The sequence below is a fragment of the Mirounga leonina genome, unplaced genomic scaffold (assembly GCF_011800145.1).
Source record: "Mirounga leonina isolate KUSES-001 unplaced genomic scaffold, KU_Mleo_1.0 Mir_167, whole genome shotgun sequence".
Taxonomy (NCBI): domain Eukaryota; kingdom Metazoa; phylum Chordata; class Mammalia; order Carnivora; family Phocidae; genus Mirounga; species Mirounga leonina.
In genome coordinates, this window is record NW_023270422.1 from 826,687 (window position 1) to 970,865 (window position 144,179).

The 144,179-nt window shown below is 40.8% G+C and overlaps 1 protein-coding gene across 4 annotated transcripts; it reads right to left on the bottom strand.

Annotated features, from left to right (window-relative positions):
* Positions 1-9,157: 9,157 nt before the first annotated feature.
* On the bottom strand, positions 9,158-69,980 carry PPP4R1 (protein phosphatase 4 regulatory subunit 1). 4 transcript variants are annotated; one of them, XM_035013804.1, is made up of 20 exons: positions 69,952-69,980; positions 69,125-69,169; positions 48,553-48,637; positions 47,628-47,734; positions 42,792-42,934; positions 41,959-42,105; positions 39,332-39,439; positions 39,132-39,197; positions 38,297-38,455; positions 34,016-34,143; positions 26,808-27,331; positions 22,837-23,009; positions 21,404-21,499; positions 19,524-19,709; positions 17,423-17,584; positions 14,776-14,876; positions 11,923-12,043; positions 11,700-11,834; positions 11,119-11,260; positions 9,158-10,205 (listed from the first exon to the last, which is right to left on the bottom strand). In XM_035013804.1, exons 3-20 carry the CDS (start codon positions 48,609-48,611, stop codon positions 10,042-10,044), a joined length of 2,721 nt encoding a protein of 906 aa, XP_034869695.1. In that variant the 5' UTR covers positions 48,612-48,637; positions 69,125-69,169; positions 69,952-69,980; the 3' UTR covers positions 9,158-10,041. The 4 variants fall into 4 exon arrangements, with proteins under 4 accessions (XP_034869695.1, XP_034869694.1, XP_034869693.1 ...); XM_035013803.1 differs by lacking the exon at positions 69,952-69,980 and adding an exon at positions 69,386-69,486; XM_035013802.1 differs by lacking the exon at positions 69,952-69,980 and adding an exon at positions 69,386-69,486 and having other exon boundaries at positions 48,553-48,688.
* Positions 69,981-144,179: the final 74,199 nt, after the last annotated feature.

Below are 144,179 nucleotides of genomic sequence, written 5' to 3' on the forward strand. Positions count from 1 at the left end.
CACCCAGTGTTGGGTTCACATTCTTTAATTTGGTCATTCTCTGTTCCTTTTCTGATGTTCTGTTCTTCGGGAGATCATTTGCATGGTGGTACGTGGCAGCAGACATGGATTTAAAGCTTTTGAGAGTTTCAGCACACCAGGGAGCTACTAGGATTCTAAGCAGGATAATTCCAGTATCTGGAGTATACTCCGGAGCCATGGTCCCCAAGACCCAAGTCAGTCAACAAAGACCTGTTTGTAGGAGTCACTTAGGCCAACTGGCGTGTTCACAGACCTTAGGTAGCGGAGTCTCCACTTCTGCACAGGTGTCAGCCCAAGTGCAGCAAATGGCATTGGCCACAGCACAGAGCCCTCCTTGCTCAGCTGATAGATAACCAGGGGCCTTCCCGGTACCAAGAATCTCTCAGGGGATAGAGCCAGGGTTTGCTTATTGTTGTGGGGCAGCTATTGCTTTAGAAGCAGATTCTTCAGTATCTTCAGGAGTTAAGGAGAAGTTCTGATCATAGCCTCATTTGCACTTAGGCTTAGCCAGGTGAAGAGAAGAATCTGTTGAAGGAAGTGAATTTGGAATCCTGAATGCTTCCTGGGAAATCCGGTTTGAGTCTGTGGCTTGGCCTGGACAGGTGACAGCCATGGAGGCCAGTACAATTTCAGGATCTATAGACTGCACCGGTGGTTTTATTCTGGGTAGTGTCTCGTATCTGTTTCTTGGTCCGGAGCCTGGATGCAAGGTTCCCCAGGTTTGGGGTTGTTAACTGGAGATAGGGAGAGGGACCCCGAGGGTTAGGGAGCCTGACGGGACTGAGAGAGGGCCGAGCTTGTTCCAAAGAAACCAAGGCATCGGAAATCAGAAGTTTGTGGCGGACAGAATGTAGGATCACCAGCATCGTGGCAAATCCAAGAGTTGTTTAAACGTTGATTACCTGCTTGAGGTATGTGAACAAGGTAGTTTCTGGGCCAGAGGCAAGGCAAAAGGTGAACAAAAGAACCCTAAAGACCTTCATGGTGGTAGAATTAGGGAAAGGATGGTCAGGGAAGGAGCAGAAACATTCCTTGCCCCACGTCTTGGGAGGAAGCTGTCTACCTCAATGTTGGCTACTTCTCTTCCTGGTCATTTTTCTTTTGAGGTCTCCAGCCATTTACACAGGACTAGATGGCAGGTGGAGCCATCTTCCTGCAAAATCCACACCTTCTAACTTGGTAGCAGTGTCAGTAGTCAGAGTACTTGGTAGGGTCCTTTCCACGAATCTCACTTTTACAAAAGCATCAGAGTAAAGTGACTGTCTGTAAATGACAAGACTTTAAAAATGCCCATGGTTAATGATCTGATGAGTTTATCGGAGAAGGAAATGTAGTTATTTCATCATTTAGGGTAATAATTGGACAATGAGAGTTTTGACAAATACCTAGAAACTGCAATTTCTGGATTACTTATATTAGTAATATACACATATTAACCATACACATATAACCTAAGGTTATTTGACAGTGCTTCCCACATATTTTAACATGTTGAATTAATGAGAGCCAGCCTTTGAGACTTTCCAGGAGCCCTCTGGGAAAATCTCAAAGTTAGTTTGAGGTCAAAAAGACTTGAGAATTTTAAGAAAATGTCAAAAGGTTTGAACATTCCATTAAATAGGATAATAGATAATTATGAAATAACTCTAGTGAAAGTGACAGATGTTGAGGTAAATACAGGTTATATAGTTGTGAACAAAAGCTCTCAATATTGTGAAGACTGGGTTTTTGTTTTTTTTTTTAAGATTTTGTTTATTTGAGAGAGAGAATGAAATAGAGCATGAGGTGGGGGAGGGCCAGAGGGAGAAGCAGACTTCCCGCTGAGCAGGGAGCCCGATGCGGGGTTCGATCCCAGGACTCCAGGATCATGACCTGAGCCGAAGGCAGTTGCTTAACCAACTGAGCCACCCAGGCGCCCAAGACTGGGTTTTCTTAAGTAATCAAAGACCTGATAAAGACAGTGTAAAGCAGAGTTAGTAATTTGGGGAAGAAGAAAATCTTTCCTGTCCAAAGGTTGGAAAAAAAAACAAAACCCCATAAACAACCTTTGCAATTTCTTATTAGGAGCAGAACAATCATCTAAGAAAACTTTGTCCTTTTAACAGAAAACCAAATTCTGATTTTGTATCTGTATTTGATATTAAAACTCATTTTTTAAAAAAACTTTGTCTATATTCCAATTTTAGCCAGCTTCACCACACTTAAATTCCTTTCCCAAGATTCCTTTTCCACAAACTTTTTACAACTTTTTTCTATCCATTCAGATTTTGTCCTGGGTTTTCTCCTTTAATTCTGGAAAACTTAACCAGTCATTTTACTTTCCTTACCTACTTTCCATATGCAGGTTTTCCTTTTATCTTTGTTTTTTTTTTTCTTTTTTTTCCTTAGAGTGGGGGGGGGAAGGGATAGAGAGGGAGGGAGGGAGAATCTTAAGCAGGCTGTACACACGGGGCAGGGCTCGATCTCACAACCCTGAGATCATGACCTGAGCAGAAATTGAGAATCTGATGCTTAACTGACTGAGCCACCCAGGCACCCCCACCCTTATTATTTCTAAGTAGGTTTCATTATATGCATTGATTAGAATTTGTAACCTTTAGGATCCTTCATTCCTAACGAAAATGAAGACGTAAGCAATTGTGGATTGTTAAGCTAGTATTCTGCGGATTGACAAATTTATAGGTAACATTTTCAGTTTCTAAAAGCATATTCTTCCTCTCAGTAAATTTTGCAGCGCAGCACAAAACGTGTTTACTGATAGACCCGAATGTCTTTATCTCTTCTTTATTATAAAAGGAAGGCAAAAGTGGTAAACCTTTGTTCATAAATAAATCTTTAAAAAAAAATACTGACACATTAATTAGCAGGGGGTGGGGCAGAGGGGGAAGGAGAGAGAGAATCTCAAGCAGATTCCTGGCTGAGTGTGGAGCCCCACTTGGGGCTTGATTCCACAACTCTGAGATCATGACCTGAGCTGAAACCAAAAGTCAGATGCTCAACCGAATGAGCCACCCAGGTGCCCCAATGTTTCAGTATTTCTATCTTATTTGGAAACTGATCTATAGATAGTCCATGAATATCCATTATTTATCTCAATATAACTTTAAAGTTTCAAGTTACCAAAAAGATTTTGAAAACTATTTTTAAGTAGACATACCAAAAAGCATAATTATTGTTGAAAACTTCATTTATAAAGTTTTGTCTTATTTACATCTATTTAATTCATTTGTCCTTAACAATTGAGACTGGTGAAAATTTCACGATATTAAACTAACCACCGTCTTACCTTTCTTGCTGACCCAACTCTGTAACAGAGACAACATGAGCTTATTTGATTTTTAGTAAACTAAGGTAGAATAAAAGTTTTATATGTTCACATTATATTTAATGTTAATAACTCTAAAGACACTCCTGTTTTAATTCAACAAGCTAGATTTTATTTACTGAAGATTATCCTAGATCACATGAACTTGAAAAACATTCGGGTTAGTTTCTGTGTTTCTGAGGATATACTTGATTTATATAATACTTGTGTTTAAGCCAAATAGGGCTCCTTACAAATTAATTTTGGCAACATCATCTGGAGCTAAAAAAGAAATCACACATTTATAAGGTATATACACTGACATACCTAACCCTATAGACAACAGGTCTTGTAGCTTTTAAGATTTCAGCTGTTAAGATAGTTTTAATTTAAGTGCAGAACTCACTAGTTTATGAAAGAACAGTTGGATACAAATTTCGTTTTAGGCAGAATAAGGTTACCTGCTCAGATGGCTTAAACTTTTCACTAATATTTGTGAAGAATTTAAAGATCTTATTTTTTCCTGGTAAGAATTACACAGAGCAGACCAGTTAGAACTCTTCCATCTCAGAAGGCACAGAAAACACAAGTTCCACCAAAGAGGACTTTTGTTCTCAAAGCCTTCTGAGATGAACAGGGGAGGTTTGGGGGTTTGTAAAGATGGCAGGAAGAGCTTTAGATTGTTTTAGAGCCGCATTTCTATTCTTGTGAAGACTCAATTTATAAGGCAGGCACAGTTGTTTTTATTTATTTACTTATAAAAGTTTGTTTTGGGTAATCTCTACACCCATTGTGGGGCTTGAACCCATGACCCTGAGATCAAGGCTCATTGCTCTGAGCCAGCTGGGCACCCCAAGTACAGTTGTTTTTATTCCTCAAAGAATTGGGTTACAACCTGAATGATAGCAAGAGGCTGACCCAGCCACCCAACTACATAATCTTCAGTTTACTTCTTTTCTATCAGGGAGATGATCTTCAACTAAGATGGAAATCAAAAGATTCCTACATTCTAGATTTAGAGCTGTGTGTCTTTGGAATGTTTTAGTAAATCCTCCCACAAAGACTTCAGAATGTCCTTCTTTCCTTTGGGACACATAGGAATTTTTTTTAGGTCTTCTTCCCAAAGCTAAAAGGAAACTATCAGGCTCTGAATATCAGGCTTCCAGTTTGGCCAACTTCTGGCCATTTAGCTAACTTAAAAAAAAAAAAAAAAAAAAAGCTTGTTGGGTTTCAGCTGAGACAAATGGTAAATATTCCTGTCAGTATTGAGCAACCCGTGGACACAAGAGGTGTCCCCAAAGAAGGTGCAAAAGATACTACCATCTGATGATCCAGAACCACCCCTCAAGATAGCCAAAAAAAAAAGAGACAATTCCCCCGAAAGCTGGCAAAAGTTGAACCCTAGCCACAAAGGGAGAGTGCAGTCCACAGTTCTATCTGGCCATATTTTGGGGTCCCCACCCTGACGGTTGACAAGCCAAGTTCTGTGGACATTTTGTGTCTCATTTTGTGTCAATATAACTGCACAGGAGAGAGTTCTAATTCAAAGATCTAATTTTTAACAAATGCTTTTTGCCTGCCGATCTGAATATGCAAAGGAAGAGACAAGGTCACATTTTTGCTTCCTCTCTTGACTGGGCACCACAGAGATATGGAAGAGCTGACTGTGGTAAGAAAGAATTCTCACGGTTTGCTGGCTCCTGCCAATTTTCCCAGGATCCCATCTACAGGTTCCAGAGTGGGTGGGGTGTCCCAGCAGGTCTCTTCCTGGTCCCCAGAAACCATAGGGGAGGAAAAATAATTTTCCCTCTACTTTTAATGGGGAGGGGTTGGCTGGGACCCGTTTTTCTCTAGGCATCTTATAAATGGATAAGCGTATCTAGGTTAAAAGTTGTCTACTGTAGGGGCACCTGGGTGGCTCAGTTGGTTAAGCGTCTGCCTTCGGCTCATGATCTCAGGATCCTGGGATGGAGCCCCACGTTGGGCTCTCTGCTCAGCGGGGAGCCTGCTTCGCCCTCTCCCTCTGCCTGCCGCTCTGCCTGCTTGTGCTCACTCTGTGAAATAAATAAAATCTTAAAAAAAATTGTCCACTGTAGCCACTGTACTCAAGATTATCCTTGGTAAGGTAAACCTGCTTGTTCAGCCTTACAATAAATTTGAAATCTGAGGCCTCACATTGGACCCAGTCCAGCTAGGTTAGACCTAGTCTGACCCCAGACGCAGTCAGGTTTCCACGTTGGCCCCAATCCAATTTTCAGGTTGGACCCAGTTAAATCTGGATTCATTCTGGTTTTTAAGTCAGACCCAGTCTAGGAAAATAATGCTCAAATAAAGTTTGAAAGCTCATAATGCAAAAGCTGCAAGACGATCTAAGAAGGATGGACCCACCACCTCCAGTGGCAAGAGGAACGCAGCAAGCTCTAGGGGCTCAGTGGGCACCTACGTCTGGTGGCTCCCTGGTCCTGCGGGTGGTCGAATGTCTCCTTCAGATCCCAGATCAGACACTAGAACCGTTACAAACGGAGGCATGTTACAAATTGTTCAGTTCATTTGAGCTATCAAAATTATGGAGAGAGTATTAATCTGGAAAAGGTAAAATTCCACACCAACAGCTTCTTCTAGGATCTTAGTACCTAAAAACATCACCTGGATTCTTGCTAGGAGTGCTGGATCGGAATCTGCCCTTTGACAAGATTCCAGGTGACTGAGATGTACATGAACATTTGAAAGGCAGCATTCTGAATGACCAACCTTGTGCTAGCACTATTTAAAAGCCAAAACAACAAAATACCCCAGAAAAAATCTCAGAATAAATGGCCATCCAAGACAAGTCTGGTGGCAGCACATACGTGCACCACATGCACTGTCTTTCCTCTGTGGGAGCTGCTGAGAACTTTCTCGTGGGCTGGGGGGACCCGCTGTGAGGGTGCACCCCCGCTGTGGCAGGCCAGAAGTTAAATGGCAGGGGGTGGCCCCCGGGGAGCTGAGACTCCCCTCGAGCGGCTGTCCCGCTTGCCCTCCTGTCAGTGACTGCCTAGGCAACTTTCCCTATAAAACTTCCTCTTCTCCACTATTTTTGTTCCCAAACTTCTGTGTCGTCTGAGTGCTGGGCTGCTGGTGAGCTCCAGGCTAGGACAGCTCATGGGGACTGGACCAGGCTGAGGGACACCCATGCTCACAGCTTCCTCCTGGAACATCTACAAACACTACCCAAGTGATGCCTCGGCTCCGGTTAGTAACAACTGTGGGTATCATTAACGCTAAATACAGTCGGGCAGGGTGAAAGAGTTATAGGATGAAATTTCTCACTACAAACCCCAAGTATCAAATCTGCCAAATTTCTTTCGGCAGAACTTAACCTACAACAGCAGTGTCATACGCTGCCTGGAGTGAAATCTGATCCCTTGCTGTCAAATTTTCTAGGAAAAGAATCCACCCTGCTCTTGACATTCTCCACCTTGCACGAGGAGGGCTGAAGACAGAACCACAAAGTCTTGCTTACATTTATTTCCAGACTCAACTTCTTTTCCTCTGGTGTGAGTCAGGAGATTATTCATTGTAGGGAAGCCGTTTGCTTGGTTTGGAGTTGCTGGGAGTTTCCTTCTTTTCCACCCATCACTCATCCCTTCTGTCTCCTGGAGTCTCGCACGGAAACATGACGATACAAGGAAATCATTGCGCGTGTCCCGGAGCCTGAGGCACTTTTTCCTATAGACGGTCAGTTTCAAACCCTGCCGCCCCCGCTCCCAGCTCCCACCCTCCTTGAGCTGCGTCTGTGAAGAAGCATTGCTCCCTGATGCTCCCCAAATATGCCATGCCTGGCGTTTCAGGCATCCATGTTTCCCTGACGCTGCAGCAGGCAGATTTTCCACCTGCTTCCTTTAGCATATTCAGCTTCCAGCCTGCCAGGAAACAGACTCGCCCAACACAAAGTGGGGCCCGGACCGAACAGGTAGGAAAAAGAATCAGTAACACACTGTGCACCCGACCTCCTGCCCCGCAAACTAAGTATCCGGAAGCCAACATCCTGGATGGCTCTGAGGGCATCTGCATGGTAGTCAGGAAGTCAGCACTTGCCAATTCAGCTAGAGAGTTCCAGAAAAACTAGTGGTCTGGCATCACAGAAATATCTCCAAGACTTAAAGATCACAGCCAAAAGGTGGCCCCCAAACCATTCCACTAAGCAAATGAGAGGTCTGGTGGCCTGGGGCCTGGGTAAAGGGACACTCTGAACACTCACAAAAGCTCCCAAAGAGATTTCTCCCAGACAAGGGGAGGAGCAGCTGAGATCCTTTTTTTTTTCTTAAAGATTTTCTTTATTTATTTGAGAGAGAGAGAATGAGAGACAGCACGAGCGGGAAGAGGGTCAGAGGGAGAAGCAGACCCCCTGCCGAGCAGGGAGCCCGATGCGGGACTCGATCCCGGGACTCCAGGATCATGACCTGAGCCGAAGGCAGTCGCTTAACCAACTGAGCCACCCAGGCGCCCAGCTGAGATCCTTTAGAGCAGCACGACTCAGAGCCAAGCAGGCTGCTGAGGGAGGGTCGGGCCCTGGGGTGGGAGGCAGCGGAAATGCCCCACTGTGACCGCTTGGGGAATAAGCTCTAGCTTTTGGAAAAGACCGTTTGCCTCTTCACCTTAGTCTACCTCACTCAAAAGTCCCCAAATCACAGAGTATTTTCTAAGATTAGCTACCCTATAGTAAATACTTTTAATAAATCTTTTACTCATTTTCCGATTATGAAAACGCCTTGAGTACTAACTGGTTTGCTGTTTTGCCTCCTGGAGGATGTCAAATAATTGCTGAATCGTCCATTTTCCTCCCTTTTCTCCCTTCGACGATCGTGTCGCCCCGCCAGCCCTCCGCAGGGAGCAAACAGCCGAGAATCAGAGCAGCGCCACGTGCACCTTGCCCCGAACTGAGTTCATTAGCCACCACGCACACTGGGCCTGCTTTCACTGCCGGGGCCGTGGGACAGCGCCCCGGGCTTCTGGGCGCGCCGCTGCCATGGGGGACCCGGATGCCCCCCCCACCAGGCACCGGCGGGCGCCCCCAGCGCATGCGAGCCGTGGCGGGAAGGTGGGAAGGCCAGTGTGGAATTGGCCGGCGGCGGCCCCTAAATTCCAGTTCTTGATCCCCAAATAGACGGTTATGGCCCCCGCTTACGACAACGTGCGGCGCTTGGTGTACACGGTCGTGGAGCTGATACGACGGTAATTCCGGGGCGTAGCGTGTGTGAGCACAGCTTTGTCGTGGAGAGCCTGCTCCCCACAGCCGCCCCCCGGTCCCGCTTGGCAGGCGAGGGGAAGGGACCCAGGCCTTCTCCATAATCGTCCGTACAGAAAGCAGCCTCGAGGGGGCCTGACCTGCTCACGCGACCCTGAGGAGTCCCTGCCTGGCGAGTCCCGAGTCCCGGAAACCAAGGCTCACAGAGGCACCGCGGGGACTCGGGCCGCGGTCCTCCAAGCCAGGCTTGGCAGGCCGGCTGTGCCCTTGCAGCAGTGCGCACGGCCTGGCCGGGCGGCCGACCCCGAGCCACAGACAGGGCGGCCCCCCTGCTCGCGGTCAGCGCAAGCCAGCGCCGCCCCGGACCTGCCCCTGGGGGCCGGGCTCCAGGACCAGGCACCTGGCGCACACTTGTCCTGCGGGGACTGCCGCCGAACAACAGAACCTGGCCCTGGGTGGCACGTGCAGATGGCAAAGAAATTACTAAACTAGTTAAAAGACAAATATTTTAATCTAGTTTTCCCACTTCATACTAAATCATTAATACAGGTCACAAATTGCATTTATTTGCAGACATCTAGAAAACAATCAGAAGTGTGTATCTCTCTCTATAGATCTTAATAAATTTTATTCGGACAAGAGAACTTGTGCCACAACAGTTTAGACAGCATGATTAAAGACCGCAGCACTCCTGAGAGTGGTCACAGGTATGTACAGCATGGGAAGGAAAGCTGCACCTAGAGCCGATCATGATCAAGTTAAAAACACCTGACATACAGCACATGTGCCAATAAACTCCTTCAGGTCATGACCAGCATGAAGAAAATCAGGACATAGATACTCAGCCAACGTTCTGTAAATGTGCACAGCAATATGCTGCATTTAAGAGTTAAAATCAGATTCTACTTTAGTGTTAGCATCAAGCCCTTAGGAGAACCCCTCCCCCCCCAAATCTCCTTTCGCATTTACACACGCCAAAAACTATTCACACTTAGGGCTGGGCTGGGCAGCTGGCCACAGAACCAACAGGTCCTTGCCTGCGTGGGGACAGTGCGGGCTAATACTGAAGATCTCTTTACATCCTGGCTCACAGCCGCCTTCTGGCTGCCACTCCGTCTATCTGTCGTTAAAGAAAACCAGGAGAAAGCAATGCAGGTCTCTGGGAATCTCCTCCCTTCCATAAGGAAAATACTCTGCCAATTCAAGTTTCATTCAGTCAGGAAGACAGAAGGATTTAAGGCTTCGGTGACAATTATAATCCTCTGAGAAATTATTTTCCCTTAAAGTCAAGATAAGATAATAGTGTTTACTGTACTTTCTCTTGACTCTTAAAATCCCTGGTATCAGTGTAGGCAACTTGCACCTGCAATTGAGTCTGCGAGAGAGGAAGGTCTCTCCTCCTCCCAGAGGCTGTCCTAGATCACACGTGTGGGGCACTTGTCAGCCCTTGGCTCCCGAGGAAGCAGGAGGACAGTGAGGTTCCAGCTTTCTAGTAGGTTGAGGAAGCTGTGCTCATGGCATCGTCAGAGATTTTGGTACTAGCAGGGTGGATGCTTGCAAAATACTTGACATCACTGTCCTGATCCATCTGAAGAGCCACGATGGTCTGTTCCACGGCTTCCTGATGACAGCCGGCAGAGGTTAAGAAATATTCTGGAGACGCAAAATGCAGATTACAAATAAAATTAGTTTAACAATTCAGTTTTATCAGGTGCAAGTATACGAAGTTCTCAGTCATAAAGTATAAACACAAGCTACGTTGAATTATAAACGGTAATCTGAATTGATTTGTGTGATATGAAAAAAATCCCCAAACATGAGAATTAGATTTATCTTGATTATTTTTAGAACAGATTAAATGGTAGCAAAGCTAATAAATACATTAAAACTTATACTTGTGATAGCTATTAATTCACTCAGTAAAAACATCCCAAATACCAATCACACATGACTAAAAACCAGTCTTCTCTAGCCATTTCCTTGTAATTGCTATTAAAACAACGATAAATGAATTCTAAAGGAGAAAAAAGCAGTATTCATTTACCCGTATTCTTAGACGTCTATTACGAACCTTTCTGTGCTTCGTTCACGAGTTCATGCATTAAATGATATTTATTAGGTATTTTGGGGGGATGACAATAAATAAAACAAGCTAAATCTTGAGCAGCTTATTAGGATGTGCAGCAGAGCAAGTAGTAGGGGGCATCTGTCTTCTGTGTAAAGAATGAAGAGAAGGAGGACACACAAACATGCCTCCTGGCCTAGAACAGCAGTAACACACGTCATGCGGGGCAGACCAAAGGCAAGAGTTTTTCCTCCCGTCTTAAGTGACTATCCAATCTCTCAAACTAAGTCTGCAATTATAAAAGAAATGCCCCTGGGGCAGAAAGGCGAACATGTCCCTGTCCTCCAATCTGTGTCCTCTCTCAGGGGGAACCCCCATTAACAACTCACAGATCTTCTCCTGTCACATTATGTTTGTGGACATACAACACTTCTCCCTCCACGCAGTCTACACGCCTCCTCCCCGCCACATACGGTTTTCCCAACAGAGCCACCCACCCACCTTTCTCTAGCAGGGTTTGTCTTAATGTCTTTGCGAGCAGCACTCGAACATTTGGAACCCTATCGTTCGCCAAGGTTAGCAGATGTGGCATCAGATGCACGGCGAACTGGTCCATGGGAAGGCAATCGTCCTCAATGACAGTCTGGGGAAGACAAACAGCTGCTTGACATTTGCCAAGTTAGTCTACCAAACCAGAATACGGGCGAACATTATCTTTTAATAACAACCGAAGTACTCCAGATTTTAGTTACTTTTTAAACCAATATTCCAGACACTTTGGGAACTCAAAACTAAGATGACATAATTTTAAGTCCCTACAGTTTTTTAATGGTTCCACTGAGTCCTGGAGTGTGCAGTGTGCACAGTCACATGCATTTATACACGTACCATGGACCCCGAGCACCCCCTAGTGGATGGCTGTGGGATGAGCCAGGCAGGCACCTACTCTAGGGAACAGGTGATCCTATGAAGAGCCAGCTGCAAAACTCTGTTCCTTAAGGATAAGAAAGAGGGTGTCGAAAGGCAAAGAGCGGAAGAAGAAATGAAGCTTCACAGATAGAAATGGTTAAGTCTTTATTTACCTGGCAGACAAAGACAAAGGCTTGCCGACCAGACCACTTGGGACATCTACCAAAGTTTTCTACAAGCTCATTGATGAGGTCCACTCCAAACGTGGGGGGTGTCGCCATGTGCAGCTTCTTCACCATCTCACTGACCTAGGAGGGGGAACACAGAGAAGTGAGGAGTTCTAGGATCTTCTTGAATAGTGTACAGTTCTAAAATTATAAAAATTGTAACACATACCAACTTGTAGGAAATCCAACGAACAGAAGAAACTTTATCTGCACATAGATTCAGAGCAATGGGACGTAAATAGTCATAAACATCTCTGGGACTATATAATTCTAGAAGTAAAATCAGCTGTCTATAAAAGTGAATTATAAAAATAAAAATATAATTAAAATTTTAAAATAAATGAAAATAGATTAATCATCTGAATAATTTGTAATACTGGATACTATTTGTAAGATGAACACATGCAAAGACTAGTGATTAACATGGTCTCTCATGCATAGAGCTCTCTCTAGTCTGTATCTGGAAATGCATTTAAACACTATGCAAGTTCAAGAAGGATCTCTTCCCCTCAGAACGTAAGGAAAACAAATGTAGAATTTTGTGTCCACAGGGACTGAGACAGAGCAATGCATTTCCTACTATGTTCAATTGGGACATGAAACACATTTTTTCCACAGTAACTGTTCAGAATGCTAAGAAACTTCCATCTACAAATCAGTTTCCTAGATAAGAAGTTCTAGCAATATTAGGTAGCCTGATGTGTATCTGTCAAGGCTCTGAGCAGCTTCTAAGGGAATGAATGATACGTTTATTAGGGATAACAGAAATGAAGAAATCCTCTAGTGACTGTTCCTATTACATCTGGGAAGACCTGAAGACTGACCGCGTCCACCAGTCTACTTTGAGTAGACACAACAATGCCCTTGAAAAAATACCTCTGATACGAATGAGATTTCTGCCTTTCAGATTTTATGTTTAAGACTATTTACATTCGTAATCAGTAGGGAGTAAACCAAAAGCATGAATATACATAACAATGACCCATGTGCTTGTACATATATATAAAACACTCAGAGATGAGAGGCACATTTATCGATTCCATTTTCTGACACTGCGAACTTTCTTGCTGGCCTCCCCTGGGTGCACACCACATGAGAAAGTCTGGGGTCAGGAAAGCAAACCAGAGAGAGGCTGTGATTCAGTAGGCAGGAAATGAGTGACACATCTTGGGAGACAGGCATAAAGCCCCACACACTCCCCTGGGCCCTTCTCTTTACTGAGCGTGAGCCTTACGGTGCTGACACAGAAGGGCAGCAAAGCCCATTCACCCATGGGCATAGGCAAACACACTGCAGCGGGGGGCAGAAGAGAAGAACTCTCTCCCAGAGAGGGGGGCAGCAAACCTTGAGCAAAGACCCTACACTGATAACAACAGAAGTCTCCTCCTGCTGAGGAGGGGCAGGAACCTCTGCCCAACATGAACCACAAATACAAGGCAGAGACTGGATGCTACAGGGATAGGGGAAGACTCTGAGAAAGCCCAGGGACCCAGGGCCTCCCAGAGACTGAGGCTGAACCGAAATAACAGAAATTCTCCCCTTTCCCAGCACAAGCCTACCATGTCCTAACAACGGTCTACAGCTGGGGGAGGGGAAGAGACCCCCCCCCCCGCCCCGGTTTACAAGGCTGCACGAGAGCTGCAAGCTGAGGGTGGAACACAAACACAGGAGGAAGCCCTCTGGCACCCCGGTTCCCACCCTCAGCAAAAGGCACCGGCAGGCCATGGTGAGAGGCAGCAAAGCTTACTGGGCACTGAAGGCAATCATAGCAATAGCAAAGCCCAAACCCAGCTTGCTCCTGATTAGATGGACCCAACCCTCCACACTAATGGCAGAAGAGATGTGCCTATTTTCAGTCAAAAACCTGGCAAGCCAGAACTCAGTGAAGTGAACCTTTAATGTACAAAGAAAACAACAACAAAAAACAACCAAGACTGTCAGTCCCAATTATATACCCAGCAAAGATATCTTTTAAAAATGCAAGTGAGGTCTGGAATCCAGAATACATAAAGAACTCTTACAACTCAACCCAATTTAAGACAAACAGCCCAATTAAAAAATGGGCAATGGACTTGCATAGACATTTCTCTGGATTATATATAAATGGTCAACAAGCATATGAAAAGGTGTTAACCACCACCAGTCATTAAGGAAATGCAGATCAAGATCACCACAAAACACTGCCTTGCAATCACTATAATGATGGCTATAATTTGTTAAAAAAAGGAAAACACCAAGTGTTGGGGAGGATGTGGTGAAACTGGAATCCCTGTACATTGCTCATGGGAATGTAAAATGGTAGAACTGTTGTGGAAAATAGTTTGGTGGCTCAACAAATTAAACAGAATTATCAAAAAATCCATCAAATCCACCACAAAATAGGTGAAGATAGGTGTTCAAGGAAAAACTTGTACATGAATGTTCATAACAGCACCAGTCACATCAACCCAAAATGTAGAAACAACCCAAACATGCACCGAGGCATGAATGAATTTTAAAAAGTGGTATACAACAGAGTATTAGTCATAAAAAGTAATAAAGTTCTGACGTATGTTACAACACAAATGAATCTTGAAAACATGCTGAGAAGTCAAGAGACAAAAGGCCACATGTTATAAAATTCCACTTATATGATATGTTCAGAATAGGCAAACCCACAGAGGGTAAAGTAATGGTTGCTAGAAGTTGAGGGCACAGAGGGATGAAGAATGACTGTGAAAGGGCATGGTGCTCCTTTTGGGAGGATGGAATGTTCTAAACTAGATAATGGTAATGGTTGCACAACACCATGAGTGTACTAAATCTTACCACAGTAAGAAAAAAAAGGGTGAAATAGGTTTAAAAAAAAAAAAAAAAGCTGAGAAAATTCACTGCTGGCAAGACCTGCACTTCAAGAAATGTTTTATAGAACACCAGACAGAAACTTGTATCTACACAAAGTAATGAACAAATCCCAAAAAGGTAAAGATGAAGTAAGTAAATACCCCTCCAAAACAGAGTCCAATAAACTGTTAGAACTTACTCAGCCAGTTCAGCTCGAAAGCGCCAATTTCTACTATTATCTGTCACCAAAAACTCCTGAAGTTGATAAAGATATTCTCTTCTTTTGTCAATATGAAGAAGCTGAAGTGACAAAATAAAAATATTCGCTAAGATATAGGCATTATTACTCTTACTAGACTGCTTGAAAACAACTATAATATAGTTAATTCTTCTGAGAACAGATAGTTCTCAGACTGTTTTAAAATTGACGTTAAGGCCATTTTCCCCAATAATCCCATTTACCTTCAAGAGTCTTATCCTTTTTTGAAATATTTGTTCCTTGAGCCATACGTGACCTCCTCTGAATCCTACAGTACCTTGGTCACAGATATATGGCAGGACTGACCCGCTATGTTCATAGGACACCCTGGTTAACTGTGAACTCTTTGAAGACAGTAATGTGCTCTTACACATGTGAGCCCAGTGCCTGGCACCATGATGGCACATGGTAGGTGCTCAATAAATATTTGGTGAGTGAAAAAACATTTATCCCAATAATTGCTCTATAGCCATTTTAAAGGAGGTTTATGGTCAGCAAGGGGGGAAAACCCTAAAATTTGATATAAACAGAAGCAAACAAACCTAACTGTATATCAGCTAAGAATCACGCAGAAAAAAAAACTCTGACTATAGATGTTCATGGGATATGTTCTAAAGGACAAAGTGCTGAAGGAAATCTTGAACGTTTTTTTGGGTGAGTTGATGTTAGAATTAATACTGGTGGAGTAATTCTGAAACTCCATGTATGCTGTGGAACTGAGTGCACGACTGAGTATGTTCACATTAAGAACAGAGTTTTTACCGTGAGAGAAAAGAAAAAATAGGAAGTGGAAAAAGGAAAGGAAGCGGTGTGGGACTGGAAGCTGAGTTATCAGTATGAACTCAGTAATTTAAAAAAAAAACAAAACCCAAACCAAAAAACCGCTCCCAGCTCCTGTCCCCCGAGAAGGCGGAAAGGAGATGACCCCCCAGGGAGCAGGGGCATATCCAGGGCCTGGGGCGTGGTTCTAACTACTGCTCTCCACCAGAAAACAGCTGACTCGGGGCTGGGGCAGAGAAAGGAGAAGGTGGGGTAGAAGGAAGGAAGGCTGTGCTTAACGTGAGGGGACAGATCAAAGGGGCCCAGGAGGCGGCTTTCAGGGGTTCCTGTTAGCCAAACTGATGCTCAGAACCAAGGACAGAAATGGATTACACTGAACAGAAAAAATTCCAGAGTTCACACTTAACACTAAAAAAAACTTCCATGAAGGGGGAGGGAAAGAAGGAAAATATTAGCTTTACATGAGAATGCCAACTAATAAATGGAGAAGGAATTATAAAAACAGAAAATTGGTATTTTACAACCAACACAGTAACACCAGATTGAGGCGAGAACCGTGTATAGACGCACGGATACAAAAGCTCTGGGTGAAAGACTCGGGGGCGGCGGGGGGGGGGGGGGGGGGGAGGTGTTCAGAGTTTGCAAGTATCGTCCCCCAAGTAATCACTCATCAGGAAGGTGAGAGGTCGTTTTACAATGGAGGGAGCGAGCCGATGCCACCATGATCACGTGGCCAGGGTCACACTGCCAGTGACGCGGGGATGGCGCACACACAGGCGACGCGCCTGCCACGCAAACCCACGACCCGAATCTCACTGTGTAGCCGCCCTCAGACTGAGGAGCATCTGCAAAGCAACCATCTTGGCCTCTTCAAAGATGCCGATGACATTAAAGACACAAGTTAGGAAACTGTTCTAGATCTAAGAGGGCTAAAGAGATGCGATATTCACATTCAATATGCAATTCCTGACTGGATTCTGAACTGGGGGGCAGGGGAAGCCACACCGGCACACTAATGGGACGGGCTGACAAATTTCAGTATGATCTGTATAAAATATACTAACACAGTACCAATGCTTTTTCAAAGTAGGATTATATTACTTCTGTACCTCAAAACTTCAAACTACAAGAGCCAACTTCAAGGTTAAAGTCTAAGAAACAATAGTATTCCAGGACTAACAAGTTGTAAGATCACAGCTGTTCACCTCCAAGACCAGAGATCCATACCGTCTCCTAAGATAAGGACTTCTAAAATATCACATAAAGCCTCCAAACTTAAACGTTCATGGAATTTTTGTACATGTATTTAATTCAATAATTTTGAAGGAAAAAAAAGGACTTGTAATCATGATCTAACAGTGTTCAAAAATGAAATTTAGGGGTGCCTCGGTGGCTCAGTCAGTTAAGTGGCTGCCTTTGGCTCAAGTCATGATCCCGGGGTCCTGGGATCGAGCCCCGCATCGGGCTCCCTGCTCGGCGAGGAGCCTGCTTCTCCCTCTCCCTCTCTCTGCTGCTCCCCCTACTTGTGCTCTGTCAAATAAATAAATAAAATCTTTAAAAATAAACAAGTAAAATTGAAATTAAGTGTAATTATTTTAAAATTAAAAATTCAAAGGACACCAGCAAAAGTGATCAGAATGGGACTCTTTTTTTTTTTTTTTTTTTTTAAGTTACAGCTTACTATCAGCTCATGGCTACATTTTCTTACGTAGAACATATGGAAACTTAATCTTGGTGGGAACAGAAAACCAAAACTTCTACAGTGGAACTTTAGTCTGTTTTTATGCAGAAAAAATTTAAAAGTTACCTTCAGAAAATCATGCAAATGTTTAAGAACACCTATCCTGACTTCGTCGAGGTCTTTTAAGAATCCATTGAAGATTGGAACCAGATCTGCAGCTGTCAGCTGATCTCCAAGAATAACTGCAAGCTCGTGGATGGAGAAGGCTAATGTTCTTCGAACCTTCCACTGCAGAGATAAAGATGACTGCATTTGTAAGTGAAGCACACAGTACCAAGTGCTTTACCTCTCAGCCGGTGTATGAAGCCTAACTTAGATCTAAATGTTACCAATCTCAAACAATTAAATCAGAACAGAAGTAATGATAAGAATAGACACTCAGCTTTAAATGCCTGCTATGTCTCAAAAACTGGCAGAGAAATTTCAAAGCCCTGCACGGTGCGTATTATTCTTTCATTTACAAAGGGAAAAAAACTTGGAAATCACTAAGAGTATAGTCTTTGTAGTTCTCTGAACACTGGATGCCCGATTTACAGATGTCCCACGTCCATCAAAGGCTGGGTAGTATCATCCTTGCTTGACTGTTCCCCTTCTGATTCTTGTACAGTCTATCTTATGGTTAAAAAAACAATAATGAAACTTGTTTTTAAGGAACTGGCAATTAAGGAAATGTAAGAACAGGAAAATGTAGGCAAGTTTACATTAAAAACATCTTTTTCTTCATGTTGCTTTAGTTTAAAATTTTTTACTTTGTTACTTAGCTTAAAACACTCTACTTGCCAAGAAGCCATTTACAGCAAGGGTTTTATCCCCAATCCCAAACACTAGACCCTATTCTTGAAATAAAATTTTATACCCACATTCAACATATCAAGCAGATGAAGGCAGAGCTGTTCTGATGGAGGGTAGGGGAGAGGGAGGATAGAGGCAAGAAGCCCTGCCATCCAGGGCCTTCCTAGTCACCAGGGGCCCTGAGGTGCACACCCCACAGGAACCTTGAAAGGCCTGTGGAATGAAGATGGAAAACCACCAATGTGGAGGATACTGTACTCTGCAGAGTGGTTCTTTGTTGTCCCCTGCCCAGTTCTACTGGTGAAGAAGTGTGCGAACACAGGATAAATTTACTTCACCCGGACCCTGTTCCTAACCTCATAAGTCAGAGAAGGAACTTAAACTATGTTCTCTCAAGATTATTTCCAACTCCTACCTTGCTTAGTCAACAGCACAAATTCCTTGAAAAATGCAGTAATTACTAACACATTTAAGGGAAAATGATTCATATCTCAGTATAAATTAGTCTAACCAGACTGCTTTCTTAAAAACCAAAGGATTAATTTCACCAAAGAGATTTTGTGGAAGAGGGGCAAAATTTTGGTGTATGACATAGAAACCAGACTTAATGGCAGGGGAAGTTAAGTCAACAAGATCTAGGGAAAGAGCCACAAAATCACACAGATATCCAGACAAGATGACCTAGGGTCAACATTTCACATTTTGTTTTCTTTCAGAGGGATGGTGTTGGTAGTGTGTAGGTCTGGAGAAGAGCATGCCCATGTGTGCACGTGCACACACACAAACGCACACACACACCTTCCCCCACCTTTACTGCAACACTCACTGAACCAGGGCCCAGAGTTCAGCAGTGCTAATGCTACTACAGTTCTATTTAAGTTTTAAGAAAATAAAAGCAGCATTTATAACACTGTGTCTAGAATCAATCTACGTATAAACTTCACACAATAACATATTTGTAAGTTAGGAACTTAGGCACGTCAAATGCAATGATAATTTCCAAACGGTGGAACTTGGGACCATACAAAAAGCAAGCTCTTTGGTATTACTTTCAAAAGCTCTTCTGGGGGCACCTGGGTGGCTCAGTTGGTTAAGCAACTGCCTTCGGCTCAGGTCATGATCCTGGAGTCCCGGGATCAAGTCCCGCATCGGGCTCCCTGCTCGGCGGGAAGCCTGCTTCTCCCTCTGACCCTCCCCCCTCTCATGTACTCTCTCTCATTCTCACTCTCTCAAATAAATAAATAAATCTTTAAAAAAAAAAAAGCTCTTCTGCACATGATTTCCTGTAATACCAAGTATTTTCTGGAACATGAACAGAAACCCTCCTAGGTTGTGAAGGGCACATCACTGTGCCATCCATCCACACTCAACTCACCTGCATGTCTGACGCAAGCGTCTCGTAGGTCTCTCTCAGGCAGTGCCAGTTCTGCCTGCCTAGGGTCAGGGCCACGCCGGGAAGGCTGTATGCACAGTGCTTAGCGATCTCCGTGTCGACCGTCTGTGCACGAGACGGGTCAGTCATAGATAAATACTGATCTAACAGAGCCTGAGGCACAACATCCTGAGGGAGAGAGACACACAGCAGGGATTCATTTTAGCAATCTAGGCATAAACTGAGTAAACTTATTTTTAAATAGATGAAGAATTTAACACAGCATCTCAACAAGCAGAGAAAAACCCAGTTTCACAGTTTCAGGGATCTACTGAGAAGAGGTAGGAAAAACATGCTAAGGAAAAAATATATATATAAATAAAAGAAGCCACTCCAGAAGAAAAATAGTAAGATCTTAAGAATAGTAAGATCTTAGAAGATGATTGGAACTGATTAGTAAATTGAAGAGATGCATCAACAGTAAGACCAGCACCTCTCAACGCTGGCAAGGATGGTCAAGTCTGACGTAATCTAGTGAATGTGATAAAATGGGCAGACTATCACCAACCTGGATTTTATAAAAACAACACCCACCTTTTGATGGAAATTGAGCTATTACCTATAAAAATTTAAAGTGAATAAACACCTAACCGTTCATATAAATGTGAAGAAAAGAAGAGTATCTACACAATCTTGCTAACATATACATAACACAGCTCTGGCAGAACATACAAAAGAAACAAAACTGGCTGCTTTGGGGAAAGCCAAATGGATGCTGGAGGAGAAAACCGAGAAGGAAGTATCACCGAATGCCTCTGTACCTTTTGAATTCTGAACTATATAAACTTACCTATTTATAAAAAATGAACTAAAATTGAAATAAACTCATTAAGAGAATGAGACCGTCTGTTTTTATGAACTTGAAAATACGTCTGCAATGTAAGTGGTGAAAAGCATGTTTACAACACTGTGAATACTAATTCCATTTTTAATAAAGAGAGCAAAAAGAAAAACATATACCATTTGACCTAGGAAACCCCCCATAATCACCATGAGCGCGGCACCGCATGTAAGGTCCCAGGACTGAACCTGGAGGCATCATAAGGAATCGGAGGGTAGTTCTCCAGACAGAGGCAACACTGCAGGGACACAGTGCTGCTCCAGTGGGCACGGGCGGTAAGCATATGGGAAGAGCAACACACACACAGAGGCAAGGTACGAACAATCATACTCCAAATATTCCATAAGCATGTTTTCCCACATTTAAAATTTTTGAAACTGGAGTGTAACTTGCCACTGACGGCACTTTATATGGCTTTGGGACACTTTTTCATACTTTCATCTCTGAAATTGAGCTGTATCTTGTAATTCTTGGCAAATCAGGCACCATGAAATACCTAGGTATGATGGCATGATTCTGTCTTTGACAGACAAAAAGGGGTACGTATGCATGTTTCTGTACCCATAAAATGTTTATAAAGAAATATACGGGGCACCTGGGTGGCTCAGTTGGATAAGTGTCCGACTCTTGATTTCGGCTCAGGTCATGATCTCGGTCATGATATCGAGGCCCACGTCAGGCTCTGCTCTGGGTGAGGAGCCTGCTTAATATTCTCTCTCCCTCTGCCCCTCCCCCTCTCACTCTCAGAAGGAAGGAACGAAGGAGTTGTGATCTGTGGTTACTCTGAAGAATGTGATCACAGGTGTGAGAAGAGGAAGATTTCTGCTTGTATTCTACTCTATTTGAATTTTCTTATCGTAAGTATGATATACTAGTCTTATTTTTAAAAAGCTCACTGTAAGGAGGACCAAATTCGGTGGGAAATGGGTTTCGAAGAGGAATTAACAAGACCCTCACCACGTAAAGACTTGTTGTCACTTACTTGTACTTTGGATCTCCTCTCCTCATCAGGGCTAAAACTACTGTTGGTGCTCAAGTCCGAATCATTATGAATATAGCGAAGGGCAGAGTCCATATTCTGTTAGGAAAAAATATTTACGTGAAGAACTATCCCTTCTGTAAGTGTCCTTCACTTAAACCATCTTCCTAAGTTACTTACCTTTCAAGACTACCCGGAGATATAAATACATATAAATTCTTCAAGCTTTTAAAAGCTTATAAACATGCCTAAGACCTCATAAGAAATCCCCCCACACCCCCGACTTGAGACAAACTTGAGGAATAGGTTGCTAAACATATGAAAATGAATCCCAGAATAAACTCATTAAACTATGTAAATTCAGAAGTAATTTTGAAATGGTTCCAATATCTAAAATTAGCTTACTTATAAGATACATAGTATTATTATGTTAATAGAGGGTGCTTTTGGTCAATGTTTTAGAGGCCATGGGATGTCCTATGTAGTTTTTCTTCTACTGTTGGCTATTTCTAATTTCACAAATATACTTTTTTACCAGCTTCAAAAAAACTCCAAAACAAACAAAACACCTTCTAAAATGCAGAAATATCATAGCATTCGAATCTCCAATGATGACAGGTGGACACAGTTTCATTCTGAAGCACGGGTATTATATAAGATTTCTAACTCTACCAGCTGTCACCTAACAAAAAACAAAACAGAAATCCACTAACGCTCCAAGAACCTTCTCCATCCCCAGTGTGTATGCAGGCACTCTGCCCTGAGCTTATCAGTCAAGCCGCTCTGATCTGTGACTGGCTGCTTCTGGCAACCAGTGGTGCTATTCCTTCCCCGTGTTTCTCTAAACAAGGGTAAGAAATACTGATCCCACATGATGCTGGCTGGGGGCGGGGGGTGTGGTAGGAAACCGGGGAAGGATCACACAGAACAGCTCCAAGTACACAGCGAAGATGATGCTAGTAACAGTACCCACCCTCACACTCCAGAGTCCAGATAATGCCACTGGCCCTCCGCAACATGGCCTCAAGTCCCGATCTTCTGCTCAGAATACTGTGTTGCTTGCTGCAGTGAAATGGTCCGATCAGAAACAAAGCACCTCTCCAAAAAGAAAAGGGAAGAGTTAATTATTCTTGATAAAGGGCTTTGTTTCCAGTAAGACTATTTCACTGCAGTGAGCTACGTTAACACGTTGAGGCTACTCAAATGGTCATGTAGACAGGACAGGGATTTACATTTCCAAGCATTGCACATGACACTCATGTCACAAAGACAGGATGTGGTGACAAGTACTTTTACTTTATGCTGAAGAGAGAGCTGACGAAATCAGCAACAGACAGAATGTACTAATTAAGAAGTGATTAGCTACAACTATTCCCCCAACAAGACTTCTGATTGGAACTATTTTCACTGGATAAACACTTTACTGAGTGCATTACCTCAACAGCATCGCTGATTAAAGGCACGGAGGCGTCGTGATTTATTTTACAGTTTGGTAGCTCATTTACACCCAGCTCATCTTGCACATCACTTCTGTTTTCTGCATCACTGGCCTCCTCGCGAGCGTCCAGCCTGGAAGCACGCAGCGCGGCGGACAGCACGTCCACTTGCGCTGTGGGCGGAACAGAGAAAGGGCGTATGAGCGGCAAAATCGACAACCTGCCTGCAAGTTTCTCCTCCGTTTGCACTAGAGGTTATCAATGAAATGCATACTGTTTTACTGCCATCAAAAAGCTGAAAAAAAAAAACTACTGTGGTAAATCATTAGTCCTTCGAGAGAAAAAGTAGAAAACTAATATGCTTTCATGAGATTAAAAATGCTTATCCACTACTGTACATTATTCTGCGTTAGTATGAAAGAGAAATGCTATCTAGTTTTGGAGATACCTCCAGTTTATTAAAAGGAGTCAATTTCAGTGTAAGTTAACTATGTTTTGGTAATGCATGAATCGAACTGACAAGGCTTACTTACTAAGCTATTTTAGCAGAAGAGCAGTCACACAAACCCTGCCAACATAAAACAATGGTAATTACAAAGATTTTTGTTGCAGTTACATTTCAACATCTCATATCTTATTCCAGTTTATTTTATTTTCCTCTAATTCCTTTAGAAAATGAAATTAATGACTCGGACACCCCCATGTGTGTGCTGTCTTGCTTGCAAGCAAACCAAAACGACAAATTACCAAGCAGTGATTCTTAAATCTGGCATATGTTTTATTACCAGTCTAAGTTTTGTGTTACACCTTCTTTATAAAAGTGATTCAAAACTAAAATAAGGCATTCTTCCTTCTCCCAAACAATTGAGACATGCAGCAAAAAAATTGCTTAGTTATGCTTGTTCAAGTAACAATCCATCTGGATGCTCAAAATATAAAAATTCATCAATTTTAACTTCGAAATTAATTAGTACAAAGATCAGAAAGTGTGTCCCCACTCCACTTAAAGATTATAAAAAAAGCAATTCTAGTACTTTCATTAAGACAGCCTATTACGGGGCTGCAGCATTTATGAAACTCAAGCCTAAGCACATTGGGCCCCTGGCAATGGAGATACAGGAGACATACGGGATGAGCTTCTATTCTAGTAGGTCATTAGCTGCTCAGTTAAGTAAGTAAATTGAAGGTGTTTAATCATAAAAAGTTACTCATGAAAAGTATGCTCCTTCTTTTGAGAACTCCAGTTGCAATTTGTACTAATCCTTTTAATCAGTTTAGGCCCCGTTCTGGAATCTTTTTAAGTTTCCAAAACAAAATCAAAATAGTACTAAAGGAGACTGCACAATACATAAAGGTTAAAATGTTTTGTCCCACATAAAATGCACAGGGTGTGAGAAAAAGAGCCCTAACGCATTTTAATTGTTTCCCAGAAAGTAATTAATCAAAAGCCTTTCACAGAAAATGCCTTACATGAGTCACTTCTCTCTAAATGGACTACATATTTCTCTTTGTCTACTTTAAGGTTTGTACATTCATAAAAGTTAAAATGAGTTACACTGTGAAGTTACCTTCCTAAAAAAACTGATATATAAAGATCATCAAGACAGAGCCTAGTGCTGATTCCTGAGGAAACCTGATGCCTCAGCTCTCCAGCCAGAGAATGAAGTAGAATCTAATGCTGGGCTAAATGCTGAAATTTCAGCAGGATACACCACCACAAAAAAGTTAAGAAAACTGAACACACGGTTTTCATCAAAATCTGCATTTTACTTAAAATACAGACTGAAATCCCAGGAACCAGGGCTGGTTTAATCATAGACTTGTGAAGAAACACAGTCCCCAGTGACTCATGCTCAGAAGTAGGGACAACGTAGAAACTTTGAATTTTACTCCTTCCCTGAAGAAGCTGGTACAGTTAAGCTAAAACTTCATAATAATCTCTCACTCCTCCACACAACATACTGGTGGTTAGTCACAAATTCCTAACAATTTATTGATTTCAACAAAGGAAAAATATGATTTTTTCTGACCACGGCTACCAAAATGGCCCAAATTCTTCCACTGGGCCTAAACTGGGTAGAAATCTAGATTTTGTGAGCTTGGGCATTTTTTCCTTTTGTAGTCTATGAGTCTAGCTATAGTAAACCAAGGTGGCATCAGTAATGCTACTCAGTCATAGAGTTCAATCCTGAATCGCTTGGTGACCCCAAATGCCAGAGATTTTCAAACTGCCCTAGACAAAGCCAGAAAAACCTCAAATTCCCTAGGTAAGTATTCTAGAAAAGAAGGTCTCTTACACCTTCTTCATGTTTTCCTACTTCCCTCTTTGGCCTTCCATGTAGGGTTATGTTTCTGTTCTATGACTAAGGGCTTTCTTTTTCTGACAAGAATATCTTCCTAGTCGCTGGAAACACTTAAATTTTTTTGACCAAAAATCCAGAGAGAAAGCCCCACAAATGCTTTGACAAAGGGAAGTGTTAAATTTAGCAAGACTGGGAAGCAAAGGGCGCCTTCTAAGCAACAGCCCCAGCCTTGTTACGGCTTCCCAACAATGCCCGCTAATGGCAAGCAACGAGGGGAAGGCCAGGGGACACAGGCCTGGGAGCGCCGAAACTCCACTTGAGGAGTTTCCCTGGGCAGTGCTGCTTCACCATTTTACAGGCCAGCTGACAAGAAAAAATTAACACATGCAACATAACTAGTTCAAAAAGGTGGACATTTCCCGACAGTTTGTGGCTGCCCACAATCGCAGAATCAGAAATGAGGACACATCCAAAATTAAGGGATAGCCCTTCAAAACACCTTCTGACACTATGGAAAATCAAGGCATAGTTACTGACGTCTAACACAAGTTGCACATGCCCTCAGATTTCAATGAAATAAAAAAAAAATCAGGAATTCTGTAGCCTAAGAAGAAAATGCCCGACACTGCCCACCTACGTTTTACTGCAGAACATCGGACGCATGGGCAGTTTATGTGCTAAGCATCACCCTTCTGTGCTCTTTGAGGCTGGGATTTTGGTCTGGTTTGTTGCTGCTCTATATTTAGTGCTTAGGAAAGGACCTGGCACAAGAGCAGGTGCTCAGTAAGAAATGCTGAACAAATCAATGAATCAACACATATGTTATAAAAGGGTCATCAAGACGGACAGAAAGAACATTGCAACAGATTTCAATTACAGCAGGTGTAAGAGCTGAACTAGAAAGAATGGATTAAATCACAATATAGTATTTGTACTGAAATCGCTCACCTGCAGCCTATATATTCACAGTCCTATTTTAAGTGAAACAGGATTAGCCATTTTCTGAAACACAGTTGGATCCTCAAACTTGTATGTGTACATAGGTCTTTTTTAAAAGGCATGCTCTCACTTTTAGCTTATTTGTTAAAAATTTTTTTAACATAGCTTATTCAAATATTTCAATTACTGTTTGTTAAGTGCTCTGATGTGTCAGAGATCTAGTGGGTACTGGAATGCAGTGAGCGCTCCCAGAACAGCCCTAAAAAGCAATGTTTGAATGACTGTGTAAATGTCAAGGCGAGTGATCCGTAAATTAACAAATCTGTGTATGTATGCTACAGTTAGCAACACAGTGATGAGCTCACCTAAACGAAACTTCCTAAGTATCAGATTGTTATTTATCAAGACAAGAATACATGATGATGATGGTGAAAATAAATTTTTTTTTTAAGATTTTATTTATTTGACAGAGAGAGACACAGCGAGAGAGGGAACACAAGCAGGGGGAGTGGGAGAGGGAGAAGCAGGCTTCCCGCGGAGCAGGGAGCCCGATGCGGGGCTCGATCCCAGGACCCTGGGATCATGACCTGAGCTGAAGGCAGACGCTTAACGACTGAGCCACCCAGGCACCCCATGAAAATAAATTTTTAAAAGGCAACTTTTCTGGGAAAAGAGTCAGCAAATAATGTATCAGCTTTAGAGTAAAGAACTTGATAGACTCTTCCGTACCTTTAACATCTGGATCATCAATGTGTGGCTCTAGATTTTCTATCATTTCTTCAAGTTCCTTTCTGGTGGCCATAGTGATATTTGAAGAACCTGGTACGATGACTTCAGAGGTTTCTTCTGGTCTCTCTGGGCTGAGAGTATTCCCAGAGCCCTGCTCAAGCTCTATATCTAGATCTATTTCAGGAAGAGGAGTCCTCCAGAAATGGAAGGAGTTGTACAATTCCTGATCTAAGAGAGCTGAATCTGGTGAACTGGCGCCACCTTCTGGCCGTAAGGCAGATTTGCAGTTAGCAGGCTTTTTATCATTCTCATTACTAGCTGCTTCCTGATGAGATTCTGAGGACAAAGTACAAAGTAAAGAGCTGTCCACTGGGACACTTATTTCACCTGGAGATTTCCTAGATGTTTCAGCATGATCTTCCACCATGTTTTCCAGTTTGACACTGGAATTACTAATACTGGGATCTGAAGAAACATCCTCTGGCCTGATCTGTACATCCTCTGGGACTTCTTGATCTCTGATCCTTTTATTGTTTCATTTGGGAAAAAAAAAATGAAAGTATAAAAATAATTACTGAAAAAAACTCAATGAAAGACACTACATAATGTATTTACACAAGTTCAGTATTAAAATTTACAGATTATCCATACAAATTGAGTAGTGTATATACTGGTAATGCTTCTTTTTCCATCAGTTGTTCTGTGTTCAGAGATGTAAACATCTGTTAAGCATAAGTCTAGATATTAATGCATTACATGAGTTGGAAAAGGTAACATTGTAGAATCTCAGGATTCTTAAACTAAAGAAAAACTGTAGGAAGATAAATTCCTACAATGCACTTCAAAAATGATCTGATTCTTAGGATTATGGTATTGCCACTGCTCCAATGATGTATTGAAAAGCTGAGAATTAAAACCTATTTGCTTTTATAAAAAAGAAAAGAAAAAAAAAACCCTCTGTACAGTATTAGAAAAGATCCTTATTTGCTATCTCACAAAATATTAAAATCCATTTCAGTGTAAATGAAGTTTTTTTATTTCTTCCACACTTGCCAGCTCTACTCCCAAAGGTTTTCCCAAAATAAAGTCATGACTTAACTGATAAGGACAGATGGCACAAGCTCCTAAATTAAAATCCACTGATTACCACCATCCATTATCTAAACTAAAACACTACAGTAAGTTTTAATGTTTATCCCCTATATTTTATTTGACTCCATTAAATTTAACAAACATATACTGAGCACCTACTAGGAGCCAGGGAACGAAGCCAGTATTGAGGATTCACATGTGAATGAGATGCAGGTCTGGTCAGGGAGATTAAATTAGAGGCAAACAGGAGAACCGAACATGTAAGCAAGTAACCGCCAGAGTGGTAAGTACAGAAGTATGCACACCGAGCACGGGAGGCGGGATGGAGTTGAAATGAAAAGGCCTAGAGGAAAATGACAGGAGCGGTGTTTAGAAGAACCAGGAAATGTTTACGAGGCTAAGGGGAAGAACATGTATTCAAGGGAGAAAAGGCATATGCAAAGGCAGGAGTGACAGAAAATGTGTAACACACTCTGCAAACAGCCGTGAGTTCCTTATGGCCAAGAGAAGGAAACAGTGGGTGACCAGGGTGAAAAACTTTGCCAGAACCACCGTACTCTATAACCAACACCTCTGGAATTGATCCTATGGGCTACATGGAATAAGGCAGGAATTGGGAGAATCGCATTTTTAGATGCGTTATTTTTGAGAGAGCATCCTGGAAGCGGGGTAGAAAATGGGGCGGAGGTGAGATAGGAGGCGGGAACTCCAGAAGGGCAGGGGGAGCCAGCGAGGACTTGGTGGATGAAGGCAGTGCGTCTGGGACTATGAAGAAGTAAACACATTCAAATGATGACAGGACCAGTAGGATCTGTTTACTTATTTACTGCATGCTGGAGATGGGAACCAAAGGGAGGAATCCGGAAAGACTGCCAAATTTCTGGCTAGCGCGACGGAACAAATCATGGTAGCACCAACTAAAAGTGGAAAACACAAGAACAGTGTAATGAGGAGGCTAATGAGTTCCGGTTTGGACAGGCTGAGTGCAGTACCTGGGTTGCATTCTGGGTGGGGATGTCCACGGGAAACCGGTCAGACACCAGGGACCGAGGTGGAGGTCATCACCTCAGAAGGACGTGTGCAGGTCTTAGATGGGCGCAAGGCAAGAAAGACGAATGGAAACACGAAAGACACACCAAGTAACAGAGTGAAGGCATTTTTCTCAGGATGCCTTAGAGAGAGAGGTCAGAAGAGATGTAGGAACTGCAGGCACGGGAGATGACGAAATCACTGATAGAGCACTGTCCTTCTAAGAAGAAAGAAGAACGTGAGCTCAAGAACAGAGGTGCACAGATTCAATGGGTCAAGACACACCTTTCATAAGAAACATGAGAGAGAAGTAAGGATGGGTGTGTAGGTAAATTTGAAAGTGAGTGTGGGAAAAAACTAAAGCTGCTCCCTGAAACAGTATGTGTCTTTAAATACACACAGTAAAAGGTACTAAACAGGAGGCTTACCAGGACTGAGCAAACGGAAGGTGACATTAACACCTGTGTAATATCCTAGTTAAGTAGCCACTGTACATGTTCCCATGAAATTATCAACTTCCCTCTGATTATGCTTTATCTCATGGTAATGTTCACACTATTTTAAAAAATAATGTATTTTTAAAAACACATGATTATTTTAACAGATCTTGAAAAATACAGAAAAAATATGTAAGAAGTCATGTGAAAACATATCACACAGTGATAGCATTTTACTTCTGGTGTTTCCCCTCGATTCTTAGGACTATAAAATAGACGGTGTGCACACATAATACAGTGTGTTACACCTCTGGGAGAGCTGGGCCCCGAGTTCTCAGGTCCTTGTCCCAGTGCCAGCACTGCATTACCATAAACCTGTGAGTCTTTCAAGGTCCCCATGATTCCACATTTACTCCTTATTCATAAGGATGACAGACTGGCTTAGACAACCTTTAAGATTCCTTCCCTCTCCAAAACAGTTCTTGGAGCTAGTGCTGTTATGCCAAATAAATGTCTTCTATACAAATTACATATTTTCCAATCACGTGGTCCTTATTAAAAGACATTTTTTCTTTTGTTTTAAAGAATTTAGTGGGATAATTGGTAAAATTTGAATAAAGTCTCTAGTTTAGATGACAGTATTTTATATCTATGTTAATTTCTTAATTTGGTAATTGGACCATGGTTATGTATTAATGCCTGCATTCTGAGGAAGTACACAGTGAAATATTTAAGAAAGGTAAAAAGAATATGTCTGAAACCTCAAACTATTCAGAAAAAAAGATCAGTAAAGCAAATATGGTAAAATGTTAACATTTGGAGAATCTGAAGGGCATATGGGATTCTTTGTGCTATTTTTGCAGTTTTTCTGATATGAAAACTAAATTTAAAAAATTATAGTAACAAGATACTGTTTGGTGGGAGTGGAGACCAAATGGGTTAAAACTTGTAAGACTTCACTATCTGATAAATTAAAAAACACCTGCATTTAAAATACACAAAAAGAACCTAATTAAAAGGCCATTCAGAGGGCACCTGGGTGGCTCAGTGGGTTAAGCGTCCGACTCTCAAGTACAGCTCAGGTCATGCTCTCAGGGTCACGAGATGGAGCCCCACCTTGGACTCGAGTCACACTGGGAGTGTAGACTGCTTAAGATTTTCTCTCTCCCTTTGCCCCACCCCCCCAAACAGCAGCAGCAACAACAACAAAGGCCATTCAGTATGCAAAACTATCCCATGGGCCTGAAATTCCTTGATTACTATTCTCACCATGCCATTAAGATTAAACTTTAATATTCTTAGGAAAAAAAAAAAAAAGAACGGCTAAGTCATTCTATTTCTCTAACGTTACATTACTAGTCTGTCCAAACTTAAAACTCCTAGTATAGTTTCAAGGAGACAAAAAAATTTTCCCTACTGTTAAATTCTGGGAAAAATTACTACATGTATGAATAACAGTTGCTTCGAATTGTCAAAAATATAAATTATCTGAATACTGATTTTTCCAAGAGGTGGGAGCTAGTCAATGCAAGATCAAGCTGCTAAAAACTAAAATTCTGATATTCTTAGTTGTCAGATTTCCAAATGCTATTATAAAAGCAAAAATCATTTTGAAAGCTAAAAAGACCTCTGATTCTGCAAAATGAGAGAATTACCCCATCTCCTAAGAGATGCAGGTAACAAGAGCACCAGGGTGAGCCAGACATTTCTCTAAAAGAACCTTAATTTTCCTTTAGTGTCTACATAAGTTTCCTATTAATACTCTCCAAGTTCTGGACTAGAGACTCTGGGCCTAGAAAAATAAGTACACGTATTTCAGGAGAAAATGACATCTGGTTAAAGCAGCACTATGTCCTGACACGAAAGCAAAGAACATACATCTTTCCTGTACTGTGAATTAACTAAATGAAGTTTTCATATCACTGAAATACTTCCAAATTTGTACCAACAGCCATCAGTTTTACTTTCATGCAGCTGGCATTACACTAAGCTGACAAAAAGTGGCATAAGTGGTGTAACTACTTAAGGCTTCTGAGATTAAAGCTTTCCTTACAATTCATTCAAGGTTTACTATTTGCCAGGCCCAGTGAAGGTGCTCTATACGCAGAAATTCAGAACTCGACTGCTACAGCAGCTGGACTTGCAGTCGGCTGGCCTAAGCATATACGCAAATACACAACTGAAAAGATACGGATCAGAAATCTGTGCTCATATTCCAGTGCTGACAGCCAAGATGCAAAAGCTCTGTATTTCCCAAAAAACTCAGGAAAAGATTCATGGAGGTAGTGAGTCTAGAGACAGCAAACACACTGACAATTCACTTTGTTAAATGGGTATGGATGGAACAGAACAGCTTCTTGAACAGAAAGCAGAGAGAACCAAAAGAACATAGTGTATTCGGAGAACAATATAATACAACAGTTGATCAACTAAGAAGAAAAGGGAATGCTTATGTTACATAATTTAAAAATGCAAATATGAATGTTTAACTCTGCTTCTGGAAGTAGCCTTTATGAACACCTTCCAAGAAGCATGAATAGCCTGATCTAGGGTGAAAGATAAATCCGGTATACAACGTCAGAGGTTTAAAATCAATTAAGGCTTCAGAGAGTATTAAGTGACATTAAATGTTTCCAGGGTCAGATGAAACTATATAATAAATAGTAGTGGAAACAGACTGTCAAAAACTTGCTTACTTTTGTAAGATATTTGTTTGAGAGATCTGAATTCTAGGAAAACTGAGAGGACCTTGACAACAGGAACCGAGTTCTCGATTTCTATCTATAGGAGCTGGTTCATAGTAGGTGCTCAATTAATTTCTGCATAATCAACCAATCTTAAATAACAAACAAGTTTTAAGACAGCTTAGAACAAAAGTCAGTGCAGTATTTAAGAGAGGGTAAACAAACTAATGGTTCTGAGATTAATAATACATAAGACTTTTTTTTTGAAGTTAGGAAGTAAAACTACACAACAGTTTTAATGGTATTTAACACAACTCCTTCCTTAGCCAGAAATTCTCTCTTCCCTCCCTTCTACCATTAACACGATTCAATAAAGTCTAACAACATAGTGAAAATCCAATGCTACAAAGAGTACTGACTTGACATTAAGACATACCTCATTACAATGGAAGAGGAATTAAGGTTTGTAGGTAAAAGATAACTACCTTTAAATATCTCTTCCAGTAATGTCCTACACGGGCAGTCAGTACAACTACTGGCCATGGTAGCCACACCAAACATTTTTGTCAATAAAGTTTTATTGGAACACAGCCAAGCCCATCCACTTATGTGCGGTCCATGGCTGCTTTCACGCTGCAAAGGCAGAGTACAGCAGTTGTGGCAGAGACTGAAAATATTTATTATTTGGCCTTTTACAGAAAGTCTGCTGACCCCTGACCTATACAATTCTCTGTAAATTTGTATTTTCACTTACTAGACTTTCTCCAGATTTAAAAATAAATAAAAGTTATGTAATAGTCTTCGCATAATTACGTAGTGAACAAGGTATGTTGACTTTAAAAATGAAAAACAGGTAACATTTCCCCCCATCATCATTTTTGTCAAACTCCTTGCAGCAGCTGTTTTTCAAAAGAACTGACAGAATTTGCTTGCTAGGAAGACAGGTTTAGAGTGATTTTCTTCCTTTACAAAAAACAGTACCTCAGGTTTGTTTGGCTATTCAGCAGGACAGTAGGAGAACGGGCAAAAAGGTAAAACAAGGCAGCAGAGAAGAAAGGAAGAACTGCCAAATCAAAACACCAAGAAAGCAAATATCACAGTATCAAGACCTACAGAAGAAAATGTCCATTAGCATCATGACAAGGGAGGGACAAGACACTATGGTAACTCAAGCATTATAGTAGGGACTGTTTAAAAAGCAGGTTCTAAATTATTTCAAGTGCACATCTGTAAAAGTGCATATTTTCCATGCACTAAGTTAGGCTTGATTTTTTTTCCCCCTAAGTATATAGTATAATAAATTTTAAAAACAAAAACTTGAAATTTCTTAATGTAAAAAAATTTAAAAATAAAAATCAGAGTTGTCCTTTTTATTTTAAAATCAGTTGCCCTATTACACTTAAAGTTGATATTCTAGTTAATAAGTACATTAATTTGGTGCTAATCATTATAATACTTTCCCTCTCGATTGAGAGATTATAATCATCATTCTGCAGAGTTCAAGATCCACAATTAAAATAATTGACTGAAAGGAAAAGTAATAGTAAGAAATGGACTACATACTAAACAAACATATTCCTAAATTAGGTTTTACCCCTTAAAACACTAAACCCTTTAAATTGTATGACCATTACTTCACCTAAATGTCAACAGATGGTTTACTAGGTAACTAATTTATTAAATAAACTTATTCAAAAATTATCATCACATCTATCATTTATACTTTTCTCTATAGCCAGGATCAAGCTCAGTGTGCTACACTCATCTTCATCTTCTCACTTAAGATGTAACTGACCAAAGAGACATTTAACAAATGTATTTAAAATATAGCTCTTTAAAAATATTTACCAATTTTTACAATCAAGAGAAATAGCAAAGTCTCCAAAAAGAAAATTTATTATAAAATAGAGGAAATGAAAAATATGTTCACAAGCAATAAAAGCTGAAAAGTTTAAAGAAATCATACCTATTTTTGTCTTCTACTGACGTATCTTCTGAGCTTTTGCTTTCTTCTTTAAAATACTGGCCTGAGCTAGATGGATTAGCAAAAGTAGATATGAAAGGTCCCAGAGACTGAAAAGCCGCTTGGCGAACCTAGAAAGAAAAGGAGAACAGTAATAAAACAAAAATAAGGGATTATTAACAGTCTACTTTTCACTTACCGAAGTATGGTTAAGATAGTAAATAAGATAGTGTTTTCTAAAAAACCTTCCCAGATTCAGAACTATAAATCATTCTTCTGCTAGGATTTAAAATTCTTTATATTTTTTTTTTACTTTTGATTTTTTAAAATCGGTCTTGAATATTTAAACCATGAGAATATGAAAATGAGATCCCATAGAGCATCTGCATGGAACTAAAGGAAATCCTGCAGTGTTCTCAAGGAAAACAGAATGAAGAAAACCAAGACTGCCAAACAGAAAATACAGAGCAATAAAGTCGACAAAATGTGATAAATCCATTTCATGTTTCCTGGTAGGAAAGACTGTAATTTGCTTACTACAAGGAAACAAGACAGATGTGCCAGAACTATGGATGCACTTATCAGAAACAGAATATTGAATTAAAATATATTTCACAAAATCTGGATGCACATACTACTGTTATGCATGAATATCTCAAGTAGGAGAGCTAAAAAAAAGGTTATAGAATTTTATTTCATATTGTATTCTTGTATTATTTTTGTAATCTTGATTACAAAAAAAAATTGGGGGAGAGAGGTTTTATGAAAGGAAGCAGAAGGGCGGACACAATCTGAAAGAGGCATAGTTCTCCCATCATAGTTGGGAGAAACCACAAACCAATTTCTCTAAGACCCTGCCCTTGAGGCATAACAACACCTTTTCCATAGTTTAAAATGAAGATTACATGACATGTGTAAATTTTGCAGAGGCAAATACATGTGAAGCATGCATATTACTAGTATTTACCCTCTGGGGGAAGCAGATACAAAATGATTCAATTGGTTTAAAAGAAAAAAAAAAAGGCTAGAATTATATATAAGATAGCAAAAAGAAGCCTATGGAAGAACTTAACAGGTTTTCTCCTCTACAGTCAATGTTACTTCCATAAAAACATAAAAGGTAACTTTTAAAATTATATGCATGAGTTTAGTCTACTCTGGATACTGTTAAAACTCTGAGTTTGTCTCAGTTATAGGATTTACATATACCTGAAATGACAGATATAAGGAGTCCTCCATTTTAATATAAACATATTCCCAAATTAGCAGGAAATACTGTATATCATTGAGCCAAGACAATGATAAAGTCTCAAAATGAAAACTTTAATAAAGCTACGTAATCTTTTCTAACAATCTTATACATTTTAAACAACATTAAAGTTGTGCTATGGCTTAAGAGTCTTTCCTCTATGTAGAGTCTTTGGAAAATGAATATGGAAGGTCCTGAGATCTACTTCAGGCATGACAGCATAAGGAGCGCCACTGACCCACTCTCCAGTGAAATCGTTGAAAATGGAAAAAACAAAAACGAAACAAAACCCCAAAGCCCCACCAATTAAAACCTGTGGAAACAGTCCTAAGGGCAGGCAAACAACAAAAGAAGGAATATCTATAAATATTCAGTAAAAGAACCCCGAGAGTCTGTGGTATTTGAACCAGGGAGGCAGAACCTCTACTCCAGACTGCTGCAGACAACAACACTGGCCTCCCTCTCTTCTAGCTTCCAGCCAGAGGGCTTTCAATGTTTTCTATCCTGCCTCCAGCTACCTGTTGGGCATCCCTTCTACACAACGCCCACTGGTAGAATGGAAGCTCTACCTTAGATGTGGCTCAGAACACTGGGCCCTGAGAATACTCAGAATACAGTCCCTGCCCCAGCTTAAAAGGCTAGGATAGATGAGCCAAGAGAACCTGGGGCTGCTGTCCCTCTTACTCCCATCAAAATGTGGTCATCCCAGGATGGGATACAGGCATGCAGGCAGGCCCAAAGCTGTGCCTCCTGGAGGGGGGAGTAAGAGTTCACTAACACATTCCAGCCAGTCACTAAACAAACAAGTAACAGTAACAAGCCCCAGAGAGGGTTCAAGTACCCAAATTTGCTGTATTAACTAAAACGACCAGTTTAAAAAAAAATTTAAGGCATGCAAAGGAACAAAAAAGTATGATCCATAGACTGGAGAAAAATTTAAGGAACAGAAACTACGTGTGAGGGTGCCTGGGTGGCTCAGTTGGTTAAGCGACTGCCTTCGGCTCAGGTCATGATCCCAGGGTCCTGGGATCGAGTCCCGCATCGGGCTCCCTGCTCCAGAGAGCCTGCTTCTCCCTCTCCCACGCCCCCTGCTTGTGTTCCCTCTCTCGCTGTGTCTCTCTCTGTCAAATAAATAAATAAAATCTTAAAAAAAAAAAAAAAAAAAAGAAACTACGTGTGAGAACACTAAGATGTTGGACTTAGAAAAAAACTTCAAAGTGACTGTTATAAATTGTTCACAGAACGAAAGGAAAGCATGAGTAAAGTAAAGGAAGGAATGAGGACAGTGTCATATCAAACATAAGTTAATGAAGAGAACCAGATGGAAATTCTGGAGTTGAAGACTATAATAATTGAAATAAAAACTAACCACATAAACTTAAGTAGATCTGAACTGGTAGAAAAAAAGAATTAGGGAACTCAAGGTATATTAATATAGATTAAGCAAAGAACAGAGAGAAAAAAGAAAATGAGGAAAAATGAACAGAATCTTGGAAAATGTGGGACTCCACTAAGTGCACCATATGTGTAATGGGAATACCAGGAGGGAAAAGACACAATATTTGAAGAAATGATGGCTCAAAATATCCCAAATTTATTAAAAATCAATAATCTACACATGAAAGAAGCTCAACAAATAGGATAAACTAAAAGAGATCTACAAACATATCAAAATGCCAAAGTCAAAAGCAAGAAGAAAATCTTGAAAGCAGCAAAAGGAAAGTGACATATCACTTACAAGAGAACCTCAATAAAATAAACCTAACTTCCTACAAAAACAAGAGAGATCGGAGGGCTGTGGGGAAGACACAAAGTGCTTGAAGAAATTTAAAAAAACAAACACCAAAACTGTTAACCAAGAGTACAAAGCTATCTTTCAAAAAAAATGAAAGCAAAATAAAGACACACCCAGATAAACAGAAACAGAATTTATTGCCACCAAATTTACATGACAATAAATGCAAAAGGAAGCTCCCCAGGTTGAAAGTCAGTTACCCTGGATGGTAACTCAAAAGAAAGAAGGAAGATCTCAAACTGCTAACTTAATCTTCCACCTCAAGACACTGGAAAAATAAGAGCTAACTAAACCAAAAGCAAGCAGAAGAGAGGGTATAATATAGATTAGAGTGGAAGTTAATGAAATAGAGAACAGAAATATAGAGAAAATCGGTGAAACTAAAGCTTTAAAAAGATGAACAAAACAGACAAAACTTTAGCAGACTGGCTAAGAAACAAAGAGACAAGAATCAACTAGAACCAGAAAGAAGAGACATTACTACTTACGTTACAGAAATACCGAGATTATGAAGAAAATACTATGGATCATATACCAGCAAGTTAGATAACTTACATGAAACAAATTCCTAGACAAACTACTAATAAAACTGACTAAAAGAAGAAAATTTACTAAAAGAAGAAATAATCTGAATAACTCTCTAACAAGTGAAGCTTATCTGAATAGCCCTATAACAAGTGAAGAGATTAGTAAACAAAACCAAAAAAAAACTACACACAAAGGAAAGTCCAAACTGAGATGGCATCACTGCTGAATTCTACTAAACATTTAAAAGAGAACACCAATTCTTCACAAATTCTCCCAAAAAAAAGAGGGAGCCCTTCCCAACTCATTTTATGAGGACATTATTACCTTGTTAACAAAACAAAACAAAAGCCATTGCAAGGAAGCTATAGATCATTATCTCTTATAATATGGATATAAAAACCCCTAACAAAATAGTAGCAAACAGTCCAGCAACATATCAAAAATTATTACACTATGGCCAGGTGAGACTTATTGAAGGTTTAACACCTGAAAATCAATATGCCACATCATATCCTTAGAATGAACATGATTTCTATTTGTACAGAAGTTTTGTCCAGTTAAAAAAAAAGTTAATACAGTAGTTTGCCTACTGTCTACTCCTAAAAGGATTAACAGTAACATACTTTGATAAACTGTTTCTTAAATCATGAAATCAAAATGTTTCTTATAAAATGTATTATTTTACAAAAATGATAATTAGACAAAACCCTACCCAACGTGAAGGATCACTGATCAAATTAATAAACAGTGCTGACAATTTAGTCCGTCGGATTTCTTGACATGTCGCACAGGAAACGGCCATGAAGCATTCAGCACAAGCCTTCCGGACTCCCCACACGTTATCAGAACAAAGCTGGAAAAACCTGGGCAGCTACGCAAGGACAGTGGTGTGTTAGGCAGACAACTCAAGTTTCAGTGGTTCATTTTATTTCATTTTCTGCTTTCACAGTGTTTCGAAATATTAGATTTTCCTATAACAATTTAGAAGATCTGTTTCGTATTAAAACTTAGTAATTTGAAATAAATCACACCTAATTCACAGCACTGTTGACTGGAAAAGCAGAAACAACAAATACAGCTTAAATGTTATGCAAAATCTTGTACCTAAACTGTTTTGCCTAATGGATGATTTCAGAAACTCTTCCAGTATGTTAACTGGTACACGAAGCATGTATATCCCCATGCACTAACCATTTAAAAATAACAAGCTGTAGATTTGTCACTAGAATACTTGAGAGTTGCAATAAAATTACAGATTTCTTCGAATAAGAATTGATTTAATAGAAGTGGGAGAGGTAAAAATAAATCAATGGTCCTTACACATCACATATCTGCATTTTTAACAAACTATAATCAAAACACAATTCAAGTGCCTAGAGTATAGATATTTGAACTCTCAAACTCAGAGTCATCTGATCGTTCTAGTTCACATTCATGAGACTGTGTTAATAAAATTGGGGGGTAAATGTATGCATTTTAAACTTTATGTATTACTCTGTAATGTACTGCTTACTCCTTTATTACTCCTTTATATCTGCAACACTTACCAACATCTCCTCAGTAGCTTGCTGGCCAACTACACTGCAAATATCTCCAAAATTGGCAGCACACACCTGGCAACGAAAGCATCACTGACATTTCAAAAATCTTACATACACAGTGCTTTTAAAATAATCTTTTAAGTTTCACACATCAATACAGTAACCACTAAAACCATGTGTTCTTAAACAAAATGCCTAAAAAATACCTTTCGAACATGAAACATTCTGCAATCACAGCACATCTCACAAAACCTAGGGAGGATAAGACGCTCTGTAATGTCCTTCCCAACCATGGGAGCCATTTTGCACATTATCTAAAATGGATAAGAACAAAAGCACACTGAAAACATCTTCAAACTAAGACTTTTCCAGTTAAGTCTGCTAACTTATTAGAAGTATACACTTTAGGAAATATAAAATAGGTCATGGCATCATTATACTACATACATCACAAAAAACATTCATCTTATTTATCCAGGTTCAAGGCAGAAAAATAGATATTTACTACTACCAATAAAATCAACCAATAATTACTAAATAATTATTTATGCACAGTAAACCCAGAGAAAATCTGAAAAATTTCATTTCTGACTATAGTTTCAATCTTATTAATCATTTTGCCTGATACCTTTAAAAGTAAAACCCCCCCAAATTTTCCCAGTAAGAAAACAAATGGTTACTGTTCAAAGGAAAGATTATCCACAAGAAGAATTTGGGTTTAGTGTATTTGTACTGCTAAGAAAAGACACTTTAGAGGTAGTCCTTACCTTGCAAAGTACCGTGTTAACAGAAACTCGTGCGTAAGAGAACTGTGTCCCTTGGTTCTAAGGGAGGCAAGGACCCAGTTCCAACATGCACAGTTTCAGGTAACGCAGTCCCAGGCAAACGAGGATGAACTATGTCTGAAAACCAGCCCAATGCTATTTAAATAAATTCCCCACCCCACCCCCCAGTTAGTACAGAAAGAAATCTGATGGTCTTTTATTATCACACCTACTCCTAGCCCATACAGACATAATTAGAAGTAAAAGGAATAGAGATTGCAAAGAAAGAAAAAACTATTCATACAGGACGTGATTATCTACATAGAAAAATTTCAAGGACTCTACAAAGAAGTCACTAGAATAAGTGAGCTTAGAAGTTTTCAGGACATGTCAGAACCAAAAATCAAATGTATTCCTATAAATTAGCAATGAAATGAAAACATTTAAAAACAGTATCATTCACAACAATGTCAAGAAACATAGTTCAACAAAATATGTATGTACTCTGTCTACTGAAAACTACAAAACACTGATGAGAAACATAAAACACCTAAATAAATGGAGAGATCTACCGTACTAATGGCTTGTTAGGTGGGCGACTATCTCCAAACTGATCCAGAGATTCAACACAATACCTATCAAAATCTCAGCATCCTCAGAACTGGAGATAACATCTGTACCTCCCAAATCCCAAAGCCAGTTTTGTTCTTTGTACTGTTTCTAAGCATTTTCAAGCCCTAAAGATCCAAAGTTATATACTGTATCACTGATCTAACATAATGAAATTCATCAGAATGAATTATCTCCAAGATAGAGAACAACTAGGGAGCCAGGGTGTGCAAAGCATGATAAAATATATAAGCCGACTATAAAAGAATCATGGGTTTCATACCAGTGCTGGATATAATCTCTACTACAGCTGTAATGTTTCACTATTGTTAAATCCTATAAAAATAAGAGAGCAAGTTGAACTCTGCTCAGTTATGCAAAAACTGATTTCCTTCATTGAGAAACTTGTGAGATTAAAAAAAAAAAATCTGCATTTTGGGAGGTGACAGAGGTGCTGATTGTACAACACGGTGAATGTACTAAATGCTAACTTAATTGTACACTTTAAAATGGTTTTTCACTATGTGAATTTCACTTCAATAAAAATGATATTACTGAAAAGTATCTAAATTTATTATTAACTGGTATGGAGTATCTAAAAAATAATGGAATCAAGAAATTTCCAAGGGAAAGGGGACTAGAGAGATGACCTAATTCATCCTAATGATCCAGAAACACTATCCAATTTTTGTATAATTCCTTTCTTATCAACAAAGATGCTATTATTTTAGGGTTTCTATTTTATTTTTAAGTAATCTCTACACCCAACACAGGGCTCAAACCCCAAGATCAAGAGCCGCACACTCCACAACCGAGCCAGCCAGGCACCCCTATTTTAGGTTTAAATAGTAAACTCTCACTATCCAAATAGATTTAAATTTTTAGACAGATTATACCAGACTTTGTTACATACATGATTTAATCCATGTGTTTTTCTTATAATCACAATTTCTATAACATATCATATATCATTATAATAAAATTACTTGCCTGATGATCATTCCCCCAAAGCACACTGTCAAGGGCAGGAGCTATTTTTTTCCCCCTGTGCTTACAAAGTGCTGAGAAAAGTGTTCAACAGCAACTGAAGTTTCACAAACGTTTCTTCACCCAACACAGGGTTTTTGTGTTTTTTGTTATAACTGCACTGATTATTTCTCCCATCTTCTTTTTCCATAATAATAAACTTACAGTTACTTATTATTCTCTTGCTCCATATCTTGCTTTCTCAGAGCCCAGTAATAGAGCCATCTAATTCACGGGTGCAAAGCACAACATGGGGCCTACAGAACATAGACCTTTTTTGTGTGCCTATGTCCCTTTCTAGCCCTTTCTAATGATTTGTGGCTACTTTGATACCTAATACGTACAAACTCCATAGCACATAATATTTGAGCACTTCCTATTTGTCAATACAGTGACTAATTTTTGCCTGAACAGAAAAAGCGCCTTCTACTTACAGCCACAGCTTCTGTTTTCACATCATCGTTGCTATCTGGGGCAGTTAGCTCTATGAGGACAGGGCACACTTTGGTCTCCACATCAAATCGCTCAATTAACTCCTGCTCCAGCAGAGCCAGCAAAGCTGCCTGACTTGTTTTTCTTACCTAGGAAAGAAATGAGCAGTATAAACAAAGTACATACGTGATATAACAAAACTCTATTACTTGTTTTTCACAATACTGAAGACTTTTCATCTCAACTTAAAGGGATTCATAACTGGCAAAACCTTGCAAATAAAAACTTGTCGTTATTTCCTCCAGCTACTGCCAAGACAGAACTTGGTAGATTGTGATACGACAAATGAAACGGAACAGAAAAGCCATCCTTGTGGGTGCCTGGGTGGCTCAGTCGGTCGGGCCCCCGACTCTTGATTCCAGCTCAGGTCGTGATCTCAGGGTCCGGGATTGAGCCCTGCGTTGGGTACCCCACTCAGTGGAGAATCTGCTTCTCTCCCTCTGCCGCACCTCCCCGCTCGCATGCTCTCATGCATGCAAAAGAAAAGCCATCCTTGTGAAAGGTGACTCCCAAATTCCCAAACTTTCTGAGGGACACCCGTGAGGGTACCATGTGAGAATGCAGCTACTGGGCATCATCTTGTAACAGCATTAAGCAGATGTCCTAGATTTGCCAGACTCTCAACATATCTGTCTAAGACACATGGTCATTTTGAAAAACAGAATAATGAAGTTGAAGAGGAAAAAACACTCAAATGAGACCAGCTAGGGGAGGCTATTCTACATACATCATATTACATGCATTTCCAGTAAGAACCTGTAAATGACACTCTTACCTGATTATTCTGATCTGCGAGATATCTAACCACAATAGGTAGTAAGTATTTGGAAAAAGCATATGGGATTGAAGGCCGGTTTTCTTGACAAAACAATGCAATATGAGGCACCTGTTCCATCAGCTCTGCTCTCACGGTTGGTTCTATTGAAATAACAGAAATGTGAGCAAACACATTCTCCCACAGTAACAAAATCTTTGCCTGGGCTTAAGACTATTTAGGAAAGCTTTGGACTTCCGTCCTCGGCATAAAAAGGACTTACACAATGTTCTCTAACTCTAGGAACCTTTTCACAATCATACGCAGGTCAACCCCATGAGTAAAAGGAAGACCCTACTCCCATCCCAGGCTTCTATCTTCCTACTGTGTACCAAGTATGCAATCATTTCCTATTATGACCGAATTTATCCATCACCTACATTGTGTCACATATGTTAGGGGTTAAATATCCAATATTCACATCAATAAAATATGTATTAACTATGAACTTTTTTTTTAAAGATTTTATTTATTTATTTGAGAGAGTGTGAGAGAGAGCGAGAATGAGCAAGGTGAGGAGCAGAGGGAGAAGCAGGCTCCCTACTGAGCAGGGAGCCCAACGTGGGGCTTGATCCCGGGACTCCGGGATCACGACCTGAGCCGAAGGCAGCCACCCAACTGACTGAGCCACCCAGGTGCCCCTTATCTATGAACTATTAAAGAGCCTCCTAGGACTATTTAAGAGCCTCATAAGGACCGGTTCCTAAGCTAAATTCAATCAATGAATGGAGAATTCCTGGTTAAAATTAAGACTAAAATGGTAAGTGACTGTTAAAGTAGACCAATCAAGTTAAAGAAACAAAAAAAATCTGAAAAGACCCAAGTATGTACAGCAAATTTAAGTATGACAAATACATCATTTCAAATCTCTGGGTTTCAAAAGGATGAACTGCTAAGAGTAATGGCAGGAGAATCAGATATGTGATAAAAAAAAGATTCCTATCCTGCATATCATAAATGAATTCTAAGTGAATTAAAGTTCCAAACTGTTTTTAAAGATGAAAAGCACGAAAAGACAACATTAAAAAAAAAAGTTTAGTCTTGAGGAAGAAGCCCTTCCAAGGCAAACAAAACCCCAGCACCAACTTGGAGACCAACTAATTCTACTTTATAAAGCCTCCATTATAGACAACAGGTACCACACTCAGTTTAAAGGCAAACCAGCCTGGGAGAAAATACACGTATAACAAAATATTAATAACTAAATATACAAAGAACCCATTGTTCAAATGAACACAAGAAAGAAAATAAGGATACGGACAGGCAATTCTCAGAAGAAATGCAAGTGACTAAGACACATACAGACATGATGGATTATCAATACAATTCGTTACATCAGACCTAATTAGAACTTCGGTATTAATGAATGTATCATTACAGTTACTATGGTAAATATGCATGCATGGGTCCGGAGGAAATTTAAATTTCAACAAACAGAAATTAATGAAACTATCAGCAGAAAATGTACTAGCATCTTACAAAGCTAAGAATCTTATCAACAAACCAGTATTTGGAATTTATATTACATGGCTCTGCCATGTGAAGTCAGACAGTAATTGAACAAAATAGTGCTTCTGTTTTGAAAAATACTTAGTTTAAAAAAAAAAAAAAATAGGCCTCTCCTTTTCCTCACTGACCCTGAATTTTCCAACACTGACCTAATACTTATATAAATTTTTGAAGCAAAAGAAGGATACAAGTTACAGTTCTGGCTAAGAATGAAATCAGTAGGGGTGCCTGGGTGGCTCAGTCGGTTGGGCATCTGCCTTTGGCTCAGGTCATGATCTTAGGGATCGAGCCCCATGTCAGGCTCCTTGCTCAGCAGGGAGTCTGCTTCTCCCTCTCCCTCTGCCCCTCCCCACTGCTCAAATAAATAAATAAAATCTTAAAAAAAAAGAATGGAATCAGTAACTTCTCTTTCTTCAAAGTCATGCTTAGGTAAAAAGACCAATGGAACAAAACAGAGTCAAGAAATGAATGTACTGTGAGTCGTTTGGGAGGAACTGAAGTGCTGGGGAGGGATTTCAGAGCTACTATGATGGCTGAAGGGAATGAAGGAAGAAAAGGGAGTTGAGCCTAACGTCTCTAACTTGGTGGGCTGGGCTGATCATGACTACTGAAAAATATACAGTTGCAAAATTAATGCATATATTCTAGTCTCCTGAGCAAACAAGGAGCTCAGAACCTTAAAATCTCTCATTTGCCTATTCCTTATCAACGTTTACCTTGATTTCTTTATTCCCCTAAAGTTGTTATTCATATTTTTAGGATTTTTTATAGCAAATACTTGTTTAGATTTACTACTAATCTTGTAAGTTTTTTTTCCTTATCAGTACATTTTTCATCCAAATCTTTTCTGCTTCAATTAAAAAAAACCTATAGAGTTACACACCAACAACCTGATAAGCTTCAGAAGTATAAAGAAGCTAGACACAAAAGAACATATTCAGTATGATTCCATATAAAGTTCAGAGGAGCAAACTAATCTAAACACTTAGCACTCAAAACATGGATTACCTTGGGGAAGAAGAGGACAGAAATGAGGAGGTGCCCTGAAATGGATTCTGGGATGCTAGTTCTATCTCCTGATCTGAGTACTAATTACATTGGTCTTCATTTTGCTTTACTTCATGGAGCTGAAACTTTATAGTCCATGTACTTTTTGTAGTGTAGTTTTATTCAGTATTCAAGTAACAGAGTTCCCCAACAAGTAAGTGTTCCTGTTGCCCATCTATGTCACCAAGTCTGTGCATACTGGTACATTACTGTTCTATATCACAAAAATGCACTCTAGCATGGCACAGTATAAACCCCTACAATCTATACCTCGACTGCCTTATTGAAGAGCCTCATTATTTTAAACTGTAGACTCAGTAAACTACCTGTTGACCAAATGTGGCGCTATCTTGAACTACTTAAACCTCTAAACCAGTCTTTTCTTCTCCTGAGTATGCTCCTTTCCTTCTCTGTACCTCATCATTCTGTTAAATTCAACTCAATGTCACTAACTTCCTGAAATCAGGACCAATGCTCCCCATTATAATGTATTGTTTATAAGTTAGCTGCATTCATTAAACTGTTAATTTGATGACAGGAATTCTTATTCACCTTAGTAACTGTTCTAGCATTTATTCTAGAATCTGGCATAGGACTGTGTACTGTGTTATTTTTACCAAATGAACAAAAAATGTAAATGTCAATAGAGAGATTTATCATGAACTCAACAACTTGAGAATATATCTTTTAAAAATCTACAGCTGACCCTTGAACTAGGGGGCTAGGGCACTGACCCCTCCCTGTGCAGTAGAAAATCCACATATAACTTTTGACACCCCCAAAACTTGACTACTATTAGTCTACTGTTGACTGGAAGCCTTACCAATAACAAACAGTTGACTAACACATATTTTTTAGCTTATATGTACTGTATACTGTATTCTTACAATAAAGTAAGCTGGTGAAAAGAAAGAAAAAATCATAAGGAAAATACATTTATAGTACTGTACTCATCAAAAAAAATCTGTATCAATACATCTGCACAGTTCAAACCCATGTTCAAGGGTCAACTACATATACCTACATATATTTATAAAAACAAGCACTATAGGTGGCAAACAGGTAAAAGAAAATAAACACAAATTCCTCCCTAAAGAGTATCTATTCTACTAAGAAAGGAATAAATAACCATAATGCAAAAAATAAGTAAGTGAAAATTATAATTGATGAGCTTCTTCTAAAACCATTCTGGAACAAGCATACACACATGAGCAAGTACATACATCATCATTAGACAGATTATTTGTAAGCTTACCAATTTTTTTCTACCCTATAGGAAAATAAAAAACACTTAAGGCTTATGTAAATAGTAAAGCATATTCCCATAAAACAAATTGCTCACCAAAAGATGAGCCCATCTAAAAATTAAAAAATGAGACTGCTAACATGCAAAAGAGTTTGATAAAAAGTGAAAAATAGGGGCGCCTGGATGGCTCAGTCGTTAAGCATCTGCCTTCGGCTCAGGTCATGATTCCAGGGTCCTGGGATCGAGCCCCACATCAGGCTCTCTGCTCGGCGGAGAGCCTGCTTCTCCCTCTCCCATTCCCCCTGTTTATGTTCCCCCTCTGTCTCTGTCAAATAAATAAAATCTAAAAAAAATAAAATGAAAAATAACACATTTTAATAGAGAGAATGGGTTTAAGAAAAAAATATATTTATTTTTGAATTGTTTCTAAAATAAAAAATAAAGATATGCATATGACTTAAGATTAGGTTAAAATGGTAAGTTTTATGTTATGCATATTTTGCCTCAAGAAAAAAATATTTTTAAAAAACTTAATAGAACCATATTCCAAGCCTGAAGTCAGGTTTATCTCTTTTGTAAGCAGACCCTCCTATCTTCGCTTTGGAGACAAAACGCTCTAGTTTTATCATGACTGATTCACATTTTTCACAAGTGAGAAAGCATAGGAAAAGGAAGCATTTTATATTTGCTTAAAAAAAACTTATAGCCCAATCCCTCCCTTTTAAAATTTATTCAAAATTATTTTTAAGTTTTTAGTAATCCTAAAATATTAACATACATGATGCGAAAACAATTTTTAGATTTTTCTGAGAAATTTCCAAAATTAAACTAAACAGACCAACTACAAAATGTGGCTTTAGAAAGTTTTTTCTTTTTACTGATGTATTTGGTAATTAGGAAATCTTTTAAAGAAGTCTCACATCACACTAAGTTTTTCATTAGTTTTTAAAACCTCAAATTTGGTAAAAGAAACCTTTCTCTGCATAAGCATATACCTGAATCGTCAGCTAATCTGCTAATTCTTTCCAAAACAGCAATGCAATCTCTTTCATCATCGCAGACTTCCCTCAACGTGTCCAGCAAACTCCGGGCCACCATTTGTCTAACAGAAAAAGAAAATGATATGGTGTTTAGTGGTGTTCATGAGTAATATTTAGAATTCCAAAAGGTAGAATCTACATGGTTTTAAAGAATTTCTTAATACATTTTATAACATACATTAAGTCACTAATTTCCTAAGTGACAAATGCCAGTATGGATTTTATTGTAACAGGATGAGACTGAATATTTACCAAAATATTTTTCATCTTTAACTGAAGTGACAAATTTCTAAGGTCACTGAAAATTCTATAAAATTTCCAACAGTTACCTTCAACTATCAAATAATAGGAAAATACACACATTCTTCATCATGTATCTTCAGTATATACAAATACACACATTCATTTTTACTAAGTGAGTTTTATACCTCTATACTCAAGAAATTTAAGACGCAGATTTCCCAGAAAACTGATACAGGTATTCTGGGGACCACAGCTGGAGAAATAATGCATTAGGAAGAGTGTCCCAGTCCCCTTAAATATCACCTGGCACACAGTAGGTATACAACATCATCTGCTGAAAGAATAATATACCCCCCTCAGTAATCACTTTACACAAATATCAAAATTATGCCTAAGAGCAAAAAAGTAATGGTGTTTTGTTTTTGTTTTTTGCCAAAAAGCAAAGAGTGCCACATGCTTACTAGGATCAAGGAGTAAACCATTATAAAAGAGGCCTTGGCTGTGATTATCAACAAAACATGCTGACTGAGACTACACATGTTAATACTACTTTAAACTGGAAAACTGGATCTTCCCTACGGAAATGAATGTAATAATTAATCATTCCACTTCCACAAGGAAAAGAATATGCACATACCTGTTAAATATGTTCTCACTTGCAGCATACTTGTCCAATCTCCCCAGTGGCGTCAACATTTCATCTTGTGAGACAAAGTCCAGGGCTGAAGGTATAATAATCACATCAGACTCTGAGCTGTAGTCATCCACACCAACTATCAGAGACATCAGAAATACTCCTTATAACACTTTGAAACTAAAAAGTACCCCTTGCCTGTCTGAAGCACCATAAGTAAGACTGCCTTTAATGTTTCTGGAGTGGTATAAAGGATCACAAGAGACTCTTACATCAACTCAGAAGCCATGAATGACTCAAGGATGTTACCTCTCCTCTTTTTCTACAGATATGTGTAGTTGTCTCTAGAAACACAGCGGTCAGAGGCTCCAGAAACTCAGCATGGGGTGATTACTGAGAACTTAACATGTTCAATCAGAACACTAACAACTTGTAAATAAATAAAATGTCAAACACTGGTAAATTCTGAAATGCAGTCAGAATAACTCACATTATAAGCAAAAGAATGTAAGAATTACAGCAGACTTCTCATCAGAAACAATATAAGCCAAGAGACAGTAGAGCATTCCTTAAAGTACTAAAAGGAAAAAAACAAAAACAAAAAAAAAAACAAAAAACAATGTCAACCTACAACTCTATACCCAGTAAGTAAACATCTTTAAAGTATCTCTGAAATTCGTATCTTTCAAATACGAAGATTTCAAACACACAAAAGCTGACAGACATCATCACCAGCAAACCTGCACTACAAGAAATATTAAAGTCCTTCAAGCAAAAAGAAAATTTTACTAACTGGAAATCTAGATCTATACAAAGGAATGAAGAGCAGTAGAAATGGCAAATATGTGGGTAAATACAAGTATTTTTCTCATTTAAAAATCTCTTTGAGGGGCGCCTGGGTGGCTCACAGTCATTAAGTGTCTGCCTTCAGCTCAGGTCATGGTCCCAGGGTCCTGGGATCGACCCCACGTTGGGCTCCCTGCTCAGCGGGAGGCCTGCTTCTCCCTCTCCCCCTGCTTGTGTTCCCTCTCTCGCTGTGTCTCTGTCAAATAAATGAATAAAATCTTTAAAAAATAAAAAATAGGGGCGCCTGGGTGGCTCAGTCGTTAAGCGTCTGCCTTCGGCTCAGGTCATGATCCCAGGGTCCTGGGATCGAGCCCCGCTCGGGCTCCCTGCTCCTCCCTCTGCCACTCCCCCTGCTTGTGTTCCCTCTCTCGCTGTGTCTCTCTCTTCAAATAAATAAATAAAATCTTTAAAAAAATAAAATAAAAATAAACAAAATAAAAATCTCTTTGAAAGATAATTAAGGTAAAAATATGGACTGCAAAAAAAAAAAAAGAGAAGATAAAAAATGTACTCTGGGGACTCTTAACTAGAATGAACAAACTGATGGTCACCAGAGGAGAGGTGGGTTGGGGGGATGGGTGAAATAGGTGATGGGGACTAGCGGGGCACTTGTGATGAGCACCAGATGTTGTATGGAAGTGCTGAATCACCATATTGTACATCTGAAACTAACTACACTGCATGCTAACTGGAATTTAAATAAAAACTTTAAAAAAATGTACTTTGGGTTTCTAACATACATAGAAGTTAAAATATATGACTATAATAGCACAAAGGTAGGAAAAGGGCAAAATACACTGTCCTAGAGTTCTTACACCGTATGTGAAGAGATACATATTATTTGGAGGCAAACTGTTTAAAGATGTATACTAATTATAAACTCTACACTAGCCATTAAACATAAAAAAAACCCCACCAAAGATATATGGCTAGTATGCCAATAAAGGCCATAAAATGGAATCATAAAAAAAAAAAAAAAAAAAAAACTCAATCCAAAAGGCAGAAAAAGAGGATAAAAGGAGAGATAGGACATGGGGTGCCTGGGTGGCTCAGTTGGTTGGGCGACTGCCTTCGGCTCAGGTCATGATCCTGGAGTCCTGGGATCGAGTCCCACATCAGGCTCCCAGCTCAGCAGGGAGCCTGCTTCTCCCTCTGACCCTCTCCCCTCTCATGCTGTTTCCCTCTCTCTCTCTCAAATAAATAAAATCTTTTAAAAAATTAAAAAAAAAAAAAGAAAAGATAGGACAAACAGAAGAGAAACAGCAAGATGTGAGATTTAAACCCAACTGACATTCAGTAACCATGCTGAGCACAAATAGTCTCAATACCCCAATTAAAAGGCAGAGATTTTCAAACTGGATTAAAAATAACACCTAACATTAAAATAATTATATAGTGCAGACAAATTTTATACAGTTTATGCTGATATATGATTCATAGCAAAGTATTTATTTTGAATCAGAAAGTTGTAAAAACCTCTCAGATGCTCTCATTTGGCCTCTGTTTTCTCTTTCTAGCACAGGACTGTTGAGCTAGCATGACCTCAAAGGCACCTTTATGCAGGCTCTAGAATTCTATGACTATGACCAAACTGTTTCATCAGTCTCATACTTGTTAATCTTAAAGATAACCATTAAAAACATGATTCTGGTCCTTAGGAAGCCAGGACTCTTAGAGCGGCGACCGTCCAACATTGCCGTGTACAAGGCAAGCTTGGAGCACTTACCTCTAAATGCAGACTGCCAAGTCGCATATTCAAATACTAATTATGTAGGTTTGGAGTGAGCCCCGGGAGCACTCATTTTTAATAAATACCTCTACTAATTCAAATGCAGATTGTTGAACAACCATATTTAAGAAACATACTGTTAGAGGGCAGCAAAATCGTATTTTGCTTCAACTTTGGACACCACTCTATCCATCACGGTTGACAATTACTTCTCTACAAAAGGAGGTGTTCCATTCTGCCATGGGCACTGGTGACAAAGCTTTACTTCTATTTCCCATAACTGTTACCTCTTGCCAGTATCTGTGGAATCACTCTGGCCTGAACCCTCCTTTCCGAATTCAAGATTTATCAATTCTTGATTGGACTAGTAAGATTCTGGATCTCATCTTTATGGAGGCCACAAGGATTTGGTTACCATAGTTACAGACTGCACACTTAGGTCTTACCCAGTCATCCTGCAAATGTCTGTCACAGGTTACAAAAAAGAGAAATAAGAAAATAACCAATAAAAAAGACTATTACCACTAATGAAAAAATCCTACCACATATACTGAGTGATGGTACAGTAAATAATATCCTCTGATAAAACAGAGAACACAGAGGTAGTAAATGTAGCTGTACTGTTAACAAGGATCCTATAATTTATGCAAAGTAGAACACTAGATAGATGATAAAGATACAAATTATAATCCTTATGAGTATTCTCTAAAACATGTAAGAAAGAAGAGCTAGGAAGCCAATAGGGGAATTAAAATGAATACTAAAAAATATCATTAACCCAAAAGAAAGTCAGGAAAAAAGCAACAGAGGGAGGAAAAAAAGAGACAAATAGAAAAAAAAACAGACCTAAATCCAACCAGATCAATAATTACATTACATATAAGCGGACTAAACATTTAAAAGCAGAGATCCCCAACTAATAAAAAAGTAACACCCAACTATAGCCTTATCCACCAGAGAGAGAGTTTTAAAGCCAAAATTTCAATCAGTAGGCTGAAAAGAATTTTTTTAGAAAAGATAAAACAGGGGCGCCTGGGTGGCTCAGTCGTTAAGCGTCTGCCTTCGGCTCAGGTCATGATCCCAGGGTCCTGGGATCGAGCCCCACATCGGGCTCCCTGCTCAGCAGGAAGCCTGCTTCTTCCTCTACCACTCCCCCTGCTTGTGTTCCCTCTCTCGCTGTGTCTCTCTCTGTCAAATAAATAAATAAAATCTTAAAAAAAAAAAAAAGAAAAGATAAAACATGAGACAGTAAGCCTAAGAAAGCCAAAGTGGTGATATTATTATTAGACAAAATAGACAAAGACAAGGACTATTACTGCAGATGAAGAGAGACATTTCATGCCTCCATACCCCACCAGAGCGCTTTCTTTCTGGAGAACTAACTCAAGTTTATGGATTCTTGGACACTATGGCAGCAATAGCCCTTTAGGGCTTCAAAGCCTTAAAAACCTAGGCTCCTCCACTGATGAAGTAAAAAAAAATTAGGTCATCTTTTCATGTTATTTGAAATTTCAAATTGATCAAAAAGCATATAAGAACAATGATCACTCTAAAATGCTTTTTCAAATTATCTGACCTCCCCAAATTCCTATACTTCCTCTCCCCAGTAAATTTACTGTCTTAGCTGAAGGGCAACCAGGATGGAGTGGAAAAAGGAAGAGGACTTGCAAGCTCTACATAAGAGACAGAATTCCAACAAATACTTAAGTACGCAATCTTCATTTTTCAAAACCTCATAATTATAAAAGTTTCCATGAAAAAGCTATATAACAACCTTTTTAAAAAGTTTTTTACTTAAGTTTTTTACTTTAATTCCAGTATAGTTAACATAGTGTTATATTAGTTTCAGGTGTACAATATAGTGATTCAACAATTCTATACGTTACTCAGTGCTCATCGTAAGTGTACTCTTTAATCTTTTAATGAAAACTTGTGGGTTTTAGTGAATTCTAATAGAATAGAATCCTAATAGAAGAGAATTCCTAATAGGAATAGAAACCTAGAGTACGAACTGAAGCCTTATATTTAAGGCATCATATGGCAAAGGCCCAAAACATAAATTAGACTCAACAGATCCTTCTAGTTCCAAATTATAAGAACCAAACGTGTTACAATTCAAATAAAGAGATCAAGAAAAAAAATAAGAAAGTAACCATAGAAAAATGACATTTCTCTCTGTTAACTTATAAAACAGAAAACTTCCCTTTGTATAAAGCTAAGAGATCTTATAGTGGAAGAGAGAAAATATCTTTACAGTTCAGGATGTATCCTCTACCTACTCTCAGCTCCTTGCACCAGCACCAACAGAAATCCAAAGTAGCAGAAAGCAATGACCCAATTTTTAGCTGTTTTAAATTTAAGGAAAATATGCAAGTTTAAAAGTTGGACCCATGTGGAAGTCTGAAGAAGATTAATTTAACCCCTACACAGTGACAGCAAAAAGTGGTGTGAAAAGGGCAGACGCTCTTCAAAATAAGACAGATCTAGGTTCAAATCTCATATTTTGCTACTCATGAACTATGTGAACTTACACAAATACCTAATTAATTTGAGTCTGCTTCCTCATCTATAAAATACCACAAGACTTCAATAAAGGAAAAGATTTTTAAGACATACATTCTAAGATAATGTCTATAAAATCTCTAACATAGTGTCAGGCAAATAAGCAAATGTTCCCTCCCCTCTACATTTAGGTCTGTTTCTAGATACAGATTATCTTAATGTGGTTTCCATGTGTTTTTAAATGTTTTCATCCATTTCAACCAGTAAGTAGGGCAGCACATATACTGGGAGTGCCAAGCACTCAACAAGGAACACAGATATAAACGCTAGACAAAAGTGTATGCATGTAAGTATATGTGTGCAGATATGTGTACAAATATATAGACATACATACTAAGAAAAGATACATGGTGTAAGAATAAATACATACAAAATATACTGTTAACTATTATATGTTGTTAGTTATTACATGTCTAAATCTGCACTGGTGAGTACAAGAAGACATCAAAAAGTCAGGCAGTTCTTGGAAAATACACCGGAGTTGCCAAGCAGGACAGAGGGCAGGAAGAGGGCATTCCTGGCAGAAAGATCTAAGGATGGTGAGGGAGGAAAGACAAACCACGGCATGTCTGGCAAACTGCCCAAGGACTGTAGCGCAGGTGGGACACAGGGTTCCTATAGAAGCGAGGCAGAAAGAGTAGGGGCCAACCAAAATCAACCTAGCCTTCTAATTTTTAAAAAGTAACATTATTACATTTTGCAATATCCTCTTACCTGGCTAGAGAAGTCATACTGCCACCCTGTAATTAGGAATGGCATAGGAATGCTAAGCAACAACTTAAATTCAGTAGTAGTTACCTCTTTTGGGCAATAAACAATTCCAGGCAACATATATTCAACTGTTCTACACTAAGACTTTATTAAAATTCTCGATTATTAAATAAAATCATGTTTTTAAAGTTAAGCAAGAAGCAAAGATCATGTCTTTTCCAAGCCAAAAGACCTTTTGCCTTTACACAGCATTCTAAGAGAACCCCAGGTAGCACATCACTCCTTTTTTTTTTTTTTTTTTTTAAGATTTTATTTGTCAGAGAGAGAGACGGAGCGCAAGCAGAGAGAGAGGCAGGCAGAGGGAGAAGCAGGCTCCCCACTGAGCAAGGAGCCTGATGCGGGACTCGATCCCAGGACCCCGGGATCATGACCTGAGCCGAAGGCAGACGCCCAACCAACTGAGCCACCCAGGGGTCCCAGCACATTACTCCTCTCCCGATTATGATACCCTTAGTCGCTGGAGCAGAGGAGGAGGAAAGGAGTACAGAGAAGCAAGAAGAATTCTAATTCAGTGGAGACAATCCTGGTTCTACCTGCATCAATACCATAAGTAAGCCTCTTTTCTATTCCTTGTTAACAATGCTCAGACATACTACAAATTCATGCTAATTTCATGCTCTTTCAATAAGAATTTTGAATCTACTATTCTTAAATCTCAACTTCTCTCAGAAAATGTTCCAAATGCCTAAGTTCCCAGAACTACCCTCAAAAAATCATCTCCCATTCCTTACTGTCATAAATGTATTTGATGAACTCTCTGGCACCAAGTCAGGGGGAATAGTGCCAGTAGCCAGGAGAACAAAAGGAAGGGAGAGCGGTCTGAGTAGTGCTCCTGGCCACCATTCTACTCTTGACCACAGATATGCTTGAGAGCTTGAGATACAGAGAGCTTGAGAGCCCTTGAGATACAGAAGGGCTTCAGCTGTCCTGACGTGCTTCTCCAAACGTAGCATCTCACTACTGCTGTCTAAAGATATATTTTTCCAACAACATTGCCTTTAAACACCAACCGTCTCATCCAGGACACATTGGAGGAGGGAAAACATTACAATGGAGGAAGGAAAATAAGGCTATGTATACTATGCTTTAGGAGCAATATAAGGTAATTAGGGGCAATTCTGAGTACATGGGTTTTTTCCTGACACACCGAATCTAGAACTTAAGCTTGCTATTCTCTAAAATGACTTTTTCACCAACTTTTTTTTTTAGATTTTATTTATTTGACAGAGAGAGAGAGAGAACAAGTAGGCAGAGAGGCAGGCAGAGGCAGAGGGAGAAGCAGGCTCCCCGCTGAGCAGGGAGCCCGATGCAGGGCTTGATCCCAGGATCCTGGGATTATGACCTGAGCAGAAGGCAGCGGCTTAACCAACTGAGCCACCCAGGTGCCCCTCATCCAACTTCTTAAAGAGGTAGTCCCCTTTGCAGCCTTCACCTCCTCAAGATAAGCAATCTTATTTCTCCTTCACTCTTGGGATTTTCGTCTTAAGGATCAGCAATAATTTGCCAAGATTAGAGAGCCCTTCTTAGACCTATTGTCTGACTTCTCTGCAGCACTTGACAAGGCTGACTTCTGCTATCCCAACACCCTCCTCTAAAATTCTCTTTTCTTGGGTTCTGTGGAAGTACACCATCCTGAGTATTTTTCTACCTTTCTGGACTATTCTTATTTTTTTCTGATCGTTTTATGTAGGTAGTTTCCCTCTACTTTTGTCCTCACATTTTATACACACACACACACACACCCTTCTCCCCTCCCCCTTGAAAATTCATGGCTTCAACTATCACTTATAATGCAAATAACCTCCAAAATTCTGCCCTGATCCCTAGATCCATATTTGCAGGTATATCATAGAATCTCCACCTCAGTGTCACATTTGTTCTAAAAATTTAACTGCCCAAACCAATCTTATAAAAACCAGCTCCTCCTCAGGACTTTCTCCCCTGTGACTTTGCGTTCTCAAACATGAAGTCTTCACTTACCTTTTTAATGTACCTTTCTGGCCCCCATCATCGAATCAGTTGCTAAGAACTATAAATTCTACTTTTATAAAGTATTCTGTATTCCCACCTCTCAGTTCCCAACACCCTAATTCAGAGGTTCTGATGTCTTTTGCTGAGAACAAACTGGGGCACTTGAACCCCATGAGGGACACAAAGACTTTCCTGGGAATAAATCAGATGGATGACTTGAAGGGATATTCTAGACCCCAACTTCCAGGAGTACTCTTATTGCAAAAATGTGTCTAGGGGTTTGGATCCTAAGGCTTTCCCTTTTACAATGTCCGGCCTCCGACCGGACAAGTTAAAGATGTATCTCTCAGCTCCAAGGCCACCATGTCACACTGCCCCAAGGTTGGAAAAACCTCCACTGTCAAACAAACGGACCCATTGAGATACTACTGGAAGTGTTAAGAGATCAACTCTCTAAAGACTGTAACAAATACATCTACAAGTCAGATATTTTTCAATCCTTTGCTTTCAAAAAATTTGAAAGGCTGAATAGCTCATTAACCACATTTTTTCTTAACTTTATTTTATTATGTTGTTAATCACCACACATTAGTTTTTGATGTAGTGATTCACTGTTTGCCTATAACACCCAGTGCTCCATTCAATACGTGCCCTCTTTAATACCCATCACCAGGCTAACCGATCCCTTCACGCCCTCCCCTCTAGAACCCTCAGTTTGTTTCTCAGTCCATAGTCTCTCATGGTTCATCTCCGCCTCTGATTTCCCCCCCTTCATTTTTCCTTTTTTTTTTTTTTAACATATAATGTATTATTTGTTTCAGAGGTACAGGTCTGTGATTCAACAGTCTTATACAATTCACAGCGCTCACCATAGCACATACCCTGCCCAGTGTCTATCACCCAGCCACCCCATCCCTCCCACCCCCCCCCACCACTCCAGCAACCCTGTTTCCTGGGATTAAGAATTCCTCATATCAGTGAGATCATATGATTTAACCACGTTTTTAAAAATTTTAGCATGTAAGTTGGAAGAAGTTCAAGGAAATTAGTGGCGCTGCTAACAAAACCCTTTCCATCAATTTATTTACGTCAACAAAATTTCTCAGTGCACATAGGTCTTAAAATAAAAAGCAGAAATGGATACTAAATATTGTCTCATTCTGGCAATAAATTATTCATCCATGAATACATACATCACTTTTTAAAAAGCCCCATCCAGGAGTGCCTGGATGGCCCAGTTGGTTAAGCATCTGAGTTCAGCTCAGGTCATGATTTCAGGGTCCTGGGATGAGCCCCAGATCAGGCTCCCCACTGAGCAGGGGAGTCTGCTCTTGCTCTCCCTCCGTCCCTCCCTGCACTCGTGCTTGCTTGCTCTCTAAAAAAAAAAAAATCTTTTAAAGAAGTCCCATCCATTTCATTGAGATACCTACTCAGTAAAATTGTGTAGGAAATGGAGAGATCAAGAAAAAAAAGAACAGGGTAAAATTACCAATTTAAAAGTTTATTCTTGAAAATGGATGACAGTTGGTATCAAAGTGTTATGCTATGTAGATTCCATTTAAAAAAAACTTTGTAACAGTTACATTTATAAGTTTTGCTTCAAAAAATAACTGTAAACTTAAAAATGCATGAGATAGAGTTTTTGAAACTATTTTAGGAAGTATACAGTGATTAAATCTGAAGACCACTGCCCTCAATCATGGACTTCGTCTCCCCTCATTCTACCCCAGCTTACACATGACAACCACTTCCATCTTCCTCAAGTTGTACTCTGTTCAATACACTCCCTGCCCTTCCTCCCTCCCTTCCCTACCTCAAAACTCCCAGCAGCCAGGATTAAGGGACAACTTTCTCATGCTGTAATTCAAGGGACTCCATGATCTGGCACACCCTCTTTCCCTCTCCTGAATACAGCCCATATACAGAGGCCCACTTCCCATCACAATTCCCACAACTCTCCTGTCTTATGTGCTTATTACATTTGCCCCATTTCTGCCCTTTTACCCTCAACTCAGTTTAAATTTACCTATTTACAAACACTATCCAGGAAGTGTTTCCTCTTTTTTTTTAAGATTTTATTTATTTGAGAAACAGAAAGCACATGAGCAGGGAGAGGGTCAGAGGGAGAAGCAGACTCCCCGCTCAGCAGGGAGCCTGATGCGGGACTCGATCCTGGGACTTGATCCTGGGACTCTGGGATCATGACCCGAGCCGAAGGCAGTCGCTTAACCAAATGAGCCACCCAGGCGCCCCTCCTCTTCTAATTAAGATCTCTTCCTCTGAATCCCCCAGCCTGGGTGCCCTAGCTTTTATTCTGCCAGCAATAGCAGTGTTTGAGTTGTTTTTTCTTCTTTCATTTTCTTCTGCCTGCCCCTGGACCCAAATAGATAAATTCCCTGAAGGCAGAGACTGTCCTGTTAATCTTTTTATTACCTAAAAAAGAGTCTAATGCTTCTCCTGAATAATGCACATTAACGTTTGTTAGTGAAAGGTGGCCCACAGGGATACTTGAGGGGACTAGGGTACTTCATCCTCTGCTAAGATAGTGACAAGCTCATTAGCATATTAATGCCTCTGAGAAGTACCACACCGAAGAGAATGGTTAATTTGTAGGACCTGACTTTCACCAAGCTTGATCACAACACATCCTTCTATTCGCCATACACTCTCTCATAATAGCCTCTAAAACAGAAAAAGAAAAAAAAAAAAAAAGCAGACAATGTGTTCCCTCGCCTCCAATTTTTCCCCCGATACTACTTAGGCCACAATAAAACTTGCCAAATTTTCTGTCTCCCAATTCTTTACATTCTTTTTAGGAAATGAAAACGAGATGTACCTTGGAGATTTAATCATTTTTATAAGACTTACCTTAAGATATGGGGCTTTAAGATGATATTTTCATAAATAAACCAACAAATGAATAGGGAGAAAGGGGAAGCTCTTCTGTAAAGCAGACTGCCAGCCGGTAAATGTAAATTGATCCAAGTAAGACTCATGGACACATTCTAACACTAATGGGTCAAAGTTTGTTTGGGAATGAGATATTTCCCCAGTGTCAAAGTATTCCCCTTACTAAGTACAAAAGGAAAGAACAGAATCTTTAGGTGGAGAAATCTTGGACACATCACCTTAACCAAGTGGTTAAAATTACCACCACCAATAATGGACAACTGACATCAGGTGCCTCTTGAGATGAAGCACTGAGAAAAATCACAGTATTGCTTACGTAGTATTCCTGGTGGGCGGGGGGAGGGGGGAGCCACAACCTGAATCAAATCATGAGGACACATATAAAACCAAACTGATTCTTCAAAAATATCAATACCATGAAAGAGAAAGGCTTTTAAAGAGGCACTACAACTAAATGCAATACTGGAGCCAGGATTGGCAAGATGGTTGCATAAAAACATTATCAAACAATCGGTGAAATTTGAAAATGGACTACTTATTACATATTTGAATTGTATCAATGTTACATTTTCTGAATCTGACTGCTGATTATGAGAGAATGGCCTTGCTCTTAGGAGATCCAGGCTAAAGGGCCTGATTTCTAAACTTATTCTCAAAAGATGCAAAGAAGATTAAGAACAATGTACACATTACATTGTGTGTATATACAAATGTATAGAGAAAACAAACTGGCAAAATGTTAACAGTAGTTGAAGGCAGGTGAAGAGTTTTGGGAATTAACTATAACACCTGTGCAACTTCTGTGTGGGTCTGAAATTTCTCAATTAATTCAATTAAATCAATTTTTCACATTTACTTTGAAAATAATTTTTTTCATTATTTGACTGCAAGTATGGTTTTATGACCATATTTAGCTTGGCCAGAGAAACCAAGACTCACCTTAGCAAGCACGTGCTGAAGGTCTACTGTGCGATGGGTACTCTGCTACTGGTAAAGGGTAAACATGGTACAGACCTTGGACTTAACAGTATAGTGCAGGGGCAGCAAATCATGGCCTGCAGGTGAAACTGGCCCCCACAGTTTATTGGCAGACAGCCCTGCTCATTCCTTTCTGTACCGCCTATGGCAACTTTCATCCTACACTGGCAGACCTGAGTAGCTGCAACAGAGACCACGTGGCCTAAAAAACCTAAAACATTTACAGTCTGGTCCTTCACTGAAACTTTCCAATCCCTGGTCTGGGAACGTAGCAGAAATGCAATTAAGTCATTGCTTGGGGAAAAAAATGAATAAAGACAACAAATTTGAAGGACCATATAACTTAGTCCTTATAGCCTCAAGCAACAGGTATGCTGTTTCAATTTGTACTTTGTGACATCAGATAGCCTTCCTTTAAATATAATTAAAAGTTTACTAAATCCTTCGAAATGACCTTTACTGAGACATATAAAGCCATCCTATAGCATGCTTAATCTCCTAATTGAAGGTAAGCAAGAATAATTTCCTAAAGTTCATTCTATGTGAGTATTCTAAAAACACTTCCCTCAAGTATACATATAAATAAGAGGCATCAGAGTGTTTATCTACTGTCAAATTAGTTACCAAGATCAGGCTTCCTGAACAGTATGTGCCAGAGGAGCATGCAGCATACCAAAGCCCTTGAAGCACGGATCTCTTCTACATTATAGATGTGTTGTTTGTTCCCTTCAGTGAGTAAACATTTTCCTTACAGTCTTATTAACCCAATTACTTTGGTTAGTAATCCTTTCTTCCAGAGGTAATCCAAATATAAAATTAGAGCTAATCCAGGTCCAAATTACCACCAACCTCTAATACTCTAATAAATGGAGTCTTGAATTTATTTGAAGTTTTGAAGTTATTTCTAGCAAAAACTAAGTTAATAGATTTAAATGTAAAAATGACTTATATCAAGTCTGACTTTGTCTATAAATATAAAGCAGTAAATTTAAATATAAATTAGATTTTGGAACGGCCACTTGAGATGATGATCAGACATATTAGATCCCATCGATGGTCTTACCCACTTTTACTGCAACAACTGGCTCTCCCATACATGAGTGCTTTAAAACACAAAGAAAAACTGTGTATTTTGCTCCTAATATTTCTATGACAGACAGGAGCAACTTAGGACAAAAATCGTTTTACCCACCAAATACTTAGAACATGTTAGTAACTTTATATCCTCCAGAACCTTTAGGAAGTTAATGACCTAAGTAAGTGATAAATTAAGGGAAGTCAAATTGGAAGGCAGTAACAATATAGTAGTAAAAGGTAATAAAGAAAGATTGTGTCACATAGGTTCATTAACCTAACACTTTCAAGTTAGGTGACTGAGCAAATTATTTAACCATCAGATAAGCCTCATCGGATACCACCTTTGTAACTTTGTGGTTACCACAGACCTCATGGGGAATACTATAAGGAAAGTACAATGCTCAACACACAGTATGACCATAAATGGTAATTAAAAAAATAAAATCCAAATTTCACCCACCGCCCTTTTGCACCCAAAGAGCTATGTTAGATGATATCTAGGAAAAGAACATCAAAACCTACAAGATCTGAATTGTATTCTAGCCTCCACCACCTTGCCGCCCTTATCTGGGGGACTTTGAGCCTAAACTTTCTTCTGCTTGAAGGACAAAGATACCATCTGCCCTCTAGCTCTTGATTTCAGTAATTTTGGGATCACTGGCTCACTAGAGGTACAACACAGCTCACAATTTTAAAGTTTGTGTGATCCTCTAGATGATATGGCAAACCAATTTAAAATATAAAATTCAACTTTTGTTCACCAGTATTCTTTTGCTACCATAAAGGCTGGCCCGAAATGTGCTTAGCATGATAGAAATAAATAAGATGTTGCTTTTCTTAATCCGGTGATCAATATGAAAGTGAATTTAGTAATTATTCAAATGTGCTTTATTGCAGAACCAACAAGGCAAATGTTTAAAGAATAATCATTTAGGGGCATCTGGGTGGCTTAGTTGGTTGAGGGTCTGATTCTTGATTTTGGCTCAGGTCATGATTTCAGAGTCCTGAGATGTAGCCCCGTATCCAGCACCGTTATGAATGTGGAGCTGCTTAGGATTCTCTCTTTCCCTCTCCCTCTGCCCTGCCCCCAACGCATGCTCGCTCTCAAATACATAAATCTTTAAAAAAAAAAAAAAAAAGAATTTAATCATTCAAACTTTCATTATTTACTATACCTTAGTTACATTATTTACCATACCTTAGATACCCTTCTGCTCATAGATTACAGGATCACACTTCAAGTATATGCCTTGTGATATATTTACAGTTAAAATACAATAACACCTGGGACATCTTTAAAGTATGCTGGCTGCCTCCTCTCTACTCCCCAATAAAGCCCAGATGTTAGAGGGGGATAAATGAAAGTTGAAGCCAAGTGGTAAGTATATGACTCATCTACTGTGTAGGTTTGAAATTTCCTATTAAAAAAATTAACAGCACTTTTTAAAAAAAAAATGTAATTCATCATATTAAAAAAACTAAAAAAGAAAACCATAGATGTACAAAAAGAATGTGACCAAATCCAACATCCACTCCTAATTTCGAAAAAGCTCTCACTAAACTGAGGGAAGCTTCTCAACCTGATAAAGGGCCTTTGTGAAAAAATAAACCAAACTTCAAAATTCAAAACTTCTGCTCCTCAAAAGGCACTGTTAAAACAAAAATAAGACAAGTCACAGACTAGAAAATAATATTTGCAAATCACAAGCCTGAGAAAGAACTTGTGCCTGGAATATATAAATAACTCCCAAAACTTAAAGAAAACAAATACCCAATGAAAGAATGGGCAAAAGATTTGAACAGGCACTTCATCAAAGATATATAGATGGCAGATGAGCACAAGAAACTATGAGTATTATTCATTAAGGAAATGCAAATTCAAACTACAAAAAAAAAAAAACCCAACCCACCATACATACTTAATAGGATGGCTAAAATTAAGACTGCCCACACCAAATGCTGGCAAGGGTATGGAGCACCTAGAACTCTCCCACACTGCTGGTGGGAGTGTAAAATGGTACAACCACTTTGGAAACAGTTTGGCAGTTCCTTAAAAAGGGAGACAGCCATGGGGCGCCTGAGTGGCTCAGTTGGTTGAGCGACTGCCTTCGGCTCAAGTCATGATCCTGGAGTCCCTGGATCGAGTCTCGCATCGGGCTCCCTGCTCGGCAAGGAGCCTGCTTCTCCCTCTGGCCCTCCCCACTCTCATGTACTCTCTCTCTCTTTCTCGCTCTCTCAAATAAATAAATAAATCTTTAAAAAAAAAAAAAAGGGAGACAGCCATTCCACTCCTAGGTATATACCCAAGAGAAAGAACATATTTGTCCACACAAAGACTTGTACATGAATGCTCACCAGGGCTTTATTTGTAATAGCCAAAAACTGGAATCATCCCCTAAAGTCCATCAACATTGTAAGGACAGAGAACAGCTGAGAAAAACGAAGTACTTTGCTCAAGATAATAAATGAATAAACAGCAAGGGCCAGAATCTGAATGCAGGCCTAATGTTTACAAAACCAAGTGCTCTTTCCTCTGCACAGAACTATACTGGGATTGGGGTGCCTGGGTGGCTCAGTCGGTTAAGAGTATGCCTTCGGCTCAGGTCGTGATCCCAGGATCCTGGGACCAAGCCCCACAGTGCGGGCTCCCTGCTCAGTGGGGAGTCTGTTTCTCCCTCTCCCCCTCCGCCCACTTGTGCACGCACACTTTCTCTCAAGTAAATAAATAAAATTTAAAAAAAGGAACTACACTGAGATGTGTTCCAGAATTACAGCATGATAAATGCTCAAACACCAACCTGACATCAAGTAGGCCAACACCTGACTGAACAGGTAGGAGGATCAAAGGATGGATCTGGAGAAGGGTTAGGTGATCTGCCAGCTGAAAGATGGGTGCAAAAGTGCCCTCTTCAGAACTTAAGGGAATACAGGCCCTTTAACCTCCTTAGCCCAAATTCCATAGGTGCGCCACCACCTCCTCCTCCCAAAACATTAAATTAGGTTTATTTTCAGATCCAAGTTAAATGCAAAGTAACACTTTAATTCTAGCCTAGGGACTGCTCACCCTATCATGTAGCTGATGGCAAAAATTCTTTGCCATCAAGAGAGAAAAATCCCAAATTCCAAAATATAAGACAGAGGAGTGAATATTTTAAAATATAAAATTGTTTTGATGAGAGGAGGAACTGAGGCAAAAAGACCAGAAACAATAAACCAGTGATCAAACAAATGTGGCAGACTAATGAACTTTATCTAGCAAGGGCTATTTGTCTTTCATAGGTGGAAAGAGCAAACAAAAACCTATGGTTGGTTTGTTTTTTTCCTCCCAAGTCATGCAGCTACAAGCCCAGGCAGCTGACATGCATATTTACAAAGAGTTTTCCCCCTTTTCGCTTAAAAAAAAAATTCTGTAGAGAATTGTTACCCGACACATCATTAACTGATTCTATACACATGTGGGTACCACTAAAACCATTTTTAAGCATGCTTTTCTAGGATATTAATTGTACTATCTCTAAATATTTTTCCTGTCCAGTCTTGTTGGTAGCAATCAAAATATGCTATCAAGTCTCAAGACTCACTCTTCCAAATCCCCATTTAACAACACTTCTCAATATCAGGACTTTCAAGGGCACCTTCCTACAGTTTTTTAATTCATTCCCCAGCCACTACTACACACAGCCCCAACTTTTTACTCCTTACTTCCCTAAGATGGCAAGGACTTTAGAATCTTATCAAAACTAGTTTTCAAAAGTAGTCCGAGGGCCCAGAGACTCTTTGAAAGAAGTACAGTTCGGGCAGTTATACCCAATTAGTTCTGGATCCATCCTTAATTCACTCTAATTCAACAGTGCCCTCAAACCTGAAAAACAATATAGTGTGAAAGATTTCCAAAACTTCTTCAGATACAAACAATTCTGCGGTATGGCATATGCCGTATGTAATATAGCTCCAAAGGCTCTTCGACATCATGCTAGTTACAGATGAAAGAAAAGTTAACACAAAGACTACATAAATCATATTACACCCAAGCTTCATCCGAATGACCTCTTGGTTAAATCAAACCACATGCAGCATGCTAGATTAAGCCTCAAGGGTATTTTAAGCATGGGTTCAAACAAATTGCCTATACAACAGGCTTGGACTGCTCAATGTTGTAAACTGAGCGATTATAAGACAAGACAGTATTTCCAATACAATATTTAGACTCAGAAGGCCTAGCTTAAAATTCTGGCTGGTAGTTACGGAGTTTTCATTTCCTGAGAAAATAATTTAGTCTGTGTGTCAGTTGACTTATTTATTAATATCAGAATACCACAGCCTGCATCTCACGGGAGTGCTGTGAAGAAATCTGTTTAAGAAAGCTAACCCACCCAATCTTACTGGAAGATCACTGTAAGCCCTATCTCACCTATTTTAGAAATCTAACAACTAAAATGTAAATCACAACTGCATCTTCGGAAAACTGATAATAGAAATTTAAAATCTCTATGAAAGTCTACCTGTAATTTTGCATTGCCTCCCATTATTCAAGAAACAGAAAGGGTTTTTCCGACTCTGAAGTCACTCTGCTGAGATACCTATTCAAACGGGTGTCACTGGCTTGTTTTCACTTTGAAATTCAAAGTATGTTTCATGATACAGTATGGAAAATACCACTTTCAACCTACAACAAACTTAACAGCACGTAATCATTTCATTTACTTACCTTGAGGACCTTCTGCTATGTACATACAACGCACCATTTTTCACATACTACGATTTCACTTCTTTTTCTCAAGGGTTATCAGTCAAGTCAGTCTTTGACCAATGCTTTTCCCATTCTACCCACTTTTCTATAGGCTCTGTACAGAGACTTTGGGGCTTAAAACAAATCAACACAAAAGACCTGACACTCTTATCATGGTCTGGCAATGTGCCCCCACGTCAAGGTCCAGACCCCACCCAGGTCCCCTCCTAGTCTCCACAGCTGCAGGTCACCTGTACTATTATATTTACTCTCTTCGTAGTCTAGGTTCTGCATTTAGGAAAGACAACCAAGATCCTAGAGTTTGGCCAGAAAGTGATTTCTCCGCATCACAAGGGCCGACTTAGACCTAGCTTGGCTGAGCAGCAGGACCTGCTACACAACTACTTCGGAAGCAGACCTCCATACCAGGATTGCTTGAGACAGAAAATCAGGCTCATACGATACGTTCCAGTTTTAACGGTAGCCAAAGCTCTATTCTCTCGAACATCTCTGGGCCTCTACCTTCTCTACATTCTTCAGCTTCTCCAGGATGTGACAAGCTTTCTCGTCTTCTCTCCATTTCTCTTACCCTTGACCTAGGCATCATAGCCAGATTTGACCCTCATTCTTTCTCCCTTCACAGTAGACAGCAACTGGTCCTTCAACTGGCCACACGTTCAAAGATCCTTTGTTCCTAAATATTCCGGGTAAAGGTATCACCTGTAAAAACCTTAGCAACTGAAAAAAAAAAGTAGTAATTATTCTAACAAAGTCTTCAACCAACTTATGGATATGCAAATAAACTATTTATGCCTTCAGATATCTAATGTTTTATCCTAAACTAAAACACACTGGGAACTAACAGAACCTTTAATAAGTTAATTGCAAGCAATAGCAGCATCTATAATTGTATTAATTCTGTAGTGTAATGTTCAACATCAGTATTTCCTTCTCTGCTCTTTCTTTTAAGTTTCCCTTCCTCTTCACTCATAACCACCACCACATAATAGTCACTATTTACCAAGTAGTTTTAAGTGCTTTATGTGCATTCATTTATATAAGGCTCTAAAGACCTCTAAATAGGCAATACTTACTATACCTATCTGCAAATGACAAAACTTAAGCATACAGAGCTTAAGTGAGTTGTAGGAGTGACGATACCCAAACTGGAACAAAACAATCCGGCTTCAGAGTGTTGTCTATTAACTACTGTGGTACACTGCCTCTGATATCTTCATTAACACACTTATATTAAAACTGCTTGTATGCCACTAGAGGGCATAGATTGTGACCATCCTTTGCAAAGCTATATCCTCAGTACATAGACGTCTTGAGGCTCATGAATAAATCATTGTTGAATTCTTCACAGGTGTGCTTTCCCCTTTAGACTGCACTCCTTTAGGGTCAATGAGGAAACTGACACTACAGCTCATCCTTTAAGTGCAGGGCACCTCAGTGAAAATAAATGAATAGACAGAAGTTCTTGCTCCACACATTCCTAAACACCTGCTGAATGACGTGTCTTCTATTTATAAAGTCTAGAACCTAATTACAGGAATGAGAAGCCCCTGTTTAAGGTAACAATCAGAGCCACCTTTCCAATCCTAACTTTGCAAGCAATCAATGGCTGCCTTGAATAACCTTTTTAAACTTCTTACTAGCAGGCATAACATAAAACATTAGGTGAAATGTAAAAACTGTCCTTCACTACATTAGTACTGCTCCCTTTAAGAGAGTTTTTTTACTTAAAAAAAACCCCAGAGTTAGCAAAAGTTAATTTTGCATATGGTTCATTTGCTTTAAAAATAATTACTTCTTAGAGAACCCTTCTGAATAGTAAATTCCCCCTTACTTCACTTAAAACACCTAGGAATTTAAAAATTAAGCTTAATTTGGCCAACGGAAACCACATTAGACAATGCTAAGGATTAACTACACAATATTTAAAAGAGCAATTTCAGACTGCAACCATCTCTGAATTACTTACCTAGGTATTAGGCACAGTAAATCTCAGCATCAGGCAGGCTTTCCCCTAAATACACCACAAATTCTACCATGGTTATCATTTCAACGCAGAACAATTTCCAAATTATCTTCTGATGCTTAGAAAAGCACACACGAAATAAACAAATTCCTTTGTAAATATCAGTTCCTTCCTGACACTATTCTGGAGACAATGTCAAGGTTGTTTTTTTCCCTCCTTTTTTGCTTTTTTAAACAAAAGATCGACTCTTTTAAAACGTCCCTTTCTCAAAGAAAAGCTGAAATTGTAATACTTATGGCGGTCTGGGTGATTCGCGAACATTTGCATTAAAGAAATAGCTCTCTAAACCTAGTAACTCCTGCTAAGGCCACACCTTCTAACCTTCCCGTAATCCACAAATCACGGGGGTGGGGGGGGTGGGGGGTGGTGTCGAGGCAATCTAAAAACTGCTCGGAGCTAAAGGGAAATTACAGGTATGTAGTCTCCACACAGCCAGAGCCCAGGCAACTGAACCGAGGCGGCGGAACGGGGACCAGGCTCCCCTACAGCTGGCCGCCGAGTGATACGAGCGAGCAACTCTAAGAAAACACACCTTCCTTCTCCCAGCCTCTTCCTTCCTGGGGGGAGAGGCAGGGGTGGGGGTCCGCGGAGAGCCCCCACCAGGAACAAGCACACCCCAAATGCCCATTTCACATTTCGGCCCTGCCACTTTCTCCTCCCGAAACAGACGCCGAGCGGCCCCCGAGCCCACAGCCGCCCGGGGGGTTATGCGAGGGTGGGCGACGCGGCAGAGCCCGGCCTCGGGCGTCAGACAGGGCATCTCTCGCCGCCCGCGGACCCGGGCGCGCGGTTCCCTCCCCGAAGCGCAATGCTCCCTCCAGCTCGCAGCCCCTGCCGGCCCAGGGCCACGCCTCGCCGAGCCCCATCTCCGCCGGCCCGACCCAGGCCGCCGCCGCCCGCCCTTCCCGGCCGCTCCCGCGGGCCGCCGGAGCCGCGACAGCGAGGCGGGCGCACTCACATCCGTCCGCGTCCTCCTGCAGGTCCTCCTGGAGCAGCGAGAGATCTGCGCCGAGGGGAGAGAAGAAAGGCCCGGTCAGCGCCCCCGGGACCCGGCGCGCCGCCCCCGCCGCCCGCCCTGCCAGCCCCGCGGCGCCTCCCCGCGCCGAGCCCCCGCGCCGGCCGTGAGTCGGGGCGGCGGCGGGCGGGCGGGCGGGCGGGCGGGCGCGGGGAGGAGACGCCGCTGCTGCCGCCGCCGCCGAGAGGACAGGGGGCCACGTACCCGCCATCTTGTGGTCGCCCCCTCCTCCTCGGTCTCCCGGGGATCCGGGGCTACATGGAGCGGCGCGAGCCGGGGAGCCGGGGAGCGCGCGCGGGAGGGGCGGCAAGGAGGAGGGCCAGGCCGGCGGGGGCGCGCGCGGGCGCGCGCGGGGCGGGCCGAGGGCCCGGGCCTGGGCCGCAGGCGGAGAGGCTCCCGGACGCCGGGGGGCGGGCAGGCGCCGTGGACCGCGGGCCCCGGGCCTCGCCCCGCCTCGCCCCGCCGCTCCGCGCGGCTCCCGGGCGGCCGGCGCCCTCTCCTCCCGCCTCCCTCGCTCCCGGCCCGGCCCGGCGGCGCGCGCTCACACCCTCGGCCGGAGGCGCCCTCACGCCGAGCGCTGCGACAGACGCGCGCAAGCTGCCGCCGGCTCGGGACCCTGCGCCGTGTGCCCGGAACCGGGCCCGGGTGGGGCCTCCCGTGCCCCGGCCGGCTTTATTGGGTCACCGGCCTCGCCCACCGCCTCGTCGGCCACGGCCCTTCGCGGGCTCGCCGTTCGCCGCCCCGCGCCCCCTCCCCAGGGCTGCACGTACGTCGTCGGCGATCCGAGGCCCGGCGGAGGCCGAGGGTCCCACCCTCCGGGTGGAGGAAGCGCCGCCTCCCCGCGCGCCGGGGGCCCTCGCGAAGTGGCTGGTAACAAAGCCCAGGGCCCGGCCGTACCGTGGTTGAGTGACAAAGTCATCCTAGCGCAGCCCGCTTTCCCACCCGGCGCGTTTAATTTTGAGGCACAGATGATTGCCCCCGTGGCCTGCCCTTCGTGCGCTGACAAAGCGGGAAACGCTCCAGCAAGAGCGCCGGCAGGCCTGGGTTCAGATCTCGAGTCTGCCATTTACTTAGGTGTGTAACCCGTTTGTAAATGAAGGATGATACCTGGCTCAGGATTACTGTGATTAATGAAGAATGTAAGGAACCTAGCAGGGTACTTGGTATCTGGAAGGTGCTCGATGAAGGGTGCCTATGATTAGCTTTTTCTTTTTCTTTAGTTTAAATAATTTTGCGAGCACTTGATGTGCAGGACTGAAATCACTATTACAAATTTTATTCCTGCTTTTTTTTTTTAAATTTACATGTGTTAAGTGATTAGCTCAAGTGCAAAGTGGAGGCTGAATCCAGGTTTTCTGACTCCATTTCACACTGTCCTGCCTCCAGGATTCTAATCGATTCCAACTCCACCTAACGCCTCCAAAATTGTAATCTCCCAAAGTGGAGAACAAAACACCCGATTATTTAATTGATGCCATATTGGCAGGTCTGGTTTCTTGAAGAGGAGAGGAAATTCTGAATAATCAGCATGTCTCTTTCTGTATTGTGGTCTTCACCAAGGACACTATCAGTTGACCCTTGAACTACACAGGTTTGAACTGTATGTAGATTTTTAAAATAAATATATTAGAATATTTGGGGAGATGTCCAACGATTTGAAAAAACTCAAACAGCATAGCCTAGAAATAGCGGAAAAAGAAAAAGGTATTATTGTAAGAATGCAGGATATAATACATATTATATACAAATCAACTGGGTTATTGGTAAGGCTTCCAGTCAACAGTAGGCTATAAATAGTTAACTTTTGGGGAGTCAAAAGTTTTACATAGATTTTTGACTGCAAGGGGGTGGGCACCCTATGCCACTGTATTGGCATTTAATGCCATTGGGAATCAAACTAAGGATCAGATCGATCCTCTGAAATTCATAATTCTGTGTAATAAAAGGGGTTCCACATAGCTATTCTAAAAACTTTCAGCTGTTACAAGGTGGATCACAAATTGTACAGTGTGTATTAAATTTCTAGAAGCAATAAAAATCAGAATAGAATCTGTTAATCCAGATGTGTGTCTATTTTTCTCAACATAGAATAAAACTAAAGGCCAAACTCATATCCTATTTCTTCCCTTGCAGAATGCCGTTCTGTGAATTCAGCTGACACTAATTCTCAAAATGCAGCTAGAAATTCACAAACTATTAACAGAAACCAGTCACGATTGACTCAGTCCATGAGAGTTCTGCCCTGCTTGTATATTGTCTTGTTGACCACCTACCATTTTAGCAATTCTGGGTAGAAAGGAGGAGGGGAGAGGATTTGGTTCTTTGCACTAAACTGGTGATTTTGCAAGAACACAAAATCTATAGAGTGCTAACTATACTTCAGCCACAAAGACAACGATATCTATCTGGACAATCTACCCCAGCAGTCGGATTTATAATTCTCAGTGATGGTGGTAGAACAGATTATGTACCAATTGCTGGCCTGGGGTACAGAAAGATGAAGGAACTCTGCCTTTGGTAACTAGGCCTCAGTAAACTCATCTCACTGTTCTCTGACAAGGCAGCAAAGGAGGAGGGTCTGTGTAATTCTGTCCATGTTCTTCCAGAACTATGCATTCTTTATCCTACCTGCTTTACATGTTACTACAGGTTCTTTTAGGAAGTATGGTTTTTAGACATTTCAGTGAGGATTTCCTTATTCACAGTTCAGCATAAGTACATGTTTTTTACATTTGATTTTCTTTCTCTACTTTCATAAGGATAAGATAAATGGTTTTTATTTTTTAAAAAGATTTTATTTATTTATTTGACACAGAGAGAGAGCACAAGCAGGGGGAGCCGCAGAGGAAGAGGGAGAAGCAGACTCCCTGCTAAGCAAGGAGCTTGCTGCGGGGCTCGATCCCAGGACCCTGGGATAATGACCTGAGCCAAAGGTAAATGCCCAACCGACTGAGCCACCGAGGCGCCCCAAGATAAATGGTTTTTAAACCAGCACTTATAAAATTCACTCTGTTCCCTCATTAAAAAATGATATATAAACAAAGAATAGCAATCATTTTCCTATATACTCTTACTCCAATTTCACTTATAATGTAGCCTGTGGGTTCCAGAAGCTGTAAGTGGTGAGAGCACAACAGGAAGTGTCAACTCTGAACCTGTTTTGCCACTGAAATCTGTAAATTAGAGGGAATGGCACAAGTCAATTTTTTTAAAGATTTTATGTATTTTTTTTTAAGTAATCTCTACACCAAACATGGGGCTCAAACATATAACCCGGAGGTCAAGAGTCAAATGTTCCACCAACTGAGCCAGCCGGCACCCCACAAGTCCATTTTTTAAAAAGTATTATCTAAGTATGTGGCTACAAAGGCCTGGATTTTTCAGAATAAGTACTCTTTCAAATACTCGTGAAAACTTCCATTAGTTGCCAAGGAGGCTTGGAGATTGATGTATTTGGCTCTTCAAAAACAAACACAATAAATATCATGGGGAAAATTTTACCAGTAAAAAAACCTACCCGGCATTGCTTGAGGCTCTCCCATTTATTAGTTTTTGTATCGCTAATTGAACTGTTTGCTTTTTTCTTCAGAATGTTCATTCTTGAAGCTGAGAAGATATAAAAGGCAGACCTATTAGTTATTGTTTTGAATAATAAAAAAATGAAATCAGTCTGAAAATGGAGAAACACTTAACACGAGAAAGTGCTTTTTAAACACATTTTTAACATTCATTTTTATTCATCTCTGTGTTTTTGGGAGCCAGGATGATGAGATGTCCCTCATAGACTGCCATTCCCAAGTAAAAAGAACAAACATTTTCCTCTTTCTTTCTTTTTTAATTAATTGCCCCAATTAATCTCTTATCAAAAGCCTCCTTTACATATTCTGGTAAATTGCATAAAGGTAAATATTTGTGTAAAATTTTTCTTATCTTTTTGTTCCCTTGCCTCTTCTAGCTCCCTTTGAAGTTCTATGTCTGGGTGGACCTTCCAAAATGTGAAATATTAGCCTTTCCTAGATCTTCAATAGTTTGGTTTTGTTTTTCAAAGACATTGGATCTCTTTTTACTCAAATCAGCTAAAGATACATTTTCTCAGATTATCCTAAAAAAGAAAGAAAGACTGGAGGGAGAAATAGCTACAGAACTGAGCTCCATCTGAGTCATCCTTGTTCATGCCATTCTTTCTCTATTTACAAGAGTTGAAGACTGCCCGGTGAATTCGGTAGAACAGAAGCTCTGTCCCAGGGTCAGCGACTGCTGCAAGTTTTAGTATAGGCTTGTCCTGAACAGAAGAGAGCATCCTGTTAGAACCACTACTGTAAACCAAGTATAAAAGAAAATAAACCCTCAGTTTCTTATCCACGGCATGAAGTGCTCTCCTGTTTTCTGCGTTAGTAGAGCCTAAAGGGATTCTTCACTGAGAATGTAGTTATTCCAGCTGAAATACAGCATCCTATACAATTTGTTTCACAATGTTTAACTTTATGGTGGATACTAAAATGTGAAAATGATGAGCAATAAGTACATTAAAATAGCAGGGTTTTTTTTAAAGATTTTATTTATTTATTTTACAGAGACAGACGGAACACAAGCAGGGGGAGTGGGAGAGGGAGAAGCAGGCTCCCCAATGAGCAGGGAGCCCAATGTGGGGTCTGATGTGGGGCCCCATCCCAGGACCCTGGGATCATGACCTGAGCCGAAGGCAGACGCTTAACGACGGAGCCACCCAGGCGCTGTAGAATAGCAGTGTTAATTTTCTTTGTGTCTTTCTCTAAAATGCAGAAAACGTTAGCTGCAGTTCAAAGCAATGTGGAAGAGCCTACCCCACACAGTATGTGCTGAGGAAATGCTTATTATTCTAAATCTGGACGCATGAGTCAAGTTGAACCGGGAAAAGACCATAGGTAAACCACATACTGAAACCCAGATGCCTTGATTTTAAGGTCACTTCACAGTAATGCTGCTCTGTGGGTCTATGGTTCAGAAGAAATTGCTTCCATTCTCATTTCGCTTCTGTGTAACTCTTTGTAACCAATTGCTTTTGTTCCAGGTCTTTGATTCCTTCATTTGATAGAAAAATAAAAAATAAAAAAAATTAGCCCAATGACACAATATGTTTCGTACACAAGATAGCTAATCCAGTTTTAAAGCTTTTTATTTTGAAATAATTACAGATTTACAGGAAGTTGCAAAACATGTACAGGGAGGTCCTGTGTACCCTCCACCCCATTTCCCCCAATGGTAATAAAGTGCATTTGGCAACATTTTTGAGTTGTATGTGTCAGATATTATGCTGAGTGCTTTTATGTACTTTCTGATTTAATCCTTAAAACAACCTTGTGAAGTAAGCACTGATATTACCATTTCTTTTTAAATATTTTATTTATTTATTTGAGAGAGAGGGAGCATGAGCATGGGGAGGAGGGTTATGCGGAGGGGGAGTTGTTAGTTGGGGGAGGGGCAGGGGCAGAGGGAGAAGCAGGCTCCCTGCTGAGCAGGGAGCGAGAGAAGGGCTGATCTGAGGACCCCCAGGATTATGACCTGAGCGAAGGCAGCTACTTAACTGACTGAGCCACCCAGGCGCACCATTTTTTTTTTTTTTTTTTTTAAAGAGAGAGACAGGAGAGAGGGAACACAAGCCGGGGAGTGGGAGAGGGAGAAGCAGGCTTCCTGCTCAGCAGGGAGCCTGATTTGGGGCTCCATCCCAGGACTCTGGGATCATGACCTGAGCCGAAGCAGATGCTTAACGACTGAGCCACCCAGGTGCCCTGATATTACTATTTTTAAAGTAAGGGAAACCAGAGCTCAAAGAGGTTAATTATTTTGTCAAAAGTCAGATCGCAAATAGGGGAGTTGGAATTCAGACACTGGAATCCTCATTCTAATAGCATTTGTATATCATCATGTCCACAACTTTTCCATCAAAACTTCCTCAGCCCGTTTCTCTGGCATTGAGAGAGGCTCTGTCCTTTTATGTGTACGATCTTGCCAACTAGGCCATCACTATTTCCTGCTGATTGAACCATTGAAACACTTAAGATCACCTTTTCACTCTTTTCTCACACAACATCCTGACCAGAGTATTAACCACTTCAAACCCTACTAGCAACTTTCTAACTAGGCTTTTTTAGTTCACTCTGGCCAAGGATGCAAAAACTGTCTTTCTATATTTTGCTCATATCAATTCCATGAAAATCCCAAACATGTGCCTTAGTAGCATCTTCCCAGTAACGAGACTTACTGTGGCAATCAGTTTGGAATGTGTACAAGTGTCTGATCACTGTGCTGTACACCTGAAACTGACATAATATTGTGTGCCAATTACCAAAATTAAAAAAATAAATAAATAAATAAATAAATAAATATATATATATATATATATATATATATATATATATATATGTACATAGGCGCCTGAGTGGCTCAGTTGGTTAAGCATTTGCCTTCAGCTCAGGTCATGATCCCAGAGCCCTGGGATCTAGCCCCGCATGGGGCTCCCCACTCCACGGGGAGCCTGCTTCTCCCTCTGCCCATCTGTGCTCTCTCTCTCTCTTTTTGTCAAATAAATAAAATCTTAAAAAAATACATATATATACACATGTATGTATATATATAATGTACCAAATGCCCTTTGCTTCATTAGCTGCCGTTTACCACCACTTAACTCTTCTGTTTTAAGCCAAGTTATCCTGGGTTAAGACAATCTTGAACCTGAATCTGTTTGTTTGTTTTTGCTGTTGTTGCTCTTGCGGGGAGAAGGGGAGGGAGAGATTCTACCTTTTTGTGACATATATTCTTTTTGTTTTTCCAGTTATAAAAATAATGTATAGGGGCACCTGAGTGGCTCATTTGGTTGTGTATCCAACTCTTGGTTTTGGCTCAGGTCATGATCTTGGGGTCATGAGATCGAGCCCTGCATTGACCTCTGTGCTGGGCATGGGGTCTGTTTAGGATTCTCTCTCCCCTGCTCACACACTCTCTCTCTTTCTCTCTAAAATAAATAAATAAAATCTTTAAAAAAATACATGTATAAAATTCCAAAACAGTATAAAGAAAAAATAAGAAATGCCAAAAATCTCCCAATTCAGCCATTACACTACAGAACACTATTGTCCCTTTACCTCCTTTTTTAAGCTTTCAAGGTCCTACATAAAAATTTTTAAACACCCTTTATCGAGATATAAATCACATACTATAAAAGTGAGCCATTTAAAGTGTAGAGTTCAATGGTTTTGAGACTATTCACAGAGTCGTACCACCATCACCCCATCTAGTTTGAGAACATTTCATCACCCTCAAAAGAAACGTATCCATTAATAGTCACTCTCCTTTACCACACACACACACTTTGGGCCCTAGGAAATTACTAATTTATCTCTGTCTGGATGGATTTGCCTCTCTGGATGTTGTATATAAATGGATTCATAAGATATGTGGTCTTTTGTGACTGGCTTCTTTCACTCAGCATAATGTTTTCAAGATTCATCTATGTTGTAGCATCTATCAGTATTCCATTCCTTTTTATGGATGAATGATACCTTATTATACAGATATACATTTTATTTATCCACTCATTAGTTGATGGACATTTGGATTGTTTCTACTTTTAGCTATTATGAATAATGCTGCTATAAACATTTATATGCAAGTTTGTGTGTAGATTCGTGCTTTCCATTCACTTGAATATATACCTAGGATTGGGATTGCTGGATCCCATGGTAACTCTATCTTTAGTCTTTTGAGGAATTGCCAATATTTGTTCAAAGCAGCCACACCATTTTATATTCCCATTAGTAATGTATGGGGGTTCCAAATTCTCCACATTCTCCTACATAAGATGTGCCTCTTCCAAAGTAAAGCTGTCATGATTCATAAATGGTGTGATTGTGTATGTGGAAAATACAAGAATCTAAAAATAAATTATTAAGAAGTAAATTTAGCAAAGTCACTAGACACAAGGTCAGTTCTATGTATGTCAGTATTCAATAATTATGCATAGATCTAAAAATGTAATACCATTTACAATAGCATTTAAAAAGTCAAATCCTAGAAATGAATCTAATGGAAGATATGAAGGACCATTACATACAAAACTAGAAAGACATTATGGAGGGAAAATTATTAAATTCTTAAGTAAAATGTAAGGCTACATCAAGGCCATGGATTAGAAAACTCAATTTTGTAAAGATGTCAATTGCATTAGATTCAATTCATTCCTAATAAAAATCTGAACAATTTGTGTGTGTGTGTGTGTGTATTGACAGTCTGATTCGAAATGTCCATGGAACTGCAAAGGGCCAAGACAAGAATAGCCAATAATTTTGAAGGACAACCAAGAAATGAGAGGAATTTCCTTATTGGACATCCAGACTTATATTAAAGCTACAAAAATTAAGAGTGTATAGTGTTGGAGTGGACATAACAAATAGACCGACAAAGAGTCCAGAAACAGACCCAAGCATGTATGAATTGCCTGATTTATGACAGCAGCAGCAATATAGAGTTGTAAGAGAAGGACAACAGTAGCACCGTAGAGTTGTAACAGAAAGCTAATGCTGGGTCAACTGGTGTGCCACGTGAGAAAAAAAAAAAAAGAAAAGAAATTTGACCCCTACTTCACTCCACACACAAAAATCAATTCCAGAGGGGTTATGATACAAATATGAAATGTAAAACAATAAAGCTTTAAAAGATCTTCAGCCACTTTAGAAAATAGTTGGCAATAATTTCTAATGCCAAACATACGCAGAACCTATGGCCTTGGTGTAGGGGGTTGATTTCTTAGACACAATAACACCAGCTGTGAGGGAAAAAGATAAATTGGACTATCCTAGAAGTTCTGTTATGCAAAGACACTATTAGGAGAGGGAAAACACATGCTGTAAAGTGGAAGATAATATAAATACAAAGATATACAAAGAACTACACAAATCAATAAGGAAAGGACAATCAATAGGAAAATGGGCAATAGATACATCATAAAAGAGCATATCTACATGGCTAAGAAACTTATGAAAAGGTGCTTAATATAATTTCTCATCAGGGAAATATAAATCAAAACTATGGTGAGATTCTATAATACACCCACCAGAATAGTGAAAAGCTTGAAATACCAAATATTTTTGTGGAGTCTATTACTTTTCTGTTGATGCTATCACAAACTACCACAAATTTAGTGACTTAAAGAAAGCAACTCAAATGTATTCTCTTACCGTTCTGTGGAAGTCTGTCTGAAGTCTGACATGAGTCTCGCTGGGCTATATCGATGTTTCAGCAGGACTGCATTCTTTTCTAGAGGATCTACAGAAAAATTCATTTCCTTGCTTTTTCTAGCTTTTAGGGATCTCCATGTTTCTTGGCTCTTGTCCTTCTTCCTTCATCTTCATAGCCAGCAACATTACCTCTCTATGACCATCCCTCCATGGTCACATCTCCTCTGACTCTCCTCCTCTCTCCCCCACATTTAAGGACTCATGTGATGACATTGGGCCCACCTGTATAATCCAGAGTAATCCCTCTCTGTCAAGATCCTTAATTTATTCCCAGCTACAGAGTCCATTTTGCCATGAAAGATAATATATCTACAGGTTCTGGGAAGTGGGACAGTGGACACCTTTGCAGGGGGAGCATTATTCTGTCTACCACATAGAGTGACACAACTTTCATACAATGCTCTTGGGGATTTGGTTCAACCACTTTAGAAAATAGTTGGCAATAATTTCTAACACCAAACACACACAGAACCTATGATCCAGCAATTCCACTCCAAAAGATATGTACACATTATGTACACCCAAAAGTAAAAACTCCCAAACTAGAAAAAATCCAAGTGTCCATCAGCATTCGGGATGGATAGATAAGGTTGTGGTATATTCGTATGATGGAATACTATATAGCAACAAAAATGAATGAGCAAGTATCACGTACTGTAAAATGAATGACTCTCACAGATGTAACATTAACTCATAGAAGCCAGACAGCGAAGAATACATTCTGTGTGATTTCATCTGTTCAAGATTTAAAAACAGGCAAAACTATCTTTGGTGTTAGAAGTCAGTTATAGAGATTAATCTGGGGTGGGGGGTGGGGGGATGGGTGGATACGATTAAAAGAAGACTTAAGCAGGGATTCTGCATGTTGGAAACATTCCATCTCTTTTTTTTTTTTTTTTAAGATTTTTTATTTATTTGAGACAGAGAGAATGAGAGGGAGGAGGGTCAGAGGGAGAAGCAGACTCCCTGCCGAGCAGGGAGCCCGAGAGCCCGATGCGGGACTCGATCCTGGGACTCCAGGATCATGACCTGAGCCGAAGGCAGTCGCTTAACCAACTGAGCCACCCAGGCGCCCAACATTCCATCTCTTAACCTGAGTGAAGGTTGCATATGTGTGAACTCTGTAATAATTTTTCATGCTGTATCTTATGATTTGGGCATTTTTTTCTATTTGCATGTTTTACTTTATTTTATAAAGTTTTATTAAGCATGCAAGTAACGTGAATATACTTAACTGTACTAAACTGTACACTTAAAAATGGTTAAGATGGTGAATTTAATATTATGTGGCTTTTTTTCCCCACAATTTAAAAAAAATTACTAAGAAAAAAAAATCATTTGCCTCTTCTAGAAAAGCCTTTGTGACAAAATCCAAGCCAGCACTTAAGACTTTCAAACACTGATTTTTTTCTTTATATCATCTTTAGGGAGAAATGAAGAGGAGGAAAAGGAGGGGTGGGAAGGGCATGGGGAGGAGGGAAGGGGAGGAGGAAAAGGGGGGGAGGGGAAGGGCAAGGAGAGGAGGAGGAAGGGGAGGGGAGGAGGAGGCAGGAAGGGAGCGAAGGGGAAGTGCTGGGAGAGGAGGACAAGGGGAGGAGGAGGAGGAAGAAGAAGAAGAATGAGGCGGAAGAGGAAAAGAAAATGTTTACCTAACTCAATTTGATTATTTAGTAATTATTTTGTCTTTTCAAACAAAGTGTTCTTCTCTGAGCAAGGCAAACTTTGCCTTTCTCCAGGCAAATTAAAGAAACCAATGTACATCCTTTGTTTTATTCCTACCTATCTTTTCTCTGTTACCCCTCATTTCTTCCCTTCCCTGGTAAGTCTTCAACCGTGTTTTCCTCAGCTGCAATTTTGGGTGCTCAGTCTCTTCCTGCCCGTCCATGCCCCTTGGGCATAAAGCACCTGTGAAAGTCCCCAGGCCTGGAATTTGAGAGCACAGGGCATCTGAAGCCAATAATGGGACAATCCCTCCGTGTCCGCGTGACTCGCACACAGCTGGGCAGCGTGGTGGAGTCAGCAGGGCCCCAGCTTAGATCCTGGCTTTGCCATCCCATGTCTGTGGATTTTGAGCAATTGCCTCACCTCTTTCTGATTTGGCTTCCATGTTTGTGAAAGGGCAATCATAAAATAAAGTGCCTTCCTCATGGGCCACTGGTGAGGACTGGTGAGGTACCTGTAAAGTGCTGAGACAGAGGCTGGTACATGGTAATGACTCAGGAGTAAACTCAACAGAGAACTTATTAAATAGTCATCCACTTGGAGCATCTGAAATTACTGATGTAAGGAGTCGTGTTAGTAGATCTGGCTGAATTCCAATAAACTTTGCCTCTGATTGCTTTCTATTTTTAGCTGTCACTGCTCTTCAGAAAATGGAAATGTCAGCCCCCCAAATTTAATGGCATTCAGGATGGCCTGGGATCCCCATGCTCACAGAACTCTCATTTCTATCCTTCAGCTGTTTTAGAGATAAATAATGCATATCTTGGGGATGTAACGGCATTCGACCTCAGCCTTGGTGCTCAGCCCAATTCTGTGATTTAACATCAGCTTTGCTTTCATCCTTTGGAAGGCCAAACAGCCCAGTGCTTCCGGAGCGACATTTCTAGAATCCCTGGGATGAGGCTGCTCAATGATCAAGCATACGCACAGGTTCCCAAAGCATCTAATCGGTGTGACAGTGTCAACAAGGGCAATAACCGTGGCATGGGTTTGTTGTTATTATCTGAAGACACCCTTTTAAATACAATTAAGCATTCTAAATATAACTTGGAGGAAAATTTCCTTACGTATTTCCCGTGTTGAAATTCTGCCAATGAAAAGTGCTACATAAATTTATAATTGCCAGAGTAAATGCTGCAATATTCATGAATATTGTGAAAACTTTAAATGAGAGTGTTTTAGATGGTTAATTTTAGAAAGAACATTATATATTTTTGGAGCCAAAAATTTTTATAAAAATTTAATTACTAACATAAGGTAATAGAATAGTGATTATATCATGATTCCAATCTTTTCAGAATTGTTTGTTGTACTCGCAATTCTACCACTAATCAAAATAATCTGTAACAACTGCATTTGATTTAGGTTTAAAAAAATTCTCTTTAAGCCAAGAGTCTTTTAAAAAAAGTTCCATTTGAAAATTCTTTGTATCTCATGAGAGTATTATTAAAATCATAATGTCAACTTTGCCATCTCAATTCCACAAGGAAAAAAAATTCCAAAACAGAGTACAGTAAATCCATGACAAGCTATCTTTAATCCAAATAGATACACTAAAGTGTATCAATAGTAGGAAAAAAGAAATACCTGCGTGGCTCAGTAGGTTTAAGCAACCGACTCTTGGTTTCGGCTGTTAGTTCATGATCTCAGGGTTGTGGAATCGAGCCGCACGGCATTGGGCTCCGCGCTCAGTGGGAAGTCTGCTTGAGATTCTCTCTCTCCCTCTCCCTCTGCCTGTGCCCCTGCCCACGCGAGTGTGTTCTTTCTCTAAAATAAATAAATAAAGTCTTAAAAAAATATATTAGAGAAAAACTAGGTATCCCAAATGCATTTTGTTCTTTCTAATAAACTTAAAAATAGATGGTGTAAGAACACTTAGAAGAAAACAATTCTTTATAGATTTGAGCTAAACATTAAAATATAAAGCTTGCTGGGGTGCCTGGGTGGCACAGTCGGTTAAGTGCCCAACTCTTGGTTTCAGGTGGGGTCCTGATCTCAGGGTCTTGAGATGGAGCCTCCCTCTGGCTCCCTGCACTCAGCGGGAGGGTAGGGGTCTGCTTGGGTCTCTCTCTCCCTCTGCCTCTCCCACTTATCCTCTCTCTCAAATAAATAAATAAATAAATCTTTAAAAATATATATAAAGACAGCCAAATATTTGCTGTGGTCTGCCAACCATTTTTTGGCAATTGAAGATATAACATATTTTTGAGATGTTCCTACGTGCACAGTTCTTTTGAGAAAAGTCAGTACTGAAAACCGAATTATGTTCTGTCATGCATAAAAAATTAATGCCATTTGTTCAACATGCTGGTGACAGTTGAGTCTCGTGAATGTGCAGTAAAGTGCCTGCAAATGTAATCTCACAGATGACAACATTGATAAATTTTGTTCCTATACTGTAATGTCAAACTTTAAAATATTGGTTCCTAAAACATTTAAGGGTCAAATTTTAATCCTAATTAAGTTTTTGACATGTCACTTATTTTTACACTTCAGAGGTTTAATCTGTGATGGTGATATTCAGCTTCTGCTTCAGCTTTGAGTGAATTGGGGGCTCTCCCAGCTTTGGCTGAATATGGTTTTTAAGATTTGGTTATTTGGTGTTTTGCCATGAAAAGTATTCGGTGTACTGCTCAAACGTAGGTAATGAATGAGTATGGCATATATATGTATATTTACCTTCATGTCATACAACTTGCCTACAGTTTCTTTAGATTTTTCCTTGATATGTCCCAAATCAGTATGGGTTGATAAGGGACACTAGCCTATAATAAGATGCAAATATTTTTATATATACATTAAAGAACTGTAAGAAATGAGTTCCTCTGAATTACAGTAAAAATTATTCTCTATATTTAAAGGGCAATGGACTTGAATAGATATTCCCCCCCGAAAGATACAAATGGCCAATAAGCACATGAAGAGGTGCTCATTATCACTATTTATTAGGGAAATACAAGTCAAAACCACGTAACATATCACTTCATACCATTTAGAATGGCTTTATTAAAAAAAAGAAAGAAAGAACAAGCATTGGCAAGGATGTGGAGAAACTGGAGCGTTCATGCATTGCTGGTGTGAATGTATGATGGCGCAGCTGCTATGGAAAGCAGTATGGTGGTTCCTCAAGAAATTCAACATGGAATTACCATAGAATCCAGTAATTCCTCTTCTGGGTATATACCCAAAAGAATCGAAAGCAGGGACTCAAGCAGATATTTGCACAACAATGTTCATAGTAGCATTATTCACAATAGCCAAAAAGTAGAAGCAGCCCAAGTGTCCACTGATGGATGAATGGACAAACCAAATGTGGCAAACACACACACACACACACACACACACAATGGAATATTATTCAGACTTAAAAGGAAGGACATTCTTTTTTTTTTTTAAGATTTTTATTTATTTGACACAGAGAGACAGCAAGAGGGAACACAAGCAGGGGGAGTGGGAATGGGAGAAGCAGGCTTCCCGCCGAGCAGGGAGCCAGATGCGGGGCTCAATTCCAGGATCCTGGGATCATGACCTGAGCCAAAGACAGACGCTTAACGACTGAACCACCCAGGTGCCCCAAGGAAGAACATTCTGACACATGTTACAACATGATGAAACTTGAGGACATTGTTCTAAGTGAAATAAACCAGTTACAAAACAACTGCTGTATGATTCCATTTATATGAGATAGAAAGTAGAATGGTGGTTGCCAAGCCCTGGGAGAGGGGGAGGGGAATGGGGAGTTAGCGTTTCCTGGGGAAAGAATTTTAGTTTGGGAAGATGAGAAAATTCTGGAAATGGATAGTAGTGATGGTTGCACAACAATGTGAATCTACTTAATGCCAGTGAATTGTATACTTAAAAATGGTATATTTTGTTATGTATATTGTATCACAATAAAACATTATTTTATATTTTAAATATTTCTATGTGAGACATGCTTATTTGACTACAATGGGCAGGGGGAGGAAAAGGTTCTCCTAATGAAGTAAAGGGGAAAAAGAACATTGATCAAAGTGCTTTGACTTTGCAGATAAAGCATTTTCCTAGTGCACTGGGAGGATATAGTAGAAAGAGGTATTTCTTTTTTTTCTAAAGATTTTATTTATTTATTTGTTAGAGAGAGAGAGCATGGGTGAGAGAGAGTGAGCAAGAGTACAAGCAGGGGGAGCTGCAGGCAGAGGGAGAAGCAGGCTCCCCGCTGAGCAAGGAGCCCGATGCGGGGCTGGAACCCAGGGCACTGGGATCATGACCTGAGCCGAAGGCAGACGCTTAACCGACTGAGCCACCCGGGCATCCCAAGAGGTATTTCTTTGGAAGATCTAATGTCCCTGCTAGCACTGGGAGCCAAGCTGGGACAAATATACTGCTTTATGTGGTCTAGGATTATGTGAAGATCTTGGCAGGGGGATACACACCAGAGCTTGCAAGGGAGTCCCCAGGTGAAAAACTGGGCATGTGCCAAGTCCAAGTTGGCCTTGGCTGGATGGAGAGGAGAGGGAGTTAAGTCCAGAACTGGATGAGAAATGACAAACTGAGAGGTAACAAGCCCGCCCATGTCTGTGGTATATGTCATTGTATTGCTTGACTTTTTCATAATCCTAGAAACGAGGAAGATACTGAGATCAATCCTTGGCATGCAGCTGGGGTGCTGTGGGTAAAAAGGCCCTCATCAACTCTTCAAGTGGTGAGGCATGTCAGACAGGCTGTTTCTTATTACCTATAGCCCTATATTCAGATGTAGTCCATCTTAGTGATGGATAGAGATGCTCAGAGTTGATCCAATGGAAGAAGCATGTGGGGCACCTAATGGCTGCAGGCGAGGAACTGTTAGATGCAGTCAGCACATTTAGGGAGCAGTCCTGGCCTGGAGGCTGGATGGATCCCCCCACAGGGAAGCAGAGTGTGGAAAGGGCCAGTCCCCCGTGCTCTGCTTGAAGCTTCTCTGTTACTTGGCTTTCCTGGTTTTCATCCCCACAGCTTGAACCTGGAAGTCTTCTTCCCCTACTTACCTCTCTGGATGGACGACCCTCTGGCTAGTCTCCATGGCTTCATAAGTCACCTCTCCAGGATGCTCTATCTTGGGTCTGTGCAGGCCTCTGGACTCAGGCTCTGAAACACCATACGCCAATCCAGACCAGCATGCCTAGGACCCCACTTATCCTTCTGGGGCGAGATTTAGTGTCATTTTTCTTGTCAAATAGCACCAGTGCTCCCTGGAGATGCTGATGGACAAATAAACCTTCCCTTTTATCTCAATTTATTCTCAGGAAATCCTGCTTCAGATGGAGGCAGATGTCCAAGAACTAGGCCTACTACATAAGCATTATTCAGTCATTCAGAAAAATATTTACTCAGTGCCTTCCATATGCTTCAGGATTAAGGTTGTGTAGGAAAAACGTGTTCAAGGAGCTCACAGACTAGGGACAGTAAAGAGTAAAACAACTGTAATGAAATGTGTTGAGTGCTTTGATGGAAGGGGGCAGAGGGTGCTCTGGGAACAGTCAGGGTGAATCTGAAGAGGCGGGCAAACAAAGTACTTGGTCAGAGGTCCTACGTGAGGCGTGCCCCTTGGGCAGTGCCCACAGCCATGCTCTGGCAGAGTGCTTTTGCAGATGCTGGTCACCTATAGGAATCAATCCATGGGAGGGGAATGGAACTGGGGAAGAGGGTCCAGCGCTTGCCTCAGCCATCTGTAGGTGGTGGGGTTTATGACCTTCATGCACCAAAGATGAAGTGACCTGGTCCATTCCTACCTATTTGTTGGCACCCAGAATCTGGCCTCTAGCTGCTCACCCTGTGACCATGTGCTAGGGCAGCTCAGACATAGTCTCTGGAGACTAGCGAGCCCACTAGTATTGGGCATGGTGGCCTGCAGCCTTCTCACGAGACTCTCCTGAAAATCAAAACAATTCTACCTTAAAAGCAGTCGATGAGGCCAGGACTGGGATTCCCCCATTTTCCGGAGGAGGAAAGTGAATGTGGGAGGCCTTGTGGGCTGTACTCTCCATGTCCTAGAGTACAGCTTGCATTGGTCCCTCCTCCGGCAGAGCATTGCCTGGTTGCATAAGGCCAGTACCCCAACTTGCTGCCTCTCCCAACTGGCAAGACACTGAAGATACCAACTTTCGAGGTTCCCCCAAGATTACAAGCTTGGGGAGCAACAGAGGGCCGTAGTTGTACCAACAGTTTCTCAGAGTCACATTTCTGAACAGAGGAGAGAAAGGTCACTGAGGACTCCAAGCCAGAATCCGATCAGCAAGTAGGACAAGAACAAGAAAGGCCCCCAAGGCCACCGTGAAGGCACCGAGTGCCACATCTAGATTTTAATCAGACATACCAATAAATATTGGTTTCCAAATTCATTTGTTTCTGTCCCCGCCACCTCCCCAGTAACCACGTCACTGATGTCACCATGCTAAACCAGGACACAGGGGGTTGCCACCTGGCCGGGAAGACTGCTGTTTCGTTGCTGTTTGCTTCCTCCTTTGCCGCTACTGAGCACCGCCTACAAAGGACAGTTAATAAATATGCCTGCCTGAGTGCAGAACTGCCAAGTGCCCAATAAAATAAGCCTTTTTTCTTTCATTTCGCAGCTTATAAAACCCCTTTATAAATTATTTCAGTTGTTAATCAAAACAGTCTGGCGAGATCAAAGGGCAGGTGTTAGTTCCAAATTACAGATGATGAGCCTGAAGCTTGGATGGGTGGAAACCTAGGTAAGGCTGTGTGGATAGAGAGTCTGTGGCAGGGTGAGGGCTGAAACCCAGGCCCTCGACTCAGAAGTTTTAGAGTAGGTACTTGGTTATTTAATTAATTTATTTATTTATTTTAGGCACTTTATTTTAAAGTAGGTTTAAACATTGTAAAGTAGGTACATAGGCAACATGGAAGAAAAAAGGAACCTCATAGTTTTGATTTTTAAATAATGGTCATTTCTAATTTTCAATCCGTATTTAGTGTACACGGACCCATTGACGCATATCCTATTTTTGCGTGATTTTTTTTTTCACTTTCATTTCACATAAACGTTTCTGATTTAAAGAGACTTAATGAAGCTCGCTGAGGGCCTGAGTTCTTTGCCTGTTCGTAGGTGTGCCTCCTAGGGAACCTGGTTTAGCCAGGAGCACAGATTCCGTGGAAGCACATTTTGGTTAATTCGCGACCACTGACCCCCAGTCCCAGCCTATAGTGAGGAGTCCACGGAAACAGCACACCTGGGCCCTGTCTGCAGGTCTGGCCATGCAATCAACGGGCACACACTGCCGCTCATGGCCTTGTATTTCCGTGTCCAGCCCTATGTCTGCGGGCCACTGCGGGCCACCACGCCACTAACCACACCATCGCGTCCGCCATAGTCCAGACGACCTGCGCAAGGATGCGTGAGCCATTTTCGTAGCATATTGATTTAAATTGTATCGGATGACCAAAGAGATGATGTTTATTTAAGGATGTTATGGATTCCAACAAGTGTCAGATTGAGGAACTTATGTCATCGACATGCTTTCATCTACCATGAATTCAATCGACCCGCTTGGGTTAGGGAGCTTAGCCGTCTGCTGAGCACATTGCAGAAGCCTCGGAACAGTGGTTCTCAAACTGTGGTGTGCTTGGGAATACCTCGGAAGGCTTTTCAAAGTACAGATTGCTGGGTTCCACACGGATTTAGTAGGTCTGGGGTGGGCCTGAGAATTCGCATTTCTGACCCAGCATCCCGATCCTGCTGGCTCAGAGGCCACACTTTGAGGGCCACTGACACACAAAGCTCCTGGCAAAGGCATGGGACTAATCTCAGAAATTTGCATTAAATAACAATTGCTTCTTTCAGATTTTTAAATTGTCAAATGTCCTCTTCTTAAGTAGAACATCTGTTACACAGCCATGAAAAAGTTTAAAAAATCAAAAGGGTGCACCTTGAGAGAGATTTTCCAAATTTTATGTATAAGAATGTTTTTTATAAGAACATGTTATAAGAATGTTAAAAAGAATATGGGGCGCCTGGGTGGCTCAGTTGTTGGGCGTCTGCCTTCAGCTCAGGTCGTGATCTCAGGGTCCTGAGATCGAGCCCTGCATCCGGCTCCCTGCTCTGCGGGAAGCCTGCTTCTCCCTCTCCCCCTGCTTGTGTTCCCTCTCTGGCTGTGTTTCTCTCTGTCAAATAAATAAATACAATCTTAAAAAAAAAAAAAAAAGAACGTTATAAGAATAATGTTTTAAGAATGGATTAAGATTGTTTCTATAGAAGACACCTTTGTATTGAAAGAAAAGGGGGGTAATAAACCAAGGCCCGTGTTCTCAGTCCCTGAAGACCCCGCTGGGAAGCCCAGGAATGAGACAGGCTGAAGCCAGGCTGCAGGGGTGGATCAGGGTCGTGTGACCAGCTTCTTCTCTTTCCCTAACCAGCAGCGGTGTTTACGGCAATACGCTAAGAATGCAAAGTGGATTAAAAAGACGGCAATGAAAAGACACTGAATTACAATTCTAAAAAGCATCTATATCTTTGGGAATGCTGGAGTGACATCGAGGATATGGTTTTGTAAAACTCTCCATACTTATAAAATTCCAGAACAATGATATTGCTCTTTTTGGTAAAGGTTCAAGTGCAAGACACACAGTACCTGAATTGAAGCAGTCAATTGTGGGGTATGTTCTTAAGTCAAGGGAGGAGGAAAATCCCTGGGAGGTCCCCAACGTTGCTTGTCTTGCCTTTAATTAAAGGCTTTTCCTTGGAGTCCTATAAATCGAGGAATGGGGCTGTGCTATTTGCTGTTTAAATAAAACAAGCAGCCTACTGATCTGCCCATATCTAATAAATGCAGAACATTTGAAATGTGCAGTTTGAAAAAATAGCCTGCACCTAACTTTATCTCTGCCGTCTTTTAGCTGTGTGACCTCACATTTACTCTCACTTATTTAGAATACATATCATTATTGAAAGCTCCTTATCTGCCAGGTACACAGCTTCTAAAAAGGACTTTAGTTGTTTCTTCTATAAAGTAAGGATCATGCTAAGCCACCTCCCTGCTGTCGGGGACCACGTGCCTGGAACCCCCCGGGGACTCTGGATCTATGAGACCCCTTCTGTCTGTCTCCTGATGATGAGCCCCCCAGGAGGACTACTCCTGGGGTGCTTAGCTTATTCAATGCATCATCTGGTGAGCGCAGCCCCCCTCAGTGTGACTTTCCAAACTTGAGCTGTTTTGAGAGCTGGATGGAACAAAGTAATAGAAGTGCCTGGAAATGGCTTCCTCAGCTGTAAGACATCACACACATGATGCCACTTTAAAGAACCTCAGGCACCTAGAACATGCTACAGGCGGTGCTAGGCCTGATTCATCCATCAGCCTATTCCATCTTCACTCTTGCTTTGTGCAATGAACAAGCTTGGCATCATTACAAAATTGAAGACCTTTTTGCAGTCCCCACAAAGCCCCTAACAAAGTGCCTTACACTTAGTGGGAGCGCAACTGTTTACTGAATTCAACCATGCACCTTAAATCGAATGCTTTTGAGCAGTGATTGTCAAAAAGAATTTGCAACTGTTTTTAAGAAGTACCTAAAAATGTCCTCTCTTGAGGCATATCCTCCCCCTGCTCCCACCCCCCGTATTTGAAATAACAAAAAAGTCTCTTGAATTAAGCATGGAATGAACATCTTCCATCTCATGCTGACTCCATCTTTAGAAGTGAAATTACAGTTTACTTCCACAGGAATAAAAAAAATAATTTGTAGAGGTACAATTAAGAAGAAAGATATGAAAGGTTAATCCTTAAATTGCAGAAATCGTATTTTTTCAGTAAGTTCTTTTGTAATCATGGTCAACTCGGCTGATTGGGAAATATAATAAACCAGATTACAAATAATTTAATCCCTGTATGGGCTCCACATGACATGGTAGCCCACAAATGCTTCTTTACCCCAAGTGGTTGTTGGTCACTGAAGGGGCTGGGCCAAAACTTGAGCCTGCAATTGTGTAGACCACCATGAATGTTCGGAAAAAGGACCCAAATTCTGTTTTCTGGCAAATTAGCACTCTCAATTATCCTTTATTAAATAAACTGATGAGGACAGGAGTCGTCTTCAACTAGTCCATACGTTGTCCAGTCTTGGAGATAATGCACCACAAGGTAGAAAGCCCCTTTGATGTGAATCTATCCAAGCACTGAGGCCTGCTGTGGTGTGCCCAGAGTCCTCACTGACAAGGAATGTCCTGGTTTCTTAACTTCCGAAAACAAAAAAGTCACTGACAAAGCTAGATGGGTAATTATAATGGGTAAGATTTCTGTACAGAGAAATCAGGGTGATATGGTAGAACGAGAACACGTTTAACCTGAATATAACCAAGTTTTAACATCTAACTTCCAAGTGACTGGAAATACAAGAGACAAAAGAGCAAGCGAAACAGCATCTGGAGAAAACAGAGAATTCTAGAAAGTGGGAGATGAAACAGGATAGTAGGTCACTTCAACAAGTCAATGTCAAGATTAAAAGCAGCAGAGGAAAACTGATGAAAAGAAAATTGTAATTCCACCAAATGGAAGGTGTAACCTCAATTGGAATTTGGTTTGAATAATCTGTCAAAGACAACTTTGGTGCAATGGGGGCAATTTGAATATTGGCTGGGTATTTGTTGATGAGAGGGGAATTACTGCTAACTGAGTTTGGTGATAATACTACTATAGTTCTGTAGGAAAATGTCCTTATTTTTCAGAGGAACATTCTAAGTATTTAAAGATGAAATGACATGTCCCTAATAGAAAACTTTCCAGCAAAATGTGAGACAAAGGTGTTGAATATGTTTTGTTAAATCTAGTTAATGGGCAGATTATACTACATTCTTCTCTGTATTTTTTTATTTTGAAAATTTTCAAAATAAAAGGTTAAAATATATTAGATAAAAAATTTATGTTTAAACATTTTCCTGGCTTTCTCATTTCTTAGCTGTATGAACCTGCACGAGTCATTTAAACTCTCTGAGCCTCTTATTCCTTATTTGTAAACTGGTGATAACAATAAACTTGCATGAAAATTTAATATATATGTGAACATGCTTCCTAAATGGGCAAAGCTGGGCGCCTGGGTGGCTCAGTTGGTTAAGCGACTGCCTTCGACTCAGGTCATGATCCTGGAGTCCTGGGATCGAGTCCCGCATCGGGCTCCCTGCTCAGCAGGGAGTCTGCTTCTCCCTCTCCCGCTCCTCCCTCTTGTGCTCTCTCTCTCTCTCTCACTCTCTCTCTCAAATAAATAAATAAAATCTTTAAAAAAAATAAAATAAATGGGCAAAGCTGGTGAGTTTTGTTGCTTCTTGTTCATATGCATGGCTTGAACTCTGGCTTGTGTGGCATTTCATCATGTCTCGAAGTGATGTAGATGCTGGTATTAATCAGGGTTTTCCAGAGAAACAGAACCAATAGGATGTATTGAGAGAGAGAGAGAAAGAGACAGAGACAGAGATCAAGAGAAAGAGACAGAAAACAGAAAGACAGAGAAAGATTTAAGGAATGGGTGATTGTGGGGGCTGGCAAGTCCAAAATCGTAAGATTGGCAGTCTGGAGACCCTGGGAAGAGATAACACTACAGTTTGAGTTTGAAGAAAGTTTGCTCATAGAATTCTTTTCTCTCCAAGGGACCTCAGTCCTTGTTCTTTTAAGGCCTTCACCTGATTGAACAAGGCCCACCCACATTTTGGAGAGTAATCTGCTTTACTTAGTCTACTGATTTAAATTTCAAATCTCACCTTAAAAAAAGGAAAAAAATCCTTCACAGCAACATCTGTAATGTTTGACCAAATATCTGGGTCTGTGTCCAACTGTGGCCTAGCCAAGTTGACACATAAAATTAACCATCCCAGTGTTTAATAAATGATTAATGAGATATCTAGTGTTTTGCTCTGTAGAATTCTGTGCTGTTACAGAAAAACAACCTGTTGTTGATGCCATTCTGAGTCATTCAAAGTCATAGCTTTACAACCAGCAAGAAATATTTAGTTTTTTTTGTTCTTAAAGATTTTATTTATTTATTTGATAGAGAGAGAGAGAGAGAGAGAGAGAGCAGGAACACAAGCAAAGGGAGCGGGAGAGGGAGAAGCAGGCTTCCCGCAGAGCAGGGAGCCAGATGCGGGGCTCGATCCCAGGACGCTGGGATCATGACCTGAGCTGAAGGCAGACGCTTACTAACTGAGCCACCCAGGTGCCCCAGTTTTTTTTTTTTTTTTAAATGCATCTAAATTTAATTGGTGTCTTTCCTATAACTTCCTATCTAAAATTTACCCTCAACCAAAATATAGTAAAGCCCTCATTCTCCATAATAAGAATGCAAGACCCATGAGAATAAGGGTCTTTCAATCCCTTTACTGCTGTAGTCTTGGTAATTAGGGTGCATGCCTGGCAGAGGTTGGGCACTCAGGAAATATTAATGAATGATTCCTTGATGACAGAACCGAGCAGATATCAAAAGTGCAATTAGTGAAGTGTGATCAGGATATCACATGTATATAGTCTATGGTAAAGCATAGCATCAGTCCACACACAGAGAAGAAATTCCCCTTCAGTTTAATTTGGAACATTTTACTCCTTGCCTGGACATTTAGAGATCAGGTTTATTGAAGTAGCAGTTTGTAATAAAATATGAAGACCATGTCCAAATATATCTTATATCTTCCATAGAATCTTTCATATAGATGGAATGACATGTTGAACAGTGAAATGATTTAACTTTTTTTTTTTTACACAGAGCTTGGACTCTTGACCCTGAGATCAAGACCTGAGCTGAGATTGAGAGTCAGACACTTAACTGACTGAGCCACTGAGGTGCCCCAATGATTTAACTTTTTCTAGTGAGAATTCTCAGTGAAGCCAGTCTTAGGGCTTACTGGTGGGCAACTGTATGGGGGGCAGGACTGCCTTTCCCCAAATACCTTCCTGTTATCTCAGAGCATAAATGCCTCAAGCACCACAATTTGGGGTGTAAAAGGGATTTTAACTTTCCAGTAACCTCGATCAACGCCAATACCTCACAAAGGATATAAAGCTGTCATTTCAGTATGTTACCGGAGATCAACTAAATCTACCAATCAACTCATCGATTGGTAGATGTCCCATGTTTCTTTTCCCTTAGTGATGGCTTTCTCCAATTTTGACAATTTAGAAATATCCATAATCAATTCTGCCTTTATAACTGTAGAGGAATCAAATCCCATGAGAGCCAAAGAGTTTCTATTTAGTGTTTTCCTCTCCTCCTCCTCCCCACATTGAACTAGATTTATGTTAGAAATAATCTCATTGTTTCCACACTTAAGAAAGAGAAGAGCGATGTTTCTTGCTCCGGATGCTCCAGGAAGAGTAAGGGCTGTGGAATGCTGTTGGATGACTTCCTGCTGACGTGGTCTTTGTGGTTGCTAGGGTACTCACCCATATGTTTATACACTTATATAAAAATGACCTAAGAGATGAAGAATGAGCCCAAGTACTTCAGGGATTTGGTGATCATTTTCACAAACCTACGGGATTCTGCTTTTATCCGTTCCTCCAAAGTCAAAACCATATATTTAACAGAAAACGTGACCACAAAATGTTTACGTAATCTGCAGTTGTAGTGTTAGATTCTGATAGAATAATATTTGCTCAAATGATACTCTTATATGGGAAAATGTAATTTAAGAAATACGACGCAAGCCTATTGGAATAGTTTACAGCTCCCCAGTTGTATGTCACGGTCTATGATGAATGCATCTACTTCATCATTCCTGTCATTGAAGTTATAACCTCAAGATGATACACAAGAACTTGGATTTTGACCAGAAAAACTGTTTAGTTCTCTTTCTCAGATACAATTTTACAATATTATATTAGTTTTAAGATCACTCAAGATACAAATGGATTATCAGTGATAAAGTCATATTCTCTGAAAAAAGAATTTCTATGCCCTAATTCTATTTCTTTTAGTAGCAGAGACGTTGGAAATGAATGCCTTATCTTTGATTCAACCAGAAGCCGTATAATAAAGTGGTCTCTAGGGCAGCTCCTAACCGCACATCTCCCAGGGCTTTGGTGGAAATTAGATGAAACAATGTATCAAAGTTCCCAACAAAATGTCTGGCATATTTTAGACACTCTCCCAAGTATTAGTTTTCCTTGCTCATCCTGAGGGAGTTTAAATTTGTATATGAAAGATTTGAAAAGTAAAAGGATTATATAGATGGGAATTTTTATGAATCAGGCAAAATTCTGCTATTACAGATCAAGCAATTTTCTTGTGTTTCTCTTTTAAATCAAATCAAGTTTGTTAAAACGTTTTCTCTGACAAGACTGAAAACCTTTCCCTCCCTCTTCTAAGAAGGCCAACCTCTTTTTTTTTTTTTTTTAAGATTTTATTTATTTATTTGACAGAGACAGAGACAGCGAGAGCAGGAACACAAGCAGCGGGAGTGGGAGAGGGAGAAGCAGGCTTCCCCTCGAGGAGGGAGCCCAATATGGGACTCGATCCCAGGCCCCTGGGATCATGACCTGAGCCGAAGGCAGACGCTTAACCACTGAGCCACCCAGGCGCCTGGCCAACCTCTTTTTAAGAAAAGACAGGCTCCTCTAGTGTTAAGACTGTGTGTGGATAAAGAACACATTATACGCTCCCTGTTCAAGAGCACATCTAGAAAGCAAACGTGCCTGTACTCAGTATGACCAACATTATTTGCTAGGTGGAAATAAATACAACTGTTTCCTCCTCTTAATTGGTACTCAGTTGTTTTGAGAAATGATGCACTTGAGAAGTCAAAAAAATTGCTCACAGATTTGTGTGGTCGTCGTAAGGTAACCAGATTTCCTTTAAAAATGGAAAACAATTTCAGAGTAAAATAACAGACTTCCTTGTTACACATTCATACTTACACAAAGCCACAAGTATGTGCGGAAATGTCTTGCGGTTCTCTTCCCACACTGTGGCTCTGGTTCTGATGGACGTGTAAGCTCTTAAACACTCACGCTGTGTTCCCTAACACTGCATTTCACTAAATAAAGGTTTGAAGACTTAGAGATGACCCTGGTTTTGCCTCGTGTTACAGAGACATGGAGCTCTCGGCGTCCTCTCCTTCACAAATGACCACTGTTTCTCTCTGACCGGCCTCGGGCCTCTGCTTCCAGAATTCACGCCAAACGATGGCAGAACTGTACTTGCTGGTAGTTACCTAGGTAATTTCAAGATACCCATCTTTTAGAACGTTGAAAAATGGAAGTTCCTTTTGGAGATTCTCTCAAATAACAGATAAAAAAAAAATTAGGCGAGATACCACTGTCTCACTTTCTGTAAAATAAAACCTAGGCACTATCCCAGGTGATAGACTGGCAGCAGCCTGCTGTGATTTGGGACACCAAAATCAAGCCATCCGTACCATACCTAAAAAAATAGTGACTCTCATTCCTTTAAAACGTGTGATACTATTTGGCATTCGCAACTATCTTTGCTGCTTTGCCCTCTGGAGCACATTTTCTCTTTGACCTATTACACTTGCTTACAGGTCCTTGTACCTTTTAAGCCCGGTTGATAATAGTTCTCTGCTCAATTGTATCAGTTTTTTTCTGCTCCAATTCCGTTAATAACTGGAGACTGCAGAAGTCCGCCAGGCTTGAGCACCAAGGACAGTTAAGTTGTTGGCTATCTCTTGTGCTTCATTTACTCCCTTCCAGTGAAGAGAACATAAATGCTTGGCACTAAGTGTGATCCAGGGAACCCCAGTCTGTTAGGAGCCGTGCTGAAGACCACTGGGCCGTGACTCGTGTCGCTGCCAAGTGTTAGAGTCTAGGGCAAATAATCTGAATAAGCAACATTACTGCTCCCCCATCTCTTATCACAAAGTCAAACGTGGTGACTCGGAATTGACAAGGAGTAGCATGTGGGCTGGAGAAGCGGAAGGGGCTGCTGGAAATGCAGGGGAGGCCACCGCCGCTGTTTCCAGTCCCCTCCTGGCTCCTGACAGATGGCAATTGGTACAAATGCAAAGGAAGACATGCTTCTGGGGCTCGTCCACCACTTCCTGATACCCCAGAACCGAAGCTTTCTAGGCTAAAGACGCAACAACAAATGTTCTGAGCTGGATGCTGTAGGAGGCACAATCCTAGTGTGGAATATGGACATGGAGGGATAGGAGGATTGTCTGCTAAGTGGCTGTCGTAACTCAGACTCCACAGACGCTGCATTTAGTGCTCATGATGATACTGCGAGGAAGTACCATCTCCAGTGATAGGAAAGTGAGGGGAAAATTGAACCTTCGAGAAAGTAGCCCAAGGTTGCAGAGTTAGCACAAGCTGAAAGTAAGATTCTTACCCAAATGTATCTGATTATGAAGCTTTAACAGCTTTAATCATGAGGAGCATGACCAGGGGAGTGGAAAAAGCAGGAGACCTCAGATGGACAGGGTTTAGATGGAGCTCTAATTCCCTCACCTGTCATCACTCTTTCGCCCCTATTTCCTCTTCTCCCTGTCTCGCATTTACAAGGCTCAAAAAGATCTTGAGCTACCCACTCAAGTTTGCTGGGCCTGGCTTTCCTCATCTGTGGGCTGGGCTGATACGATGATGGCACCGACCCGGGCATAAGCCCGTCATAATCAAAGCCTTGCCCCGATTCAGTGTTCCTCATTCTGACTTGACTTCATAGAGACTGTCCCACGGAGCACTCACTGTAATCCCTGGAATACTGTATAAAACAACGTGAACTGGGCAGTTGTTTATCTAGCTCTTATCTTGTTCTCAAAAATGTACGGAATTTCTCTTCTTTAACAAGTGCCATTTCATCTCAGACCACTTTCAAACAAGACCCATGTTCTGGTGACGGCTTGGAGACCAAGTGACTCAGCCCTGTGGCCAGGAGCCCTGTGGGTCCCTTATCTTGGCTTTATACCTCTTCCTCAGCCACACCTGTCCTTGTGCAAATTGAAGTAGGAGAGGCCTCGGGCAAGGAGGACTCCCTGTGCTGTTTCCGGTTGTTAACAAGGCCTGACAAGGAAATGAATTCTGCCAACTCCCCACTGGGCCCATGGGGCTAAAAACTCAGGGAACCCATTTCCCACAAGAAAAGTACCAATTCTCTGTACGAGAAGTTTCCAATCTAAGATGATGTCATGGAGAAAATGAGTGCTCTTTTGTTTTTTAGTTTTTTGATATTGGATTTTATTTCATTTTTTCACTTTTAATTTCATCTTGAAAGTTACAGGAGTTACTCTTTTATGGGCAGCAGGTCAAGGAGTCCCAGGGCAACTTTGTTCCAGACCTGGTGGTAAAGATGTTGAAAAAGAACAGGGATACTGTCCATTGGGCATTGATTTACGTCTCTGCAAGCTCAGTTTTCCTGAGAGTGAGTGAATGCTTGATACATCAAGGCCTATTTATGTTTCATGTGTGTGATTCATGTTTTAAAGTACCTCTGCCTGGGACGCCTGGGTGGCTCAGTCGGTTAAGCGTCTGCCTTTGGCTCAGCTCATGATCTCAGGGTCCTGGGATGGAGCCCTGTGTCGGGCTCCCCACTCAGCGGGGAGTCTGCTTCTCCTTCCCCCTCTATCCCTACCCCCCCGCTCGTGCTCTCTCTCATGCTCTCTCTCGCAAATAAATAGAATCTTAACAAAATAAAATAAAATAAAATAAAGCCCCTCTGCCTGAAGGTTGATCATTCAGCCCAGTAGGAGCTTTACTCCTACTCTGTGCAAGCGACAGTGTTCACTACTGTGGAGCAGATGAAAAAATAAAGGTCATGATTCCTTCTTAAAGAAGCTTGACTTCTTGGGGAGAAAGTGGACAAAACAAGAGCTGTCTAGAGAGTATTATGCTAAACAAAATAAGTCAGTCAGAGAAAGACAAATACCATATGATTTCACTCATGTGTGGAATTTAAGAAACAAAGCAAACGAGCAAAGGGGGAAGAAGAGAGAGAGACAAACCAAGAAATGAACTCTTAACTACAGCGAACACATGGGTGGTCACGAGAGGGGAGATGGGTGGGAAAATGGGTGAAATGGGTGATGGGGATTAAACAGGGCATACACGGGGTAATGTATGGAAGGGTTGAATCACTATTGTACACCTGGAACTACTTTGACTCTGTATTTAACTATACTGGAATTTAAATTAAAACTTAAAAATAGAGTGACTGGGTGGCTCAGTCGTTAGGCATCTGCCTTCAAAAAACTTAAAAATAAAATGTAGTATGTGAAATCACAGAAAAACCAAACAGACAAGAGCTGTCATAGGCAATATGCAGTATAATTAACTGCTGGGGAGAAAAGGTAAACATGTGATTTAAAAATTCAAGAGAGAGGGACACCTGGGCGGCTCAGTGTCTGCCTTCGGCTCAGGTCATGATCCCGGAGTCCAGGGATTGAGCCCCTGGCATCGGGCTCCCTGCTCAGTGGGGAGGCTGCTTCTCTCTCTGACCCTCACCCTGCTCTTGTGCACACGCTCCTTCTCTCTCTCTCAAATAAATAAATAAGATTTAAAAAAAAATTCAAGAGAGAGTTGGATCCCTAACAAATTTTATTCACTCAATCATGAATTCATTCATCTAGTCAAACAGTGAATATTTGTGGACCCTTGTGTTTAGATGCTAAGGGGATTTCAAGATGAATAAGAAAGGGGCCACCCCCCTTGGACTTGTAGCAGAGTAGACAGTTTAAGTCAGGCACACAAATCACTATCATTCAAGGAAGAAGGTGATAAGTGCTATAAGGTGTTGGAATTTCAGAACAGAAAGGAATAACTCAGCTTGGAGCCAATCCAGAAAAGCTCATAAAGCAGCTATTCAGACTGAGGCTTGAAGAATGGGCTGGATCTTGCAGCTGACTAACATACTTCCATCGATGGTGCACAATTTCTCTTTAAGTTGACCATTGGTATTTGGAACCTATTTTGCGTAGAAACAATATTCTGTCTGGTCTTTGGTGTCCCCAGTCTATCCACAAAAGCTCGTGTAGCCCACAATGTACTTGAGAAATAGTATAAATACATTCTTTCAACTACACGTAGATATTGTGTATGGGTTCCTATGGGAAAGTTCAGGCTGTTCAAGTGTTCAGAGCTAGACACACAGCTTCCTGCTGCCCCAGCATAGGACGAGGGACCAGGGTCCCCTCCCCGACTTCCCCCTCTGGGTCTCAAGCCAACATCACAAGGGCACACAAGGCTTCTGGGATTGGAGAGATTGGTGGTGGGGGGTGGGGGGGGTGGGGGGATATCCAGGCTATGGGGCCTACAGCTTACAAAACTTTGGGGACTCTCTTTAAAAAAATAATTTAAAAATCACTGACTTTCGCCAATCTTACAAAAACATAAGACTGTGTGAACATATTGGTAGGGTGCCTCCCAGGCCTGAAAGAGTCTCAGCAAGTGAGAGACTCTGAAGTTTCAGTTTCATTAACTTTCTAGAAAGTGGAACCTTAGGATTTGCAATGCTTGGAGATGAGTGATCTGTTTATTCTCCATTCTTCACTAAAATATACTGAAGTGTTTTGCATTAGGGGATAAAGGAACTAGAGCTCCAGCAGCCAACTCCTTTGTTTCCCTTGGGGAAGAGGGAATGGGGATGGTGAGGATGCAGGAAGGCTGGGCAGGGCAGGGCTGGGGCCTGGGGGCGTCGATCACTGCACAGTGCAGGAGCCAGACGGACCTGGGCTGGTATTCCAGAGTGTTCCAGAGTTGATCCCGAGCAAGCGCCCCCACCTTTTTGATCTTGGGATTTCTTATTTGTAAAAAGGGGGAAATCGGCACTATTATAAGTTATAATGGCAGCTCCAGAGGACGGTTTCAATGACACTACATGTTTAAAATACCTAGCCCAATCCCTGGCTTGCCATAAGCGTTTGATAACGTGGAGGGATGAGTCATGGGGAAACTGTGATACCACCTGTTTCAAACAGCTTTGCAAAAACTCACTTTCCTGCCTGTAATACTAGTTCACTTGTCTCTACACCCAAAAGGCAGAAAGGACTGCAGGACATGTTGCCATCGTCCACTAGAATGTAAAGCATTCTGGAGAGATGGATGCACATGTGTGTAAGTCCTTTATAGATTGCAAACTCCAATGTACATGGTATACAGTGTTAATAGGAGTGGCTGTCAGAGATGGTTCGCAGATTTCCAAGCTGTAGCTGCAAGCCAATTACAGTATTTCCAAAAGATGTAGATAAATCAGACTGGTGGGAGGGTGGGGACCAGAGAAGCAGATCGGGCAAGGGAGCTAAAACAATTTAGCATGAGTATTTTCATTAAACACTTGGCAGGTAGAGTCCTTACCTTTTAGAGACAAGTGCTGAAATGTTTCGAGGTGAAGTGATAATGATGTCTGGGACTTGCTTCCCTAGGAGGCAAGCAGTTGAGGGTGCAGATAAAATTGGCCATCTGTCTTCTTGGGTATATGCATGAAACTTTTCATAGTAAAGACTTTAAAGAACGACCAGATAAATAAAATCACTTATTCTATAATAGGGCACATGTCAAAATGTGTCCTTTGCTGTGGCTCCACATTCCGTCGGCAGGCCCCTCCTTAACACATCTCACCTGGGGACACAGAGATGGGACCCCGCCTCAGAATGGCTCTGGACTTATCAGGGAGTGCGTATGAGGGAACTTGGCTGATGTAGATGGTCCCTTATTTTAAAAGCTTCCCTAATGGGGTGCCCTGTGTCTGCTGTCATTATCTTCTTTCTAGCTTCTAACCCCGCCTTGAACGTCAGGACACCTCTGTGGTCCTTGACACCTACCTGGCCCACTGCCCTGCTGAGATCTCTGGTACCCACATTTCCAACATTCTGACTTTACTTTTGAGTTTGAAACCTGGTGTTTGAGCACATTCCAGGTCCAGCACTGTTTGATATCTTGTGCTTATTTCCCACCCTCCCTTTCTCTCAGTTTTGGGGACCTTACCCTATCCCTGTGACCAATTGGTATTCGCAGCTCACGCAATGACAATGAAAGATGGAACAACTCTATTTTTTTTTCAACTCAAAAGAATAATGTGCATTTCATTTCCTTGCGGTTTGATTCTGGAGTTTTTAATTGACTATTTCTTTTGCTTTAAATGGATCAGTTTTCAACTATCTTAATGAAATCATTATAGTACAATTCTGAAGCATGAAAATACATACCATCTATGAGTTTCCTATTGCTGCTGGTACAAATTTCCACATAATTAAGGCTTAAAAATGACATTTGTTCTCTTACAGTTCTGGAGTTCAGAAGTCTGAAAAGGGTCTTACTGAGTTAAAATCAAGGTGTTTGTCTGGAGGCTCTAGGGGAGAACCTGTTTGCTTGAGTTTTCCAGCTTCTGGGAGCTGTCTGCATTTGTGGACTCTTGTCTCTTTCCTCCATCTTCAAAGCCAGCCGCCTGATGCCCTCAAGTATCCTTCCTGACTCTGACCCCTCCTGCCTTCCTTTCCTACTTTAAAACACTTGTGATTATACTGGGCACACCTGGATGATCCAGAAGAATCTCTTTAAAGCCAGCTAACTAGCCATCTTAATTTCATCTGTAACCTTAATTCCCCATTGCCATGTAACCTAGCATACACAAGGGTTCCAGGGATTAGTGTGTGGACATCTTTGAGGGGGGGCCCTTCTTCTGCTTACCACATACCATATTAGAGATTGAATCACTTTAAGGAGATCCAGGGCAAAAGTTATCCCAAGAATGAAGCGGCTAGTTTAATAAAAACCATACAGATGACCAAGATACTGTTCAGTTAAGTTTGTCTAGATAAGCTGCTGATTGGGACGCCTGGGTGGCTCAGTCAGTGAAGCGTCTGCCTTCGGCTCAGGTCATGATCCCAGGGTCCTGGGATGGAGCCCCGCATCAGGCTCCCTGCTCAGTGGGGAGCCTGCTTCTCCCTCTGCCTGCTGCTCCCCCTGCTTGTGCTCTCTCTTTCTCTGACAAATAAATAAATAAAATCTTTAAAATAAATAAATAAACTGCTGATTGAACCACTCAGGTTCCCAACACCATCAGCTTTCCTATAGGCTCCAGAGTTCCAGAAAGGGCACTTGGTGATTTTGAGTGAACTCCTGAGCCTATGACGTTGTCTTTAGGATAACAGAAGGAATGGCATACGTGTATCATTTATTGTTGTTGGCCCAGGACAACCCTGGACTTGGTCTCCACTCAGTCCCAGGGCACCAACTGTGCTGCACGAGGGCGCGTGTCCAGGGAACATGACCTCAGCGTCCAACACGCCTGGCCCTGTCACGGGTGCAGGAGACCCACAGGTGGAGAAGAGAATCCTGACCCAAAAGGGAACCAAGAGATCATCTGTCTTTTTCAGCTTATCTTACGGATGGAGAAAATGAGACGCTGAAATGCTAGGTGACTTTGAAAAGACGTTTGATAGTGTCAGAGACCAGAGAACCCAAAGCAGACTTTTGAGGGGCCATACAGAACCTACCCTGTTTTTACCCCTAAATCACCACAGGTAACATCTATAATTCTTTTAGAAGAATATTTGTTTTTAAAAATTTTTTATTTAAAACAAAATTTTTAATGTTAATTTAATTTATTTTATTTTTTAAAAGATTTTATTTATTTATTTGACAGAGAGAGACACAGCGAGAGAGGGAACACAAGCAGGGGGAGTGGGAGAGGCAGAAGCAGGCTTCCCGCTGAGTAGGGAGCCCGATGCGGGGCTTGATCCCAGGACCCTGGGATCATGACTTGAGCCGAAGGCAGACGCTTAACGACTGAGCCACCCAGGCGCCCCTAATGTTAATTTTTTTAATGTTAAGTTAGCCACCATACAGTACATCATTAGTTTTTGATATAGTGTTCAATGATTCATCAGTTGCATATAACACTGCTAGGTATTTACCCCAAAGACACAGATGTAGTGAAAAGAAGGGGCACATGCACCCCAATGTTCATAGCAGCAATGTCTGCAATAGCCAAACTGTGGAAAGAGCCAAGATGCCCTTCAACAGATGAATGGATAAAGAAGATGTGGTTCATATATACAATGGAATATTACTCAGCCATCAGAAAGGATAGATACTTACCATTTGCATCGACATGGATGGAACTGGAGGGGATTATGCTAAGTGAACTAAGTCAAGCAAAGAATACTTGTTTTTTTTTTTTTTAAGATTTTATTTTATTTATTTGACAGAGAGAAAGACAGCGAGAGATGGAATAAAAGCAGGGGGAGTGGGAGAGGGAGAAGCAGGCTTCCCGCGGAGCAGGGAGCCCGATGCGGGGCTCGATCCCAGGACCCCGGGACCATGACCTGTGCTGGAGGCAGACGCTTAACGACTGAGCCACCCAGGTGCCCCAGAATACTCGTTTTTAACAGGAAGCTCAATGTCCGCTACGTGTGACAGGACTAGAGCCTGGTGATAACAGAAGAATGAAAGGCCTTTGTTCCAAAAGTGTAAGTGAGATAAGATGTGGTGGAATACAGTGAAGATAAGGGTGGAGCCGGTATTCAGAAGGAGCTGGGAAGTGGGGCCAGAGAGGGTTGCATCTCACCACCCAGATCCCTGTGAGAGGTGGGGGACTTGTGAGACCGGCTGCACCCCAGCACTGCCGGGCTGGGGAGCCCAAGGCAACAGTGCCCCCCACACTAAGTACTTCTCCCCGTGCCCTTGCTCGTGCTGTCTGGAGCCACGCATCCATTCATGATTGTTCATTCTTTCTCAGTCAATAAATAGGTAATAGGCTCCCTCTCTGAGAGCCAGAGCAGTAGGGACCCGAGGGAACGAAGACATGAACACCCCTCGGGCGTTGACTTCACGGAGCCTTTTGTCCAGCTGAGCTGTTGACAGGATGAAATTTTCATACAACTGAGCTAAACGCACCTTCGGAAGTAGCCAGCTAGAAATGTGTGAGTGTGCAGAAGGCGAGTCCAGAAAAAAAGGCACTCAGACGGGTACCCCGAGAGAGGCTGCTCCTCTCTCTCTAGAACAGAGGCAGCTCTTTTCTGTAAAGAGTAAAGTACATCTGTTGTGCTGCTCAGGGCTATTTCATCCTCCCCTGGAAAACATGGTCATAATTCAGTGGACCACTTACAATCTGTTCATTTCAGCCCTTCTAGTGAGTAGATTCTGCCCTTCCTCAGGCAAGCAATCAATAAATAGATGTTTATCGCTCTTTGGGGCCTGGAGGTTGGAATGTACAGAGTGCTTCCTTATTTGGCAATTCTGTTCATAAATGAACCCAGACCTTAACGAAGGGGAAAACATGGTACACATTGTGACAGTTTTGAAGGGACAACTTATGTTAGATGGTGTCTTTAATTGTGAGGTGTTCTCCCTATCAGGGACAGGTGGTTTGATTCAACAGCTTTTGTCAATGGGTTCTCCCATGATCAGACATCTGTGTGAGTTGTGTTAGATGAAGAGAACTATGTTTCCTGCATAAAGGATATTGAGGTGATTTATACGTTTTTAATGCATAAAAATGATGTCTAGTTGAACAATGAATCCTTTTATGTATTAAATAATACAAAATGATCTCTGACAATAGACGTCAGATTAAAAAAATATGTAGGCTATTTAATTCAGTTTCACACCATTTGACCTTGATATTCTAATTCAAATTGCCATATAAAATGAGCTTTCATGAGAGAGATTGATTTATTGCTATTACTTTCTATTTCCTTTTTTATAGAACTCCTGAAATAGGGCTAGAGTTATTTTTAAAAACCCAGCTCTTTGGGGCGCCTGGGTGGCTCAGTCGTTAAGCGTCTGCCTTCGGCTCAGGTCATGATCCCAGGGTCCTGGGATCGAGCCCCGCATTGGGCTCCCTGCTCAGCAGGAAGCCTGCTTCTCCCTCTCCCTCTCCCTCTCCCACTCCCTCTGCTTGTGTTCCCTCTCTCGCTGTGTCTCTCTGTCAAAAAAAAAAAAAAAAAAAAATCTTAAAAAAAAAACCAAACCCAGCTCTCTATGTGTATCTAATCAACAGCAAAATAACCTAGCATTTTAAATAAAGCAAATTGTAGGGTCCTTATAAACCTCACCATGGAGACCAGAGAGCGAAGTGTTACCATGGAGACATTTTTAAGTCCACTATGCCTGGAGTTATGATTACCACATATTCAGATATTATTAGCATGGATCGGATATTGTATGAAAACATTTTAAGTTCCTCACTAGAAGCATGACATTAATATCAAACAGACTTCAATGCACCATGTCCTCATCTCTGGCACATGAAGGGGAAACCCACAGCTCCCAGACTTCACCCCAATTCCTGATTTAGTCTGGAATGGAGGCTGAGCAATTCATATTTTAGGGCCACTCAGGAGCTGCTGAGAGCCAGGCCAGCGTGAGAATCTCACAAACAAGGGTTTCTGGGTAGGTAGTCATCAGGGATGGTGTCTCAGTTTGGTTTTGGCTAAATAAGAGTTTTTCCTGATCTTTTAGAGGCTTATTTTAAGGTTGAAAATGAATTGCAATTAATTAAAATTTGTAAAAACTTAGTTCTTTCTTAAGCATTTGCCCTCAATTCACCTATCTTACTCTATTAATTTGACACCTTCTGGCCATCGCTTTGAGAGGGATTTTTTGCAACTTAAATTCCCTTAGATATTTCAAACTGTTCGTATAATTATAATATACTCGATATTTTTAAGCACCTCAAACTTTAAAACTTTCTCAAGTTCTTTTTTTTTTTTTTTTTTTTAAGATTTATTTTAATGGTGGTGGGAGGGACAGAGGAAGAGAGAGAAAGAAACTTAAGCAGATTCCCTGCTGAGCTCAGAGCCCGGAAGCAGGGCTCTATCTCACGCCTCTGAGATCAGGACCTGAGCTGAAACCAAAGGTCGGCACTTAGGCGCCTGCACCACCCAGGTGCCCTTCAAGTTCTTAAGTAGCTAATAAAACTTGAAAATCTGGGCGCCTGGGTGGCTCAGTTGGTTGAGCGACTGCCTTCGGCTCAGGTCATGATCCTGGAGTCCCTGGATCGAGTCCCACATTGGGCTCCCTGCTCGGTGAGGAGCCTGCTTCTCCCTCTAACCCTCCCCCATCTCATGTACTCTCTCTCTCTCTCATTCTCACTCTCTCAAATAAATAAATAAATCTTAAAAAAAAAACTTGAAAATCTGAACTGCTATTCTCTTCAGTATTCTAACAGTATAAAAGCATGGTGAGATTTCAATGAAATAATCACAAATCAAATAGTTACACATTTTAAATTTGAATCACTGCCCTAACTTCTCTGACTCTGAAAAGCCAATCTTTAAAACCTTTGCAAGTATATAAAATTCAAATTTACAAATTCCACACCACAAAAATCCATTTATTAAACTCTGCAGATTTTTTCCTTTTTTTTTTTTTTTAAGATTTATTTATTCCAGAGAGAGAGAGAGAGAGAGCGCGTGCTTGAGCGGCGAGGAGGGGCAGAGGGAGAGGGAGAAGCAGACTCCCCGCTGAGTGGGGAACCAGATATGGGGGCTCCATCCTGGGTAATCCTGAGATAATGACTTGAGCAGAAACCAAGAGTCAGACACTTACCTGACTGAGCCACTCATGTGCCCAGATTTGATTTTCTTAAACATTTCTGGACAATTCTAACTCCTCTTAGGGAGAAAATTTCCTCCTTGCTTATCAATCTGAGATTTGGGAAGGGACACTAACAGGTGGGATATGCTGAAGATGAGTTTTAGTCACTATATATTTATTAGGGTTTAGAGTGTTTTCCAGAGACCCTAGGCAGCAGCCCTCATGTGGCCAGAGATAATGACCACGCTGCGGTGGCCATGTGGAGACTAGGAGCCCAGGGCCTGTATACACAGTCTTTTAGTAGGGCTGTGCGTCCCAGCCACCCCATCTAGGCACCACAGGGTAGTGAGTATGTAGGGTTTTAATTTTTCAAAATTATATATATTTTATCTTTTTGGGAAATAATTTAAGAGATAGGGAAGTGATATTGTAATTTTAAGTCAGAGCTCTTTAACATGCTCTTCCATTTGAAGGCCTGGGGATTGAAACAGGGGGAGAGGGGCAGGATGCTAGGGCACTCACCTGATAAATGTACCTTCTAGGAGAGGATAATCATAATGGATTTCCATTATGGATTTCCCTTTAGGGACAATAGGTCCCAAATAACCAGTGTCTGAGAAGTAGTTCTCCACTTGGGTTTGGTGAAAGAGGGTCATAAGTTCATGGATTCACTGAACAGTGGTCTGTATTAGTGAGGGTAAAGGCTAAGCTGCTATGACAAAGAGCCTCCAAATAGGATGGCTCATCAAAAATAGAACTTTGACTTTCACTTAATAGCCCCATGGAAAATGGGCCAGACTGATCAGGAGGCTCTGCTCCGTGTGGCCATTGTGTGACCTAGGTACCCCCATACTGTTGCCCCACCATCCCTCAGGGTTACTTAACTGGGGTTCTTGGACCTCCAAAGAGTCCATGGATAGAGTTCAGAGGCACCATAGATTTGAATGGGAAAAAAATTACTTCTCTGTTTTATATTTAGCATTTCCTATGAATTATGAACTATGAACATTCTTATATATGTATCTTTTATTTTTTAAGATTTATTTATTTATTTTAGAGAGAGAACGTGCTCGTGTGGTGGGGAGGGGCAAAGGGAGAGGGAGAGAGAAACTCAAGCAGACTCTGTGCGGAGTGTGGAGCCTGACTCAGGGCTCAATTCCACGACCAGGAGATTTCAACCTGAGCTGAAACCAAGAGTCAGGCGCTCAACTGACTGTGCCATGCAGGCGCCCCAATATATATGTTTAGCATATATGTGTGCTCATTTCCCTTGGATATAATCGTATGGGTGGGGTTGGGCACAGAAGGTCCTAAGAACCCTATATTGGATCACAGGTGTGGTCCAGCTATGGCCTGGTCAAAGGCCTGCTCAACAGTGGGCACTTTGGTTTTCCCACTCTAGGGAAGGACAAAAAAACAGAAGTTCAGGAGGAGCAATTTCCTTTCAAGCAATGAGGAAGTTGCTCATTGCTTAGTCACTTACTTAGTCACGGGGCCACACCCAGCCTTCCCGGGCATCTGGGAAATGTAGTCTCTCACTGGGCAACCATGTGCTCAGTCTAAACTCTATTAATAAGGAACACAGGGTGATGGACTACTGGCAGTCTCCACCACAAGATGCTATTGCCTGCCCCGGTGATCTTTTGGTGGGGCAGACTTTCCCCGGAGCATAAATGCACCTCCACCCAGGGTGAGGAACGGCTGAATCACCTAGCTGCCCCGTCCTGACTTTCGGCAACATATTGCCAGGGCCTGGGGCAGTCTCTCCAGGTAAAATCAGGCCCTCAGGCAAATGCGTAGATTGATCAGGTCCATGAGGTTCTCCAAAAATGGATGTATGAGACATGCTATCTGAGACGTGTCAGTGAGTAACTGCATGACCCAAGGGTGAGTAGGGCAGTTTTATTCAGATCTTGGGGAGGATGCTGAAGGTGCAAGGGGGCCCGAGTCATGCCCTTGTCAAATACCTTGCGTGGCACCTCACTCTTCAACAGGACTGACAAAAAAAAATGTGTTGAAACCTTTCCAGGAAGTTGTCTCAGTGTCTCAACCAACCCTCTTGGGTCATTCATGAGTGTGGCTTTACCCACTTCTCAGATGGGGTACAGTGGCTGCCCAAAGACATCTGTGGGTCTCCGTGTCAGCTGCCCCAATTTCTGCACTCGACACACTTACAACAGCAGTTACAGAGGGGAGCAGATGATTAAGTGGGAAGAAGTTAGAACATGTCTATCAGTGGACATACATAGATAGCACCCAAACTCGGTGGTTGCATTACTCAGGAATTAGCAACGTGTACATTGGCCTGGCTCCTACCAATGCCATATCGATGGACAAGGCTTCGCCATGTAATTGAAGACCAGAGTCGAACCAATACTCTTTCTCTACAGTAAACTCACACATGCCAGGAGGGCTTGGGATGGAGATTTGAGTCCACATGAAAACCCAAAGAGGTAAAGAGAGTAAATCTGTCAGTGTGAACTGTATGTAATTTAAAAAATATATACTTGGAAACAGCCACAGAAAAGCAAACAGCCAAATTCCATCTGGGAGGCAGAGAATCACATCACGCAAAGCCCCTTCCTCCCCGCTCTGTGTAATTTTGGGCTCCTGGGTTTGTACCTCCCCTCTGTTTAGCATATCCAGGCAGAGATGAGACAGCTTTGATTTACAACTCAAGGAGGGGGCTGGGAAAATCTCTAAGACGCCACAGAAGGTTTGGGATCTGCTGACATCTAGGGGCAAAGGAGGAGGAATATAGTGCTGCCAAGAAAGGGGAGAGGCAGGAATTTGGGGAGAAGAAAAGAAATCAGAAAGGCAAATGACATTGGGAAGAAAGTGTGTTTACCCCATGAATTCCTACTGAGGGAAGTTTGGGCAGTGAGACTGGGCTGTCTAGCATGACACAAAGGAATGCATTAGTGAGAACAGAGAGCCCGAAGGGCTAGCTTTCTCACCCTCTCCCTAAAGCCTCCAAACTCTGTGCCATGTGGGGTGTTTTTTTTTTAAGATTTTATTTATTTATTCATGAGAGACAGAGAGAGAGAGAGAGAGGCAGAGGCAGAGGCAGAGGGAGAAGCAGGATCCCTGCGGAGCAGGGAGCCCGATGCGGGACTCTATCCCAGGACCCAGGGATCACGACCTGAGCCGAAGGCAGACGCTTAACCGACTGAGCCACCCAGGTGCCCCTGCGCCATGTGGGTTTTAATGCTGGAGACCTTGAGTTGCTGGAGTCCTGTGTGATGTGTACGAATGCACCGGACACCCACCTCCCCATCCCCCACCCCCACCCCAGGAACACCGAGGACACGCTCTGTGGGTCGGTCACACAGGTGTGCACAGTTCATCAAGGGGGCTTTGTGGAAAACCCAGCTCTCTGAATAGCCTGGTCCCTCATTTGGTTCCAGGGGTTCTGTCGACTGCACCTCAGCTTTGAACATGTGAATTCCATTCAGATGTGTTCAGAAATTCTAGTTTGGGAAACGTTATAAATAGATTTCTCATGAACACTTATGAGGAAAAAATACACAAGTGAAAACACACCCATTGGCTGAGGCTCTGCCGACAGATTTGAATAAAAACTTCTTGGTTGGCACAAAATGCACTAGGATCTTTTGAAATAAGCCTCATGCCTGCTTGGCAAAACGTGAATGTGCTGACTGTGTATTAAAAGGGCATATTATCCTCACTTGGCAATGCACACAAAAAGTGTGCTTACTGGACAATAAAATTTTGACCTTAACTTAATACTCTTTTCCCCCCTCATTTACAATATTTGGCTTAATTAAGAAGTGAAATTGTGAATGCCTTCTTGGCAATTTGGCAATAAACACTGTATTGAATATAAAGTTCCATTTGGTATTTGGGGGCAAAGTGACCAGTTCGTTAATGTATGGGTAAGTTTCTTGGAAAGTGAAAGAGGGCCAGGGTTGGGATCCAACCTTTTTCTAAAATGTGCTAATGGGCTTGGCCTTGCTGAAGGGGAGCAGAGAAGGGAGGTTGGCCAGAGCCTTTCATCAACAGGACAAGAACCTTCGAGAAGTCCACGCACAGGGAGGAAGTTGTTGACAGCGTTGACAATCATTTCCAAGTAGGATTTCTTCAGAACCCTTCTTACACCTGCAGAATGTGGTAAGAACAGCCTCCGTCTAAGATAAAACGGAGGCGTCTCAAATGAAGAGAGAGAGAGAGAGAGGCATAGTCAACAAATGGCACTTACTCGTTCGCTTCAAATCCTTTGCTAAAATTAAGTTCATTACAAGTAGAAGCTAAGAATAAAATGACAACCATAGGAAGACTTTAAGAAAATATAACAGAATAGTAATCAGCCCTTGGGTGTGTGGATGTGAGGAAGTCTTTTAAGTTTAGAAGAAATCACATAGCAAAAAAGATGTAAATGCATATTTTGAAATTCGGTATCTGCAAATAACAAAAGAGGTGAAAGAAACAGAAGATGGGGAAATATCACAGGTCAATGAGAAACAGGTGATTAATTGTTGCCTTAGATCAGGTTCCCTGGCAACTGGCTCAGATGAAGCTTTGGTATACAACAAGGTTTTTTTGGCTCTGAGTGTCTGTCAACAGATGAATGGATCAAGAAAATGTGATAGATTTATACGGCAGAATGTTTATTATTCAGCCTTAAAAAATGAAGGAAGTCCTGTCATTTGTGACAACATGGATGAAACTGGAGGGCATTATGCAAACTGAAATAAGCCAGACAGAGAAACACAAATATTGCACGGTATCACCTATGTGTGTAATCTTTAAAAAAAGTCAAACTCGGTCACCTGGGTAACTCAGTCGATTAAGCGTCTGCCTTTGGCCCAGGTCATATGATCCCAGCGTCCTGGGATCCAGCCCTGCATCAGGCTCCCTGCTCCGTGCGGAGCCTGCTTCTCCCTCTGCCCCTCCCCCTGCTCGTGCTCCCTCTCCCTCCCTCTCTCTCTCTCAAATAAATAAATAAAATCTTTTAAAAAAAGAAAAAAGCCAAACTCAGAGAGAGTAGAATGGTGGTTGCCAGGGGCTGGGGGTGGGAGAAATAGGGAGAGGTTGGTAAAAGGTTACAAACTTGCAGATATAAGAGGAATGAGATATGAGAATCTACTATATGACTTACCGATTATGGCTGATAACACTGTACCATATAACTGAAATTTGCTAACAGTAGAACTTGAATGTTCTCACCAAAAAAAAAAAAAAAAAGAAAGAAAAAAAGAAAAAAGGTAAATATGTGAGGTGATAGATGTGTTAATTAACTCAATGGGAGAATCTTTCACGATGTATATATTTATATATATATATCAAATCATCACGTTCATACTTTAAATATCTTACAATTTTATTTGTCAATTATACTTCAGTAAAGCTGAAAGAACAAAAAGTTTATTGGAGAGGGTTCTAGAAACAGCTCCTCGAGGGAGGGAGGGCAGCAGGGCTGGGCAGAGGGAGAAGCTGAACAGTGATGCAGCGGCAGCTAAGGTTTCAGATGGCCCTGCATGCAGAATTGTTTCAAACTGAGTCAAGGGGGCTAGTTTCCACTGGACTCATCTATGGGTGTCCCCGAAGAGGGGGCCTAATCCTGGGCAAGGTGTCCCTGAAGACAGTTATCAGAGAGGAAAGCAGTTTTGAAATGTCCACAACTAGTCTGACTGACAATGGGGCAATGAGAGCACACCCCTCCCCTTCGAGGGGGTTCTAAGTGGCAACTCTGAAAGTTAATAAAAGGAAATCTCATTTAAAACGGAACTGGGAAGCCAGAAGGGGGAGCTCTCTCACCCTACCATTCCTTGTCAATTGCAGACCCAAACAGGAAGAGATGTTCCCTGCAAGTCAATGCTGCTTTACTCGTCCAGCTGGAGGAAGAAGGGTTTTCTCTTTCCCCCCACAGCAGCCCAACCAATGAGAGACTGTCACAGTTCAGCCAACAAAAAGACACTACACTTTGAATTCCCAGTGTAGTCCAATGGACTTGCTTTTAACAACCCCTCCCCATGCCTCTCTTCCTCTATAAAAGAGCATCCCTCCTCTTTGTTCCCTAGACTTGTCTAGGGTCTCCCTGTGGCTTACGACTTCTGAGCTGCAATTGCCTGCTATTCCTGCATACATTTATTTTTGCTGGCAAAATGACTGGCAGTTTTATTTTTAAGGTTAACACACCCATAGCATTCAGTATAAAGAGCTGAACACTAAAAAACTCACAGTGTTAATAGGAAAAACAATCATTGCAATATAGAAATTAACAAAGGACATGACTAGACAATCCACAATTCATGAATGGGAAAATGTCCAACATCACTAGTAATCAAAGAAATAGAAATCAAGGGTGCCTGGATGGCTCAGTCGGTTAACCGTCCGCCTTTGGCTCAGGTCATGATCCCCGGGGTCCTGGGATTGAGCCCTCCATCGGGCTCCCTGCTCAGCAGGGAGTCTGCTTCTCCCTCTGATCCTCCCCCCTCTCGTGTGCTCTTTCTCTCATTCTCTCTCTCTCAAATGAATAAATAAAATCTTTAAAAAAACCACAATCTTTACCAATTAAAATATACAAAATATAATAGCCAGTTCTAGAGGAATTGTGGTGCTGCCTGGAAGCATAACTGATGAGAAGTGTAAATCGTTACAGCCTTTTTGGAAAGCAGTTTGGCATTCTATATCAACCCCTAAAAATGCTCCTACTTCTTTGATCCACCTCAAAAAAATTGCCCTAGACAGATAGTTCATTATTTGAAAAGACCATATGCATGAAGATATTTGTTACAGCATTCTTAATAGATGTGAAAAAAGATGGTATAATTTAAATGTCCAATGATAGAGACAAAATTTAAGTAAATATAATTATGAAGCGGTGTAGTTATGGAGAAAAGGTTTTAGACACATTATTTAAAAAGGTAGTGGAATTCTAAATAGGTATGGTTACAACTATAACAGATTGTAAGAAAAGAAACTTGAAGGAAGGAGGAATGGAACTAAATAATTTTAAAATTCAAGGGAAGAATAAATAGATGCAAATAGTAATGACAATTTTGAAAAATTGGCAGAATCACTCTAAAACATATTTATAAAGTATTCTGGTGATCTATTGCTGTATAATAAATCACCCCAAATTCAGTAGCTTAAATAACAATAATCATTTTATTACCATCTCTCATGAATCTGGGCATTGACTGGGCTCAGTTAGGTGGTTCCTACTTGGGAGTCCACATGGCACTGCAGTCAGATGGTGGCTGGAGATGTCTAAAGAAATGCTTACTCCCAGGCGCACCTGGGTGGATCAATTGGTTGCGCATCTGCCTTTGGCTCAGGTCATGATCCCAGGGTCCTGGGATTGAGCCCCTCGTAGGGTTCCCTGCTCAGTAGGGAGTCTGCTTCTCCCATGCCCCTCCCCACCGCTTATGCTCGCTCTCTCAAATAAAGAAATAAAATCTTAAAAAAAAAAAAAAGAACTGCTCACTCCCAGACCTGGGAGGTACTTGGGCCAGGAAGACTCAAACTGCTGAGGCTGGACCTATGGGGCTATGACCTATGGTTATCTCTCTCTTCCACATGCTCTCTCCAACATGGTGGACTTGGGGTAGCAGCACTTTCTTGGATATGGCTCAGGACTTCCACAGCCAGTGTCACCCAGGGTCAGCTTCATTGCCTCATATTCCTTGAGGCAGTTACAAGGGTCCATCCAGTTTTAAGGAGAGGGAACACAGCTTCCACATCTTAACAGAGGAATGCAAAGGTTCTAGAAGACCATGCGGGATGGGAAATATTATTGCAGCCATTTTTTGCAAAATGTAATCTGCCACCCAAAATTGCAATAATTAAATAGGATTGTAGCAATGTAAAATAAAACACACTCATCAATGACACAAAATAGAAAGTCAAACAACAGATTTATTATATTTAAATTTTAATATATGATAAAATAATCATCTCAACTCAGTAGGAACAAAAAATTATTCAATTACTTATGTCTCAATAACTGATTAATTAAAGAATTAAGTGTAAAAGAAGAAAAAAACTGAAAAAATATCAAAACACTAAGGGGGTGGGTCACTTCAGAAGTTTGAAGTTGTAAGAGAAATCCCAAAGGAAAAGATTTTTAAATGACTAAATAATTAGGATAAACTTCTAAGTTAAAAGAAAATCCCATTTTCCTGGGACACCTGGATGGCTCGGTCAGTTAACCATCTGCCTTCTGCTCAGGTCATGATCCCAGAGTCCTGGGATCCAGCCCCGCATCGGGCTCCCTGCTCAGTGGGGAGCCTGCTTCTCCCTCTTCCTCTGCAGCTTGTGCTCTCTCTCACTCTCTCTTATCTCAAATAAATAAATAAATAAAATCTTTAAAAAGTTCCCATTTTCTAAATAGAAAAGGAAATAAATGACAAATTTTGAGATATACTCTAAATAAATACAAAAGAAACAAGGTTAATATCTTCTAATGTATAAAGAGTTCATTCCAAAAAATGGACTAATGGTAAAGGACAAAAGTTAATTCCTAATAGAATACAAAAAGAAAGTAATTTCATAAGCTGTGATGGAATGTACAAAACAAACTACCTAATACAAAATTTACCATTTTATTTTATTTATTTATTTTTTTTTACTCAGCTTGCTCAGTGCTTTCAAAATTTACCATTTTAACCATTCCTAAGTATACAGTCCAATGACATCAAGTATATTCACATTGTGTAGCCATGACCACCGTCTATCTCCAGAACTCTCTTCATTGTTCAAAACTGAAACTCTGCATCTGTTAAGCAATAACTCCCCATTCCTGCCTCCCCTGACCTGTGGCAACCATGAGTATACATTTTGTCCATATGAATTTGACTGCTATAGGTCCCTCATATACATACAGTGTTTCTTTTTTGGTGACTGGCCTATTTCACTTAACATGATATCCTCAAGTTTCATCCATGTTGTAGCCTGTGTCAGGATGTCCCTTTTTTTTAAGGCTGACTGACAGTCCACTGTATGTATAGGCCACATGTTCTTCATTCATTCACTCATCCATCCATCCAACCATCCATCCATCCATCCATCCATCCATCCATCCATCCATCCATCCAAGGAGAAACCCTTTTGTTAAATTGTAAAACTAATACATGTTTATGTTTAGAAATTCAAACAATTGAGAAAAGCGTAAAATAAAAAGCAAAAGTCTTTTACTCCTCTTTATCTTTCACATTCATCCTAGTACCTCCTGTTTAGCACTCAATCATGCATCCTTCTGGAAAGTTTGTGTGTTTGTAGAAGCACACTCAGATGCTTGCCTTGTCTTTCTTTCTTTGGTCCCTAGACTGTCCTCTGATGATGAGAATCTTGATGGCGTTAGAGATAAAACCAGACGGTGCAACCTATAGTTATCGTGCAATATTAGGTTTTGACAATATGTTTATAAAGTATATTTAAGCCAAATATATGTGGGGTACTTGTCCTGATGCAGACTTCTGAATGCTTGCCCCCTCTTGAGAAGAGTCAGTACTAGACCCAACCAGCCCATATTAAGGAGGGCCCCACAGTGACCGTCTCTTTGGGGAAGCCTGAGGCAACAGGGAAATGACTCACCTGAGGCTGTTTCTGTTGGGTCTGCTCACAGCCAGTCATAAACATGTGGCAAGGACCTGGAGACCTTCAGCTATTGGAACGAACCTGCCTGAAGGGTGAGATATTGTTCCTCTAACTCTGTTCTTGGACTATCTTTCCCTTTGTCCCCCTCTGCGTCTCGTGAGAACTGGAACATCAAAGACAGGTTGTACCGAACATATGCTCTGAAGTCTGCAGTGAGTGAGGTTCCTCCTTTCAAAGAAAACAACCCTGGAATAAGGTTAGTTGTGGAGTTAAGCAGTAAGTCCTTAATTGTCAGGTGTCCAAATAGTCAACATGGAGTTTGCAGCAAGGACTCCATGAAGGTTCCTTTGAATTAGAAGATTAAATGGCCACAGGGCTCTTTCAGGCTCTTTATGCCCAAGGGCATCATAGTTTTGGCTGAAGAGCTAGATCCTAAGTAAGGTTTGGGCCTCCTCACCCAGACAAGTAACCCAGTGGGTAAGGGTGGGCCATAGCCACCGGATAGACAGATTACAGTGTGGAAGAGAGAAGTCATAAATACCGGCTGGCTTAGTTTGCTAGGGTTACTGGCACAAAGCACCACAAGCTGGGTGACTTAGAACAGCAGACATTTATTGTCTTGCAGTGCTGGAGCCCAGAAGTCTGAAATCAAGGTGTTGAGGGCGCCTGGGTGGCTCAGTTGGTTAAGCAACTGCCTTCGGCTCAGGTCATGATCCTGGAGTCCCAGGATCGAGTCCCGCATCGGGCTCCCTGCTCGGCAGGGAGTCTGCTTCTCCCTCTGACCCTCCCCCCTCTCATGCTCTATCTCATTCTCTCTCTCAAATAAATAAATAAAATCTTAAAAAAAAAAAAATCAAGGTGTTGATTTGAGGGTGCTAGGGGAGGATCTGTTCCAGGTCTATCTCCTTGACTCGTAGATGGCCATCTTTTTCTGCATCTCTTCACATCATCTTCCCTCTGTACATGCCTGTCTTTGTGTCCAAATTTCCCCTTTTTATAAGGACACCAGCCGTATTGGATTAGGGCCCACCCTAATGACCCTATTTTAACTTGACTACCTTTGTGAAGACCCTATTTTCAAATCCAGTCACATTCTGATACATTATATCTTTTTGAGGGGACACAGTTCAACTCATGATACCAGCCCAACCTCAAAACCAACTACAGAAAAATAAAGTTCTTCTATCTGTATTTTATTGCTTATTGCCAGAGCCAACTAATTACCACCCTTTTCCCTTTAAAAGAAGTTATTATAATTTGTCCTTTTTCTCTCTCTCTCTTCTACTTGATATTGAATGTGATATTGTTGCCTGAACAGACCCATGTCCCTAAGCTGCAGAACATTGAAAGGGGATCTCAGCAGAGCTAGAGAAGTGATTGTGACCCTGGGGAATGTGGCTTTATGAAATGACTTTTGCAGGCAGCTGCTGAATGTAACTCCGGTTATGTCCTCTTGGGGAAAGAGGGGTGCATGGCAGACTAGTTCAGTTGTGTTAGACAGGGGCATCTCTAAATGGATAGGGGAAGGAGTGTATACATAAAATAGAGAAGGTCTTTTTCTAGTGGCTATGTCTGAACTGAGTGATTTTGTAGAAACTGAACTATCAGTTTCTGTCTCTTGTGTAATTTTAAACTTGGGATGGAGGGACCCAATGTGCAGTGAAGAATTAACCTGACCCAAAAGGAAGTCTGGCCTTTACCCTCAGCTCCTGGGAGGTGATCTCCTGGCTCTGGAATGTCCTGCCTGATGGGAGTGTCTTTGTTTGCCCAGGAGCTTGGTCCACTGGACAGTCTTACAATGTGATTTATGATGGGGACTTTGGGCTTACACGGTATCAGTTCTGCTTCTGGAAGGAACTGGAGATGAAAGGTATCCACCAGATCTTCGGGGGTTGGAGACTAGAGTCCAGCCACATGGGTAGTATGTGATCAAGCCCCAATAAAAACCTTGGACACCAAAGGCTCTGGTCAGCTTTCCTGGTTGGCAGTCCTCCATATATATCATCACATGAGAAAAGTTAACATGATCCACAGCAAACCTGGGCAAGATGGCCAGACAGAAGCTCCATGTCTAGACCCTCCTGGACTCTGCCACATGTGTCCCTGCCTTGGCTGATTTTAATCTTTTTTTTTTTCTCTGTAATAAACCATAACCATCAGTATTATAAACACTGAAGGTGGTTTTGGGAAACTTGCCAACTTGCAATTGATATCAGAAAGAAGGACATTCTCTTGTGGGAACTGTTCTCTCTAACTGGACAGTGGACTAAATTCCTGCATTCAGGTTCTGGAAGTCCGTGTTGCTGAGTCACACAAGGGATGACTCTCTAAGGAGAAGGCCCACAAGTGCCTTCTGCTGAGGTGTTCAAAGCTGGCCTGACTCCCTCTCCTTCTGGGTTAGATCTTCCTAGGATTCTGCAATCACTAGTATCTTTCCAAGAAATTATCTGTTTTTTTCTTAAGCTTTTCCAAATTGGTCTCTGTTATTTGCAACTAAAAGAATTCTTAACTCTTCTAGAAGAACAGTCATGAAAGCGTGTGGTGGGGGATTTGACCACATCCCCAAGGAATTCCTCTAAAGGATGGACAAAAGCCGACTCAGGTGAAGAGCGGAGAGGAGAGAACAAGAAGTGAGACAACTTCAAGTTTGATATGGCACTGATTTGCTATTTCCAAAATTGGGACATCAAGGGAAAAGGTGAAGTGTTTTATCCTGCCTCCCTGATGGGTTGTTTCACAGTAGACAACAGTTGATGGGACAAGTTCTTCTTTAGAGAGGGAGCAACGCTAATGATCGCAGGGAGAAAGATACTGTCGGAAAATCACTGTGTGCCTCCTCTAATGAAATAATGGATGCAAAATGAAGAATGGCCTCTAAAGCCAGCAGGGAAACAGTTGATGGGGAGTGTTCTACTGGATGGTTGGGCTGACCACACTTGAATCACTGCTCAATTTTGGTGTGACTAAGAGTCAGGCAGCCAGACCTGAGTGCAATTCCTCATGAGATGCGATAGGAAATATACAGCCCCACCTTTGAAGTATTTCTGCTTCCAACCTAACTATTCTGAATATCAACAAGTTTTTGGATCTAACCATCAGTTTACAAGTAATATGGGGTATATTAGGTATTAAATGAGCAACAAGGGTTAAATCAACCAAAATCAGATTGTGAGAAATTCTATGGGAAAATTGTCTCAACATCTTTAATAAATAAATGGTAGTAATAAAATGGAGGGGAGAGGTAAATTGTTGAAGTCCAAAAGAGCCTGAGACTTAGCAAATGCATTGTCTGGATCTAGTTTGAACCTTGCTTTGAACAAAATGATTGTGAAAAGACATTAGTAAGACAGTTGGGAAAAAATTCTTTTTAAAAGATTTTATTTATTTATTTTTAGAGAGAAAAAGAGAGTGCATGCAGGGGGGAGGAGGGGCAGAGGGGGGAGAGAGAGGGAGAGGGAAAGAATCTCAAGCACTCTGTGTTGAGTGTGGAGCCCCACACAGGGCTTGATCCCGCGACCCTGAGATCATGACTTGAGCCGAAACCAAGAATCTGATGCTTAACCGACTGAGCCACCCAGGCGTCCCAACAGTTGGGAAAATTTAAACACTGACTCTGTATTTGACAATATTAAAGCAACTTTTTTTTTTTAAAGAGAAGATAATAAATATGTTGTGGTTATGTTTAAAAAAGGAAAAGAATTTTTATCCTAGAGTACATCCCAAAGTATTTCAGGTGGAACATTATGTTTTCTTTATAACATTAAAATGTATTGAAAGTGACAGCAGTCAAAATTATGTGGTACTAGCACTTGAATAGAGACATCAGTGGACTAGAACATCATGAAATCCAGACTTCATGGCTATAAAATAATTGAGTCGAAGGAGATCGGTGTTAGGAGTATCGCTAAAACAGAAATCATCAAATATTTATAATTGTTAAAGCTGGATGACAGGAAGTCATTCTATCCTGCATGTAAAGTCAACGTTTGTGCATTAAAATGACTTTGGGGGAAACTGAGTAATATTCCTCACATCCTACCCTGGGATAAATAAATCTTATCTGTAAAAACTGAAACCAAAAAGCACTGGAAGAAACCAGGGGAAGATTGTTTTGTAACCTCAAAAATGTGGCAGGATTCTCCAAGGATAATAGGTTCCTATTCGTCTTCTGATGTGACTGCATTCCACTTGTTCATATCTTTTTTTTTTTTTTTAAGATTTTTTATTTATTTGACAGAGAGAGACACAGCGAAAGAGGGAACACAAGCAGGGGGAGTGGGAGAGGGAGAAGCAGGCTTCCCGCTGAGCAGGGAGCCTGATGTGGGGCTCGATCCCAGGACCCTGGGACCATGACCTGAGCTGAAGGCAGACGCTTAATGACTGAGCCACCCAGGCGCCCCCCACTTGTTCATATCTTATTAATGCTCTTCTTCTATCACAAAGGATGTTTGATGGCAGTTTACTTCTCTGTGCTGCTTTGTCAGGTTTTCACATTAGGCTTAGGACACCTTCATAAAGTGAGTGGTGACGTTTCCCATCTTTGCAGAAACTCGGGATTAAAGTACTTATTTTGGAGACAGTTCTCCAGCCACTGGTTTACTGGTTATCCAATGAACTGTTGAGTGTGCACACGTGTGTTTTTCTTTTTCTCTTTCAGTATCATAATGAGTTGATGAGTTTTTATAGCTACAGTGTATTTCAATCTCCCATTCAAGTGGGTTCCTGTGTCTTTGACATTAACCTCAAAGTCTCTGACAGTATCCTTGCTTTCTGATGTAAGATGTTGAGGCTCATCCTGTACTTTTCCTGCCCCGGCCCTGTAAATAGCCGTTTCTCCAAAAGGTCTTGGTTCCTTTTAGTGAGAAATGGTCTCTGGAGACCACGGACGGATACCAGGTATCCTCAATGCTACTGTTGTCATTGTTTCAAGGCCTTTCCTGTTTAGAGCTAAGAAATACATACTAATTTGTTTTTTTTCCAAAAAAGAGAACTACATCATGAGTTCATACTTATCTTTCAATTCAAATTAAATAGCTCATGGACTTCACTTCTGGATTTTTATGCTTGTATCTTTTCCCTCTTATATCAAATAGCTTGGTTCCTAATTAACATAATTATGTTATATATACATAGGTATACAAATATATACTATATAGACATATATGGCTTAATAATATGTCAACTTGGCTAAACAGAACTACGTTTTCCAGAATTCCCTTCCCAGTAGATCTCAGCCCAAGGTTGGACACAGGAGAAATTTGCAAGAAATTTTGAAGTAGTCATTCTTACTCTCTGACATTCAGTGTAGACCAGGCCCTGTTGGAGCTCCAGCACATTTATGTGAATCTGCCTGCTCATCTCTTATGGGCAGAGTCCTCCAGGGCCTCAGGGATCGGTCTGGATGCCAGGTGTGAGGGGAAGAAGGTTGGAGTGAGTCCCTAATCCCCCCCATTGCCTATGTGTCTTTCTTGCCTGACCACAGCCCTGTGACGTCAGGCTTAAAACCAGGTGCAGAATAAAGAGCTGAGTCAAGGCTGGTTAACCAGGTCCCACAATTGTGTATGGTCCAGTCCCTAGATGTGAATTCTTTACTGTACAGCATTTGTAGTGGTTCTGCTTCTCTGATTCCTGACTGGCACATATGTACACACAGCATATGTATATAGGTATATATATGTGTATATGTACATGCATATGTGTATAAGCATGCGTGTATATATATCCTACTATGTGCATGAAATAATTTTAAAACAATGCTAACATTATTGCTGTCGATATCAATTTTAAGAGTTGTGATTCTTTTTGTCTCCAAAATTACGTATGGAAGGGGCACCTAGGTGGCTCAGTCAGTTGAGCGTCTGCCTTTGGCTTGGGTCATGATCCCCGGGTCCTGGGATCGAGCCCCACATTGGGGGGGGGTCCCTGCTCAGCAGGGAGTCTGCTTGTCTCTCTCCCTCTGCCCCTCCCCCCCGCTCCTACTCATGCTCTCTCTCTAAAATAAATATATAAAACCTTTAAAAAAATTATGTATTGAATAACACATCTTTCCTCCATGATTTGAAAGGCCATTAGTTTCCTATACTAAATTTTCATATTTTTTTAGTCTAGTCCAGACTTCATGATGTTCCAGTCCATTGATCGCTCTATTCAAGCGTCAGTACCACACAATTTTAATCACTGTGGCTTTTTGATGCATTTTAATACCTGATAGGACCACCCTCTCTCAATTATTTTTTAATTTTTCAGATTTTTCTGGCCATTATTGTTTGTCTTTCCTATGAAATTTAGAACCAGATAGTTTACTTTCAAATAATCCTGTTAATATTTTTATTGGCTTTATAAGTTTTTTTTTTAAGATTTTATTTATTTGTCAGAGAGAGAGAGAGCACAAGCAGGGGGAGTGGTGGGTAGAGGGAGAAGCAGACTCCCCACTGAGCAGGGAGCTCCATGTGGGACTTGATCCTAAGACTCTGGGATCATGACCTGAGCTGAAAGCAGACGCTTAACTGACTGAGCCACCCAGGCATTCCTGGTTATATAAGTTTTGATCATTTACGTTTTTAAAGAAAAGTATGCCAAACGCGTAAAAAATTTTTTTCCCACAGAAATCTCACATATTAACTGTGGTTATATTACCTGACTCTGTCTTAATGAAATGATGCTCAATCACTTGTTTTCTTGTTTACATCTATCTATCCAATGATTTTCTGTTTCTTTCAGAGCTCTTGTATTTGTCTATCAAATGTATAGTTTTTTTTTAAGATTTTTATTTATTTATTTGAGAGAGAGAATGAGATAGAGCATGAGAAGGGGGAGGGTCAGAGGGAGAAGCAGATTCCCCGCTGAGCAGGGAGCAGCCCGATGCGGGACTCGATCCCGGGACTCCGGGATCATGACCTGAGCCGAAGGCAGTCGCTTAACCAACTGAGCCACCCAGGCACCCATCAAATGTATAGTTTTATGTTTTCCAACTTACTCATTTTTGCTTTTGACTATACAATTTCCTTCCTTTGTTCTCCCTAGAGAAAAAGAAATTAGAAGAAAAAGTGATTGTCTATGAGAAATATCTGTGCAATTTAAAGGAAAAGTATTTTTTTATTCATTCACTGAATAAAATTTAAATTTTTTTAAGGTTTTATTTATTTATTTGAGAGAGAGAGGGCAGGAGCAGGGGAAGGGGAGGGGGGAGAGGCTGGGGGAGTGGGAGGGGGAGGGGGAGGGGCAGAGGGAGAGGGGCAGAGGGAGACGGAGAAGCAGACTCCCTGCTGAGCAGGGAGCCCTGTACAGGGCTGGATCCCAGGACCCTGAGATCATGACCTGAGCCGAAGGCAGACGTTTCACCAACTGATCCACCCAGACGCCCCTAAAATTTAATGTTTTGTTTTTTTAAAGATTTTATTTATTTATTCGATAAAGACACAGCGAGAGAGGGAACACAGGCAGGGGGAGTGGGAGAGAGAGAAGCAGGCTTCCCGTGGAGCAGGGAGCCTGATGCGGGGCTCGATCCCAGGAGCCTGGGACCATGACCTGAGCTGAAGGCAGACGCTTAACGACTGAGCCACCCAGGCACCCCTAAAATTTAATGTTCTTAATTAGATGCTAGACAGAGGGAAATTAAAATATCCTTTTTATAGTGAAATAGAAATATTCCAGCATGTAAATACTATCAGATTCACAAGAATGCTTTTCTGGAAATTCTAAACCTGAATTAGCAGGCCCTGCCTTTTCTCTGGCTCCATTCATCATCCCCTGGATTGGGTTCCCTAGTTACGACCTCTCTACCATTAATGGAATAACAGAGTTCTTAGAACTGGAGTTAATACTTTACAGGTATTGTTCTATTATGCCTTAGTCGTGGCTCCCTCGCACTGGGGTCTTGGGGCCTGCCCCACCTCTAAACCACGCCCTTGTGAGGGGAGAGGCCTTAGACTCCACAAGTCACGTGGTTCTCTGGCTACCAGCGAAAGGTAGATACCAACAAATACAAACCTCTCATCCAAATGGCACTCTCTTGCCTCTGTGTAAATATCATGCTATTTACTATATACTTCTTGAAGCAATTTAATCATTTCTCTTATGTGTCGTAAATGGATGTTAACCAGAAATAAAATTTCATGCTGGTGCAGTAAAAGGTAGTCCTTTCATCTCTGAGTTTCTGTAACACAGATGTTTCCCTTTCATTGCTTCATAGAATAGTGGACCTAGAAGGGCCTGTTAGCTTCGAGTCACTGCCATCTAATGTCAGAGGTTAGAAACCACACAGAGGCAGGTCTAACCATTCTGCAAAGGAAGAGCCAGTGAACGGCCCAAGGTTGTGGGGAATTTGGGGAAGAGGGTGGTTCCAGCCTCCACGCTTCCCTTAGGGTCTCATTCCCTCCTCTGCAAAAGCAGGGCAATCATAGCAGTGGGTAATACTCTTATTGTGAGGACTAGAGGGGGTAACATACAGAAAGTGCTGATGCAGTAACTGGTGTATCATGTTCAGTAAATGTAGGCTTAAATTTTTACAGCATTCATAGAGCCCTGAATACAGGGGATCTTCAATACTTCAGTGGTCGCGGTATCCCTGGATTCCTAGAATTCGGTGATAGAGAAAATAGAGCAGTCTTGGATTGCAGAACTTTAAGTACTTTTAACTTATCTCATGAAACCAATGGGCTGGCTGCAGCATTTCCACCTGAGAAATGTTAGTGGTTAGCCATGCGGGTGAAATCAGAGCAGTATTTCATTGTAAACCCCCACTTTTTACTTACGTATCATATCTATGTGCACATCATTTTTGATGGCATAGATCTTATTCAATTTATATAATATTGAGACAAAGGTCAATTTTCCATACAAGAAATATCACTTTGTGGGCTATCTGTGGGACGATGTTCTGAAGATTCCCCTCCCTGGGCAACTGTTTGCTCCCACCACTGGACATCATCTTGGTGATTTCTCTGGAAACGATACGATTCAAAGCAGCAAACTTATTTTTAACCAAAGCTTTAAATAAATTAAGCCCTGTTCCATTAATTGTATTTCCTATGCTCCTTCTTCTGCTCCAACATTAGGTCAGCAAGAGAATTTCAATATCTAGGGGACAGGGTTTTTACCTTGGGATATCTACTGATGACCTTTCAGTATTCATTGGACGGATAGCTTTTGAAAACCCTGATCAAGGATCAGTGGAATTTTTGGGCCCCAAGGTTTCCCCTTCAAAAATAATAGATAAGGCCAAGGTCTATTGAAAATATGTTGAGAAAAACAAATTCCAGCTGAAAAAGGGAATTTTAGGTGCTAGAAAGGGATACAAGTCCTATCCGAAATAATAAGAAGTGGGAGCTTGGCCCAGGGGGACTTGAAATAGCTTTCGACTACCAGCTTCTCCTTAAATTGTTTACCCAGTGTGCTCACCTGATGCTGTTGGAATATCTTTTTTCCACAGAGATGAAACTCCAAAATAATTTGCAACTCATTTATGGCCTGACTGGACATTGCCTGTGCCTCCTGTTTACATCGGATGGATAATCAATCTTGGTTGCTTGTCTCTGTGGCAGGGGTGGGGGCAGCGGGCAGTGGATTTGGCAAATACACCACCGAGTGGGAAAACCTCTACTGTGTCTCCTTGAAATTCTACTCTCAGAATACTTCTGTACCCTCAATGCTACTTTGCTTCTGATACTTCTGGTCACCAAACATGTGAGTGTTTTTCTCACCAGCTAGGTGTCCTACAATTTCATTCAATTCTGACACTATCTTCCTGGAGACAGCATCAGATCCCACAGGTGAAGGGCTTGGTCCTGTAAGACTGCCCTGACTTTGGATGCCAACTATAAGTCCAGGTTGTCACCTTGTGCTTCTGACCTACCAGCTCTATATCAGAGGTTCCTATGACCACCTTCTGGGTTAGATCATTTGCTAAAATGGCTCACAAAACTCACAAAACACTTTATTTACTATTGCTAATTTATTACAAAGAATATTTCAAAAGATACAAATGAACATCCAGATGGAAGAAATGTGGAGGGCAATGTATAGGGGAAGAGGCACAGATCTCGCATGCCCTCTTCAGGCACAATGCCTTGGCCTAGAAACTCTGAGGAACCCTGATCTTTGAGGTTTTATGGAGGTTTCATTACGTAAGTGTGCTTGATTAAATCATTGGCCATTGGTGATTAAGCCAACCTCCAGCCCCTGAAAGTTCCACCCCTCTAATCGTATGGTTGGTTCCCCTGGCAACTAGCCCCATCCTGTGGTTGGTTATCTAAGGGCTTTCCAAAATTCACCTCACTAACATAAACTCAGATGCGGTTGAAAGGTTCAACCAGAAGGGTCTAACAGAAGACTCTTACCTTTATGGCTCTTGGTACTTAGGAAATTCGAAGGGCTTTAAAAGCTCTGTGCCAGGAACAGGGACAAAGACCAAATATGTATTTCTTATTATAAATTTCAACATCACAACCACAATTTGTTTATCCGTTCACCTGTTGATGGACTTTGGACCATTTCCAATTTGAGGCAATTATAAATAAAGTGCTATAAGGGGTGCCTGGGTGGCTCAGTCGGTTGAGCATCCGATTCTTGGTTTTGGCTCAGGTCATGATCTCTGGGTCGTGGGATCAGGCCCCAGGTGGGGCTCTGTGCTTAGCGGGAGTCTGCTTGAAATTCTTTCTCACTCCCTCTCCCTCTGCCCCTCCCCGCTCTGTGCAAGTTCTCCCCCCTCCCTAAAATAAACAAATAAATCTTTAAAAAAAACCCAAAGTGTTATAAACATATGTTTTCATTCCTTGTAGTGTTTAAGAATAAAATGTCTGTTTCATATGATAGGTAAATGTTTAAGTTTTTAAGAAACTGCAAAACTTTTCCCCCAAAGGGTTGCAATATTTTGCATTCCCACCAGTAGTGTATGAGGGTTTCACCACCCCTTGGAATGATCAGTCTTAATTTGGGTCAATCTAATAGGTGAGTAGAGGTATCTTACTGGGGTTTTAATTTTCATTTCCCTAATGGGTAATGAATGGGTTATATATCTTTCAGTGTGCTTATTTGCTATTCAAATCTTCTTTGGTGAGTGTTTATTCAGATTTTTTGCCCATTCAAAAATTGTTTGTTTTCTTATTATTGAGTTTTCAGAGTTCTTTATGCATGCTACATACAAGCCATTTTATCAGATACATGATTTGCAAATATTTTCTCCCATTCTGTGGTTTGTCTTTTCATTTGCTCGACAGTATCTTTTGAAGAACAGAAGTTTTTAATTTTGAAAAAAAGATAACATCAATTTTTCTTTAGTAGGTCATGCTTTTGGCATGGTATCACAAAACCTTCAACTAACCCAAGGTCACAAAACTTGTCTTCTGTTTGTTCCTAGATGTTCAATAATTTTAGCTTTTACATTTAGGTCTATGGCCTATTTTGAGTAAATTTTTGCATGTGGTGTGAGGTATGAAGCAAAGTTCTTTCTTTTTTCCATATGAGTATTCAACTGTTTCAAATGGTAATTTGTTGAACAATTTCTTTTCTTCTGTGAATTGTCTTGGTATCTTTGTCAAAAATCTGGTGTTCATGTATGTGTGGGTCTATTTCTGGACTCCCTATTTTGTTCTGCTGAACTATTTGTCTATACGACAATGCTATGCTGTTTTGATTGCTGTAGCTATAAGAGAAGCCTTCAAGTCAAGTAGTGGTTGGCCTCCAACTTTCTTTTTCTTTTTTAAAGGTATTTTGTTTACATAGGTTCTTTGTATTTCCATGTGAATTTTAGAATCATCTTGTCAATTTCTACAAAAAAGTCTACTGAGATTTTGATTTAGATTATGTTAAACCTATAAATCAATTTATGGAGAATTGACATCTTAACAATATTGAGTCAGTCAGTGAACAAAGTATATCTCTCCATTTATTTAGGTCTTATTTATTTTCCCTCAGCAATGTTTTATAGTTTTCTGTAGAGGTCTTGCATATCTTTTGTCAGATTTATTCTTAAGAATTTCATAATTTTTGATGTTATTGTAAATGATATTTTAAAAAAATTATTTATTTGACACAGAGAGAGAGAGAAAGCACAAGCAGGGGGAGTGGCAGACAGAAGGAGAAGCAGGCTCCCCGCTGAGCAGGGAGCTTGATGTGGAGTTGGATGCAAGGCTTGATCCCAGAACCCTGGGATCATGACCTGAGCTGAAGGCAGCTGCTTAACCGACTGAGCCACCCAGGTGCCCCTGGAATTGATTTTCTAATATTGATCTTGTATCTTGCAACCCTGATAAACATATTTACTAGTTTTAGTAGATTTCTTCTAATTTTCTACACAGATGATCAAGTCATCTATAAAGAAAGAGTTTTACTTAATCCTTTTCAATCTGGCTATGTTTATTTTATTTTATATTTTTCTTTTATCACACTGGCTTGGATCTCAATATGTTTGTTGAATATAAGTTGTAAAAGCATAAATCCTTGTTTTGTTCCCAATCTTAGGTGGAAAGACTTCAGTCTTCCACCATTAAGTATGATGTTAGCTGCAGATTTTTATAGATGCTTTTTATTAGGTTGAAGATATTTCCTTCTATTTCTAGTTTACCAAGAATTTCTTTTTTATCTGGAATGGATATGATATATTATTATTTGAAGATGGACTATGATGAGCTAAATATGTCAAGTTGGTTTGCCTATGTTTTTCAGGTCTTCCATATCCTTACTGATTTTCTGTTTACTTGTTCTACCAATTATTGAGGATTGTTGGAATCTCTGACTATAATTGTAGATTCATCTGTTTACCCTTGCTGTTCTGTCAGTTTGTATTTCATGTATTTTTCAGCTCAGTTATTATGTGCCTAAACATTTAAGATTATTCTGTCCACCTTATGAATTGACCCCTTGATCATTATGAAATGAACTTCTTTTTCCCTGGTAATATTCTTTGCTCTAAAATCTACTTTGATATTGATATAGCTACTCCATCTTTCTTTTAACTAGCATAGCATATATTTTTCCATTATTTTACTTTTAACTCTCTGTGTTTTTATATTTGAAGTGTGTTTGTTATGGGCAGCATGCAGTTGTATCTTGTTTTTTTAATCCAACCTAAAAATCTCTGCCTTTGAATTAGAGTGTTTAAACCATTCACATTTAATATGATTATTAAAATGATTTGGGGAGATGTATTATCTTGCTATTTGTTTTCTATTTGACTCACTTTTCCTTGTTCCTCCCCCATTTCTCTTCTTCTTTCTTTTGAATTAACTGAGAATTTTTTATGATTCCATTTTATACTCTTTGTTGACTTATTACCTGTAACTCTTGTATTATTTAAGTAATTGCTTTAGAGTTTATAGGATACATCTTTAACTTATCACAATCTACCTTCAAGTGATATTATATCACTGCATGTATAGTATTACAATATTGTACTTCTATTTCTCCCCTCTCAACTTCTGTGCTGTTGTTGTCACACATTTTGCTCTTATATATGTTATATTCTCTGTAGTACATTGTTCCCATTTTTGTGCAACCAATGATCTTTAAAATATATTTAAATAGTAAGAAAACATTATTTACTCATATAATAAACCATATCTGGTGTTCTTCATTCCTTTGTGTAGATCCAAATTTCTACCTGGCATCAGTTTGGGGTTTTTTTAATCTTAAAAATTTTTTATTATGAAAAATTTCAGAGTATAAAAAAATAGAGAGAACAGTATAGTGAACCCCCATGTATCCATTATCCCACTTCAATGATTACTAACATTTTGGTACCATTTATGTTTTCTAGTATGTGTATGTGATACATTAAAATAAGTAAATAAAATTAAGAAAATAAAATACACATGTTTAAGCCATACTACAGAACCATAGAGACAAAAATCTTTGGGTTGGGGCCCAGAAGTCTGATTTTTTTTTTTAAAGATTTATTTATTCATTTGAGAGAGTGAGAATGAGAGAGAGTACATGAGAGGGGGGAGGGTCAGAGGAAGAAGCAGGCTCCTCGTTGAGCAGGGAGCCCGATGCGGGACTCGATCCCAGGACTCCAGGATCATGACCTGAGCCAAAGGCAGTTGCTTAACCAATTGAGCCACCCAGGTGCCCCAGAAGTCTGATTTTAACCAGCTTCTTGCCTAGCTGGTATCTTTCATTGCCTGAATCCGGGGTCTTGAAACTTTTCCTGATCTAGCTTTTTTTGGGGGGGGGAGGGGCAAGGGGTTGTTTCAGGCAGGAATATAAATCAGGTACCTGTTACTCCATTTTGGCCAAAAACAGAAATCTAGAACCCCCTTTTTAATTTCTATTTTTCTTTCTAAATCCAGTAAATGAAACTATATTAGATCTACTTTCCAATAAGAAAATAAGAAAGCATACATAGTGAGGTTCCTTTATGTGTAAGTAGGAAAAGCATCTGGTCACACACATTATTTAAAGACATTAAAAATCAAGTGCAAATGGCTGCCTCGGATAAATTCTAACTTCTCCCAATAGGTTGCACTCCATAGAAAGATCTGCACAGCCAAAGGAAGAAAAGGGATATAGTGATTAGCTAGAACATTCAGGAAGAACATGCATAACTGTCCCAAATTTCCTTTTCACTTGTGATGTGCTCTCTCTTTCTCTTTTTCTTTCTCTCTCTCTTTCTCTCTCCCCCTCTCTATCCTTCCCTCCCCCCACACCCTGCCTCCCTGACTCTAAAATTATAATATCTGGAACTGGCTTTAGAGCAATAAGGGGAACTAGTTAAAGTGTTTATGTTAGTAGCTGAAAATTTGGTTTTACATAAAGAGTACCTCTTCAAGTAAAATAATAAAATGAAAGAATAACATATTCAGTATTTCAAAATGTTCCTGTTTCAAAACCCAAACAAAAGTCTCTGAACACTCAACTTTCATAGCTCTGTTTTCACCAGACACTGGAAAACATTGAAACCACACCAATCCCTCAGAAATGTGTTCCTAACCACAACTCCATGTAGGCAGACAAACAGAATTTAGGTCAGTTCCTGGAAAAGAAAGGCTTAGGAATCACATTTAACTATTTCATGTCTTTGTTCTTTTGTTCTCAGTCTGTTTCTCTTCTTCAGAGGTCACGAAGGCCGAATGTCACAATGTCAGTTCTCTTCCCACCTCTGCTCTGTTTGTACATTTGGGTTCTCACTGGTCTGTCTGATTTCCTGGAGGCCTTCGTCTGTCTCCTTATCCCTTCCCAACTATGTCTAGAAAAATTTGGTCTCCCTAGCTTCTTTCCATAATGACCCAATTCAAGCTGAGAGAGAGTCTGTTAAGTAGACAAACTGTTCCCTTTGTGTTATATTTTGGGACTCCTCTCCTATTGTTCCTGATTCTTGGTGCTCTCTGCTATAAGGGTCCCATTACAGTCAGCCTGCAGTGCAGGGACAGTTGAGGTCCAGCCTCTCAGTTTATGTGTGGATATCACTTTAGTAGGTGGAGTTCAGGATGGTGTGTTGGTCAGGACCTGCCACGTGGATGGGACCGGCAGAGACACCCAGCAGCCTGTAGACCAAAAGAAGAAGAAATCCGATGTGCTGACAGACGTGAAAAGGAATGTCCAGATGACTTTGCTCTTCCAAGTTCAGTCCCTTCCTGAGTCTTAAATGTGTTTTCCATTGGTTATCCTTGAAACTGTTCAATCAATACCTCCTTCTAATTACCAGTTTTTTCAGGCCTAAGTGAGCTCCAAAGCTGGCTCCTATTACATGACACAAAACTGCTTCCAGATCTGTTTCACTCCAGTGGGCTATTAAAAAAAATTATGCTAATTCCTTGAGGGATATGAATGATGTAGTAATTTTTATATTTTGAAAGTTATGTGTTATACAGATGTTGTCCAATAGGTATATAATGTGAACCACATATGCAATTTTAAATTATCTAGTAGTTACATTTGGAAAAGTACAAAGAAACAGATTAATTTTAATAATATATTTTATTTAACCCACTATATCCAAGATATTATCATTTAACATGCAATCAATAAAGAAGTTAATGAGATATTTTGAATTCCTTTTTTCATACAAAGTCCTCAAACTTTTGTGAATTTCATGCTTACAGTACATCTCAGTTTGGATCAGCCATATTTCATATGCTCAACAGCTGCCCATGGTTAGTGGTTATTGGACAGTTCTTTGACTTTACCTAACAGGAATGGCTCTATGGGTGGTTCAGTTGGTTAAGCATCTGACTCTTGATTTTGGCTCAGGTCATGATCTCAGGGTCATGAGATGGAGTCCCACACTGCACTCTGTGCTCAGCATGGAGTCTGCTTGTCCCTCTTCCTCTGCTTCTCCCCTCACTTGCACTCTCTCTCTCAAATAAATAAGTAGATAAAATCTTAGTAAAATAAAATGCCATACTGAACTGATAAACATTATTTCAGGGGAAGTGGAGCCCTAGGGTAACTTTCCTATGATATCATAGTGTAAAGGAAGGCACCTCTACTCCTTCATAAGGTGGGCTCTCTAATGAGAGGGGACTTCCAAAGACTTCTAAGAAGATAACTGAGGATAGCAAGGAGGGTACTCATTATTGGCTCAAAAATTCTCAATTGCATTCCTATTATTTAGGACTATGCTAAGACCTGAAGTTATAAAAATAGAAACATTTTCTAGGTTCTTGGACATTACTATCTCCTGAGGGAGAGAGACACTTGTCAGAATTGTACAGATATAAGTGTTATGGAGGAAAGGAAGTCAGAGTGATGACAGCAGATCCTGGGACTTGATCTAGGGTGGAGTTGGGGACAAGGATGTTTGAGCTGAGATCTGAAAGATGTGTAGGTGCTTAATGACCACAAAGAGAGGGAAGCATCCCAGGAGAAGAGAGAGCATGTGCAAAGGCAGCAGGAGCATGGTATGCACTTTGGGGTGGGAGAGGATTTCCGGGACTGAAGTGTGGGATGGATGAGGGTGGTGCAGCACAGGGCAGAGATGTGGGCAAAGTCCAGATCATACATGATGTATTACACCAGGTTACAAATGTTGGTCTTTATCCCAAGGGCAATGGGAAATCATTGCTGGGTTTTAAGCAAGGGATATGATGTAATCAGGCTTCAGTTTTGGAAAGTCATTCCAATTACAGTGTGGAAAGTGTCCTGAGGAGAGGTGTCTGTGAGGAGACCACTCAGGATGCTAGCTCAGGAATCCTAAAAGGAGACCATGTGGGCCCACATCCCAGTAGTGGCAATAGAGATGCAGAGAAGTGGACAACCTTGAAATATGTCAGGAATGTAAAAGAGACAGATCTTTGTAGAGGGGATTAGGAGAAGCTTCCAAACTTTGTGCAGGGAGAAGCATAAAGGAGACCAGATTTGGAGAGGGGATCATGTAGAGGTTAGGGGTCCAAAAGACATGCAAGGTAAAATGTCAGGTAGCTGGTTATATAAAGGAGTCTAGACCTCAGAGGAAAGGTGAACACTGAAGATGATTTTTTTTTCTTTTTCTTTTTCTTTTTTTTAATTTAAATTTTAGTTAGTTAACATACAGTGCAATATTGGTTTCTGGAGTAGAATTCAGTGATTCATCACTTACATGTAACACCCGGTGCTCACCACAACAAGTGCCCTCCTTAATACCCATCACCCCTCTAGCCCATCCCCCACTCACCTCCCTCCATCAACCCTCAGTTTGTTCTCTAACATTAAGAATCTCTTATGATTTGTTTCCCTCTCTTCTTTTTTTCTTTTCCCCCTTCTCATATGTTCATCTGTTTTTCCCCTTAAATTCCACATGAGTGAGATAGTATGGTATTTGTCTTTCTCTGACTGACTTATTTCACTTAGCATAATATACTCTAGCTCTATCCACTTCAGTGCAAATGGCAAGATTTCTTTCTTTTTGATGGCTGAATAGCAATCTATACATTTAATGAAATACCTATCAAATTACCACCAGCATTTTTCACAGAGCTAGAACAAACAATCCTAAAATTTGTAGGAACCACAGAAGACTCCAAATAGCCAAAGCAATCCTGAAGAAGAAAAACAAAACTGGAGACATCATGATTCCAAATTCTATTACAAAGCTGTAGTCATCAAGACAGTATGGTACTGGCACAACAACAGATCAGTGGAACAGAATAAAGAACTCAGAAGTGCACCCACAACTATATAGTCAATTAATCCTTGACAACGCAGGAAAGAATATCCAATGGAAAAAAAGACAGTCTCTTCAACAAAATGGTGTTGGGAAAATTGGACAGCCACATGCAGAAGAATGAAACTGGAACACTTTTTTACACCATACAGAAAAATAGTTTCAAAATGGATGGAAGACCTAAATTTGAGATGGGAAACCATCAAAATCCTAGAGAAGAACACAGGCAGAAACCTCTTTGACGTCAGCTGTAGCAACTTCTTATTAGACACATCGCTGGAGGCAAGGGAAACAAAAGCAAAAATGAACATTGGGACTTCATCAAGATAAAAAACTTCTGCACAGCAAAGGAAACAATCAACAGAACTAAAAGGCAGCCTACAGAATAGGAGAAGATATTTGCAAAAGACTGTTAAAGGGTTAGTATCCAAAATCTATAAAGAACTTATCAAACTAAACACCCAAAAAACAAATGACCCAGTTAAGAAATGGGCAGAAGACAGGAATAGACACTTTTCCAAAGAAGACATCCAAATGGCTAACAGACACATGAAAAGATGCTCAACATCACTCATCATCAGGGAAATACAAACCAAAACCATGAGGAGCAAACACCTCACATGTGTCAGAATGGCTAAAATTAACAACACAAGAAACAATAGTTGTTGGCAAGGATGAGGAGAAAGGGGAATCCTCTTGCATTGTTGGTGGGGATGCAAACTGGTGCAGCCACTCTGGAGAACAATATGGAGGTTTCTCAAAAAGTTAAAATTAGAACTACCCTATGATACAGCAATTGCACTACTAGGTTTTTACCCAAGGGATACAAAAACACAGATTCAAAAGGGTACATGAACCCTGATGCTTATAGCAGCATTATCAACAATAGCCAAACTTGGAGAGAGCCCAAATGTTTATTGACTGATGAATGGGTAAAGAAGATGTGGTATATATATATGGAATATTACTCAGCCATGAAGATGATTTTGAAATCATCTGTGCACACTCCATTTTCTGGCCTCCCTGGCCTTTACTTCCTCATAGATATCATGCTTGATGTGACATGACTTTGCATATGTTACTCCATCTGCCCCAAATCCTCATAGTGACCCCCTACTTTCCCTTGATTCCAGATCAGTTGTCACTTCCTCAGGATTAACTTTCCTGACCTCCATGCCTATAATAAACCCCCACAGCACCATATATCTATCTCACCTTTGTGGCATTTGGAGCAATTACCAATTGCTGTTTTACATTTATTTGCATTCTTATTTGATTAACAACTGTTTCTGTCACTAGAATGTAAGAACAGGACCAAGTCTTTTCTTTTCCTTTCTTTTCTTTCTTTTCTTTTCTTCCTTTTCTTTTTTATTAGATAGACTTTATTTCTTGGGGCAGTTTTACATTCATGGAAAAATTGAGCAGAAAGTGCAAAGAGCTCCTACACATACTTTGGTCCCTCACCACACACAGACTTCCCACTATCAACATCCTGCACCTAAGCAGTACCTTTGTTACAATCACTGAATGAACAGACACATCATTATCATCCAAAGTACATAGTTTGTATTAGGATTCACTCTTGGCATTGCACATATTTCGGGCTTTAACAAAGTATAATGACATGTATCCATCATTACAATATCATACAGAATAGTTTCATTGCCCTAAAAATCCTTTGTGCTCTACCTCACCCATTCATTCTTCCCTCTCCCCAACCCCTGGCAACCACTGATGTTTTTCATGTCTTCATAGTTTTGTCTTAAGCCGAATGTTATACAGTTGGAATCTTATTAAAGTGTGCAGCCTTTTCAGTTGGCTTCCTTCACTTAGCAACATGGTATCTAAGATTTCTCCATGTCTCTTTATGGCTTGAGAGCTCATTTCTTTTTAGTGCTGAATAATATTCCATTGTCTGGATGTGCCAGAGGTTATTTACCTATTCACTTATTTTTTTTTAATTTTTAAATTTTATTATGTTATGTTAGTCACCATACAATACATCATTAGTTTTTTTAAAGATTTTATTTATTTATTTGAGAGAGAGAATGAGAGAGAGAGAGCATGGAGGGGAAGGGTCAGAGGGAGAAGCAGACTCCCCGCTGAGCAGGGAGCCCGATGCGGGACTTGATCCTGGGACTCCAGGATCATGACCTGAGCCGAAGGCAGTCGCTTAACCAACTGAGCCACCCAGGCGCCCTACATCATTAGTTTTTGATGTGGTGATCCAGGATCCATTGTTTTCGTGTAACACCCAGTGCTCCATGCAGTACATGCCCTCCTTAATACCCATCACTGGGCTAACCCATCCCCCCACCCCCTCCCTTCTTTTTTTTTTTTTAAGATTTTATTTTATTTATTTGACAGAGAGAGACACAGCGAGAGGGGGAATACAAGCAGGGGGTAGTGAGAGAGGGAGAAGCAGGCTTCCCACCAAGCAGGGAGCCCGATGTGGGGCTCGATTCCAGGACCCCGGGATCATGACCTGAGCCGAAGGTAGATGCTTAACGACTGAGCCACCCAGGCCCCCCCCCTTCTAAAAATCTGTTTGTTTCTCAGAGTCCATAGTCTCTCATGGTTCATCTCTCCCTCCAATTCCCCCCCTTCATTTTTCCCTTCCTTCTCCTAATGTCCTTCATGCTATTCCTTATGTTCCACAAATAAGTGAAACCATATGATAATTGACTTTCTCTGCTTGACTTATTTCATTTAGCATAATCTCCTCCAGTCCCATCCATGTTGATGTAAAAGTTGGGTATTCATCCTTTCTGATGGCTGAGTAATGTGGTCCATATATACAATGGAATATTACCTATTCACTTATTGAAGGATATATTGGTTGCTTCCAAATTTTGGCAATTATGAATAAAGCTGCTATAAATACCCAGATTTTGTGTGTGTGTGTTTTCAACTCCTTTAGGTAAATATTAAGGAGTGCAACTGCTGGATCATATGGTAAGAGTATGCTTAGTTTTTAAGAAACCACCAAACTGTTTTCCAAAGTGGTTGTCCCATTTTGAATTTTCACCAGCAATGAATGAGAGTTCCTCTTACTCCACATCCTTGCCAACATTTGGTGTTGACAGTGTTTTGAATTTTGACTGGTATTTTTAGTGGTATCTAATTGTCTTAATTTGTAATTCCCTGATAATATATGATGTTGAGAATCTTTTAATATGCTTATTTGCCATGTTCTTTGGTGAGGTGTGTACATTATTTTTTTTAAAAGATTTTATTTATGGGCGCCTGGGTGGCTCAGTTGGTTAAGCGACTGCCTTCGGCTCAGGTCATGATCCTGGAGTCCCTGGATTGAGTCCCGCATCGGGCTCCCTGCTCGGCAGGGAGTCTGCTTCTCCCTCTGACCCTCCCCCCCTCATGTGCTCTCTCTCATTCTCTCTCTCTCAAATAAATGAATAAAATCTTAAAAAAAAAGATTTTATTTATTTATTTGAGAGTGAGAGAGCACAAGTGAGGAGGAGGGTGAGAGGCAGAGGGAGAAACAGACTCCCCACTGAGCAGGGAACAGGACATGGGGCTTGATCCCAGGACCCTGAGATCATGACCTGAACCAAAGGCAGATGCTTAACCGACTGAGCCACCCAGGTGCCCCAAGTAAATGTACATTAAATGAATGAAGAATGAAAGCAAAATGGCAAATAATTCAAGCTGCAGATAAAGATTAGTTATTGAAATATACAATATAAGAATGAGATGAGAAGAGAATATTTAGGACCAAGATTTTGAGGATTTCCCTCATTTAAAGGCTGGATAGAAGAGACTAATCAAATGGCCATAGAACATAATGAGAGAGGCTCAATTTCATTAGTCATTGGAGAAATGCAGTTTAAAACCACTATGAAATATCACTACATACCCACCAGAATGGTTAAAATTCTTGAAAAAGATAGAAATATCAAGTATTGGTAAGGATCTGGAGCAACTGGAATGCTCATACTCTGCTAGGGCAACTGTAAATTCAAACAACCAACCTGGACAACTGTAGCAATCAGAATGCTCATACTCTACTGGAGCATGTAAATTCATGCAACCAGCTTGCAAAATTGGTGGCAGCAACCCAAACTGAATGTATTAATATTTTATGATCTAGAAATTCCACTCTTCACTATATATCCTACAGGCTGATACATTGGACTTTATGATTCTATTTACATTAAATTCAAAAACAGGCAAAACAAATCTATTGCATTAAAAGCCAGTATAGTCATTACCTTTGAGAAGAGGTAGTTACTTGGAGGAGGACCAAGGTGGGCATGATTCTAAGGTTCTGGTATTTCCTGATCTGGGTGTTGGTTATATGAGTGTGCTCAATGTGTGGTGATTCATCAAAGTGTTCACTTTATGGTTTCTGAGCTTTTCTGTATGCATGTTTATACCCTAACAAATTAAAAATGTATTTAGGAAGAAAAAGATAAATCTGTTTGGAATCCGCCAAAAGGAAGTAGTAAAGCTCTTTCACCATCTCTTCAGTGCCCCAAAGAGTGAGTCTCTGGGCCATTATAAGAGCAAGGGAAACTGTTCATGAAAACTTGTCAAGCATTTAAAATGTTGATGTTTTAACTTGGAACCTAATACTGTTGTGAAGAAAAAACTTAAATGATAAAAATATTTCACAGAAATGGTCTAAGATATTTAATGGTCATGAGCGAAAACCCTTGGTCTTCCAAGCCGGGTTTTACTATTGGTTCTTATCCATGTAAACTTTATTAGCCAGGACAATAACATATAAAATAAATAATTTATTTGCCTGGACACTCACTCTGGTTTTTGTAGATTCATTATTGCTGATGAATATTAAAAGTCATGAGTAGCTCTCACCTGAGCTTGAGGTAATTGCTCAGAAATGCTATGATGGTTTCTACCAGTTTCTACCACTGAATGGGGTTGAACACGGAAAGTTGTCCATAGAGCTGCTTAGTTTCTCATAAGCCCTCACTTACTCCCTGGATAAAGGCCACTCAGTGACTGTTAGCACCTCGAATTGTGGAACTGGGGTAAAACAATCAAATCCTATACCAGGAAGAAGGAATTTGGTAACGTTAAGAGAACACCAGAATTCTGTTCAGAAGACATTGTACCTTAGTCCTGTTACTTACTGAGTAACAGGATAATTAGTAAATGGATTAGTAAATGGATAATTACTAATTACACTTTCTGCGGCTCAGCGTCCTCATCTATCCATGGGGATGATTCACTGGTTTGCTGGGAAGGATAATGACCTCACATATTTGAAAGCATTTAGCATGTGGTGGGTGCTCAATAACATTCTCCTTGTTTCTTCCATGATAACTGAGAAGTGAGGAAAAAAACATGTGTTATAATCTGTATTTTTTCGGCAAATAAACTTTGTGTTGATAGAGTTGTTGAATATACAATGTATTCCATGATATAATCTAGTGAAAAGTGCTTCAGCCTCAGAGTACCTTGGTTCAAATCCTACCTGCCATTTGCTAAGTATATCACCTTAAATAAGTTACTTACAGTATCCAAAATTTAGTTTTCTTATTGCAAAATTGTTACAAGTTTCCCTATGGGCTATTGTGAGAGTTAATGGTGATGTATGTACTACTCAGGGGTCTTGGTCTGCACGTGAAACTCAACTGCACCTTGCCTAAACCACAGGAGGGGATTTATTGGCTCTTGTTGCCAAGTTCAGGCAAAGTAGAGATGATCTGGTCTTGGGGATAACTGCAGCCTTGGACTTAGACACGTTAAGTCCCTCCGTCTCTTGGATCAATGTTGGCACTTCTAATTCTTCTACAACAGATACCAAGAAAGGGACCCAAACTAGGCTCTTCAGGTCTAAAATCTTAATTATAAATGCTATCTCTTTTGAGAGTTTTCATGCCACCTGATGATGTTTCCCAACAGTAAAGTTTGACCTCATGCAACCTCTTTTCTTCTACTGTGAGTTTTGACATGCTCATCACAGCTCTCTCCCACCTCTCTGAAATGGGAGAAATTGAAGCAAACTTGAGCTTTCTTGGACTGACTTGGATACAGCAATTCTTTGTTACCTAAGGGTGAGTTCTTTCTCAAAAGATGCATTGCTAAGAGACTAAGATAGGGGTACATTTAGGAGGTCTTGATATTGAAGATTGGCCATCATTCCCAATGCATTCAATCATGCTCCCGCCTTTATACAGATAAATCCAAGTCAACCTGTTCATTTTTCTTTATGCATATGAGAAAAATATTTACATGTGTATATATTTACCTATTATTTATAAAGGCATAGTGAATAGTTTTTCTACAGGCTCATTAAAATCCCTGAAACTCTTATTAAACTTTATTAACTCTTATTATTCCTTGTAGTATATCATGACATTTAAAACACAAGCTTTGCGTCTAGGGAAAATGTAACTTTCAATCCTGGTTTTATCACTGACCAGCTGATATTTCAGGCTAACCTCTCATTTAGGCTTGGTTTCCCTAAAAAATTATCTCATATACTGTCTGATTTGTTCTGAGAGTCCTATGAGGTATTAATAATCATAATCTACGTAGAGACATCCGATGCATATATGCTTGCCAATTGTTTTTGGTTTTCATCTGTATGTTCATTCTGGCCACGACCCTACTCTTCCTGAGAAGCAGATGTCCCAGACTCTTGTAAGAAATAAACAGTATGTGAAAGAACACGGCAAAGGCTGCCATCACAAAATATCATAGACTGGGTGACTTAAAGAACAGAAATGTATTTTCTCACAGTTCTGGAGGTTAGAAGTGATACCAGGGTTTGGCTGATCCAGGTTCTGGAGAAGGCTCTTTCTGGCTTGCAGATGACACCCTCCTTGTGGCATCGTCACATATCCTTCCTTCCTTCAGTGCCCGCCCACAGAGATATAGAACAGAATGAGCAAGCTCTGTGGTATCTCTTTTTTAAAGACAATAATCCTATCAGATCAGGGCCCTACCCTTATGACTTTATTTAATTATAATTACCCTTTCTATGGGCCTTATCTCTAAATAATAATAATAATAATAATAATAATAATAATAATAATAATAATTGGGATTAGGGCTTTAACATATGACTTGGTGGGGGGCACAATTGAGTCCATGGCACAAAACAAAACAAAATTAACCTAAAATTGAATATAAGTAGAAACAAACAAATCTAACTATACATCAAATTACATAACCCACACAGAAAAAACCAATTAATTAAATTAACTTTTGAACCATGTGCTCTGGTTGTATGATCTTAGTGGATTTGAGGACAAAAAAAAAAAAAAAAACTGCAGAGGAAATTTGAATTTGCTTAGCAGTTTTGTTGTAGGAAGTGGTATTGGTTTAGTGATATTGGGACTATTTTCTTTACACTGTAAGATAAATATGTTTTGTGCTTTTGGGAGCCAGGGAAGGGAAGGGGAAAATAAGTCATGGTGGAGAGATGAGAAAGAAGAGCTGTAGTTGTATTAGTATAAACTCATCTTGTTTGTTCCTTTAATCTAATCCATTGAAAGGGCCTATATGCTCTTTTCAATATCACTTAAACACTTGGCACCAAAATCTTGGTGTTTAAAAAAATCAGGGATCCTTAGAGAAATAGCTGACTGCAGGTCTGGGGCAGGAAAAGTGGAAGGTGAATCTGAAACCCTTACTGGGTCAGATTACTTATTTAATACAGAGGGAAAAGTTACCTTTACAATGGAGAAATCCAGTGGACACCATCTTAACTGAGTTAAGATCACCAGTAATAGGATACATTTGCAACTGAGCCCCCTGCTCATCACCTTTGTAGTATTCTTGCCAAAATGCTTAACCTGCATCTAAATAAGGGAAAACAATCAGACAAGTCCAGAATGGAGAAGACATTCTACCAGACAACTAGCTTTTCAAAAATCATGAAAGGTAGAATAAGGCATGAGGTTGTATATTTGATATTAATTAATTAATACAATGACAAATTATTATAATGATTATTAATGTAACAATATTATTAATTATTTATCAAAAAGTTAAATATTTTGAGAATGATAATGTTACTATAGTTTTATATGAGGATGTTTTTGGTTTTGGGAGATATATGCTGAAGTACTTAAGGGTGAAATGTGATGATTACTCTAATTTACTTTCAAATGGTACAGCCAAATAAATGTGTCTCATATATATATTCACTACACACACATATATAAAAATATGTGGTTTATATATAAAAATATATATTTTATATTTATTTATATTTTTATATTTATTTTATATTTATATTATTATACAGAAATAAAAATATATATTTATAAATAAATATATATATGTGTATATATATATGTGGTGAAGGTGAAGGGTATCTGAAAGATTTGTTCAATTCTTTTAACATTTTGGTAGGTTCAAAAAATTTCAAAATAGAAAGTTTGAGGCAAAACTCCAAAACTGCAATGTCTCTTTCAGTGTAACACTATAAATTTCCCCATTGGGCAGCAGCTGCTTGGCTAGAAAATTCAGGCAGGGAGAGATGTCGCTTTCCTCTGCTTATCCACATTAGGTGTTAGGACAGATTGCAAGGTTTGTTGGAAATAAAGTTCAACCTAGAGTCTAGAATCCATGGTTGAATGGGGGCTTAAGGTCATATAGTTCATATGCGAATAAGTCATGGCAGAAGATAAGAAAGGAGAGTAGTTCCAAGGTCTTGATTTCTGGAGCAATATAAACAAACATAAAAACAAATAAATAAACACACACACATAGAAGAACAAAATAAAACATGGGGGGAACTGATGTAAAGTTGCTAACTCCGTATTTTATCCAGGGAAGACTGACATAAAAAATTAAAAACTCATCCATTATTCCATCTGTTATCACACTTGGGTCACTAAAAATGTCATTTTAATGAAATATTGACCTCAAAGAAAAAAGGCAGTCAGGGTGAAAAGTGTTTTAAAAACCAGCTCCCTTCAGCCATGTGAATGCACACATTGTTCTTGTTCAGGGTGGACAAGTGAAGATGTGGCAGGCTGGTGTGAGTGGCTGGGTAGACACTGGGGACCACCACGTGGAGTGCTACCTCCTCCCGACAGGGAGTTGCATCTGCCACTTGGCTTTGCTTTGAGCCTCCAGGAGAGACAGGAGGGCTGTTAAATCCTTGCTCCAGGACGTATTCCATCTCGGACAACTCCTTGAAGAGTGAGTCTCTCCTGTAGATGAGCGGAGATGGGCCGCTCTGTGCTTCTCCTTTTTGATGGCTACTTTGCCATCTGGAGGACATCAGAATTTAGCCAGCTCAATCTTTCCCCTCAAATGGGGTAAGGTATGAATCCAAAAGAAATAAAGTGGGTACCAGTTTATCTCCCTCTTTTTGAATATGCTTGTGATATTTGAAGGTGGCTGTTTTGTCTTAACTCATCTCTAGTTGTAATGCACCAGTCTTTCGAATATCCTTCTTAAGCTGTTGGTTGGTTACTTGATTGGTTTGCTATTTCTTGAGCTTCCACTGGTTGCTAGGATTGGTGTCGTGCCAGTGTGTCTGTGGTCCTGGGAGCCTCCCTTCTAGTCACGGGTGCCTGGTTTGCCCTCCTGGGACACCAGAATCTTGACTGGGATTGTCATTTGGGGTTGGGTTTGCCTGGAAGGATCTGTCTTCACTGAACCTCACTTCCCACTCACTTGAGTGAAGAGGGGGAATATGGTAGGTTTCACGGGTAGTTCAGAGATCCAAGTCAGGGAACTCTCTCATGAGAAGCCTGACCCAGGAACTGGAGGGCTGACTGGAACACAGTCATTTTCTAGACTCTCTCTTCCTCTTGAAACATGGTCAAAACCCATTTGTCTTTCTACAGATTGGCTTCACACCCTCTTCTACCTCATGCATGTGGCTCATGTTTTAACACCTGGGTTTATATCACCTTCGTTCCAGTTGCACGTGGAGACTGAATAGAATCTCAGGGCCTCAATTCTAA

Excerpts from the sequence above, each read along its gene's own strand:
- PPP4R1 (XM_035013802.1), bottom strand. Across the intron at positions 47,735-48,552 it reads AGTGAGAACATATTTAACAG|ACAAATGGTGGCCCGGAGTT; the intron begins GTATGTGCATAT and ends TTTTTCTGTTAG. Across the intron at positions 21,500-22,836 it reads TAATCAGCGATGCTGTTGAG|AATATGGACTCTGCCCTTCG; the intron begins GTAATGCACTCA and ends TTTTCCTAACAG.